The sequence below is a fragment of the Salmo trutta genome, chromosome 20, assembly GCF_901001165.1.
Source record: "Salmo trutta chromosome 20, fSalTru1.1, whole genome shotgun sequence".
In the NCBI taxonomy this organism is placed as follows: domain Eukaryota; kingdom Metazoa; phylum Chordata; class Actinopteri; order Salmoniformes; family Salmonidae; genus Salmo; species Salmo trutta.
The window spans coordinates 44,527,038-44,671,216 of record NC_042976.1 but is presented as its reverse complement, the minus strand read 5'-3'; the positions used below and the strand labels follow the sequence as shown (position 1 = coordinate 44,671,216).

Sequence of the window (144,179 nt, the reverse complement as noted above, 5' to 3'; positions counted from 1 at the left end):
GTTGTGAAGAAGGAGGCTGAAATGATTTGGCCCCTCAGATCCTTAAGAACTTTACAGCTGCACATCAAGAGCATCCTGACCGGTTGTACCACTGTCTGTTATGATTGCACCGCCCTCGACCGGAAGGCACTACTGCGGGTGGTGAGGACAGCCCAGCGTATCACTGGGGGTGAGCTCCCAGCCATCCAGGATGTACATGCCAGGCAGTGTCTGAAAAAGGCCCCCCAAAATTGCCAAAGACTCCAGCCACCCAAGACATCCCCTGGCCATAAGACTGTTAAATGGCTAACAACTAATATATTACCATATTTATATTTTCCTGCTACCAGTCACTTTCAGCCCTGTTTACATGTATATCACATTTGACATTTTAGTAATTTAGCAGACGCTCTTATCCAGAGCAACTTACAGTTAGTTAATTCACCTTAATGTAGCTAGGTGGGACAATCACATATCACAGTAAGTACATTTTTCCTCAATAAAGTAGCTACTGTACACTGACACTCTTGCACACCCACCCACTCACACCCACCAAATTAACACTCACCAACCACTTATGCTGCTGCTATACAGTTTATTATTTATCCTGCTACCAGTCACTTTTTCCTAATCCCTGCTTACATGTACATATCTACCTCAAATACTCCAGTATCCCTGCACATTGTACATTTGGTGCTGGCACTGACCCTGTATATACAGGGCACTCGGAAAGTATTCAGACTACTTGACTTTTTCCACATTTTGTTACGTTACAGCCTTATTCTAAAATGGATTAAATCGGTTTTTTTTTTAAGTTTGCTCATTACAAAATAAAAACTTAAATATCATATTTACATAAGTATTCAGACCATTTACTCAGTACTTTGTAGAAGCACCTTTGGCAGCGATTACAGCCTCGAGTCTTCTTGGGTATGACGCTCCAAGCTTGGCACACCTGCATTTGTGGAGTTTCTTCCATTCTTCTCTGCAGATCCTCTCAGGCTTTGTCAGGTTAGATGGGGAGCGTTGCTACACAGCTATTTTCAGGTCTCTCCAGAGATGTTCAATTGGGTTCAGGTACGGGCTCTGGCTAGCCCACTCAAGGACTGTGATGTGGTAAGGTTGGACCCAGGTGCAGGGAAGAGACCAGATGAGGAATCAGTGGTTAAGGATAAACATAATACTTTACTGAGAAATGGTAGCCGCAGGATCAGAGTACACTTGAAGCTTCTGCAAAGGACCACAGAAAACACACCTCTTTTAACAGGGACACAATCATTAAATAACAAGACACACCTGAGTCCAATAAAAGTCTTGAGGGCGGTCTCTGCCACCCTCTGGTGCCAGGAGGAAACATGACAAGGACATTCAGATACTTGTTCTGAAGCCACTCCTGCGTTGTCTTGGCAGTGTGTTTCGGGTCATTGTCTTGTTAGAAGGTGAACCTTTGCCCCAGTCTGAGGTCCTGAGCGCTCTGGAGCAGGTTTTCATCAAGGATCTCTCTGTACTTTGCTCCGTTCATCTTTCCCTCGATCCTGACGAGTCTCCCAGTCCCTGCCACTGAAAGACATCCCCACAGCACGATACTGTCGCCACCATGCTTCACTGTAGGGATGGTGTCAGGTTTCCTACAGACGTGACGCTTGGCATTCAGGCCAAAGAGTTCAATCTTGGTTTCATCAGACCAGAGAATTTTTTTTTCTCATGGTCTGAGAGTCTTTAGGTGCCTTTTGGAAAACTCCAAGCAGGCTGTCGTCTGCCTTTTACTAAGGAGTGGCTTCCGTCTGGCCACTCTACCATAAAGGCCTGAGTGGTAGAGAGCTGCATAGAAGAACAGAGCTCATTAAAGAATGATGTAGGCCACTGTGTTCTTAGGGACCTTCAATGCTGCAGAAATCTTTTGGTACCCTTCCCCAGATCTGTGCCTCGACACAATCCTGTCTCAGAGCTCTACGGACAATTTCTTTGACCTCATGGCTTGGTTATTTCTCTGACATGCACTGTCAACTGTGTGTCCTGATTTGGACCCACAGTTGTATGCCTTTCCAAATCATGTCAAATCAATTGAATTTACCACAGGTGGACTCCAATCAAGCTGTAGAAACATCTCAAAGATGATCAATGGAAACAGGATGCACCTGAGCTCAATTTCGAGTCTCATAGCAAATGGTCTGAATCGGCTAAAGATGGCGCTGGAGGGTAAAGCTGCCGTCTTATTGGCTGTTAACCAACCATGCTATTTTGTTTGTCTTTTTGCGTTGTTCGTAACTTGTTTTGTACATAATGTTGCTGCCACCATCTCTTATGACCAAAAATAACTTTTGGACATCAGAACTGGGATTACTCAGCTCAAATTGGACGAGGAGTTCTTCTTCAATGAGTCGGACGCAAGGGATATACTACGGACGCCCGATCAGGCATGATTCGTTGGAAAAGGAAACGTAGGTTTCGCGGAAAGAGGTTGGGATGCCTTGTGAGGATCAGGCGATGAGTGGCTAATCTGCCCTTGCCTTCCGTTCTGCTAGCTAATGTTCAATCGCTGGAAATTAAATGGGATAAACTGAAAGCACGTATATCCTACCAACGGGACATTTAAAAACTGTAATATCTTATATTTCACCGAGTCGTGGCTAAATGACGACATTAAGAAAATACACTCTATCGGCAGGACAAAAAAACAGCCTCTGGTAAGACACGGCGGGGGCCAGTGTATTTATGTAAACAACAGCTGGTGCAAGATATCTAAGGAAGTCTCAAGGTTTTGCCTGCCTGAGGTAGAGTATCTCATGATAAGCTGTACTGTAGACCACACTATCTACCTAGAGAGTTTTTATCTGTATTTTTCGTAGCTGTCTACATACCACCACAGACCGAGGCTGGCACTAAAACCGCTCTCAATGAGCTGTATTCCGCCATAAGCAAACAGGAAAACGCTCATCCAGAGGCAGCGCTCCTAGTGGCCGGGGACTTTAATACAGGGATGTGCAACCAGAGAGGGAAAAATTCTAGACCACCTTTACTCCACACACAGAGACGCGTACAAAGCTCTCCCCCGCCCTCCATTTGGCAAATCTGACCATAACTCAATCCTCCTGATTCCTGCTTACAAGCAAAAATTAAAGCAGGAAGCACTAGTGACTTGGTCTATAAAAAAGTGGTCAGATGAAGCAGATGCTAAACTACAGGACTGTTTTGCTAGCAGAGACTGAAATATGTTCCGGGATTTTTCCACATTGAGGAGTACTCCACATCAGTCACTGGCTTTATCAATAAGTGCATCGAGGACGTCGACAAAAAAGTGACTGTACGTGCATACCCCAACCAAAAGTCATGGATTACAGGTAACACCCGCACTGAGGTAAAGGGTAGAGCTGCCACTTTCAAGGAGCGGGACTCTAACCCAGAAGCTTATAAGAAATCCTGCTATGAACCATCAAACAGGCAAAGCGTCAATACAGGAATAAGATTGAATCGTACTTAACTGGCTCCAACGCTCATTGGATATGGCAGGGCTTGCAAACTATTACAGATTACAAAGGGAAGCACAGCCGAGAGCTGCCCAGTGACACAAGCCTACTAGACGAGCTAAATAACTGCTATGCTCGCTTCGAGGCAAGCAACACTGAAACATGCATGAGAGCATCAGCTGTTCTAGACTGTGTGATCACGCTCTCCACAGCAGATGTGAGTAAGACCTTTAAACAGGTCAACATGGCCGCTGCCCCAACTGAGGAGGATGAAGAACAAGGTGCGCTGCCTATGGACTGTGCCGTTTCTGATCCGGTCCACAAACATGATAACTGTGCAGTCGCTGAACACGCAGCCCTGGACATGGCCCTAATGGCAAACCATGACCACGTAAGAGAAATTCAGGAGCTTCGAGCCAAGCTGGAGAAACTGACCGCACAACACGGTTTTGGTCTACAGCGATTTGCTGGTTCTGACAAGGATATATGTTTTTACACAAGGTACAGTAATGATTTATTATTATCCAGCATTACTATTGTTTATTATTTACTATTAATTATTATCCCAAAGTCTACCTTACCTTCAAGAACATGTTCCTTGTTTTTTAAAACTAGGCTAGTATATCACATTAGTTTTCAGTTAACCCCCATAAATGCTCCCAGGTCGTTGCTGCAAATAACATTTGGTTCTTAGTCCACTTCCCAGTTTAAATAACGGAACATTTAAAACAAATTCACTGCTGTGATGATAGCTGCTGTGAATTACAGTACGAATTGCAGTAACAAGAAAACAGGCTACAATAGCAGCTAGGTCATGTCTAGTACTACTTGATGCTTAGAGAAGATGGGCAATAATAGTAATACGTTTTTTTGGTATTCAAATACTCTGGGTCCGTCTTTAGATACAAGTGTTACTCGAAGAAAACCAGTGAGGGACAACTTCATTAAATACAGTACTTAAGAGAATATTATTTGATCTTACTGTAATTGTTAAACATGATTTACTTTTTGTGTTATGGACCGAATGTAAGGACTATATTGTACTAAAATGGTTTTCTTTATGTTCAGACACTGCCATCAATTGACAAGTTCTTCTTGTTTATGACTCATCTGTCGCTGGGTCTGAAGCAGAAGGATTTGGCCCATTGGTTCAGCATCCACCAATCAACAGTGAGCTGGATTATCATCTCTTGGGCCAACTTCCTCTACTGCCTGCTTGGATCAGCACAGATATGAATCCCCAAGGAAACCGTCAAAGCCCACCTGCCACCTGAGTTCAAGGACTATTCAGACACCCAGGTAGTGATCGACTGCACTGAACAGACACAATCTTCACTACTACTGCAGAATTTGGTGTTTTCTTCCTACAAGTCACACTGTACCTGTCACCACATGGAGCTGTCACTTTTGTGTCGTCGTTGTATGCTGGATCTATGAGTGACAAGGACATGTATCAATAATTTGTGTTGTAGTGAATATCAGTTTGTGTGGAGCTTGTATTGGCTTTAATTAGGCAAGGAGTTTAAGGGTGGGGGAAAGAATTCACGTAAACACAGAATAGCCAGAATGCAAGATTGAATACAATGTTAGAGATGTGAAATTGATTAACTGTTGAACATTTGCTGAAATATTTTTTTTAATCAAATCTATTCTACTGTAGTTTTCACAAGAACATCAATACTTATTTTTCATGATACCACTAAACTTGGCACCCATGCAGGGGATCCATTCAGGTGCGAGATAGACACTTTTGCAAGTAGTGGTAAAAATAAAAAAGTGGTCAACCTTCTCTCTTATAGTTTTTGAAACCTGTAGATCTTTATATATCCTTTCAACTAGGATGTCCTCCTGTGCACAGATGACAAAGTCACACCAGCTACAACCTGTGAGAAGGATTTGACCTTGCACATGCCAGTAGTAAGCATGAGATCTCTTCAACGTCAGCTCTCCATTCTGTATCTTCAGGTAAGGGCGGTCAACATAACTTGGTACATTAGGGCACATGACCTCTAAGAGTCCACAGTGTGGTCTCACACTGCGATCAAATATGATGCCATCTGGAGAGGATCCTAACCACGAGGCATCTCGGTGCACTACGAAGCAACATGGAAAGAAGTTAACATTCTTCAGTGTGCAGTACTCCTGTACAGCCACTAGCTCCATGGCTAGCCCATTCTTCATCTCCATGGTCTGCATACCAGATCCCTTGAACATCCGCTCAGTTAGGCGGCCAGCTGAGGTCTCTCCCAGTACATGGCAAACCTCTCGGAAACGAGAGGATGTTATTCTCATTTTCCTGAGCTGATGCCATTCCGGGCTGCTGCTCTGCTCCCTTGTAAGCAACCTCGACTTTGTGTGATATTTCGTAGGTTGTCTCTAATGCCTTGAGGTGGAACTGCTCCTGATGGCTAAGGACGTAAGCACACTGGGAAGACTGAAGCCTGTAGCCATCTAATGGAAGTATTGGTGGAGAAGGGGCATTGGCAATCTTCACAATTTCACGGGTCTTTGGCTGTGGAAGCTGATAGGACAGAACACTGCCAGCTTGCACTGGCCCAAAGGCAGACTCAACCAGGGGCACGTCAGCTGACATTTCCATTGTTGTCACAAGAGGGGCAGTAAGTGGAGGAAAGTTGGCATACGTTTCTGAGACGCGGAGAAAGTCCATGTCAGACATGTATCCATTGAGTGCTTGGCAGAGAGTACTTCTGCAAAACATTTTAAAACCTTAACAGGTTGGAGAGATTGCTATAACAAAGACTCATGTAGCTTTTCCAGAAACAGCACAAGCCCGAAAGTTCAAATAAAATGAATTAAAATATATAATTATATATTTCCTCCCAGTCAAAATTACCAAACACCACATCGACAAATCTTTGCCAAATAACCTGTTAAGTGGGCAATTCTAAATTGGGACCCATCATTAATAGCTATCTATTGACAAGATTAAATGTTGACACTGTCTCCAACACATTTTGACCATGATGACAGTGTCCCACAGAAGATGTTTAACAAGGTCCCTAGTAGCTATTTATAACCTTTCCCTGCTCTCATGCTGTGCGGCTTTTCACTCTTCCTCATGGACCTGTAACAGGCAGCCCTCACGGTGATCTCCCCTGTCAATGTATCTTTGTTAGATACTGTGTAGAAGACATGCATAACAATTATTTTTAGCTAGCAAGCATAATTTAAGCAAGCTAACGAAAATACACACATTCTCAGGTAGATTCTGTCAACGTTACATAATTTTATGAAGTAACTAGCTAGCTAACGTTATATCTGTCACTGTCTTGGTACTCACCTTCATAGTTGTCTATGTAGCTCCTATATACATCTTGAACCCTTTTTCGTTCTTGCTAGCTGGAGTCTCGGAGGCTGATTTAACAATTCGATGTACATCATTAATATTACACCAATAGGAAGTGCGCTTAGAACGCTCGGTCATGGAATGTGCATAAGGGCTATTATTTGTTATTCTTATCTCTTACTTTTTTAAAGGTATTTTTCTTGAAACTGCATTGTTGGTTAAGGGCTTATAAGTAAGCATTTCACTGTAAGGGCTACACCTGTTGTATTCGGCTTGTGTGACAAATACAATTTTATTTGATTTGGAATAGTTATGTAAATAAGGTATTTCTGTTTTTTATTTCTAATAAATTCGAAATAAGGATCATGTTTTATTTAATCAATTTTAGAACAAGGCTGTAACGTAACAAAATGAAAAAAGTCAAGGGGTTTGAATACTTTCAGAATGCACTGTAGCTTTGTCAGAGTGCTCAAGGAAGCAGGAGGGTTGAAGTCAGACGCAGGAGACACAAGTCCGTGAACACACGTTTTAATAAATAATCCACACTTGACAAAAACAGGTAGGGCAGGGCAAAGTCACACAAATACCCATAAACAGCCCGAACACAGCGTAGGGACGCAGCCCAAAACACGCTGCCACAAAACCCACAGGCAGAGGGAAAAACACCTGTACCCCAGACCTGACGAAAATAATCACGCACAAAAACAAACCTACACAGAAAGACTAAATAACCCCCCCCCCCCCCCCCACTAATGAACTAATACTAAACAGGTGCAAACCTAAACTAGACCTGCCCAACAGAAAATAAACAAAGGATCGGTGGCAGCTAGTAGGCCGGCGACGACGACCGCCGAGCGCCGCCCGGGCGAGGAGGGGCGCCACCTTCCGTCGATGTTGTGACAAGCTTCCTCTCTTATTTCTTATTTCTTGTTTTTTTATGTTTATTATACTATTTGATATGAAATACTGCACTGTTGGGCAGGGCTTGCAAGTTAGGCATTTCACGGTACTTGTGCAGGTGACAAATCAAACTTTTGTTGTACATACTGTACCCTGTCCCAGGTCCATCTGAAGCAATGTTTCCCAACTCCAGTCCTCGAGTACTCAAGTACTTTGATGGTCTTGGCTGGTCTCGAGAGGAAATGATGAGTCCTCATTGTCCGAGACTGAGCCAAGACCTAGTAAAAATCTATCCGACACCGAGACAAGACCGAGACCCTCAATATGTGGTAGTACAACACTGGTTATGGTGTTCCTCTAGGTTCCATTCTAGGACCACTATCGTTTTCACTATATATGCTACCTCTTAGAAACACAATATCAACTTTCACTGCTATGCAGACAACACACAGCTGTTCAATTTCTTTGAAAAATGGTGAAGATCCAAAATTTCCTCAGACAAAAGGAAGTGTATGGCGTAAAACGTTTACTTTTAAACTCTGACAAAATAGAGATGCTAGTTCTAGGTCCCAAGAAACAAAGAGATCTGCTGCGGATCTGACAATTAATATTTATGGTTGTATAGTCTTCTCAAATAAAAGTGAAGGACTCTGGACCCTGATCTGTCTTTTGACAAAAATATCAAACATACAGTGGGGCAAAAAAGTATTTAGTCAGCCACCAATTGTGCAAGTTCTCCCACTTAAAAAGATGAGAGAGGCCTGCAATTTGCATCATTGTTACACTTCAACTATGACAGACAAAATGAGGGAAAAAAATCCAGAAAATCACATTGTAGGATTTTTTATGAATTTATTTGCAAATTATGGTGGAAAATAAGTATTTGGTCAATAACAAAATTTTATCTCAATACTTTGTTATATACCCTTTGTTGGCAATGACACAGGTCAAACGTTTTCTGTAAGTCTTCACAAGGTTTTCACACACTGTTGCTGGTATTTTGGCCCATTCCTCCATGCAGATCTCCTCTAGAGCAGTGATGTTTTGGGGCTGTCGCTGGGCAACACGGACTTTCAACTCCCTCCAAAGATTTACTATGGGGTTGAGATCTGGAGACTGGCTAGGCCACTCCAGGACCTTGAAATGCTTCTTACGAAGCCACTCCTTCGTTGCCCGGGCGGTGTGTTTGGGATCATTGTCATGCTGAAAGACCCAGCCACGTTTCATCTTCAATGCCCTTGCTGATGGAAGGAGGTTTTCACTCAAAATCTCACGATACATGGCCCCATTCATTCTTTCCTTTACATGGATCAGTCGTCCTGGTCCCTTTGCAGAAAAACAGCCCCAAAGCATGATGTTTCCACCCCCATGCTTCACAGTAGGTATGGTGTTCTTTGGATGCAACTCAGCATTCTTTGTCCTCCAAACACGACGAGTTGAGTTTTTACCAAAAAGTTCTATTTTGGTTTCATCTGACCATATGACATTCTCCCAATCCTCTTCTGGATCATCCAAATGCTCTCTAGCAAACTTCAGATGGGCCTGGACATGTACTGGCTTAAGCAGGGGGACACGTCTGGCACTGCAGGATTTGAGTCCCTGGCGGCGTAGCGTGTTACTGATGGTAGGCTTTGTTACTTTGGTCCCAGCTCTCTGCAGGTCATTCACTAGGTCCCCCCGTGTGGTTCTGGGATTTTTGCTCACCGTTCTTGTGATCATTTTGACCCCACGGGGTGAGATCTTGCGTGGAGCCCCAGATCGAGGGAGATTATCAGTGGTCTTGTATGTCTTCCATTTCCTAATAATTGCTCCCACAGTTGATTTCTTCAAACCAAGCTGCTTACCTATTGCAGATTCAGTCTTCCCAGCCTGGTGCAGGTCTACAATTTTGTTTCTGGTGTCCTTTGACAGCTCTTTGGTCTTGGCCATAGTGGAGTTTGGAGTGTGACTGTTTGAGGTTGTGGACAGGTGTCTTTTATACTGATAACAAGTTCAAACAGGTGCCGTTAATACAGGTAACGAGTGGAGGACAGAGGAGCCTCTTAAAGAAGAAGTTACAGGTCTGTGAGAGCCAGAAATCTTGCTTGTTTGTAGGTGACCAAATACTTATTTTCCACCATAATTTGCAAATAAATTCATAAAAAATCCTAGAATGCTAATGCTAATGCTAACGTCATAGTTGACGTGTACCTATGATGAAAATTACAGGCTTCTCTCATCTTTTTAAGTGGGAGAACTTGCACAATTGGTGGCTGACTAAATACTTTTTTGCCCCACTGTATAATTTCAAGAGCATTTTTTTCCCCCATCTTTGTAGCATTGCAAGAATCTGAAACTTTATCAAAAAAGTTTGCAGATAATCTAATCCATGCTTTTGTCACATCAAGATTAGACTACTGCAATGCTCTACTCTCCAGCTACCCAGATAAGGCACTAAATAAACTTCAGCTAGTGCAAAATATGGCTGATAGAATCTCAAAATGTGATCATATTACTCCAGTGATAGCCTCTGAACTGGGTTCTTGTTAAGGCTAGGGCTGATTTTAAGGTTTTACTGGTAACCTACAAAGCATTACATGGACTTTCTTCTACGTATCTCTCCGATTTGGTCATGCCATACATACAGTACCTTCAGAAAGTATGCATATGCCTTGACTTTTTCCACATTTTGTTGTGTTACAGCCTGAATTTAAAATGGATTAAATTGAGATTTTGAGTCACTGATCTACACACAATACCCCATAAAGTCAAAGTGGAATTACATTTTTTGTTATGGCAAGTCTAAATAAGTTCAGGAGTAAAAATGGGCATAACAAGTCACATAATAAATTGCATCGACTCTGTTTGCAATAAAAGTGTTTAACATGATTTTTAAATGACCCTATCTCTGTACCCCATGCTCCTTTGCATGCTCCTTTGCACCCCTGTATCTCTAAATGCACATTCATCTTCTGCACATCAATCACTCTAGTGTCTAATTGGTATATTGTAAATACTTCGCCACCATGGCCTATTTATTGCCTTACCTCCCTTTTCTTACCTCTATTGCACACACTGTATATAGATTTTCTTCAACTGTATTATTGACTGTATGTTTTGTTTATTCCATGTGTAACTCTGTGTTGTTGTATGTGCCGAACTGCTTTCCTTTATTCTTGGCCAGGTCGCAGTTGTAAATGATAACTTGTTCTCAACTTGCCTACCTGGCTAAATAAAAGTGAAATATTATTTTTTTTAAACCCAAAAACCCAATAAAACCAATTATTTACAAGGTCCTTCAGTCGAGCAGTGGATTTCAAGCGCAGATTCAACCACATAGTTTTTCCAATGGTTCGCAAAGAAGGGCACATTTTGGTAAAACAAAAAGAAGCAGACATTGAATATCCCTTTGAGCATAGTGCAGTTATTAATTACTTTGAATGGTGTTTCAATGCACCCGGTCACAACAAAGATATAGGCGTCCTTCCTAACTCAGTTTCCGGAAAGGAGATAACTGAGGATGGATCAACAACATTGTAGTTACTCCACAATACTAACATAAATGACAGAGTGAAAAGAAGGAAGCCTTTACAGAACATGCATCCTGTTTGTAATAAGGCAACAAATGAATCATGCAAAAGATGTGGCAAAGAAATTATATTTTTGTCCTGAATATAAAGTGTCTCAGATTTACATTTACAGTCCATTCGGAAAGTATTCAGACCCCTTGACGTTATCCACATTTGTAACGTTTCAGTCTTATTCTAAAATGTATTAAATGAAATAAAATCCTCCTCAATCTACAAACAATACCACAGGTTTTTAGAAATGTTTACATAGTTATTCAAAATAAAAACAGAAATACCTTATCAACATAGGTATTCAGACCCTTTGCTATGAGACTGGAAATTGAGCTCAGGTGCATCCTGTTTCCATTGGTCGTCCTTGAGATGTTTCTACAACTTGATTGGAGTCCACCTGTGGTAAATTGATTGGACATGATTTGGAAAGGCAACCACCTGTCTATATAAGGTCCCACAGTTGACAGTGCATGTCAGAGCAAAAACCAAGCCATGAGGTTGAAGGAATTGTCCGTAGAGCTCCAAGATAGGATTCTGTCGAGGCACAGATATGGGGAAGGTTAGCAAAACATTTCAGTATAGTGATCCTTGATGAAACCTGCTCCAGAGTGCTCAGGACCTCAGACTGGGGTGAAGGTTCACCTTCCAACAGGACAACGACCCTGAGCACACAGCCAAGGCAACGCAGGAGTGGCTTCGGGACAAGTCTCTGAATGTCCTTGAGTGGCCCAGCCAGAGCCCAGACTTGAACCAGATTTAACATCTCTGGAGAGACCTGAAAATAGCTGTACAGCAACGCTCCCCATCCAACCTGACAGAGTTTGAGAGGATCTGCAGAGAAGGATGGGAGAAACTCCCCAAATACAGGTGTGCTAAACTTGTAGCGTCATAGTGAAGAAGACTCGAGGCTGTAATCGCTGCCAAAGGTGCTTCAACATAGTACTGAGTAAAGGGTCTGAATACTTATGTATCTTTTTAAATAAAAAAAACATTTTTACTTTGTCATTAAGGGGTATTGTGTGTGTCGATTGAGGGGATTTTTTTAAAACTAGGCTGTAACATTTTTACTGTATGGTTGGTTCTGTTTGTCCATTTGAGAGCTGTCTCTGATACCAAAAATAACTCTGATTCTCTCATCGTCTTTGTTCTCAGTCATCTGGTGTAGACGGTGCGTTTGCTGAAGCGAACAGCAATATTGACAGATAAAAATAAACAGCCGATGTGGGCGATGACTCACACAATAGCCCCAGCAATATGCTGAGACATTGGAGCACAAAGCCAATTTTTACCATGGCAACAGAACACATTGTTGTCAAAAATGGGGGAAAAGCTTGAGAATGATTGGCACGGTCTCTAAGTGAAATAAACGTACAGTTGAAGTCGGACGTTTACATACACCTATGTTGGAGACATTAAAACTCGTTTTTCAACCACTCCACAAATTTCTTGTTAACAAACTATAGTTTTGGCAAGTCGGTTAGGACATCCACTTTGTGCATGACACAAGTAATTTTTCCAACAATGGTTTACAGACAGATTATTTCACTTATAATTCACTGTATCACAATTCCAGTAGGTCAGAACTGTGCCTTTGAACAGCTTGGAAAATTCCAGAAAATGATGTCATTCTGATAGGCTAATTGACATCATTTGAGCCAATTGGAGGTGTACCTGTGGATGTAATTCAAGGCCTACCTTCAAGCTCAGTGTCTCTTTACTTGACATCATGGGAAAATCAAAAGAAATCAGCCAAGACCTCAGAAAAAAATTGGAGACCTCCACAAGTCTGGTTCATCCTTGGGAGCAATTTCCAAATGCCTGACGGTACCACATTCATCTGTACAAACAATAGTACCCAAGTATAAACACCACGGGACCATGCAGCCATCATACCGCTCAGGAAGGAGACACGTTCTGTCTCCTAGAGATGAACATACTTTGGTGCAAAAAGGGCAAATCAAGCCCTGAACAACAGCAAAGGACCTTGTGAAGATTCTGGAGGAAACAAGTACAAAAGTATCTATATTCATAGTAAAACGAGTCCTATATCGACATAACCTGAAAGGCCGCTCAGCAAGGAAGAAGCCACTGCTCCAAAACCGCCATAAAAAAGCCAGACTACAGTTTGCAACTGCACATGGGGACAAAGATCGTACTTTTTGGAGAAATGTCCTCTGGTCTGATGAAACAAAAATAAAACTGTTTGGCCATAATGACCATCGTTATGTTTGGAGGAGAAATGGGGAGGCTTGCAAGCCGAAGAGCACCATCCCAACCGTGAAGCACGAGCATCATGTTGTGGGGGTGCTTTGCTGCAGGAGAGACTGGTGCACTTCACAAAATAGATGGCATCATGAGGGAGGAAAATTATTTGTATATATTGAAGCAACAGCTCAAGACATCAGTCAGGAAGTTAAAGCTTGGTCGCAAATGGGTCTTCCAAATGAACAATGACCCCAAGCATACTTCCAAAGTTGTGGCAAAATGGCTTTAGGACAACAAAGTCAAGGTATTGGAGTGGCCATCACAAAGCCCTGATCAACCCTATAGAAAATTTGTGTGCAGAACTGAAAAAGCGTGTGCGAGTAAGGAGGCCTACAAATCTGACTCAGTTACACCAGCTCTGTCAGGAGGAATGGGTCAAAAGATGTGTTATTTCATAGTTTTGATGTCTTCACTATTATTCTATAGTGTAGAAAATAGCACAAATAAAGAAAAACCCTTGAATGAGTAGGTGTGTCCAAACTTTTGACTGGTACTGGCAAGAAAAAGTACATGAACCCTTTGGAACTACCTGGATTTCTGCATAAATTGGTCATAAAATGTTGTCTGATCTTCATCTAAGTCATAACAATAGACAAATAGTCTGCTTAAACTAATAACACACAAACAATTATATGTTTTCATGACGTTATTGAACACACCGTGTAAACATTCACAGTGCAGGGTGGGAAAAGTATGTGAACCCTTGGATTTAATAACTGGTTGACCCTCCTTTGGCAGCAATAACCTCAACCAAACGTTTTCTGTAGTTGCGTATCAGACCTGTACAACGGTCAGGAGGAATTTTGTACCATTCCTCTTTACAAAACTGTTTCAGTTATGCAATATTCTTGGGATGTCTGGTGTGAACCGCTCTCGAGTTCATGCCACAGCATCTTAATCAGGTTAAGGTCAGGACTCTGACTGGGCCACTCCAGAAGGCGCATTTCCTTCTGTTGAAGCCATTCTGTTGATTTACTTCTGTGTTTTGAGTCATTGTCCTGTTGCATCATCCAACTTCTGTTGAGCTTCAATTGGCGAACAGATAGCTTTACATTCTCCTGCAAAATGTCTTGATAAACATGGGAATTCATTTTTCCATCGATGATAGCATGCTGTCCAGGCCCTGAGGCAGCAAAGCAGCCCCAAACCATGATGCTCCACCACCGTATTTTACAGTTGGGATGAGGTTTTGATGTTGGTGTGCTGTGCCTTTTTTTCTCCACACATACTGTTGTGTGTTCCTTCCAAACAACTCAACTCAACTTTAATCTGTCCACAGAATATTTTGCCAGTGGTGCTGTGGAACATCCAGGTGCTCTTTTGCGAACTTCAGACACGCAGCAATGTTTTCTTTTTTGGACAGTAGTGGCTTCTTCCGTGGTGTCCTCCCATGAACCCCATTCTTGTTTAGTGTTTTACGTATTGTAGACTCGTCAACAGAGATGTTAGCAAGTTCCAGAGATTTCTGTAAGTCTTTAGCTGACACTCTAGGATTCTTCTTAACTTCATTGAGAATTCTGTGCTGTGCTCTTGCAGTCATCTTTGCAGGACGGCCACTCCTAGGGAGAGCAACAGTGCTGAACTTTCTCCATTTATAGACAATTTGTCTTACCATGGACTGATGAACATCAAGGCTTTTAGAGATACTTTTGTAACCCTTTCCAGCCTTATGCAAGTCAACAATTCTTAATCTTAGGTCTTCTGAGATCTCTTTTGTTCGAGGCATGGTTCACATCAGGCAATGCTTCATGTGAATAGCAAACTCACATTTTGTGAGTGTTTTTTATATTGCAGGGCAGCTCTTTACAACGGAACGATTTGACTAGTGCAGTGTTAGCTAGCTAGCTACATAGCTGTCTTTGTCATAGCTTGATAACTGTGTAGTTTAGTAATTATCGAGGTTAGCTAAGTTAGCTAGCCAGCTATTTCCGTTCCCCGCGACGCCATCGTTCCATACCTAGCCAACTATTCCGACGAGCAGCATTGTAGAAACTAAATACATTACAAAGGAACGTCTTGATTAGTGTTATGTTATGTTAGCTAGCTACAAAGTTGCTTTTGTATAATAGCCAACCTCTACCGACTAGCAGCACTGTAGAAACTATTACATTACAACGGAACGACTTGATTAGTGTAGTGTTGTGTTAGTTAGCTAGCATTTGTCATTTTAGTCAATAAGATTTTCGCAACGTAAGCTTAACTTTCTGAACATTCGAGACGTGTAGTCCTCTTGTCATTCCAATCTCCTTTGCATTAGCGAAGCCTCTTCTGTAGCTTGTCAACTATGTGTCTGTCTATCCCTGTTCTCTCCCCTCTGCACAGGCCATACAAACGCTTCACACCGCGTGGCCGCTGCCACTCTAACCTGGTGGTCCCAGCGCGCACGACCCACGTGGAGTTCCAGGTCTCCGGCAGCCTCTGGAACTGCCGGTCTGCGGCCAACAAGGCTGAGTTCATCTCAGCCTATGCTACCCTCCAGTCCCTAGACTTCCTGGCGCTGACGGAAACATGGATTACCACAGATAACACTGCTACTCCTACTGCTCTCTCCTCGTCTGCCTACGTGTTCTCGCATACCCCTAGAGCATCGAGCCAGCGGGGTGGTGGCACTGGAATCCTCATCTCTCCCAAGTGGACATTCTCTCTTTCTCCCCTGACCCATCTGTCTATCTCCTCATTTGAATTCCATGCTGTCACAGTTACCAGCCCTTTCAAACTTAACATCCTTATCATTTATCGCCCTCCAGGTTCCCTTGGAGAGTTCATCAATGAGCTTGATGCCTTGATAAGTTCCTTCCCTGAGGATGGCTCACCTCTCACAGTTCTGGGTGACTTTAACCTCCCCACGTCTACCTTTGACTCATTCCTCTCTGCCTCCTTCTTTCCACTCCTCTCCTCTTTTGACCTCACCCTCTCACCTTCCCCCCTACTCACAAGGCAGGCAATACGCTTGACCTCATCTTTACGAGATGCTGTTCTTCCACTAATCTCATTGCAACTCCCCTCCAAGTCTCCGACCACTACCTTGTATCCTTTTCCCTCTCGCTCTCATCCAACACTTCTCACTCTGCCCCTACTCGGATGGTATTGCGCCGTCCCAACCTTCGCTCTCTCTCTCCCGCTACTCTCTCCTCTTCCATCCTATCATCTCTTCCCTCTGCTCAAACCTTCTCCAACCTATCTCCTGATTCTGCCTCCTCAACCCTCCTCTCCTCCCTTTCTGCATCCTTTGATTTTCTCTGTCCCCTATCCTCCAGGCCGGCTCGGTCCTCCACTCCTGCGCCGTGGCTCGACGACTCACTGCGAGCTCACAGAACAGGGCTCCGGGCAGCCGAGCGGAAATGGAGGAAAACTCGCCTCCCTGCGGACCTGGCATCCTTTCACGCCCTCCTCTCTACATTTTCCTCTTCTGTCTCTGCTGCTAAAGCCACTTTCTACCACTCTAAATTCCAAGCATCTGTCTCTAACCCTAGGAAGCTCTTTGCTACCTTCTCCTCCCTCCTGAATCCTCCCCCCCCCTCCTCTCTCTCTGCGGATGACTTCGTCAACCATTTTGAAAAGAAGGCTGATGACATCCGATCCTCGTTTGCCAAGCCAAACGACACCGCTGGTCCTGCTCACACTGCCCTACCCTGTGCTTTGACCTCTTTCTCCCCTCTCTCTCCAGATGAAATCTCGCGTCTCGTGACGGCCGGCCGCCCAACAACCTGCCCACTTGACCCTATCCCCTCCTCTCTTCTCCAGACCATTTCCGGAGACCTTCTCCCCTACCTCACCTCGCTCATCAACTCATCCTTGACCGCTGGCTACATCCCTTCCGTCTTCAAGAGAGCGAGAGTTGCACCCCTTCTGAAAAAACCTACACTCGATCCCTCCAATATCAACAACTACAGACCAGTATCCCTTCTTTCTTTTCTCTCCAAAACTCTTGAACGTGCCGTCCTTGGCCAGCTCTCCTGCTATCTCTCTCAGAATGACCTTCTTGATCCTAATCAGTCAGGTTTCAAGACTGGGCATTCAACTGAGACTGCTCTTCTCTGTGTCACGGAGGCTCTCCGCACTGCTAAAGCTAACTCTCTCTCCTCTGCTCTCATCCTTCTAGACCTATCTGCTGCCTTTGATACTGTGAACCATCAGATCCTCCTCTCCACCCTCTCCGAGCTGGGCATCTCCGGCGCGGCCCACGCTTGGATTGCCTCCTACCTGACAGGTCGCTCCTACCAGGTGGCGTGGCGAGAATCTGTCTCCGCGCCATGTGCTCTCACCACTGGTGTCCCCCAGGGCTCTGTTCTAGGCCCTCTCCTATTCTCACTATACACCAAGTCACTTGGCTCGGTCATATCCTCACATGGTCTCTCCTATCATTGCTACGCAGACGACACACAATTAATCTTCTCCTTTCCCCCTTCTGATAACCAGGTGGCGAATCGCATCTCTGCATGTATGGCAGACATATCAGTGTGGATGACGGCTCACCACCTCAAGCTGAACCTCGGCAAGACGGAGCTGCTCTTCCTCCCGGGGAAGGACTGCCCGTTCCATGATCTCACCATCACGGTTGACAACTCCCTTGTGTCCTCCTCCCAGAGTGCTAAGAACCTTGGCGTGACCCTGGACAACACCCTGTCGTTCTCCACTAACATCAAGGCGGTGACCCGATCCTGCAGGTTCATGCTCTACAACATTCGCAGAGTACGACCCTGCCTCACACAGGAAGCGGCGCAGGTCCTAGTCCAGGCACTTGTCATCTCCCGTCTGGATTACTGCAACTCGCTGTTGGCTGGGCTCCCTGCCTGTGCCATTAAACCCCTACAACTCATCCAGAACGCCGCAGCCCGTCTGGTGTTCAACCTTCCCAAGTTCTCTCACGTCACCCCGCTCCTCCGCTCTCTCCACTGGCTTCCAGTTGAAGCTCGCATCCGCTACAAGTCCATGGTGCTTGCCTACGGAGCTGTGAGGGGAACGGCACCTCCGTACCTTCAGGCTCTGATCAGGCCCTACACCCAAACAAGGGCACTGCGTTCATCCACCTCTGGCCTGCTCGCCTCCCTACCTCTGAGGAAGCACAGTTCCCACTCAGCCCAGTCAAAACTGTTCGCTGCTCTGGCACCCCAATGGTGGAACAAGCTCCCTCACGACGCCAGGACAGCGGAGTCAATCACCACCTTCCAGAGACACCTGAAACCCCACCTCTTTAAGGAATACCTGGGATAGGATAAAGTAATCCTTCTAACCCCCCCCCAAAAGATCTAGATGCACTATTGTAAAGTGGTTGTTCCACTGGATATCATAAGGTGAATGCACCAATTTGTAAGTCGCTCTGGATAAGAGCGTCTGCTAAATGACTTAAATGTAAATGTAACCAACATCTCCAATCTCGTTTCATTGATTGGACTCCAGGTTTGCTGAGTGTTGACTCCAATTGGCTTTAGGAGAAGTCATTAGCCTAGGGCTTCACATACTTTTTCCAACCTACACTGTGAATTTTAAAATGTTGTATTCAATATAGACAAAAAAAGTACAATAATGTGTTATTAGTTTAAGTACACTGTGTTTGTCTATTGTTGTGAAATGTTTTGTTCAATTTATGTAGAAATCCAGTTAATTCCAAAGGGTTCTCATACTTTTTATTGCAACTGTATATATGAATGAGAGAAAGAGAGAGAAAGAGAGAGAGAGAGAGAAATTCAGTTTAGCGTACGTTACTGAAGCTGACGGTGTTGTGTGCAGTACAGTCCATAACGGAATTATTGAAATGAGCCCACTGAGAGTTTGAGGTTCATTTCAGCGCTATGGCTTGGTTTGAATGAATGAAATGTCTTTCTAAAAGGAACGCACATGCATTCACACAGCAGTTCTATATTCTCCCTATCCATAGAGCCTGAACAAAATACAGCCAACAAATATAATTGTTCTCCTTCTTCTTCATTCTCCATCACTACCCTATGACACCAATAAATACTGTACCCTCCGACTGCTCTGAACCGTCCTCACTCTCATCAAATCTCCCTCATCCCATCCACTGCCTTTGGTCCCTATAGCTTCACGCATAGGCTATTTACATCCCGCGCTGCTGTAAATAGCTCCAGCAGCCCCCCCCCCCCACCCCCCACCCCCAGTGCATGGCAGGCACCCTGCATCTTCTCTGCAACACAGAACTGCAGTGCGCTGGGCTGGCAGCACGCATACGCCATGGCAGAAATAGGATGAATGGCGATGCAGTGTGTGTGCTCAAAGCACGGTGTCGCAGTGCCTCTAACTGGAGCAGAGAGATGAGGGATATAGAGAGAGAGGTGGGAGCAAGGCTGCTATATTACACCAAACAGCAGGATAGAGAATGAAAAGGGAGCGCAGAGATTTAGAAAACAGAAAATAGATAGTCCTGATAGTCTTTGAAGGGATTTGGTTATCACCGTTATTGCCATTATAGTTAGTGAGGATTGCCATCGCACCATCTAACCCGAACATGGAGAAAATCAAAATCACACAGGCCCACACTCCACATTTACCCCAAGACAGACAGATAGGAAGAATTAACCCAAATCTTCTCTTCAACAAACCAGGTTGACAGTTCCTTCGGCTCAGCTATTCCCATTCCTTTATTCTCTCTTTCTCTCATCTTTTCATTTGGACAGAGATGAAAACCAATGCCTTGTGGGTTGGTCCACTGGGGAGAAGTTCATAAGCTTGGTCTTGCCTTTCCTCCACCAGCCCTCAGCTTGGCTACTTATAGATCAGTCTGTGTGTCTGTGTGTGTGTGTGTGTGTCCCTCACATAGATCCAATAATTTTATTTTCTGGATTGTTCTAGTAGAACTTGAACCCAAAGTAAACACAGTATATGTATAAGTGACCAGACACATTGGACTGTAACTCAGTCCACAGAAGAGATGGATGAAGGAAGATAGTTTCCTTAAATTTCACCACATGGCAGTTCTATAACTACAGCAGACATATTTTGAGAAATGAAACGAACACAATCAATATGTTGGTATTATTTCACTCTGTGCAGGGATTTTGTAGATGTTACCACAACCTTATTTCTTTGCTAGTTCTTCCACCTAGTGGTGCTAGAAGGACACATCCATACCACAAAGAAACACTGCTACCAGTGGTCTAATGGTTCATGTATGATAGAAGAGGGGGAAGAATTAGACTGGTTCTTCTACTCTGGTAGGAAATATTCTACCCTAATCTGGTCCCAGATCTGTTTGTGCCATCATGTCAACTCACTCAAAAACCAGGTTTCCCTCAAACCATTTCATGCAGATGAATTACCGAATGCATAAAAAAAAGTAATGACTGGGCTGATAGAAACAGGAAATTATGTTTCAATTTAGTAATTGCCGAAAGACCATTTGTTTGTTCGACATGGTGGGATCTTTTTGTGCCAGTCAAATTAATTAGGCGAGAAACTTGCACTGATACAATGTATTCAGGGGTGTAAAGTACTTAAGTAAAAATATGTTAAAGTACTACTTAAGTAGTTTTTTGGGGTAAGTGTACTTTACTTTATATATTTTTTACAACTTTTACTTCACTACATTCCTTAAGATAATAATGTACTTTTTACTCCATGCATTTTCCTTGACACCCAAAAGTACTTGTTACATTTTGAATGCTTAGCGGCACAGGAAAATGGTCCAATTCATGCACATGTCAAGAGAACATCCCTGATAATCCCTATTGCCTCTGATCTGGCAGACTCACTAAACACAAATGCTTTGTTTCTAAATTATGTCTGCATGTTTAGTGTGCCCCTGGCTATTCGAAAAAAAAAAGAAAATGTCCCGCCTGGTTTGCTTAATATAAATGTATACTTTTACTTTTCATACTTAAGTATATTTTTGCAGTTACATTTAATTTTGATACTTAAGTATATTTAAAACCAAGTACTTTTACTCAAGTACTATTTTGCTGGTTGACCTTCACATTTACGTGAGTCATTGTCTATTAAGGCATCTTTACTTTAACTCAATATGACAATTGGGTACTTTTTCCACTACTACTGTAGTTGTACTACCACTACAACGTGAGAAAGCATTAAGAGATCATAGGCAGATGAAATAAGTTATGATGAACTTCATGGTGGTTAAGTGATTGACAGAGTGGTGAGCTGGATGCAAATTTCCAATAAATATTGAAGGTATTATTTGAATGCTGGTGACATGCATGTCACCAGCATGATGATCGATGCTTGGCTGCTAATTGTATTTTATTGTTTTAAGGATATTTCTCTCATCCATATCTCATCATATAAGCTACCAGAGGGGTTCCTAAATGTTTTGTGTTAGCAATTCATAAGGGACCCCCTCATAATCAAAACAACTTGAGTGCGATAAAAATAGCATATAATGAGTTTTACTATGATGTCTGCAGATCATTGCTGGTGGTGTGAATATGAATACCTAAGAAAGTTCTGTGTGGACTTCGATTGATGATGTTATAAGGATTCTGTGTGATGTTAGAATGAAATTTGGGAAAATAGTGAGGTGGTGTGTGAAGATATGAAAGGAGAGATTACAATTACGTACCGAATGTGTTGTATTTATGGAACACTAGTGTGAAGGAGGAATTTGTGAAGAATGAATATCTAAACCTCTGTAATATAAAAGAAAGAATGTAATTACAAAAACACAAAATATAACATTGATATGGCCAATAATGCAGTTTTTTTAGGGAGGGGATACAACTGTATTCTACAACTACAGTATTGCCGATTATACTTCAGGTGTGCCTGTTTCAAGATAGGGGGCAAAAAGAGAGAATGGTGGACGTGTTCTAGTAAAAACGAAAATACAAGTCGCCCTGAATTTCGGGGCCTGCCTAAACGATGAGTCAGAAATTTGGGAATGGGGTGTTAGACCAAACAGTTAAAAGGGCTAAATGGACAAATGGAGCATTCCCTTTAGATGGGATACAGAGAGACTTGTAGAAGCCAGAGAAAAACTGGAAGAGGCAGAGAAGCAGAATCACTGAAATAGAAGAACAGAACAGTGAAAGGTGTAATGTGAAGCAAGTAGACAAAGAAAAGGAAACAGAAGAAAGTGAGAGAAGGACACGAGCAAAGAAAAAAGAGAACAGCCTTTATCCAGAATTTCCAACAGCCCCACCTGAGGCATAGCCCTTACTGCAGCTGGTGTGCTACAGCGGGGGAGGGAAAGAAGGAAGAGGAGGAGGAAGAGGTGGAGGACGAGGGAAAAGACGGGGAAGAGGTGTGAGCCCCCGGAATGAAACAGTCGGACATGGTCGGAGGTGTTATAACTGTGGTAAACTAGGACATTTTGCCAGAGACTGCCAAGAAAATTAAGGCAGGGAGGAGTGGAATGGACCTCCCAGAAACATGAGGGTAAATGACCCTTTCGGAGACCAACAATAGGATGAGGCAGAAACAGCAAATGAAGAAGAAGAAACACCCCTACAGATGTTACAACTATCTACTCTCTCAACAGAAAATCCACTAATTAACATTGAGATACTGGGAGAAAAAAATCCATTCCTAGTAGACACTGATGCAGCAGTCTCTGTCCTGAAGAAATCAGCCCTGAAAGTCATTCCCTCGAAAATAACAATGCAAACTGTCAGTGCATCAGGAATCCCCTCTTTCGAACCCCTCACATACCCCTTCCCAGTTGCATGGAAAACTGGGAAATTGAAACGTTGATTCCTGTATTCATCATCATGCCCAGTAAATCTACTGGGAATAGACCTTATGTGCTAAATGAATCTCACCCTATTGGGCATCAACAAGAGCCAGAAGAAAGAAACTACCTCTCCCCACCGAAGAAGTAATGGTGGTGGCTGAAACAAATGACACGATTCCATTGCTAATGGAAGTGCCAGACAAAGTGTGGGTCAAAGGGAAGACAGACATTGGCAAAATGAAAGGAGCAACAACCATGGTGAGCAAGAAGCAGAAAAAAGGCATCCTTCCAGTACATACAGCATTAGTGGAGGCGGGTGCTGTTATACCATGCCAAGTTCACCTGGTAACACCCCACCTCCCAGTAAGAAAACCCTCAGGGGATTTCAGATTCGTGCAAGATTTAAGATTGGTTACCACTTGTACCTAATACGGTGACCATTCTCTCCCAAGTTCCACCTGGAAGCTGTTGTTTTTCAGTGATTGATTTGGCTAATGCATTCTTCAGCATTCCAATAGCTTAGGAATCGCAACATAGGTTCTTATTCACGTTCCTCTGCAAAAAAATGGACGTGGACTGTCATGCCGTAGGCTCAGGAAATGGCTAGAAACCTAGAGAGCTTTATGCCTTCATCAGGAAGTACGGTCTCCTGTTACGCCCTGATCTGTTTCACCTGTTCTTGTGATTGTCTCCACCCCCCTTCCAAGTGTCGCCCATCTTCCCCATTATCCCCTGGGTCCTTATACATGTGTTCTCTGTTTGTCTGTTGCCAGTTCGTCTTGTTTGTCAAGTCAACCAGCGTTTTTGTGTCTCAGCTCCTGTTTTTTCCAGTCTCTCTTTTTCTCATACTCCTGGTTTTGACCCTTGCCTGTTCTGACTCCGAGCCCGCCTGCCCCTGACCCTGAGCCTGCCTGCCGACCTGTACCTTTGTCCCCCTCTGGATTATTGACCTCTGCCTACCCTGACCCTGAGCATGCCTGCCGTCCGGTATCGTTGTCCCACCTCTGGACTTCTGACCCCTGCCTGCCTTGACCTGGCTATTGCCTGCCTTGACCTGTCTATTATTTTCCAGGGATATCGTCCCCCTGCAGCAGACAGGTGGAAGCACTCGCTGGCCGGGATTACTCATATTCAAACTACCCTGTCATGATTAACTGGTGTAATGCTCCCTAATTATGGAGTGGCATGTGCCCTTGATAAAATTCGAGATGTATCTTATTGATCTTAATGATAAAAAGTGTCTGGTTTTATGTGTTGATTTGGCTTACTTTTAATAAAAGAGTTTTGATAGAACCTCCTATAATAGTTTCAGCCATAATCAAATTATTAATTTTTAAAATGTAACAATAGTTATCACAGAGTAATAAAAGGAGGGAGTGTGATGGAAATATATTTTCATGCCTATGTAATTGTATGTCTAGCACAATGCTGCTTTATTATAATGTCCTTTTCAGAGTTTCGTCAGGCTTGTATTGAGTTTGTGAACCTCTCTGTGTCACGTCCTGACCAGTATAAGGGTTATTTTTTATTGTAGTTTGGTCAGGACGTGGCAGAGGGTATTTTGTTTATGTGGTTCGGGGTGGTGTTTTATGTAGTAGGGTGTTTGATTTATTATTTCCGGGTTTTTGGGGTTATGTTCTAGGTTTGTATTTCTATGTGGTCTCTAGTCTTTTGTATTTCTTTGTCTAGTTTATTGGGGTTGGACTCTCAATTGGAGGCAGGTGTTTTCTAGTTGCCTCTGATTGAGAGTCCTATATATGGGTATGTGTTTGGTTAAGTGTTTGTGGGAGATTGTTTCTTGTTTTGCCTGTGTGAGCCTGACAAGACTGTTTTATTGTTCGTGAGTTCTTCGTTTTTGTTATTTTGGTGTTCTCTTTATTTAAAATAAATATCAAGATGAGCATCCACATTCCTGCTGCGTTTTGGTCCTCTATCCCCGACGACAACCGTTACACTCTGGCCGTGATAGTAAAGCTTGTTTCATTTACTTTAAGTTTGAGTCTTTGGTGGTGAATTTCCACGACACTATCTTAATGATTTTATTGTTGTTGTTTTTTTTCTTACACAAGACTGTAATTTCAGTCTTTCTGTTGATTGGTTAGGCACACAGTAGTAATTTATTAGAATAGCTGACTGGAGATGTACGGACAGACATTATCACACTACTGGCAATGGGCTAGAATTTTACCTGTATCTTCTTGTATCTGCTTTCTCATTCTTGTTTATCTATTTCTACATGTCTGATCTTCTGTCTGCAATCCTGGCTCAGTTTTTTTATTATTTTTACTAGTCATCTTTGTCGTGACTTTAACATTAATCTGAAGACTGTTGTTCATCTAATTAAATAACTATGTTTAATTGTTACCCGATTAAATTAATCATGTAACAATTAACTAATTACGATCTGGGGCACCACGAGAATTGTTCTTTATAGAGTTACCATCTCCTGAATCAGTCTCTAAAAGGTCTTTACCTATCACATCTATAAACAGTCAACTTATTAATCATAACCTCGTATCATATCACCATTCTGAACAGTCGTAACCTCCTTGCATCTGCAAAAACCGAGCCTTACTTATGATTCAGTACTTCACAAATTGGTTTAATTATTTATTTGCTAGCTAATTAAATGGGAACACAGGATAAACATACACACTTTGCATCAGTTATTGACTGGAAACTTCATACGCTGAAAACAGGTCCCTAGCGGAATGACAACATTGATGCATGTTAAAGAATCGATGGAGAGGGAGAGAAAGAGGAACAGAGACCTACAGTAACAAAATACTTTGCACACGAACTGCCGCCCACTTTGAGTAAGAAATCATTCATGTATTTACTTGAAATACCTAGGTTCGTCAGGGATCTCTCTCGGTGAACAAGGCAGCCTTGGAAAGGGAGTTGGGCCTTTTCGCGACATGCTTGTAAGGCTCTGGTTGTCCGAATGGTTCCAACAAGTCTTCTATTGTTGTCCTTCTTTGTAGTTGTCCGGTGACTTGTCATGTAGTCCTGAACAGAACTACAAAGTTGACTTTCCTTCCATTCGCTCTTGAAGATGGTTCTTTGAAGATAAGCTAGCCAGCCGTACCAATTGTTTCCCTGTGGGGTGATGAGAGTAGCGTAATACGATGGTTTGAGCAGAGTAACAGAACGGTCCTATTTAAATTTGTTTTCTAAGATACTTTACTTAGGACAGCTAATCAGCCATACCAGTGATTGTCTGGGAGGTAAGTTTATCGTCTACCTTGTGTTGAGATTCAAAGTTCAAACCAGCTGCAGCTTCACGTCTTTCTGGTCTGATGTGTTTTTTCTTAACCCACCATTTATACAGTTTGCTCAAAAGGGGCGGTTGCTGCAGGCTGACACTCTCTCTGACCTCACTCAGGGTGGTAGCCACTCACTGTGCAAAGTTAGGTAAAACAATGAACTCTTATAGCTTCTCAAATCACATACCTTTCTTAACAAAAAAACTTTCATAATTTTTCATATTACATGCACAACTCATAGTATGGACATGTTGTATATGTGTAACAGATATATATCGTACTCTCCTTGCATTGTGTTTTCTCCAAATAAATCACATCAGCCAGTGGTCCCAGTTGAGCATCATTTATTTCTGTTGTTAAATGGGAAACAACACGTTAGTTGTGCAGGGTTAACGATATTGATGGCTGTCGATGGCAAAATCCCTACAGCAAACTTGTACACATTGTAAAATATAAAACAGTATTCAGAACGTGACCTACCGCTTGCATCACATTTTCATACTGGGAAGACCTGACATTCGCGATCTCCCCCTATCTGCAAGCTGGGCCAATCACAACACAGCTTATTGTCATCAGAGTTGAATCAACCAATAAGAATGCTTGAACATTAAATACACATTTCTTTAGAGGCAAGTGGAAACATAACCAACCCTGTTACATTCTCCCCTGCTGAATTACACTTGCATACTATAAAGAAACAAAATGAGGTATGCAATACCCTGCAATACATATGTCACCAAATATTCCAGTGCAAAGATTATTCTCTAAAGAGAATTAGGGGAATTCAAAGACCCCGTAGGAAAACATGCCTGTTACATGTTCAGTACACTCAGTGATAATAAGAACCTCAGACAGAAAAACCTTGGCCTACTTGACCTCAGACCCATGACCTCCATGGGGTCTCTTGAAAGTAAAAAAAAAAAAAAAAATGGGCTACAGACTTAGATTCTAATCCTACACCCACACAGGTGGGTGTAGGATTCTGTGACAGTTGGATTCTGTGACAAGGTCAAGGGTTCTGTGACAGTTGCTGGAGCTGGAGCTTGTGCTACCAGCGGCATCTTCAGAATGCCTTTCTTCTTCAGATGGTTCGGACATTTCTTCTCCAAAGGTTATTTCTGACATGCTTGTGCCACCAGTGGCACCCTCAGAATGTGGTGAGTTCTGAGGGTCCCTCGCCAGTGGCCCATCTTCCAGCACATCTTGTGTTTCTTTTTCAGAGTGCTCCGGCTGTGCTTCCCCCGAGGTCTGTTCTGTTACCCACACACTAGTCCTCTCACCAATGTCCATTTCTGGTATATCGTTCATGGATGAGTCCTCCATCTCCTCACTCGGATCCTCACGGTCTCCCGTATTAGGTGTCTCCAAGGCAGTGTCAGGGAGAGGCAAGAAGATTACAGGCATTATCAGATTACGGTGGACTGTTTGCTCCTGGCCAGTCGACATGTTCTGTGTCTTGAAGATGTGGATGTCACTGTTCTTCTCCGTAACAATATAGAGGTTGTTCTCCCAACGATCCGCCAGCTTTCTCTTTCCACGTTCACCCTTATTCGCCAGCAGCACTCGATCACCGACCTCCACTGGAGCTCCTCTGATCTTCCTGTTGTAGAGGCCCGCATGCCTCTTCAGCTGTTTGGTTGCCGACACCTGTACTGTCTCCATGGCCTCCCTCAGGTCTTTCATCAGGGACTTGATGTACTCATCATAGTCTACAACCTCTGAGTCTTGCAGCACAGTACCAAACATCATGTCGACAGGCAGACGTGGGGTTCTCCCAAACATCAACTGGAAAGGGGCGTAGCCCGTGGTTTCATGGACTGTACAGTTGTAGGCGAAGGTCAACAACTTCAGCTTCTGGGGCCACCTGTGCTTCGCTGTCGTAGGTAAAGCCCTGATCATGATTCCCAGCATTCTATTGAACCTTTCGACTCCCCCGTTCCCCATCGGATGGTAGGGAGTTGTGTGCGACTTCTGGACTCCTGCAACACTCAACAACTCAGCAATCAATTTACTTACAAAGTTCGCCCCTTGTTCAGAATGGATACAACGAGGAAAACCATACACACAGAAGATGTTGTTCCACAGCTGAAGAGCCACTGCTTTAGCTGATTGGTTCGGACACAAGAAGGCATGGGCCATCTTAGTAAAATGATCAGTGACGACCAGAACATCCAAGGACTTGTTGTTGGAGTCTTCAGCAGACCAGAAGTCCACACACACCAACTCGAGGGGCTCAGTCGTGATGATGTTCTCCAGTGGAGCTCTGGCCTCTGGCTCGGGGGCCTTACTGAACACACACCTCTTGCAGGTCTTGACATACTCTCTCACATCCGACTCCAGACCATGCCAGAAGAACCTCTGTCTCGTCAAGTACAACGTCCGCTGTTGCCCCTGATGACCGGCTTCATTGTGGACACCCTTCAAAACTGTCGCCCTCATTGAGGTGGGTACTACATACTGGTACGTCTTCTTCTTTGACAGCAAACTTTTGGTAACGCGATATAGTACACCCATTTTCAGAGTGAGCTTCTCCCAGGTCTTCAGAATCTGCAGAGCCTCGAGTGGTTCATGGCCATGTTCCCTCCTGAAGGTCTATGGCCCCTGTCCACGTAGAAGACAACTCTGGCGAGTGCGTCATCCTGGCGCTGCTTTCATATCAGGTCATCACGGGATAGCACCCTCACATCTGACATCTCAGATGGCACCAGTGACTGAGTGAGCTGAGGCAGTAGCAGCGCACAGTTCTGTAGACCAGCCTCCCCTTGCAACCTCAGGACTGCTGACACCGCTTCCTTTGACAGAGAACCAGGAGAAGGATAGGAGGTAGTTTGGCAGTCCATGACAATTTCACAGGCATCTGCCTCAATTGACGGTGAGCAGCTTTCGAGGTCAAATGGGTGGTTCGACCAGTGGAACATATCTTGCACCTTCTCAACACGTACTCCTGCAGCTTCTTCCAGCAAGGCCTTGTATGGAACCCTTGTGATGCGGTGGAGAGTGCTCGGCTGCACAAATGGCTGTCTACTGAGTGCATCAGCAATGACATTTTTGGGCCCGGGGATGTACTTGATGTCAAACTCGAATGGAGCGAGTTTAGCAACCCATCTCTGTTCACAGGCGTCCAATTTGGGCTTGGACAGGATGTACGTTAATGGGTTGTTGTCTGTCCATACAGTTAAAGGCTTGCCCCTTAGCCAATGACTAAACTTCTCACAGACGGCCCAGTGTAAAGCAAAAAACTCTAACCTATGGGCAGGATACTTTGACTGTGCATAAGTAAGTGATTTGCTAGCGAATGCTACGGGTCTGGCTGCAGACCCCTCCTCTGGCACCTGGGAGTGGACAGCCCCTAATCCATTACTAGATGCGTCTACAGACAGAAAGAAATGTCTACTAAAATCAGGGTGGGCTAGCATGACCTGATCGAGGAGAGCTTGTTTCAACTGACTAAAGGCCTGTTTGCACTCACCAGTCCAGTCTGCTGCTGTGAATTTCCTATGTATTCCTCTCCTCCTCTTGCATTTCCCATGGCGTGGTGCCTTCGTCCCTGTTGTCAGCCCATGCAGCGGCTTAGCGATGGTGGAACACCCCTCAATGAACTGCTGGTAATAGACTATCATTCCGAGAAAGGACCGAATCTTCCCCTGGGAGAGCACGTCCGTGTTATCCTCCATGAGATCCTTCTATGTCATCCCTGCAATAGCCTTCACTTTTTTTCAATAGCCTTCACTTTTTCTAAATCTACACCACTATCTGATTGGGGCACCTCACAAGGCCCAGCACTTTCCCCATCCCGTGCGGGCCAGCAAATTCTCCTGCCGCTGTGTCGTGTTGCTGTTTGATGGAGCGACGGGAGTTATCGATGAAGTGCGAGGGTATTCTTGATGTGTGTGCCCAGCTGCATAACAGAGGAAGCATAGGTGGTTAGAATAACAATGATCCATTGTGCTGTGATTCGCATCCCCACACACTTTGCATTGCAAAGACGGGTTCTCCCTTCTCCTGGGCCTCCTCTGGAGACGGATATCATAGCCGCCTACAAGTTGCTGTGGCCTTTGCTCCAAGACCCGTTCAAGCATGCCAATCACACGATCCAATGCCTCTGATGAGCCATTTGTGGGCTGCTGCAAGGGGTCCGGGCAGTTTGCAACAGCCGACACTGGCCTACTTACTTCCTGCGTCAGTGTGGTGACCAGTGGGGCCACCCGCAAGGGACGTGGAGCCTTGCACTTCCTCTGGTACTCCTCCAGCCTGCCATGGACCTCCGCAGCCGTCCACTCATGCAATGGTTTGCACATGAATATCAATGACAGCTCTGGGTTCGGACAGTGCTTGATGAACATTACAGTCAGAACACGTGATGGATTGTCTAGCTCCTTGTTCTGCCTCTTCAAACAGTCCTCTGTCAACTCTATGTCCCTGTTCAGTCTGATCCAGTAATCAAATGGAGTCTCCCCTTCCATTGGCAACATAGAATAAACATCAGCTAGGGGCATGTCGGAGTTGATTGTGTTGCTAAAGTGATGCTTCAGAATGTCAAAAACTGGTCTAGGGCCCTGGCTTAAGTCAACTGGGTTATTGCGTAGGCTTACTCTTACCACGTCACGCGCCCGCCCTGACCGCTTACCCAAAACTTCATCTGACCTTTCCTGCCCACCATAGCCCTTCTTCTGCATGTACACTAACATGGTCTCCTCCCACTCATGCACTGTGCATTCCTCTGAACCATCCCCCCTGAAACAGACTGGTTCCCTGACATAATCTTTCACCACTACATTTAGACTAGAGCTGGCCCCAGCCTTGGTACCACCAACATTATCAACCTTCTGTCCCACCCCATCTCCCATAGCCTTTGATTCCAAACAAGAGGCAATATTTTAACCTATGGAGTAACCTATCTGCTTAACAATGCCCACCAGGAAATCCATAGACACATCCTCCTTCCTAGGACTAGGTGAAACTGGCTCGAATGCACTGAGTTGAGGTAGCTCTAAATCATGTGGAAAGCGTACACTTGCCTGTGCAGTTGGCCTGGCCAGAGGTGTGGAAGTAACTGGAGAAATAGCTACCCCCTACCCACTGGCGGTGAAGGGTTAAACATGAAAACTCCCCTACCTCTCCCAAAACTTTCCATTTTTAAAATAACAAAAATTCAAAAATATATATATATTTTTTCTATGTAAATATTAGGTCTTTTTTTTATCACAATCAATATGAACACTTCTATAAATTCAGCTTGAACATAATGCACTCCAAATAAAAGTTCAGTAGTAGTTGTCTAACAAGACCAAGAATCAACACAGAAAAGTAACAAGAAACGCCTTAATAAATAGTTGTCGCCACCGTGTGGTAGAAAATGGCTTCGCCCTCACGTTAAAACCTCTTACATCTAGACGTTCCGCTTGCGGAACACCTGCTCCAATATCCAATGATAGGCGTGGCGCGAATTACAAATTCCTCAAAAATCCAAAAACTTCCATTTCTCAAACATATGACTATTTTACACCATTTTAAAGACAAGACTCTCCTTTATCTAACCACACTGTCCGATTTCAAAAAGGCTTTACAGCGAAAGCAAAACATTAGATTATGTCAGCAGAGTACCCAGCCAGAAATAATCAGACACCCATTTTTCAAGCTAGCATATAATGTCACAAAAAACAAAACCACAGCTAAATGCAGCACTAACCTTTGATGATCTTCATCAGATGACACGCCTAGGACATTATGTTATACAATACATGCATGTTTTGTTCAATCAAGTTCATATTTATATCAAAAACAGCTTTTTACATTAGCATGTGACGTTCAGAACTAGCATTCCCACCGAACACTTCCGGTGAATTTACTAAATTACTCACGATAAACGTTCACACAAAAGATAACAATTATTTTAAGAATTATAGATACAGAACTCCTTTATGCAATCGAGGTGTCCGATTTTAAAATAGCTTTTCGGTGAAAGCACATTTTGCAATATTCTGAGTAGATAGCACGCCATCACAGGCTAGCTATTTTGACACCCACCAAGTTTGACCCTCACCAAACTCCAATTTATTATAAGAAAAATGAGATTACCTTTGCTGTTCTTCATCAGAATGCACTCCCAGAACTACTACTTCAATAACAAATGTTGGTTTGGTTCAAAATAATCCATAGTTATATCCAAATAGCGGCGTTTTGTTCGTGCGTTCAAGACACTATCCGAAGGGTGACGAAGGGTTACGCGCCCGACGCGTTTCGTGACAAAAAAAATTACCGTACTTCGAAGCATGTCAACCGCTGTTTAAAATAAATGTTTATGCTATTTTTCTCGTAAAAAAGCGATAATATTCCGACCGGGAGTCGTTGTTTTCGTTCAAAGACGAAAGAATAAAAACATGGTGTTACCTCGTGCACGCGCCTCCAGTCTCTGTTCTCTGATCGACCACTTACCAAGTGTTTCTTGTTTGGAATCTTCTCAGGTTTTGGCCTGCCAAATGAGTTCTGTTATACTCACAGACACCATTCAAACAGTTTTAGAAACTTTGGAGTGTTTTCTATCCAAAGCTACTAATTATATGCATATTCTAGTTTCTGGGCAGGAGTAATAATCAGATTAAATCGGGTACGTTTTTTATCCGGCCGTGAAAATACTGCCCCCTATCCATAACAGGTTAATTGGCTTCAGAAGGTTACTAGCATAACAGCACAATTACATCACTAAATAATCATAGGATCACCACATACAAGTAATAAACAGTACATTATATTTCCCCCACTCACTCATGCTACCAGAAGCTCCCTGAGAATTCCACTTGTGCAGAATGCGAAACCTAGGCCTCTGGCGTGCATCAGCAACCACAGTACTTCTTGAAGCCTGGTCTCGGATCCCTCCGCCTGACGTCCGGCGAAGACAAGAAGACGAGTCACGGCACCAGTGTAACAGATGTATATCGTACTCTCCTTGCATTGTGTTTTCTCCTAATAAATCACATCAGCCAGTGGTCCCAGTTGAGCATCATTTGCTTCTGTTGATAAATGGGAAACAACACGTTAGCTGTGCAGAACTTAACGATATTGATGGCTGTCGATGGCAAAATCTGTAGCATGAAGACGACTGTGTTAACAGTGTGCTTATGTGACCATTACGTCGGTGTATGCTAGCTAACACACTTATTTACAGCAATCATATGCCAAAGCACATCCCAGAAAGCCCCTCAATCTCTAACAGGTACCATATACCCACACATCTATAAATCAGTAACGTACAGCAAACTTGTACATTGTAAAATATAAAATATAAAAAAGTATTCAGAACGTGACCTACCCCTTGCATTACATTTTCATACTGGGAAGACCTGACGTTCGCGATCTTCCCCTATCTGCAAGCGGGGCCAATCACAACACACCTTATTGTCATCAGAGTTGAATCAACCAATAAGAATGCTTGAACATTAAATACACATTTCTTTAGAGGCAAGTGGAAACATAACCAACCCTGTTACATATGTATACTTTCCAAGTTACAGTATTTAATTTCTAACATTTTTAATGACATCCCAAAATAACAAACAAAATGACAATAGTGTCCGATAGATTGCCTCTGATCATTCCCCACGTTCTATGTTAGAAATATTGTTGCAGTCTTCATTTTTGAACGTGTTAGTGTTTCAGCAGGAAAAGTCTGTTGAAACAAAGAACATTCCTTTGGTGAATGTTGGAGAGGGACACCTGAATCTTCTCCCCTTGAATTACAACAGGGCGTGAGTTGTTAATCCCCACTAGTTCTGTCCTTTCCCCCTCTCCACGGGTGAAAGAGGGTCTGATTGAAATTATTCATTGCAAACCTGACATCTTGGTGTAGGAAAACGTCAAGATGACTGTATTCAAATCAATTATTTTACTGTGATTCACTGGAAACTGTGGAACCTTCACCTATGTTATTCCTTAATTGAATTGTATTTTTTTCAGAATGTCAAAAGACTGAAGGAGGAGACGAGCCTCCTTGAAGAAAAGCAGCACAGCTGGACATCAACGGCGCTGTGCTACTGGAGTGGGTTGCTGAGGTGCAGCAGTGGCCTGAAGGTATATTAGTTTCTGAACAAATAGAGCAAAAACTCAAACGGACAACCAGAAAAAGTTTATTTAACCCACAAGCATATATTTATACCTTACGACTAGGCACCACCTTGCATGTCTACGATAAAGCATCCTTCTCTATTGTTAGTCAGAAACACAGTATGTTCCTCTCACTGGTAGTGTCATGACCTGCCTAAGTCTAGGACTCTCTTGGGCGTGGAAGTGTGTGTGTGTTTGTGTGTGTGTGTGTAACTGGCCTGCCTTATCAGGAACTGAGACTAATCTGTTGCTCTTTGCCTACTTCCTTAGAAATTTAAATATTCAGCGACATGTTTGAACAGAATATGAACTTTCTGCACTTCCCCTTGTCTCAGTATCTTTCCATACATAAACTTCGAATTCACCATTCATTGGCCCCCAAAATGTACATTTCTTATACAAGTAAAGTAATAACTATGTTCTAATATGATCACAGGAAAAATTATATTTCAAGCCAGAATCCAACAGGTAGAAAAGTGAATGTTTCTGTCTCTAAACTTCATAATTGATTGATGTAAGTGGAGTTATGTTTGACAGCCTGTAAGGGCTGTCATCATGGAGAGAAGAAGACCAAGGTGCAGCGGAGTTAGTGTTCATGATTTAATTCAAAAAAGAACACTGGAACACTACAAAACAAGAAAACACCGACAGCTCAACAGTACTGACAGCATAACACATTGAACAGAAACAATTACCCACAACCACAAGGTAAAACACACACTACTATATAGGACTCCAAATCAAAGGCAACTCAACACACCTGCCTTCAATTGGGAGTCCAACAACCAACTCACACGTAACATAAAAATCTCTGCCACGTCCTGACCAAAACTACTACAATTGCTCCCTCTGCTGGTCAGGACATGACAGTACCCCCCCCCCCCCCCCCCCCCCCCCCAGGTGCAGACCCCGGAATGCACCTTAAAAAAGAAAACACAAAAAATCCCCAACACCCCAACAAAACCAATAAACAATACCCCCTAAACAATAAGGGGGGGAAGGGAGGGTGGCTGCCGTCAACGACGGCACTGTGCTACACCCTCCCTCCCCCAACCCACCTATCCTGGAGGTGGCTCAGGTGCGGGACGTGAACCTCGCTCCACCTTCGGCGTCGTCCCCTTCGGTGGCGCCGATAGCTGCGCCGGGCAGACGGGCCACTCGGGCTGACCCTGGCAGACGGACCACTCGGGCTGGGCCGGAGGACAGGCGGGCCACTCGGGCTGGGCCGGAGGACAGGCGGGCCACTCGAGCTGGGCCGGAGGACAGGCGGGCCACTCGGGCTGGGCCACTCGGGCAGCCTTGACAGCAGGCAGAGCTGCTCAGTGGATGAGCTACTCGATACTAACAACATTGTGGGGCCATGGGAGAGACTTGGCACCAGTAAGTATATGATTGCAGAAGGTATCTATTGTGATTGCGTTTTTATTTTCTCATTGCTGTTGCTCTGTTATATACCTCAGAGTTTACATCTCACAGGCAACAGCCATCTCGCCATCAAAAAGGCAATCTTCGACAGACTGATGTTGGTGAACAGACTGCAGGAGGAAGAGAGGATCCTGGTGCAGGAGATTAAGAGGCACTGGGGGAGCCAATGAAGAGCAGCCAGGAACCTACAGCTGTGCCTACAGCTGCAAGATCAGAGTAAGTTAAGGTTTATACTATTTTTGGACTGAACTTTTTGTCTTGCTTTACAAATACCCTCCACACTGTGTAGTGTAATTGTAAATAATTGACTGTTTTACTTATTACTTTTAGGTAATGCAGTGGAGGGAGGAATGGCCTTCTCTGCCTCCTGAAGAGAAGATTGAGTGAACTGACACAAGACCAAGGAAACACCAGGAACACCTACCAAAAGCTGGTCCTATTGCTGAGAGCTCAGATGACAACTGCTATGCTTTCTGAAATCATTCACCACCCCTGCCTCTTTTTCACCTCCCTCGGGAGCAGTCTGGTCTCCTGAGGTTGACCCCTGACCCCTCACCTTCTGAACCCATCCAGAGAAATATAATTTGCCTGATGATGCGCTAGTGAAGAAGCAATGTCGTATTTCAGTGCATTTGTTGCCATGTTACCTCTCCTAAAAGGAGGGAGTGTGATGGAAATGTATTTTCATGCCTATGTAATTGTATGTCTAGCACAATGCTGCTTTATTACAATGTCCTTTTCAGAGTTTCGTCAGGCTTGTATTGAGTTTGTGAACCTCTCTGGCCGTGATAGTAAAGCTTGTTTCATTTACTTTTCGTTTGAGTCTTTAGTGGGGAATTTCCACGACACTATCTTAATGATTTTATTGTTGTTGTTTTTTTTCTCACACAAGACTGTAATTTCAGTCTTTCTGTTGATTGGTTAGGCACACAGTAGTAATTTATTAGAATAGCTGACTGGAGATGTACGGATAGACATTATCACACTATTGGCAATGGGCTAGAATAAGAGGAAGTTTGCCAACATGGATCATATGTTGGCAAAGAGATATGTGAAGGTCTGTTTTTTTGGGGGGGGGGGTGCTTCCATAACACATTATTTTTTTACCCGTATCTGCTTTCTCATTCTTGTTTATCTTTTTCTACATGTCTGATCTTCTGTCTGCAATCCTGGCTCAGTTTTTTCATTATTTTTACTAGTAATCTTTGTCGTGACTTTAACATTAATCTGAAGACTGTTGTTCATCTAATTAAATAACTATGTTTAATTGTTACCCGATTAAATTAATCATGTAACAATTAACTAATTACGATCGGGGGCACCACGAGAATTGTTCTTTATAGAGTTACCATCTCCTGAATCAATCCCTAAAAGGTCTTTACCTATCACATCTATAAACAGTCAACTTATTAATCATAACCTCGTATCATATCACCATTCTGAACAGTCGTAACCTCCTTGCATTTGTAAAAACCGAGCCTTACTTATGATTCAGTACTTCACAAATTGGTTTAATTATTTATTTACTAGCTAATTAAATGGGAACAGGATAAACATACACACTTTGCATCGGTTATTGACTGGAAACGTCATACGCTGAAAACAGGTCCCTAGCGGAATGACAACAACATTGATGCATGTTAACCTGTTATGGATAGGGGGCAGTATTTTCACGGCCGGATAAAAAACGTACCCGATTTAAATCTGATTATTACTCCTGCCCAGAAACTAGAATATGCATAGAATTATTAGCTTTGGATAGAAAACACTCCAAAGTTTCTAAAACTGTTTGAATGGTGTCTGTGAGTATAACAGAACTCATTTGGCAGGCCAAAACCTGAGAAGATTCTGTACAGGAAGTACCCTGTCTGACCATTTCTTGGCCTTCTTGATCATCTCTATCCAAAACAGGGGATCTCTGCTGTTACATGACACTTCCTACGGCTCCCACGGGCTCTCAGAAGGCGGCAAAAAGCTGAATGGTGGCTTTGCAGGCCCTGGCTGAAAAACATTAGCGCGTTTGGATAGTGGTCGGTCAGAGTACTATGAGACTGAGGCGCGTGCCCGAGTCGACTCCATGTTTACTTTCTCTCTCTTTGAACGAAAACAACCACTCCCGGTCGGAATATTATCGCTTTTTTACGAGAAAAATGGCATAAAAATTGATTTTAAACAGCGGTTGACATGCTTCGAAGTACGGTAATGGAATATTTAGACATTTTTGTCACGAAACGCGTCGGGCGCATAACCCTTCGTCACCCTTGGATAGTGTCTTGAACGCACGAACAAAACGCCGCTATTTGGATATAACTATGGATTATTTGAAACCAAACCAACATTTGTTATTGAAGTAGTAGTCCTGGGAGTGCATTCTGACGAAGAACAGGAAAGGTAATCAAACTTTTCTAATAGTAAATTGGAGTTTGGTGAGGGTCAAACTTGGTGGGTGTCAAAATACCTAGCCTGTGATGGCGTGCTATCTACTCAGAATATTGCAAAATGTGCTTTCACCGAAAAGCTATTTTAAAATTGGACATAGCGAGTGCATAAAGGAGTTTGGTATCTAGAATTCTTAAAATAATTGTTATGTTTTTTGTGAACGTTTATCGTGAGTAATTTAGTAAATTCACCGGAAGTGTTCGGTGGGAATGCTAGTCACATGCCAGTCACCTGCTAATGTAAAAAGCTGGTTTTTGATATAAATATGAACTTGATTGAACAAAACATGCATGTATTGTATAACATAATGTCCTAGGTGTGTCATCTGATGAAGATCATCAAAGGTTAGTGCTGCATTTAGCTGTGGTTTTGTTTTTTGTGACATTATATGCTAGCTTGAAAAATGGGTGTCTGATTATTTCTGGCTGGGTACTCTGCTGACATAATCTAATGTTTTGCTTTCGCTGTAAAGCCTTTTTGAAATCGGACAGTGTGGTTAGTTAAGGCCATTGCTCGGGCACTGTATGACCTATTGAGCCGAAACTTGGGATTCGGGGTCGCCTCACATAGGTCTACACATAATGTCAGAGCTGGATCTGCAGCTAGAACGTAACTATGTGTTTTATGTTTTTTATGGTTAAAATTGAAAGTGCTGTGATTTATGGGCCTTCTCTGACATATGTGATAGTTGGCTTCTATACGAGTTGGAAAAAGTGGATTTCGTGTCAGATGGTATCAGTTTGGTGTCAGAATGACATCTAATTGACTGATGGACGCTGACTGCTGGGTGACGAGCGATTGAGAGGAACCACAGTCACTGCACGGCCATCCCCAGTTCATCGGGACAGCCAATTATGTATTTCTGCAGTATTTTTGAGCATGCCTAAATTCGTGATGCTAAATGCCCATTGAATCATATTGCAAATGTAACGCACATTTGCAATATGATTCAACAGCAAAAAATATCACCAAAGTTGACATGATGAAATCAACACAACGAGCAATGGAGAGGAACCACAGTCACTGCACGGCCATTCCCAGTTCATCGGGACATTCAATTATGCATTTCTGCAGTATTTTTGAGCATGCCTAAATTCGTGATGCTAAATGCCCATTGAATCATATTGCAAACGTAACGCGCATTTGCAATATGATTCAACAGCAAAAAATATCACCAAAGTTGACATGATGAAATCAACACAACGAGCGATGGAGAGGAACCACAGTCACTGCACGGCCATCCCGAGATCATCGGGCCAGTCAATTATGCATTCTGAGCATGTCAAATTCGTTAAAAATGTTAAAAGCAACAGAGTCCCACTTCTCCCTCATCATACATGACAAGTAGACCATCTGCGTTGATTCATGGCTTAACATAGGGCTATATATCATTTGGGCAGTATAAATACCATTTGGACCATGGTTCACTGACTTTTGGGTTTGGAAACCGACTTCCTATGATCGTACATGGCAAACGGACAAACATCCTGATTTGGCACATTTAATACTTTCATACATGTATAATTGACAAAAAAAGAATTGGACATTTCATTTGCACATTTCTAATGGCATTTGGCAAAAAAATAAAAAAATATGTCACTTTTGACTTCCTATGAAATCATATTCCAAATGCCAAAAACAAATGCCTTATGCACAAACAAATATGTCACTTTTGACTTCCTATGAAATCATATTCCAAATGCACAAAACTTTATGCCTTATGCACAAGCAAAAACAACCCAAAAAATGACGTCAATAAAATATGTCAAAAGTTTGTCCATACAGCTCTTATACATGTGTAATTGACATAAAAATCGAAAACATTTCGAAAAACGGTCCAGAAACCACTTTTTAAGGGGGTGAAAAGTTTTCAAAAAAATTTACATTTTTTCAAAATTTGACTCTTGGGTCTTGACTTGTGTTACATTTGCAATATGAAAATTCACTGTGGAGAGCGCTAGCCAACTATTGGATATTTGCTGTGATTTGGCACATTCAATACTTTCATATTGACGAAAAAAAGAATTGGACATGTCATTTTGCAAAAAAATGAAGAAAAAAAATGTCACTTTTTTCCTATGAAATCATATTCCAACTGCACAAAACATATGCCTTGTGCACAAGCAAAAGCAATCAAAAAACTATGTCAATAAAATACATCATAAGCATGTTCATACAGCTCTTATACATGTGTAATTGACATAAAAATAAAAAATAAATCGAAAAACGGTCCAGAAACCACTTTTTTAAGGGGGTGATAAGTTTTCAAAAAAAAATTCATTTTATCAAAATCTGACCCTTGGGTGTTGACTTGGGTATCATTTGCTGTATGAAAATCCACGGTGGAGCGTGCTCGCCATCTAATGGATTTTTGGGGTGTTACAATTGGCAATCCCCTTCGGAAAATTGCAAAATGTTTTGCATGGAGATGGACCGCTTTCGGTGGTATTTACAATTGTGTGTATGATTCGTGCTATGCCAATAATGTATGATTCGTGATTTGGACAAAATAACATGGGCATAGCTCATGTTATTTTGTCCAAATCAAGGGGGTGTTCCCTTACATTGGCAACATAGAATAAACATCAGCTAGGGGCATGTCGGAGTTGATTGTATTGCTGAAGTGATGCTTCAGAATGTCAAAAACTGGTCTAGGGCCCTGGCTTAAGTCAACTGGGTTATTGCGTAGGCTTACTCTTACCACGTCACGTGCCCGCCCTGACAGCTTACCCAAAACTTAATCTGACCTCTCCTGCCCACCATAGCCCTTCTTCTGCATGTACACTAACATGGTCTGCACTGTGCATTCCTCTGAACCATCCCCACTGAAACAGACTGGTTCCATGACATAATCTTTCACCACTATTATCAACCTTCTGTCCCACCCCATCTCCCATAGCCTTTGATTCCCAACAAGAGGCAATATTTTCACCTATGGAGTAACCTATCTGCTTAACAATGCCCACCAGGAAATCCATAGACACATCCTCCTTCCTAGGACTAGGTGAAACTGGCTCGAATGCACTGAGTTGAGGTAGCTCTAAATCATGTGGAAAGCGTACACTTGCCTGTACAGTTGGCCTGGCCAGAGGTGTGGAAGTAACTGGAGAAATAGCTACCCCCTACCCACTGGCGGTGAAGGGTTAAACATGAAAACTCCCCTACCTCTCCCAAAACTTTCAATTTTTTAAATAAAAAAAATTCAAAAATATATATATTTTTCACAATCAATATGAGCACTTCTATAAAATCAGCTTGAACATAATGCACTCCAAATAAAAGTTCAGTAGTAGTTGTCTAACAAGACCAAGAATCAACACAGAAAAGTAACAGGAAACGCCTTAATAAATAGTTGTCGCCACCGTGTGGTAGAAAATGGCGTTGCCCTCACGTTAATTGGCTTCAGAAGGACACTAGCATAACAGCACAATTACATCACTAAATAATCATAGGATCACCACATACAAGTAATAAACAGTACATTATATTTCCCCCACTCACTCATGCTACCAGAAGCTCCCTGAGAATTCCACTTGTGCAGAATGCGAAACCTAGGCCTCTGGCGTGCATCAGCAACCACAGTACTTCTTGAAGCCTGGTCTCGGATCCCTCCATCTGACGTCCGGCGAAGACAAGAAGACGAGTCACGGCACCAGTGTAACAGATATATATCGTACTCTCCTTGCGTTGTGTTTTCTCCTAATAAATCACATCAGCCAGTGGTCCCAGTTGAGCATAATTTATTTCTGTTGTTAAATGGGAAACCGCACGTTAGTTGTGCAGGGCTTAACGATATTGATGGCTGTCGATGGCAAAATCTGTAGCATGAAGACGACTGTGTTAGCAGTGTGCTTATGTGACCATTACGTCGGTGTATGCTAGCTAACACACTTATTTACAGCAATCATATGCCAAAGCACTTCCCAGAAAGCCCCTCAATCCCTAACAGGTACCATATACCCACACATGTATAAATCAGTAACGTACAGCAAACTTGTACACATTGTAAAATATAAAAAAGTATTCAGAACGTGACCTACCCCTTGCATTACATTTTCATACTGGGAAGACCTGACGTTCGCGATCTTCCCCTATCTGCAAGCAGGGCCAATCACAACACACCTTATTGTCATCAGAGTTGAATCAACCAATAAGAATGCTTGAACATTAAATACACATTTCTTTAGAGGCAAGTGGAAACATAACCAACCCTGTTACATATGTATACTTTCCAAGTTACAGTATTTAATTTCTAACATTTTTAATGACATCCCAAAATAACAAACAAAATGACAATAGTGTTCGATAGATTGCCTCTGACCATTCCCCACGTTCTATGTTAGAAATATTGAAATATTGTTGCAGTCTTCATTTTTGAACTTGTTAGTGTTTCAGCGGGAAAAGTCTGTTTAAACAAAGAACATTCCTTTGGTGAATGTTGGAGAGGGACACCTGAATCTTCTCCCCTTGAATTACAACAGGGCGTGAGTTGTTAATCCCCACTAGTTCTGTCCTTTCCCCCTCTCCACGGGTGAAAGGGGGTCTGATTGAAATTATTCATTGCAAACCTGACAACTTGGTATAGGAAAACGTCAAGATGACTGTATACGTTAAAGTCAAATCTTTTACTGTGATTCACTGCAAACATTTGAACCATCACTTATGTTATTCCTTAATTGAATTGTATTTTTTTCAGAATGTCAAAAGACTGAAGGAGGAGACGAGCCTCCTTGAAGAAAAGCGGCACAGCTGGACATCAACGGCGCTGTGCTACAGGAGTGGGTTGCTGAGGTGCAGCAGTGGCATGAAGGTATATTAGTTTCTGAACAAATAGAGCAAAAACTCAACCGGACAACCAGAAAAAGTTTATTTAACCCACAAGCATATATTTATACCTTACGACTAGGCACCACCTTGCATGTCTACGATAAAGCATCCTTCTCTATTGTTAGTCAGAAACACAGTATGTTCCTCTCACTGGTAGTGTCATGACCTGCCTAAGTCTAGGACTCTCTTGGGCGTGGAAGTGTGTGTGTGTTTGTGTGTGTGTGTGTAGCTGGCCTGCCTTATCAGGAACTGAGACTAATCTGTTGCTCTTTGCCTACTTCCTTAGAAATATAAATATTCAGCGACATGTTTGAACAGAATATGAACTTTCTGTACTTCCCCTTGTCTCAGTATCTTTCCATACATAAACTTCAAATTCACCATTCATTGGCCCCCAAAATGTACATTTCTTATACAAGTAAAGTAATAACTATGTTCTAATATGATCATAGGAAAAATTATATTTCAAGCCAGAATCCAACAGGTAGAAAAGTGAAGGTTTCTGTCTCTCAACTTCATAATTGATTGATGTAAGGGGAGTTATGTTTGACAGCAGCCACACTTCAGGACAGTCAGACAGGGCAGACAGGGCATCTCCAGAAGAAGATTGAGGGGCTTTACCTCAGTGTGAAACAAAGGAAACACTACCTATACTGTTTGACAGGTAAGGCCCAACAACAATATGACCTCAAACACACTATTAATCAAGCAGTAAAACTGATTTGTGAAATAAAATGCATTAGTTATGCACATCATTCAATGGTTATGATCAAATTTAGGCCGTGGCCTGTGTTATGAACTGATCTAATGTAAAACATTTCATTAAACTAAGAAATTACATGACCATAAACAGCAGAGTACCTTGTGAGCCAAAACTCTGCATGGCTTGTATAATGTTACTGCATGACAACCAATGCTTTAGAAATGAGTTGATTGCTTTGTACTCTCTTTGTTTGTGCCTCTATAGTTGCTCTACGCTTATAGTCATGTAACATATCTGAATCTGCAGTCCGTCTAATCACCCCTTTGTATTCAGACGGCAACAAGAGCAGGCATCAGATTCAGAGAAAAATTGTTGAGCACAAGGCAGCCTTGACAGCAGGCAGAGGTGCTCAGTGGATGAGCTACTCGATACTAACAACATTGTGGGGCCATGGGAGAGACTTGGCACCAGTAAGTATATGATTGCAGAAGGTATCTATTGTGATTGCGTTTTTATTTTCTCATTGCTGTTGCTCTGTTATATACCTCAGAGTTTACATCTCACAGGCAACAGCCATCTCGCCATCAAAAAGGCAATCTTCGACAGACTGATGTTGGTGAACAGACTGCAGGAGGAAGAGAGGATCCTGGTGCAGGAGATTAAGAGGCACTGGGGGAGCCAATGAAGAGCAGCCAGGAACCTACAGCTGTGCCTACAGCTGCAAGATCAGAGTAAGTTAAGGTTTATACTATTTTTGGACTGAACTTTTTGTCTTGCTTTACAAATACCCTCCACACTGTGTAGTGTAATTGTAAATAATTGACTGTTTTACTTATTACTTTTAGGTAATGCAGTGGAGGGAGGAATGGCCTTCTCTGCCTCCTGAAGAGAAGATTGAGTGAACTGACACAAGACCAAGGAAACACCAGGAACACCTACCAAAAGCTGGTCCTATTGCTGAGAGCTCAGATGACAACTGCTATGCTTTCTGAAATCATTCACCACCCCTGCCTCTTTTTCACCTCCCTCGGGAGCAGCCTGGTCTCCTGAGGTTGACCTCTGACCCTTCACCTTCTGAACCCATCCAGAGAAATATAATTTGCCTGATGATGCGCTAGTGGAGAAGCAATGTCTTATTTCAGTGCATTTGTTGCCATGTTCCCTCTCCTCACTTCCTCTCCTCCCGTTTCTTCCAGTCGTAGACTATGGCGGCATCACCAGCTTCTAAAATAAGTAAGTGAACTAAAGGTCTTCATAAATAAATGCATTAAGCACTAAAAAGTCTGTGTGTGTGTGTGTGTGTGTTTCAATCGATTACATAGTATGAATTAATTATTTTGACGTAATAAAAAGTGTTGATGCAGCCATTGATGCCCCTTGCAACATCACAGCATATGATTTGATAGTTGTTTTGCCAAAATGAATTGATGTCAAAACGAATTGATGTCTGTTCAATATACAATTCACAAACTATAGCCTACTAAGAAAGGCACCTGTACCAATGCTGATTGATATAGATATAAGAGCAGTGAGCCTATCTACTAGTTATGAGCAGTGGATTGGTCAGAACAACTTAGTAGACCTAGTGATTTTCTTGTGAGTAATGAGAAAATAATCATCAAAAGTGATGGGAATATTGCATTTTGAAAAGCAAATACTTAGATTGAATATGTAGGCAAATTCCGACATCAGTGGACCTGCATAGGGGTGTCATGAAGAATTAGGGCATTTTGAAGGGGCTGATACAGTATTGACCTATTTAGGCAGCACAGGGCTCCTGTTACCATTTGTAACAGTGAACAACTTATTAGGCTATAGCTTATTATATTACCAACTGACCTTCAAATAGGTTACGGACAATTTCTTCGACCTCACGGCTTGGTTTTTGCAAAGTCAACTGTGGGACCTTATATAGACAGGTGTGTGCCTTTCCAAATCATGTCCAATCAATTGACTCCAATAAAGTTGTAGAAACATCTCAAGGATGATCAATGGGAAAAGGATGTACCTGAGCTCAATTTCGAGTCTCATAGCAAAGGGTCTGAATTCTTACAGTACCAGTCAAAAGTTTGAAAACACCTACTCATTCAAGGGTTGTTCTTTATTTTTACTATTTTCTACGTTCTATAATAATAGTGAATAAATAATACTATGAAATAACACATATGGAATCATGTAGTCATTAAGTTTTTGTGAGATGCAGAGTAGGTGTGTGGATGTGTGGATCCCACTGTGAAGCATGGAGGAGGAGGTGCTGTGATGGTGTGGGGGTGCTTTGCTGGTGACACTGTCTGTGATTTGTGTAGAATTCAAAGCACACATAGCCAGCATGGCTACCACAGCATCCTGCAGTGATATGCCATCTCATCTGGTTTGCGCTTAGTGGGACAATCATTTATTTTTCAACAGGACAATGACCCAACTCACCTCCAGGCTGTATAAGGGCTACTTGACCAAGAAGGAGAGTGATGGAGTGCTGCATCAGATGACCTGGCCTCCACAATCACCCGACCTCAACCCAATTGAGATAGTTTGGGATGAGTAGGACCTCAGAGTGAAGGACTGTTGAAAAAGTATTCCTTATGAAGCTGGTTGAGAGAATGCCAAGAGTGTGCAAAGCTGTCATCAAGGCAAAGATTGGCTACTTTGAAGAATCTAAAATATAATTGGTTACTACATGATTCCATAAGTGTTATTTCATAGTTCTGATATCTTCACCATTATTGTTCAATGTAGAAGAATTTAAGGAGCATCAGGTACTGTCAAGTAATGTCAACCCAATGGCAGGCATGCCCATCTTTCTGTGAGAAATTACACTGGTCACATAAAACATTTACAAAGTATTTATAAAGTATAAATAGCACTCACTTTAAATTAGGGACTGCAAAAACACAATGATTAGGTGAACACACTATTTGCAAATGCCTTATACGTGGTTTATTACTAAATGTTCTGATGTAGGTCGACTGACCAAAAGCTCAGTTTCTATAATTATTTTTTTTGCATTTGACTGGAAGTGTGATGAGGCTTTTTCCAGTATAGCATTTTGCTTCTAGCACCTTTGACTAGTTGGTTTTGGTTGTGCAGCCTATTATTTATTACTGAAGGTTAGCATAATGTTTTACCGCAATTTTTACAATTACAGAGGATGTGTTATGTTCAGCTTCTTGTGACAAACCCTTTTAGTCGAGAGTTTGTGTTGATTTATTATGAGAAAGACACAGGAAGTCAGTGTTGAGCCTTCTCTGTGCAAAGTGTGATAAAGTATGATATAAACTCAAGTGAAAATGCAAAGTGCATTGGATGAAGCATTCCAACCAGACTTGCAGCTAGTTGGTGCAATCGATGCCATTGACAAAATACTGAACAAATAAATAAAAACAGCATAGAATCATTTAACAATAAATCAGTTGCCAACAAGGTCACTGCCAATACATCAAGGTAAGCTATACTTTAGGAAACAATACAGCGCAACTTGATACAACAGTGTGTTAACAATTGATTGAATTGTATTGCATCCTCTCTCTATGCAAACAAACATAGCTTGCAATTGCTCTATAGCTCATTTAAAAACGAAGACTTTGACTCATTTATGATCATAATTCTACCACCCCCAAAAATGGTTTAGTTCCGCCCCCTTATTACACACAGGCTGTGTTGCTTCATACTATTTCTAGGGCTGGGATAATCCCAGAAGTAAATTATCTGGCGAAAGTTTGTCTTTTCCTGTTTTACTTTTGGGGATAATGCTGTTAAAAAATAGGCCTTGCTCTCGTTTCTGGGTTGGGAAGTCAGTTTTTGGCAAATGAATAGATGCATGCTTCAAAATATGTACAAACGGAGTACAAATCCGAGAAGTCCTTCCATGCTCAGTTTCGCATACTTTGATTTGGACTCATACTCCGACCCTCCCGTGCTCCAATTTCCATGCTCGGAGCAAGGAAGTGTTCATTTTAAGAAACACCCCAGTAGCTACTGCTGCTCTTAATCATGTAATTCTACAAAAGCTTTGACCAGGGGCGCCACTTTGTTTTTAGAAGTGGGGGGGACATAACCTAGCAAAGGATCTGGGGGCATCTAAAGCTCATTTCCTGAATTTTTACCTAATCCAATATGATGTCTCTATTTAGAACAAAAAGTAAGCAAAATGCCCACAGTCATCAAGCTAGGTAAGAGATCATTATTAAATATGTTTTTGAGATTACTAAGACTGAACTAGATCAAAGGTAATTCAATAATAAAGATTATGTTGCACCTTCAACCAATAGCCTAACAAATTAACAACTCTTGAAAAAATACAAAGACTTTTGCATCAAATTTCAGCCAGACCTGACCAGCCAGCCCGAGCCGCCTGCATGCTCGACCCCCACCAGTTTAGTCCATAACTCAACTCTCTCCCAACACAATTTCCTTCTCAGTTCTCACCTTTAATTGTTTAATTCTCAAGGGAAAGGTTTGGAAACAACAACTAAAAACACACAAAAAAAAACATACACCTCAAATATACATTAACACACATAAACAGCAAATCCCCCATATAAATTAATCTTATAGGCCTAATAGTACTGTAGAGCTCTTTTTACTTGCACACAATATAGCTGGGTCGCCTCGTCCTGTACCTAGGGGTCCACCACCCTGCAGCGCCCCAACCCAACACACACCACTCAGCTTTAAGATCTTTGTGAAACATTAATTTATTGGTTTTAGGCATGTAAGGCCAAGGCCAGAGTGAGAACTCACACGACGGCAGATCCCAGGGCCAGTACTGAGCAGCCCAGCAGCTAGGGATTGCCTAAATAGGTATCTCCCCTGACGTGGACATGTTTTCAATATAGACTCCTTTTGGTCGAACTGTATTCCATATAAGGCATCCAGACTTTATGAAACTTGCCAGTATACCCTTAATCTGGTAATAAATCAAATCTCGTAATACATAACTTGACATTATGGGAGGATAACCAACCTTCCAATGAATGGCAATGCATTTCTTAGCCGCTATAAACGCTTGGTTACACAGTTTCTTCAGAAAAAAAGTCTCCAGTACTAACATTTCCAAGCGAACAAAAACAGGAAGGAGAATCTGTAGACATGCTGAGATAAAACAACATACTCTTTGCCAGAATTCAGCCAGCCTTCACAAGACCATAACATATGCAAATATGTCCCCTTTTGTGTTTTACACCTCCAGCAGAGGAATGACATTTCTGAGTGCATGATATTCAGTTTCACTGGCATATAGTACGTACTATGGATGGTCTTAAACTGCAGTAATTTATGTCTGAGATTATATGAACATGACTGGGCATTCTAACATATCTGTATCGGGAAAATCCTCTATCAACCCTTGGTACAGTTTGGAAATCAGCTTTGGAGGTTTGTCAGACTGCTTTAAAATAGCATCTGGCTTGTCCAGTGTTCGCTAGACAGAGAAAATAAAGTCTTGTATCAGCAAAAATTCCCCTCGTGTCACATCCTGACCAGTATTTAGGTATTATTTGTATTATATTTGGTCAGGACATGGCAGAGGTATATTTGTTTTGTATGGTGTTTTTTTTGTGTGTGGTGTAGATGGGTGTTTTATTTATGTGTTCCTGGGTTTTGGGTGTATGTTCTGGGTTAGTATGTTCTAGGTTAGTTTTTCTATGTGTAGGTTTGGGTGCTGGACTCTTCATGTTTACATTTTTGGCATGGATTTTTTTTGGGCCATACTGGTATCATCATATCATCATATCATCTGTTTCCTTCCATAGACTTCCTGTAATGAGTCTGTATGCTTTTTAAAAATGACTGTGATGTTCATCTCAAGCAGTCAGTCAACCACATAGAGAGCACACCCATGATAGTGAGTTGAGGGTTACATAGGAGCTGCAGCACAATGACTCTTGTGAGTAACGTCCATACAGCTGTATTTATAGTGTATATTTGTTGATACATTTTTTACTAGGAGCAATAACTGTTTTATTACTAAATTTAACATTTGGGACTTTCTATCTTTAGGAGAATATAATTGTGTTTAATGTTTTAAAGTAGACTAATAATAATAATGTAATATTGTGCCATAGGAGATCGAGGATTTAGGTTCAGGATTTATATTTATCTTGAGGCATATAGTATACCATATGATTATTCCATATACTACTACAGCACATACAGTACATACAGCATAGGCCTAGAATGTGAAGCTAGCACCAACGTGTAACTGTACCCTGAGATAATTTGGTTGATTTATAAATACATTTAAAAATATATAAATAAATAAGAAGAACTAACATTGTAATTCTATTGCCTGTGTCTGTTTGAAGGAACAGAAAAAAATGACCAAGTAAAGAAGCTAAATAGACTCTCAATGAAAATAAATAACAGCAGCGATCCAAAAGTATCACAAATGACAGTTCATTGCCTGTTTTATCAGGCTTTTATTAGTTTATTCATAGCCGACAGTGGAGCATTTAATGTCTCTAATATTAACTCATTGAGTTTACTCATATTTGTGGCGGATATCTCACCGTTTCTTAAATGATAGTAAGGCAAAAAAAAGAAGATTGCTCATGCCTAATAAGAAGAGGAGTGAATTGCTTAAATACTTCTAGCCAACTATTTAAGAAGTGAGATATTTCACAAAAGTTTGGGACAATTTCCCAGAACCAGATCAAACCTGTTCCTGAATGAAGAGTACTCTCAATGTCCAGGAATTCAGCCCCATAATTTTGTAGACTTATATGTACTGAATGACTGATCGTTTTCCAATTCACAACCTGTTAGCTATACCTCACTGGGCGGTAACATTTTTAAAAAAAAATGTGTTCTTAGATACCCGCCTGGATAAATAACGGAAATGAATAATTGAAATACTGGCAATGGAGGACATTTAATTTAACAACAGCTATGCTTTTGAAAGATCATTTTATCTCCTTTACTCTCTGTTCATATGAGTGGCTTTGTCTTCAGCAGGGGAGGCTCCTCAGAGGAGGAAGGGGAGGACTACCAAAATATATAGTGAAACATAAAAAGTTATCCTTTTTAGATAAAACGAAATAAATATAACTAAATGACTAATAATAAAAATGAAATATAGTGCATTTGGAAAGTATTCAGACCCCTTCAATTTTTCCACATTAAAGTCCAAGGTAAGCTTTCGGTTTTATTAATTTATTGCCACCCGGGTCCGCCGGTGTTACTGCTAAACTGCAATGCTGTACACTGTAGCGGGTTTAATAACAGGTTAGTTCTAGTAGCTATTGACTATGGCGTTAGCTAATATGGTGACAACGGTGTAGGGGCTGTATGAGGCGGTTATGGTACAAAAGTTTGGAGAGGTTTTTTTTGCCTGGTTACAGACAGCTGTTGTGTTGGGCACTGAAGCAAACGGAAAACATGAGAGGAGGAGAGCATGTAGATGTGAGAAGGAATTATACAACGAGCAATGTGATGATGCTGTTTGTATGTGGCTGCTATGAAAGTGAAAGATGCACTACGCAGAAAACGCTTCGCCATTTCCTGGTTGCTAAAAATCTAATAGTTATCCCAATTTCAGTTTATGTGACACAACAAACAGGTGTAGTGTAGATAATCATTGTACCATGTAAACCGCTGTGAAATGTATTTTTCATAACCAAAAATATTGTATTTTGTACAATATATACAAAATATTGTGTTTTGTATGCCAGATGTTTATAGCTGGCATACAAAACCGATAGTAGAAGACGCAAAAGCGAAACTTGAAAACGGGAAGCGTAGATATAGCGCACATAGACTTGCTTTCAAGGACAGCTCTATAACTCACATTTCTATATGAATTTTGTTGGGTCACCCAAAAAGTTACATTTTGCAGCTTGAACTCTGTGTGCTGGTGATCAGGGGTGTATTCATTCTGCCGATTCTGTTTGGGGGGGAGGGGGGGGGGGGTAGATCAGCTTTAATATTTATGAATTGTGGCTTCCATCTACAGTATGTAATTGTCTGCCTCATTTCCAATCCCCTATATATATATACATATACATATACACATACATACATACATACATACATACATACATACATACATACATACATACATACATACATACATACATACATACATACATACATACATACATACATACAGTACCAGTCAAAAGTTTGGACTCACCTTGTAAAATTCTAAAAAACCTGTTTTCACTTTATCGTTATGGAATATTGTGTGTACATTGCTGAGAATTTTTCTTATATTTAATCCATTTTAGAATAAGGCTGTTACGTAATGAAATGTGAAAAAAAGTCAAGGGGTCTGGATACTTTCCAAAGGCACTGCATATACACACAGTACCAGTCCAAAGTTTGGACACACCTACTCATTCGAGGTGTGGCCACCAAATATTAACCCTCAGAGACAGTAGTTGATATTGCTCAGAATATTGGACAGTGGCCATGTGTGCATCAGATTCTAATAGTATAGGAGCTCTTACAGTGTATGTTTATCCACAGTGCACTTTTACTGGTGTTTGAATGGTAAATATAGACGACTGTAATAGTCTTTGACATTTGGTCATGATTGATGGAGTGACCAATGGCTGTTCCCTCTTTCTGTCACCAGGAAATGTATCCGTGTGTATCTCTCCTGCTCCTGATGATTGGCAGAGGTGGTACGTTATTAAAAAAGTCAACAAAATCACCTCTTGATTTCTAAAATTCTCACAATTACAATATGAGTCATCCTGTGTGTGTGTGTGTGTGTGTGTGTGTGTGTGTGTGTGTGTGTGTGTGTGTGTGTGTGTGTGTGTGTGTGTGTGTGTGTGTGTGTGTGTGTGTGTGTGTGTGTGTCAGCAATTCCCCTAGTGCTATCCCAGGAGGTGAAAGTATGTTCCAAAACAGTGATCAACTCCTGCAGTGACTGCATCAAATCAGGAGCGTACTGCGCGTGGTGCAAACAACTGGTGAGGAGAGCCATATACAGTTGAAGTTGGAAGTTTAAATACACCTTAGCCAAATACATTTAAACTCAGTTTTTCACAATTCCTGATATTTAATCCTAGTAAAGATTCCCTGTTTTAGGTCAGTTAGGATCACCACTTTATTTTGAGAATGTGAAATGTCAGAATAATAGTAGAGGGAATTATTTATTTCAGCTTTTATTTCTTTCATCACATTCCCAGTGGGTCAGAAGTTTACATACACTCAATTAGTATTTGGTAGCATTGCCTTTAAATTGTTTAACTTGGGCCAAAAGTTTCGGGTAGCTTTCCGCAAGCTTCCCACAATAAGTTGGGTGAATTTTGGCCCATTCCTCCTGACAGAGCTGGTGTAACTGAGTCAGGTTTGTAGGCCTCCTTGCTCGCACACACTTTATCAGTTCTGCCAACACATTTTCTATAGGATTGAGGTCAGGGCTTTGTGATGGCCACTCCAAGACCTTGACTTTGTTGTCCTTAAGCCATTTTGCCACAACTTTGGAAGAATGCTTGGGGATACTGTTCGTTCGGAAGACCCATTTGTGACCAAGCTTTAACTTCCTGACTGATGTCTTGAGATGTTGCTTCAATATAGCCACATAATTTTCTTCCTCATGATGCCATCTATTTTGTGAAGTGCACCAGTCCCTCCTGCAGCAAAGCACCCCCACAGCATCATGCTGCCACCCCCGTGCTTCACGGTTGGGATGGTGTTCTTTGGCTTGCAAGCTTCCCCCTTTAACCTCCAAACATAACGATGGTCATTATGGCCATACAGTTCTATTTTTGTTTCATCAGACCAGAGGACATTTCTCCAAAAAGTACGATCTTTGTCCCCATGTGCAGTTGCAAACCTTAGTCTTTATGGTAGTTTTGGAGCAGTGGCTTCTTCCTTGCTGAGCGACCTTTCAGGTTATGTCGATATAGAACTCGTTTTACTGTGGATATAAATACTTTTGTACCTGTTTCTTCCAGCATCTTCACAAGGTCCTTTGCTGTTGTTCTGGGATTGATTTGCACTTTTCACACCAAAGTATGTTCATCTCTAAGAGAAAGAATGTGTCTCCTTCCTGAGCAGTATGATGGCTGCGTGGTCCCATGGTGTTTATCCTGTTTGGGATAGGGGGCAGTATTGAGAATTTTGGAAAAAATATGTGCCCATTTTTAACTGCCTCCTACACCAACTCAGAAGCTAGAATATGCATATTATCAGGTTTGGATAGAAAATACCCTAAAGTTTCTAAACCTGTTTGAATGGTGTCTGTGAGTATAACAGAACTCCTATGGCAGGCAAAAACCTGACAAGGTTTCATGCAGGAAGTGGCCTGTCTGACAAGGAGTCGTGCGTCTTGCATCTGTTTATTGAAGAGTAAGGATCTTAGCTGTAACGTGACAATTCCTAGGGCTCCAATAGGCTCTCAGAACCCGGGAAAAACCTGAACCATGACGAGGCGGCCTCTGGCTGAAACAGATTATCGCCTTTGGTAAGTGGCCGATCAGAGGACCATTGAATGAGGCGCATGCACAATTCGCCCCCGTGGAGAAATTTCATTCGGCTGTTTAGGCTCATTGCAGATTCCCGGTCGGAATATTATCGCTTTTCTACGAGATAAATGGCATAAAAATTGGTTTTAAACAGCGGTTGACATGCTTCGAAGTACGGTAATGGAATATTTAGACATTTTTTGTCACGCCATGCGCCATGCTCGTGATGTAGCATTCTGATAGTGTCTAGAACTCACGAACAAAACGTCGCTGTTTGGATATAACGATGGATTATTTGGGACCAAACCTACATTTGTTATTGAAGTAGAAGTCCTGGGAGTGCATTCTGACGAAGAACAGGAAAGGTAAGAACATTTTTCTTATAGGAAATGGGATTTTGGTGAAGGCTGAACTGGGTGGGTGTCTAAATAGCTAGCCCGTGATGGCTAGGCTATGTACTTAGAATATTGCAAAATGTGCTTCATCCGAAAAGCTATTTTAAAATCGGACATATCGAGTGCATAGAGGAGTAATGTATCTATAATTCTTAAAATAATTGTTATGCTTTTTGTGAACGTTTATCGTGAGTAATTAAGCAAACTGTTAGTAAATTCCCCGGAAGTTTGCGGGGGGTATGCTTTTTCTGAACGTCACATGCTAATGTAAAAAGCTGTTTTTGATATAAATATGAACTTGATTGAACAGACATGCATGTATTGTATAACATAATGTCCTAGGTGTGTCATCTGATGAAGATCATAAAAGGTTAGTGCTTCATTTAGCTGTGGTTTGGGTTTTTGTGACATCATATGCTAGCTTGAAAAATGGGTGTCTGATTATTTCTGGCTGGGCACTCTCCTGACATAATCTAATGTTTTGCTTTCGTTATAAAGCCTTTTTGAAATCGGACAGTGTGGTTAGATTAAGGAGAGTCTTGTCTTTAAATAGCTGTAAAATAGTCATATGTTTGAGAAATGGAAGTAATAGTATTTCAAACGATTCAAAAATTGCGCCACTGAATTCAGGTGGCTGTTACGTAGGTGGGACGAATTCGTCCCACATGCGCCAGAGAGGTTATACTTGCGTACTATTGTTTGTACAGATGAACGTGGTACCTTCAGGCATTTGGAAATTACTCCCAAGGATGAACCAGACTTGCGGAGGTCTACCATTTTTTTCTGAGGTCTTGGCTGATTTCTTTTTATTTTCCCATGATGTCAAGCGAAGAGGCACTGAGTTTGAAGGTAGGCCTTGAAATACATCCACAGGTACATCTCCAATTGGCTCAAATAATGTCAATTAGCCTATCAGAAGCTTCTAAAGCCATGACACCATTTTCTGGAATTTTCCAAGCTGTTTAAAGGCACAGTCAACTTAGTGTATGTAAACTTCTGACCCACTGGAATTGTGATACAGTGAATTATAAGTGAAATAATCTGTCTGTAAACAATTGTTGGAAAAATTACTTGTGTCATGCACAAAGTAGGTGTCCTAACCGACTTGCCAAAACTATAGTTTGTTAACAAGAAATTTGTGGAGTGGTTGAAAAATGAGTTTTAATGACTCTGACATAAGTGTATGTAAACTTCCGACTTCAACTGTATCTATGTGTGATTGATTGCCAGTGGTGGAAAAAGTACCCAGTTGTCATATTTGAGTAAAAGTAAAATTGGGTTTTAAATATACATCAGTATCAAAGTAAATGTAATTGCTAAAATATACTTATTAAAATAACTCGAAATTCCTTATATTAAGCAAACCAGACGGCACAATGTTCTTGTTTTTTTAAATTTACAGATAGCCGGTGGCACACTCCAACACTCAGACATCATTTACAAACAAAGCATTTGTGTTTAGTGATTCCGCCAGATCAGAGGCAGTAGGGATGACCAGGGATGTTCTCTTGATAAGTGTGTGAATTGAACCATTTTCTGTCCTGCTAAACATTCGAAATGTAACGGTACTTTTGGGTGTCAAGGAAAAAGTATGGAGTAAAAAGTACATTACTTTCTTTAAGAATGTAGTGAAGTAAAAGTTGTCAAAAATATAAATAAAGTACTCTTTATACTCTAAAAAACTACTTAAGTAGTACTTTAAAGTATTTTTACTTAATTACTTTACACCACTGGTGATAGCAGTGCTTAAACTATAGATATAAACAAGGTGTAGGCCTAAATTCTATCTCCTCTTTAAGACCCATGCATGTGGGTAAACTTGATGCTAACATGCATTTGGTTGTCTATGTAAAGCGGTGTATGCAAACAGAGCTGAGAATATGCATGAAGGTGCTAAGCCACAGCATGTGGGTGGGTGTGCTAGCAGCAGTACTAAAATATACATGTGAAGTCCCGATTTTATTTTCATTTCTTGGTAACACTTAATTTGAATAATAGTCCCTTAGGTCTAAATGTTCAACTAAGCACAAACTGTAATTTTAATTGTCAACTGCAACATTGTTTGTAAACAACTACAGCGACAAAAAAAACAACTAATTTTGAGTTGCTGGATATAGTTTGATATTCAGGTAATCTGTAGAGGACTATCCACAGACAGTCAGACCTCTTGAAAACAACCTAGAGAGATGGTCTTAACTAGGGGTCCTACTAATTTAAAATTCATTCCAACACATTTACTACAAATTCAGAGTGGATTACAGAGCAACTCCATCATTAGCTGCAGATTTGTAACTGGCTAATGTGATTCTCCATTAGCCATTACTGGATTGCTTCTGTTTGGCGTAGACAGAGAATTTTCGATCAGCCTTAATAACTTGGCGATAGTATCTTTGTTCTCAAATCGGCCAAACATGTATATTCTAAAATGTCTGTGTCAAGTTGCAGGTAGTTGAAATTGCAAGATTATTAAAATATGTTTTTTGCTCCATGAAGTAATCCAATAATGTGTGTGCCACAATCTTGTCTATTTTAAATCATGACATGCGGTACTTCAGGGTGGACCCACCTGTATTAATCAATAAGAGAAGATTTGAAATAGACAAGATGACGGCATGCACATTGTTGGATTACTTCATTTAATAATGAATTCAAATGACTCACCGACACTTTAGAGATACATGTTTGGCCGAATCGAGTACAAAGATAGTATCGCCTATGCTGTAGGGTGATTGTCATAAAACCAGGTTTAATATGTTAAATTTCAAAAAATCTTTAAAAAAAACGAATTTGAATAAAACACAATACGTTGCTGTGGATTGTACATAAATCACTGAAAAAACAGTTTACATTAGATATTTATTACGTCCAAACAGTGTCTGTGGACATGTGTCTCATTACCGTAACAATTCAAGTTCCTGTTAAAACTCCAATCAGTTTTTGAGTAGTTTTATTCACCCATGATGAATAATCTAGAAGAGTAGTCCTTAGATGAGCACAAGTTAAGTTAATTTATTTGCTTACAATGCACTCAGAAAGTATTCAGTATTCAGATTTCCCACATTTTGTTACATTAATCCTTATTCTAAAATGGATTTTAAAAAAATGTTCTCCTCATCAATCTACACACAATACCCCATAATGACAAAGCAAAAACTGTTTTTAGACATTTTTGCAAATGTATTAAAAATAAAAAACTGAAATATTAAATTTACATAAATATTCAGACTCTTTACTTAGTACTTTGTTGAAGCACCTTTGGCAGCAATTACAGCCTCGAGTCTTCTTGGGTATGACACTATAAGCTTGGCACACCTGTATTTGGTGAGTTTCTCCCTTTCTTTCTTCTCTGCAGATCCTCTCATGGTCTGTCAGGTTGGATGGGGAGGATCACTGGACAGCTATTTTCAGGTCTCTCCAGAAATGTTCGAAATGTTCAGGTTCAAGTCCTAGATATGGCTGGGCCACTCAAGGACATTCAGATACTTGTCGCGAAGCCACTCCTGTGTGGTCTTAGCTCCTTAGGGTCATTGTCCTGTTGGAAGGTGAACCTTTGCCTCAGTCTTGAGCGCTCTGGAGCAGGTTTTCATCAAGGATCTCTCTGTACTTTTCTCCGTTCAACTTTCCCTCGATCCTGACTAGTCTGCCAGTCCCTGCCACTGAAAAACATCCTCACAGCATGATGCTGCCACCTCCAAGCTTCACTGTAGGGATGGTGCCAGGTTTACTCCAGAAGTGACACTTGGCATTCAGGCCAAAGAGTTCAATCTTGGTTTCATCAAACCATAGAATCTTGTTTCTCATGGTCTGGGAGTCCTTTAGGTGCCTTTTGGCAAAGTCCAAAGGGGCTGTCATGTGCTTTTTACTGAGGAGTGTCTTCCGTCTGGCCACTCTACCATAAAGGCCTGATTGGTGAAGTGCTGCAGAGATGGTTGTCCTTCTGGAAGGTTCACCCATCTCCACAGAGGAACTCTGGAGCTCTTTCAGAGTGACCATTGGTTTCTTGGTCACCTCCCTGACCAAGGCCCTTCTCCCCCGATTGCTCAGTTTTACTACTGTGTTCTTGGGGACCTTCAATGCTGCAGACATTTTTTAGTACCCTTCCCCAGATTTGTGCCTCGACACAATCCTGTCTCGGAGCTCTATGGACAATTCTTTCGACCTCATGGCTTGGTTTTGCTCTGACATGCACTTTCAACTGTGGGACCTTATATAGACAGGCGTGTGCCTTTCCAAATTATGTCTAATCAATTGAATTGACCACAGGTGGACTCCAATCAAGTTGTAGAAACATCTCAAGGATGATCAATTGAAACAGGATGCACCTGAGCTCAATTTCGAGTCTCATAGCAAAAGGTCTGAATACTTATTTAAATAAGGTATTTCTGTTTTGTATTTTTTATAGATTTGCAAACATTTTTAAAAAACAGTTTTCACTTTGTCATTATGAGGTATTATGTGTAGATTGATCAGGATTTATTTAAAATCAGTTTTAGAATAAGACTGTAATGTAAAAATGAAGGAAAAAGTCAAGGGGTCTGAATACTTTCCGAATGCACTGTATATGCCTTCAGAATGATGTTCTTATTCTCAAACACCCCCTTTACCCCACGTTCTCATTACCAAAATAGCTCAAATTGGGAAAAAGTCTGATTTAATTTGATCATAATTGTATAATTTCAATCGAAATATTTTTATTTTCAGTGTCATGTTTATCAGGACTTTTCATTAGTGGAGCAATGTAAAAAAAATAAGTAAAAATATGGATTTGTTTATTACTTTTTTTGACATCTAAAACTGCTTCGGTAATTAGCATTTTGTGAAATGTTGGTATAATGCATAATATCTCATTAAAAAACGTAATAATAATTATGAAATAGATAAGTACAGATGCTCATCTCAGTGATTCAAGAGGACATTTCTTGAAAAATGACACTTGAGAATTGTTTGTTTTTTTTGGACAGTTTTGTGAGAATTACCTTGTAACGGCTGACGGAGAATCACATCCCGTTGCAAATCTGTAGCTACTCCATCACAGTAGCCAGTCTGTTCCATTCCCAGAACTTCATCAAAGCAGGGGAGCGGGAAGCAGCTCGCTGTGACACCTGGGCTCAGCTAGTAGAAAGGGGCTGCATGGAAGGAGACATCATATCTCCCGAGAATACCTTTTCTTTTTCTAAGAACATCGCCCTGTCCAACACTGCATTGGACAAGGAGGAACCCATCCAGCTCCGTCCTCAGGAGGTCAATCTGAAGCTCAAACCAGGTGAGGGTTCTCAAAATGGCCACCATGTAGTGATGTGACGTTTGATACCGGATCTCTGAGGCATGCGTCGAAATTGCTAAGAAGCTAACTTCGAAGCAGTGTGCAGATGCGTGTATCACTTTATCAGAAGTAAATCATGACGTCCGAAGATTCATTTGATCACGTGCTTTTTCAAACCGTGTGTTGCAAAATTCGAGATCCCACTGATTTCGCCATGGTTCCGGTGCTTTCTTGGATTCCAAGCTGCTTTTTAACACCAACCTCTACTGGAACCCATACTTACAAACATAGTTTGGGTTTTGTACTAAAAGTTAGCAGGTAGAGTAGGTAACTATGTAACATTCAGGGAAGTGAGAATATGAGGTCAAATCCCATTGAAGACACACTATTTTGAAAATTGTTTTATGTGAAAACACACTTTCTGCACTGTTGTTCAAATAATTTGTTTTATTTAGTATAGTATAAACTTCTGTCTTAAGTATGACGTAAGACACAAAGCATGATTTAAGATGCAAACCTGGTATTTCAACTGACTATAGGCTAACAAAGCCAATGACTTTCCGGTGCACCATGTAGATTTGAGGAAAAGTATGGAGAAAAGTAAGTCTCTGATCATCACAAGCTGCTATTTATTGCTGACCATTGCATTGGAACAGATAATGAAGCTCCGAGTTAATAACAATTTTTCGGCACAATTTGGTGAAAGCGCCGAAGCCTTTAGAAAGCCTCAGTTTCCCATCACTACCGCCATGTTCTGAAAATGGCTAAAACCACACCAGTTTTAGCATGGGCAGAGCATTTTTTCCACCAATTAGTCAACTAGGTTGAACTTTTATGGGTTAAATGAGGATAACAGAATTTCATTCAGGTTAGCACCAGGGATCAGCCAATTAACTAAACTCCTCAACGAACATTTCCTAACTACAGGTGGCAGTAAATCACCAACCTTGGCTTTAAGCTCTCTATCCAACTCTATGGCTGTAACAGATTCAAAGTAGTCAAATGTCAAAGTAGTCAAAATTTTTACTTTTCTCTTGGGCATTTCAGTTTTCATCTTGATGTTGCTTTTTTCAGGACTGCCTTGTACGTTCAAGCTGGACTTTCAGAGAGTGGAGGGCTATCCTGTTGATCTCTACTACCTGATGGATCTGTCCTACTCCATGGAGGATGATTTGAGGAGCATCAAGACTCTGGGAAATGAACTGTTTAATGCTCTGCAAGGCATCACAAAAAAAGGACAAATCGGTGACAATCTCAGATCAGATAAAATTGTTCAAATACTATTTCATTATTTTATTTGCATTTGCTTTAGTTTGCCTTGGGTGTCCACGTAGGCAGGGTTTGCACTTTTGGGACTTTTCTATTAGTTCCATTCCAACAGCACAGCTAAAGTATTTCAAATGATTTCAAATAGTATGTGAATCCAGGTCTATCTCAGCTCCAATTCCTACTTAAAATCAATGTATGTCCATGGGTGTCCATGAATCTCATTTTTATAACCATTACCTTTTGCTCTAGGTTTCGGCTCTTTTGTAGACAAGACTGTCCTGCCGTTCACTAACACCAACCCGGAGAAGCTGAATAAGCCATGCGCCGAAACGGAGAAGTACTGCCAACCTGCTTTTGGCTACAGACATGTTCTTAGCATGACGGAAAACAAAGCTGAGTTTGAGAGCGAGGTCAACAAGCAGCGCATCTCTGGGAACTTAGACTCCCCCGAAGGGACGCTGGACGCCATCATGCAGGCTGCAGTCTGTGGGGTAAGAGTAGACTAATCCCACAGGGCAAAAATATGTTGAATCAACATTCTGAAGTTGAAAATCAGTGACAGTTTTTGGTTAGCCTGTTGTCGAAGCAGCATTGTGTATCATAGATAAGTACATAAGTTGCCAAGTACAGTACTTCAACTCCTCCATGGAGTTGAGTGCAGACTATAGTTTTTTAAATGAACCTCCGACTCGCTTCGCTTCAATACTTCAAAAATGTTCATTCTTAAACACTTACTGTATACCTATGTTTGTCCTCTGTTGTTGCATGTCTTTCTTCGTTAGTTGAAATCAATACTTTTTATTAAAACGTTAGTCAAATACAACCACTGACTGTTTCCTGATTGAGATTCAATTGGCACATGCGCATTCGCTCTGAGTTGCCATCTTAGAGCAACAGCAATAAGGAAACAGTCGGTGGTTGTATTTGATTAATGTTTTATTAAAAAGTATTGACTTCAGCTAATGAAGAAAGGCATATAGAGAGTAGGAGTCAGAGGTTCATTTCAATGTAGTAGTAGTACAGTAGTAGTAGTGGTGGTGGTAGTAGTTGTTCATTTATCAGACGCTTTTATCCAAAGCGACTTAGTCATGCTGTCATACATTTGATGTATGGGTGGTCCCGGGAATCAAGCTCACAATCCTGGCATTACATGCTCTACCAACTGAGCTACAGGGGACCACAAAGAACTATAGTCTGCGCTCAACTCTGTGGAGGAGTTGAGGTACTTGGCAAGTACAGTAGATAGGTAGCCCTATATAGACAAACAGGGAAATAGTCCACTTCTGCAACAAAAAATTCACACAGCGATGTGGTCGGCCTATTGTTATTCCAACAATTTTCATAATTCAATGAAATGGAGCAGAATGATGAAATATACGCACGTTGTGAAACTTAAATGTATTTCTGTATTTTTACACATTACGATAGGTAAAAAAAAGGGTACTGCTAGTGTAGCACTCGAAAGAGAAACTCAGGCCCCTAACAATGTATGATGAATACTTTTTCACCTCTTTGCCATTCATTTTATATGAAGCCCCAAATTGCTTTCAACAGGACAGGATTGGCTGGAGGAATAGCAGCACTCGGCTTATCGTCCTGACCACCGACGATGGCTTCCACATGGCAGGGGATGGCAAGCTGGCTGGCATACTGGAGCCCAATGATGAGAGATGTTACATGGACAATAACCTGTACAGCAAGAGCAATGAAATGGTATGTGATGACATGCGGCACATTCAGATCAGTATCATTGGTCCTCAACAAAACTATATGAAACATACCATAAGAGATTATGAGAAATATGTAGTGAATGTAACAGCATGACTTAGAAGCCTGCATTCCAGCCCATTTGTCCCTGAACAATTACATTGTTGAGGTTGTACAAGTTAAGTGTCTCTGTATGTAGGACTACCCATCTGTTGGTCAAGTGGCTAATCAGTTAGAGAAGAACAACATTCAGCCAATCTTTGCTGTGACGAAGAACATGGAGCAGGTATACAGGGTAAGTGGACTCTTCCTTTCCTTTGTTTTTCCTCTGTCTTTCTGTTATTCATTTTAATGTTGTCTAAAGGTGTTTCGGCACCAATATTTTTGACACGCTTCATCATATCTAATGCAGGCACTTATTAATCCTGTGACATAATCAACACCTTTATTCCAGGAACTCAGTAAAATGATCCCCAAGTCTGAGGTGGGAGTGTTGTCAGCTGACTCCCATAATGTTGTCGAATTGATCAAAAATGCCTACAATGTAAGACATTTATAATCTTTTGTTATTAATTTAACAAATCACAAAAAAAAAACTGTACTCCAAGAAATCATATTGTAATTATGTGTGGAACTTTACTTGAGTTCAGTGGTGGGAAAAGTACTAAATTGTCATACTTGAGTAAAAGTAAAGATACCTTAATAGAAAATTACTCGATTAAATGTAAGTCGCCCAGTAAAATACTACTATCTGGTTTTAAATGTACTTAAGTACAGTGGGAAAAGTACTTAATAGTCATACTTGAGTAAAAGTTAAAGTAAATGCCACACATCAAATTCTTTATATTAAGCAAACCAGACGGCACAATTGTATTGTTTTTTAATTATGGACAGACAGGGGCACACGCCAACACTCAGACATAATTGACAAACTCAGTATTTGTGTTTAGTGAGCCCGCCAGCTCAGAGACAATAGGGATGACAACGTGTTAAATTTATAGGTGTGTGAATTGGACCATAATTCTGTCCTGCCTGAGCATTTGAAATGTAACAAGTACTTTTTGGTGTCAGGGAAAATGTATAGGAGTAAAAAGTGCATATTTTCTTTAGGAATGTAGTGGAGTAAAATAGTTAAAAAGTACATATACCCCCAAAAACTACTTAAGTTTTACATTTAAAGTATTTTTATTTAAGTACTTTAGACCATTTTTACTTAAGTACTTTACAACCCTGCTGGAGTTCATCATAAACTTGAAACTCTAGTATCTCTAGGAATAAAGTGTCAGTTTGGATTTTCTTGGCTTGTTTTTTTCTGGTGATGCAGCGTTGGTGTCAGCTCTAAGACTGTTTTGTGTCTCTGACACAGAGGCTCTCTTCCAAAGTGACGGTGACTCATGATGCTCTCCCTGACAATGTGAGAGTCACTTACACTCCGCTCTGTCCTGAAGGGGGAACCTCAAGGGACAAAGGAGTGTGTAACAATGTGGGAGTGGGACAGATGGTAAGTGCTCAGCAGCAACAGACTATCCCATACCAAAAATAATATGGTAACACTTAACTTTCAGTAATAAGCATTAATAAACTGTTGACCAAACATTCATTAAATATGTATTTAATTACTTGTAAACATTTATATGCATCTAAAAGGATTATAAGCATTATAATTCATATAATGGCTAATTACTGAAATGTATTATAAAGTGGTATACTTTAGGAATACATTTAGTTACATGATACATAGCAACAAACAGTATCCAAACAGATACCCTAAAATGCCTCTCTTGAATTTCTCTCAGGTGTCTTTCAACGTAACAGTGACAGCGGATGAATGTATGGACAGTGTAATGTCTTTCCTGATTGGTCCGTTGGGTATGAAGGACAAGCTGAAGGTGAACTTGTCGACTCACTGCAAGTGTGAGTGTAATGACATTGTGATGGTCGATCACCAGAACTGCAACGGGAAGGGCCGAGTCAACTGTGGCATGTGCAGGTAAGGCAGGCATTGGCCGGGATATTTAAAAAAAAATAGCAGGTGCAGTACTTTCATTCTTATTTTGATTTAGTCAATATTGAATTCAATATGTGACGCACGATTCACCCTCCTTCCCGCTATGTGTGCATTGAGTCACCTGAAAAACAAATGGCCTTCTGGGAAACATGAACTGATATGATTCACCTATTTTCTATACTGTATTTATATTCTCTATATTCTGGGGGGACAAAACACAGGCACCATGGTGGGGAGGGGGGGGGGCATGTAAAGTATTCACAAGCAATCTGTACATTTGGCTATTTTCCCCAACTCTGTGCAGTTGCAACGCCGGCTTCGTGGGCCAGATGTGTGAGTGCTCCATCGGGGAGAAGGATGAGAGCTCTCTGAGAGCAGCGTGCCGGAAGGACAACGGCACGGACTGCGAAGGACGAGGGGACTGTGTGTGTGGCATTTGCCAGTGCTACACCTTACCAGGCGGCAGCACCTACTACGGCACGCATTGCGAGTGTGAAAACGAGAGCTGCGAGAAGTTCCAGAACAAACTGTGTGGAGGTGGAGTCTGATATATAGGAAAATACTGTATCAATTGGGGGGGGATATAGATAATAGATAACATAGGAAATATAGATGAAAACATATGCGTGCATTTATGTATGCCATTTGTTTACTTTCGGTTAATGACAGTTCCATTCTGATTTAAGCTACATTCAAAATTCTGACATAAGATCACTTCTTTGTGTTGAAGGGAACGGAAAATGCCGTTGCAAAAATTGCGAATGCAACCCCGGGTACGAGGGCACCGCCTGCCAATGCAAGAAGTCGGACGAGCAGTGTCGCACACTAAGCGGGAGTGTGTGCAGCGGCAGGGGCACATGCCAGTGTAACCAGTGCAAGTGTATTGAGGGCTACCAGCGGCCCTACTGTCTGACCTGTCCTGCCTGCCATAGCCCCTGTATAACCAAGGGGTAAAATGGCCTGGGCCCTCCTTTTCCACTCACATAACCACCTTTTTCACTGGCCCCTTGGGGTAATGTTGTTGGAGCCATTGTGCACACGTTAAAAGCCACAGGACAAAGATGGCTACCATGGATCGTAAAGGAATAACTAGGAGAATAGAAAATACCATGTCTGGGTGTTGCCATCTTACTCAAAACGAAGAGTTTTTGAATCAAAGCATGCGTTTAAGTGTTAAAGAGAAGAGAGAAAACGTTGAGCAATGACGTTTCTCACTATTTACCTCTTGTTCTTCTGTTTTCAGGAAATGCATTGAGTGTTGGGGCTTTCAGACAGGCCCATTCAGTAAGAACTGCTCCCAGGCCTGTGCAAGTATCAATAAATTCAAGATGGTGGAGATGTTGCCACCTGGTAAGCCTTGTGATGTGAGGGATGTGGAGAACTGCCGGGTGTTCTTTACCATTGAACAGTTGGATGGAGAGGACAACTACACCGCCCAAATACTAAAGACCAGAGGTAAGAGACATGTCTTGTGCAACTAAAAAGTATGCCCATGTTACCTTCATTGCCCACAGAGACAGAAATATGTGCTGGGGTTAATTGACCGCCCATATTGTTTGAAGGGCATCAGATAGTCAGCTTTTTAGTCAGCTTAATCTGGGTCCAGGAAATTTCCCCTACATGCAAATATACTCCATAAACTATCAGTTACATTTTTTTCCCAGGTAAGTGGCAACTTTGCTGATGTGGGAAAGCTAGATTTAACATGGTTAGACACATCTTAATTGCATGTTAACCTGCTAGAGGGAACTATGTCAAAACAAAGTGTAACCAAGTGTTTTCGCAGCAGAAACATAATCCTGTGATAGCTCCAGGACTGCCTAAACTGACGATTGTTTATGTCCGTCCTAAATGTGTTAGAGTGTCCCAAGTTGCCAAACATCTATGCCATCATTGGAGGCTCCATCATAGGAGTGACTGTCATCGGAATCCTGATCCTGCTCCTCATCAAAGGCCTCTTCTACATGAAAGACCTGAAGGAGTACCGCAAGTTTATGAGTGATGCGCAGAAAACCAGGTGGTCGGAGGTGAGTGACATTTGCTTGCACATAAAAAACATCACTTTGAGTATGGCAGAACTGCACAGCAGTGGTCTACATTACACAACCTGGGGGGCCTTGTTCATAAAACACTCTTGCAAGATTTGATACGTAATTGTACAAAGTCAAAATCCATGCCAATGTTGTGATTTATTAACCTGGTATGTCAGTTGCCCTAAATGTATGGCTGGCAAAGACGGCAGCTATGAAAAACATGATAATGTGTTTATCGCTCCAGACATCTGAGTTCCAAACATTACAGATCTTCTATAATTTCTCATTTGTCCTCTCAACAGAATAAGAATCCAATATTCCAGGAGGCAACCACCACCGTGGCTAACCCTACCTTTACTGGAGAATAAGTTCAGGGAAGTCAGTTAAGACATTCGGTTGGATGCAAATGCATACATTTATTGTTTCTGTTTTAATGTGCATTTTATGTAGATTAGTTCATTCATTTATACATTGGTCTGTCTTTTTGTGTGTCCTGAGTCTGAACATTTAGAGAATGACAGAACTTGTTCTGATGGAGAAAAAAAAAACTGCTGCATTGTTGCTACATTATCTTATGTCTAGTTGGAGTCAATTCCATTTTAGCTCAATTAAATGCAGGAATTCGTTTAGAAAAGTACTGAATAGTTTTGTGCAAGCCTGGTTTTATTTTGTTTGGGATTATAAACTGTTGTGTAAAAAGTTGGACACATTGTTCAACTTCATGAAACCTATTAAAGGCCCAGTGCAGTCAGTGTGATTCTCCTGTGTTTTATATATATTCCCACACTGAGGTTGGAATAATACTGTGAAATTGTCAAAATAATGATAATGCCCTTTTAGTGTAAGAGCTGTTTGAAAAGACCACCTGAAATGTCAGCCTGTTTTGGTGGGATGGAGTTTTGGTGCCTGATGACATCACCAGGTGGTAAATTAGTTAATAGACCAATAAGAAATAGTAACAAACCTCTCTGCCAATAACAGCTAGTTTTCAGTATTACCCTCCACTCCCAGATAGTCCTCGCTAAATTATTGCTTGAGAAATTTGCCTTTGCTAAGAATTTTTGGGGGTTCAATTTTAAATGAAAACAATCACATTAAGGTACTTAATTGTTACTCAGAAATGATTTGATATCGAGATAAAATGGCTGCATTGGACCTTTAAGCAATTATTTTTGTAGCTTTTATGTAGTTATCTACAATGTACCATGACTGTACATCATGAGTAAATATTGGATAAAGAAGCAAGTGAATGCTGAAATAAAACTCTCTCTTGATTTGATGGACTCCAGCTCATGATTCAAAGGAAGAGAATGTGATGCACTCTGCAGTCATCACAACAACAGAGCACATTTGATTAATAACCTACAAAGATCTACTATTGTGTACACTAGCAGTTTTTCTCTATATTGTTAATATTCAAATGTATATTATAAAGAAATCTATCTCATCTTCCTATTGTGCGATTCTTTTACAGCAGCAAAATGCACCTTCCCAAGCACTTACAATCCTGTGCAACCTTGCCAGCTCATCGGCCCATTGTGCAAGAGACGGGGGGGGGGGGGGGGGAAGGGAACTAGGGAGAAAGGTGGGGGAGCTGGATCTCCTACTCACGAGTGTTGAGGTTGGGTCTTAGCCCCTCCTTTGAGGGCCTGCAACAGTCCAGAGCACTTTCACAAAGGGAGAGCCATGGAGCTGAACTAACCATTCGCCCAACACCTCAGGCTTACATAAGCCTTGGGAAGGGGAGTTGAGAGTCCGCCAGCCCATGCAGCCCAGGAGAGGAGCAACCAGTGGCAGCCAGTCAATGGGGGAAGCAGCTCTGAGGTGCAGGCTCTCTTTATCTCCTTCCAAGCACTTCCAGGCACCACCACCACCGCAACACCAAGGGGCTGGTTAATGAGTTGGAGGAGCTGTGCAGAAGGGGCTGAAGTTCACCGGCACAAGCAGCAGGTGGAAGAGTGAGAGAGAGTGTGAGAGACCCTGATGCACTGACTCTGTCAAGGAGACGCACGCCCTTCACCTGACTGAGGTAGTTTTTTTTTTTGATGGGTGAATGTTCGTTGTTCGTTTTCTTGTGTTTGTAGGTGGTTGTGGTGCATGGTGCAGGTGTGAACAGGCTTTGATTTCGTGAGAGGGTTGTTTAGTGAGCCAGCTGAGCGAGAGCTGGTGTAAAACACTTCCTTAAGGCTGACAATGGTTTCAGAGTTGTCAGGAGTGAGCAGGTGTACGTGTGTTGTGTGTGCGTTTGCATGAATGTATGTGTGTCTGTTTCTGGAAGCCTGTGGGCATGTGTGCACTGTTTTGTGTGGCCCTGCTTGCATTGTTTCTATGTTGTGTATCTGTATGAGCCTACTGTGTGGGTGTGTGTGACGTGTACGCAATTCCAGGTCATTATAAAGCTGAGGGGATGCGCATCATACGTATGGCCCTGCTTGCATTGTTTATGCGTTGTGTCTACTGTTTGTCCATAGAGGTCTTTTGGTAACCTGCCTTGCTCTGAATTTTCCCATGCCGTCTCTCCTCTCTAACCAGCAAGGTTTCTCAGGGGTTCCTATGTTGAGTTGCTGCATGACTTCAAGGGAACAAAAGTCTGACCCATTAGTGGAACAAACATTTCCCTACTGTACCAACACATCTCCCACTTAGCGTTCGCCAAATTTGAATGGTCCGTTTAGCTTGGTGAAGCACTCTGAAGAGCCCACCCATTCGTCATTTGACATGGTGGTCCAAATATCACCAAGTGAGGCCATAGTGGTCCGATCCTCTGGACAGTTGGATAGACAAAGAGGCCAGTGAACGAGGAGGCAGGAGATTAGAGAAGAGAGTGGGTGGCTCAGGGAAGGGGCCTCCATGATAAAGAGAAGGCTTCAGTAATGGCCTGCATTCGATATCTGGTTCAGCTGTAGTTCAAACTTTGTGTGTGTGTGTGTGTGTGTGTGTGTGTGTGTGTGTGTGTGCGTGCAATTACAGGTCATTTCAAAGCTGTGAGGAACTGCGAGAGTTAATCATTTGTGCATTCCAAGATTTTGGCTTGGGTGTTGGTAGAATTCCCTTAATCTGAAAATCAGGGAGCTTTTAATCACCAGACTATTATCCAGAGAGCTCTGGCTGAGGTTAAACCAGTACAATGTGGCACAAGTACAACTACAACCTACAGAAAACCAATATAAAACCAACAGAGAAAAGAGAACACATACTACAACCTATAGACAACCATAATATAAGTTACCAAAAGAGGAAAAATAGCACATACACGATCATCTGTATTTTGCTTCCCTTTACTGCCTAAATCCACAGATAGACCCCTACTACATAGAAACAACCCTTACTGACAAAAAAACTAAACCACCATGCAACTTCATTGTTACTGAATAGAAACTTCACTGATGCATCAGGTTCAGTTTGAAAGTAATTGATGACCAAAGCCCACTCAAACACAATACATCTAGCTCTCCGTGGTATTCACCGTGCAATTGTGTTCTAAAAATATGCACATCTAGTACTTTCTTCAAATAATTCAACACAAGACCTTACCGTGCAGTTAACAATCATTTCCATATACAGTGCATTTGGAAAGTGTTCAGACCCCTTGACTTTTCCACATTTTGTTGAATTACAGCCTTGTTCTAAAATGCATTAAATAAATAAAAATCCTCATCAATCTACACACAATACCCCATAATGACAAAGCAAAACAGGTTTTTCAATTATTTTTTAAAACAGAAATACCTTATTTACATAATTATTCAGACCCTTTGCTATGAGATTTGAAATTGAGCTCAGGTGCATCCTGTTTCCATTGATCACCCTTGAGATGTTTCTACAGCTTGATTGGAGTCCCCCTGTGGTAAATTAAATTGATTGGACATGATTTGGAAAGGCAAGATTCAAGATTCTCTGGTCTGATGAAACCGAGATTGAACTCTTTGGCCTGAATGCAAAGAGTCACGTCTGGAGGAAACCTGGCACCATCCCTACGGTGAAGCATGGTGGTGGCAGCATCATGCTGTGAGGATGTTTTTCAGAGGCAGGGAGACTAGTCAGGATCAAGGGAAAGATGAACGGAGCAAAGTACAGAGGGATCCTTTATGAAAACCTGTTCCAGAGTGCTCAGGACCTCAGACTGGGGTGATGGTTCAACTTCCAACAGGACAACGACCCTAAGCACACAGCCAAGACAACGCAGGAGTGGCTTCGGGACAAGTCTCTGAATGTCCTTGAGTGGCCCAGCCAGACCCGGACTTGAACCCGATCGAACATCTCTGGAGAGACCTGAAAATAGCTGTGCAGGGATGCTCCCCATCCAACCTGACAGAGCTGGAGAGGATCTGCAGAGAATAATGGGAGAAACTCCTCAAATACACGTGTGCCAAGGATGTAGCGTCCTACCCAAGAAGACTCGACGCTTTAATTGCTGCCAAAGGTGCTTCAACAAAGTACTGAGTAAAGGATCTGAATACTTATCTAAATGTGATATTTAAGTTTTTTATTATGAATAAATTTGCTAACATTTCTACAACCCTGTTTTTGCTTTGTCATTATGGGGTATTGTGTGTAGATTGATGATGGGGAAAAACAATTTAATCCATTTTAGAATAAGGCTGTAACGTAACAAAATGTGAAAAAAGTCAAGGGGTCTTAATACTTTCCGAGTGCACTGTAAATACCTGGTAATTGTCTGTGCCATAAAATTAAGTGTTAGGCTATATGTATATTCTCCAAACACACAACAAGGGCAGGAGGGAAAGGAAGTACCACAAGTGAACATGAGGAGGCCAAACACAATAACACATCTATTGACTAAGGACAATTCCACAATTCCACAGAAACTCCAGTTTTTCACTTTAAAAGTATGCCAAACAAAAAACATTGATTGCAAAGTTAAACAAACCAACTCTATTTCCCAAGGACTACGTTTAACAATTTCCACTGAAAATTTTACAAAAACACATTTACTCGAAGAACTGTGCAGGAGTAAATCTTGGTAACAGAATGTAGGTAAAATCTCCCTCGGTTTTTGTGACAACATTTTTTTTAAACTCTGTTATATCTACTTTGAATTAAAAATGGGGTGTCAGCTATGATATGACAATTTTTCTAATTGAAGTACAGTAAGAAAAGTGCTTTAACATCCGGTACAGACTGACATCATGGGTCCCCGAATTGTACTATACAGAAATGCATAATTCTCTTCATGGTTATGTATCCTGAGTAGGTACACAAGGGTAGAAAACTTCAATATCCTCCTTTGCATGTTTGCGTATGATTCTACACACTGGCTATTATTCTAATGAGCTCTGCCCCCAAACAACACCACATTTGGTTGGTCCAGACCAGACCAAATCTCTACCAAAAATAGACTATGTTTCACAAGTTTGGACATCCCAGCACAGTAGAGTGGAGTCCAGTACAGTACAATACAGTCAATTATACTGTACTCTACTCTAGTGTGCGCTAAGATACTCAATGACTGTTTATGAATGGACGAAGCCATCGATCACGTGACATCCTTCATTCCTATGTGAAGACTCAATAGAGCATTTGAAGCCAAGGATGTCAGTTAAGGTGGTGTTTCATGGATACATAACATGCATCATTTAGAGCTACTTCAAGAAGTGACCTTGCCGGCTAGCTCAGTGCTGCCCCTTCTCATTGAATATCTCAAGTTGAAGGCCGACCAGAGTACTGCAGGCTGCCATTAGCAACTAAACTATCCTAACTTCTTCTGTGTGCGATTTTAAAATAATCCGTTTGAGGACATACATCTGCTGTAATAGAAGCAATTATTGGTTCCGTGATTGTCTTCTAAATATACATATATTTTTTACACAAAGATTGACATTTTCCAATTCACTATAACGGGGAATCCTGTTTTCTGCAAAGAACACCTGCAGAACCACGGTCGGCCTTGAACTTCGTGGCTTCGATGAGAGGGGTCAGTGTTCTTACCTGACTGTACTGTACTAAACTTTACTTTAGTGTTCTGTACTGTTCTGTATTGTACTGACTTCTGCTCTACTTGACAAAATGTCAACCACTTTTCAACATCCATTGACGTCCGGTGTCGGTCGGTGCTCAGTGGGTGAGAGGGCTGGTTACTGTACAAGGATAGAGAGGGGGCTCATGGGTAGGTGTCATTAAGAGCCGGGAGAGGTGACATTAACTGGGAGGGGTTGTCCAGACTGTTTTCACATTTGCTTTGACCACCAGATGACAGGAAGAGAAAGAAAACAGTTATGAGCTGAACATAACAGTATGCCAGTGGAAGGGAGGACAGTAGCACTGGACCCAACTGTGGTTTGTGACTACTATGAATTCTCATTGTAGCCAATTCATGCAGCTATTCTGTTCCTCATTTTTCTGTCATTCTGTTACCAATTTGGTAACAGAATTAAATGTTCTAATGCATTAATAAATTATAAACCAAATTGTTATCAGTAAAATGAGGGAGAGAAATTTAAAATATCTTAAAGATATGTGTTTTTTTGGTAAGGTTTTTGTGTTCCTATTTGATGTGCTCCTATAAGCTTTTTACATGGAAATGCCCATAAACACTGTGGGGTCTAGGAACAAGGTCGCTCGTCACTAGATAAGAGAAGGCACACACCTGTATGCATATCACCTCTCTCTTCCCATAAATGGATGGAGGGAGAGAGGGAGAGAGAGCGCAAAGTTCAGGTGCTGTAAATCGCGTGGTGAGATGTACAGGTAGTCTGCTGCTGCCTGCTAGATCCTGACACACCTCACCCTCTCCTCTCCACTCCTGTTCCCTCCACATCAGGTGAGTCCTTTGTACAAAGTAACAAGCTAACAGTCGGTTTCTGTGTGTTTTCGCAAAGACGTCATGTAGAAAATGGGCATTTATGCGGCATGAGCTCTATTGATGTGGACAATTAAGGACACATTATGTCTTGGTCGCTGTGGAACCATGGGAGGTTAGCCAGGGAAAATGGACCTATCAGATGTAGATATCAGCTAAAGTAGTAAAAATGTCTGCCTGCAAATGTATTGCTATTGGTTACAGGAAACATTTATTTGAATGGAAATGGGATTTGTTTGAATGGAAATGGGATTTGTTTGAACAGTATATTGTTACAACAATATGTCTAAAATAAGCCAAATCAAAAAGGGTAGTTTTGAGATATTAATATTTTAAATGTCATTATACTCCTTAATTTAACGAACGTGAAATTTGCATTACAGAATCTAGACACACTCCATATTTGAGAGAACACTATAAGGAGTATAATGACATTAAGATGTTGTCTGTACGGGTTTACAGGAGTCATGTATAGGTCTAAAAAAAGGCCTACAATTGACAATTTCATCATGATATTCAAAACAAAATGTGTGATGTTTCCTCCCAATGATGTTCCTATGTGAGAATTCATAGCGGTGGGAAGTAGTGGTGCTGAGGGAGCTGCAGCTCCCCCTGATAAATCAGAATCAAAAAATGACAAAACACAATTTTACAAATATCAACAACAACAAAAAATGATGTATATGGGCCTTTATTACACCTGTATGAGCGGACAAAAATAGTCATCAGTAGCACGGGGATAAAAAAAAATGTCTTGGCACCCCCATCTCTAAACATTGGCTTGACGCTAGGCAATATTTCTTATACTTACAGAAGGCAAATCATTTCTGCAAAACTAAATATAAATGTTGATATTAGTTGGCAAGGGTCTTACTACAACATTATTGTGTTTTGATGTACACTATGTATACAAAAGTATGCGGACACCCATCGAAATCAGTGGTTTCGGCTATTTCAGCCACACCCGTTGGTAACAGGTGTATAAAATCGAACACAAAGCCATGCAATCTCCATAGACGAACATTGGCAGTAGAATGGCCTTACTGAAGAAGTCATTGACTTTCAACATTCCACCGTCATAAGATGCCACCTTTCCAACAAGTCAGTTCGTTAAATTTATGCCCTGCTAGAGCTGCCCTGGTCAACTGTAAGTGCTGTTATTGTGAAGTGGAAATGTCTAGGAAGGACAACAGCTCAGGTGCGAAGTGGTTGGCCACACAAGCTCACAGAATGGGACCTCTGAGTGCTGAAACACTCACTACCGAGTTCCAAACTGCCCCTGGAAGCAACGTCAGCACAAGAATGGTTCAGCAGGAGCTTCATGAAATGTTTTTCCATGGCCGAGCAGCCGCAAACAAGCCTAAAATCCCCATGCGCAATGCCAAGCGTCAGCTGGAGTGGTGTGAAGCTCGCCACCATTGGACTCTGGAGCAGTGGAAACGCTTTCTCTGGAGTGATGAATCACGCTTCACCATCTGGCAGTCTGAAGGATTAATCTGGGTTTGGCGGATGCCAGGAAAATGCTACCTGCCCCAATGCATCATGCCAACTGTAAAGTTTGGTGGAGGAGGAATAATGGTCTGGGCTTGTAGTTCCAGTGAAGGGAAATCTTAACGCTACAGCATACAATGACATTCTAAACGATTCTGCGCTTTCAACTTTGTGGCAACAGTTTGGGGAAGGCTCTTTCCTGTTTCAGCATGACAATGCCACCGTGCACAAAGCGAGGTCCATACAGAAATGGTTTGTCAAGATCGGTGTGGAAGAACTTGACTGGCCTGCGCAGAGCCCTGACCTCAACCCCATCAAACCCCTTTGGGATGAATTGTAACGTTGACTGCAAGCCAGGCCTAATCGCCCAACATCAGCACCCAACCTCACTAATGCTCTTGTGGCTGAATGGAAGCAAGTCTCCACAGCAATGTTCCAACATCTAGTGGAGAGCCTTCCCAGAATAGTGGAGGCTGTTATAGCAGCAAAGGGGCGGACCAACTCCATATTAATGCCCATGATTTTGGAATGAGATGCTCGACGAGCAGGTGTCCACATACTTTTGGTCATGTAGAGTATTTCTAATACCTTTTAAGACTTTTTATGCTAGATGTATTGTAAGACCACTTTTCCATATTTGACCAGAAATCTAAGCATTTGCTTATTCCTAATTTTCAGGATGGAAAATGGTTGAAAAATGTATATACCTTAATTACTCAAAATTATAGACTCTTAGCCTTCATTTTACACCAAAGTTGATATGCTCTTATAAACTTCACATGTTAGTGCTCATGGGTCTTTTTACATGGTACACATTGTGGGATCTAGGAACAAGGTCGCTCGTAACTAGATAAGAGAAGGCACACACACCTGTATGCATATTACCTCTGCTTGCCATATATGGTCACTAAAGTAATCGACAATCAAAAGTGTGTGTGTGCGTGTGTGCGTGTGTGCGTGTGTGCGTGTGTGTGTGTGCGTGTGTGTGTGCGTTAGAGAGAGAGATGTTAGAGAGAGAGAGAAGACAAAGTTCAGGTGCTGTAAACGGGTTGGTGAGATGTGCAGGTAGTGACACATCTCACCCTCTCCACTCCACTCCACTCCTGGTCCCCCCACATCCGGTGAGTCATTTGTACAACGTACCAAGCTAACAAACAGTTTCTGTGTGTTTTCGCAAATAAGTGATGTAGCAAATGGGAGTTTATGCGGAATGAGCAAATGGGTGTTTATGTGGAATGAGCTCTGTATTGATGTGGACATTTAAGGAGAAATTATGTCTTGGTCATTGTGGAACCTTTGGAGGTTAGCTAGGGAAAATGGGCTCAACATGTATCCGATATATAGCTATCAGCTAAAGTAGTTTTTGCCTGCAAATGTATTCATATCGATTATAGAAGAAACATTTATTTGAATGACATATTGAGCCCATTCTGAAAACGTGTATATTGCTAGTAACAATATGTCTAAAAATAAGCAAAATCAAAAAGAGTAGTATATTATTATTCATATTTTTAAGGTTGAATAAATGAATATGAAATTTGCTTTACAGAATCTAGACATACTCCATATTTGAGAGAACACTATAAGGAGGATAATTACACCAAGATGTTGTCTGTATCATGTACGGTTCACAGATCATAGGGTTTTACAGGAGGCATGTATACGTCGAAAAAAGGCCAATTTCATCACGATTTTCTAAGAAATTGCATGTGATACATATTTAAACACCATGTTAAACATCCTTCCTCCCATTGATGTTCCTATGTGAGAATTGCCAGTACAATCTGAGGATACTAAAAATATTTTCCGCTCCCGCTGGCATGGAATCGCCCTATTATCCAATCATGACACAAGCAAGATAAGTGTCGTTGTGATGAATCATTATTGTATTACTCAACAGACCTCTGAACAGCAGTTATGGGAGGAAAAATGGTGCTGATAAGTTGACTCAAAGTTATTGTTTTATGATAAGCAAACACGCATTTATACTGCGGTTACTCCACAAGTAGAAAGGCTCATTATGAGCAATTTGAAATGAACATTTTGTGAACAATCACTCACTTGGTTTTATTCCATTTGACAACTTACAGCAACGAAAATCAAATAGTTTTCAATATCATGAATTTGGCTGGGATGTGCAAATCAGAAAGAGTGTTTTTGAGGACATACATACGCTGCATGGAACAGAAAGGAAAGATAAGCAGTGAAGGTTAAGGTTAAGCAGTGATACACATTTAAACAATATACACACACAAACCTACATGTACAAATTACCTCGATTAACCTGTACCCCCGCACATTGACTCGGTACCGTTACCCCCTGTATATAGCCTCGTTATTGTTATTTTATCGTGTTACTTTTAATTATTTTTTACTTTAGTTTATTTGGTAATTTTTTTTTAAACTCTTCTTGAACTGCACTGTTGGTTAAGGGCTTATAAGTAAGCGATTCACTGTAAGGTCTAGACTTGTATTCGGCGCATGTGACAAATAACGTTTGATTTGATTTGAAACCAGCATGGAGCAACTATACAGTAATGAGTTGATGAAGCTGTGAATAGCCCATCATGGGTCTTTGTAGTTATGAGCCTTATATTTATTATTGAATCTACCCAGGGTGTTGGGGTGGGTCATTTGATTGACAAACACTCAGGCTACAAAGGACACAATGTAATAGGCCTGCTAGTCTGTTTCAGCGATGGCTGCTGTTTGGTTTAGAAGCCGTATGGAGACGAGTCTGTGGTTACAAGAAACAGACAGAGTGCAAACACAGCACAATATTACTTTATGGTCCACTGCTCATAAACTGAACTGGGCTTCCATGGTCTATCAACAGCCATCCAACTAGCCAGCCTGCCAGCCAGTCAGCCACACAGTATGCTGTTCCAGCTGGCCCTCTCATTCTCTAAATGAAGATTCTATTAATCGGGACAAATAGTTCTGTTAAGTGGATGTTTTGTTCCTATATGTTGTTGGGGACTATCGCTACTTGATATTCAATTAAAGCCTTTCCACAGTGGACATTTGAATAAGAGTAGCCTACTCTGTGTCCTAGAAACCAGTCCTAAAGGTTTAACGCCTTCTCTACCTCTCCCTTAGATTGATCTGAAATTATATTAGCATTATCATTAAAACTTGGCTTCGCCTCAGCAGCCAAATGTACCAACTAAATGACAAGCCATAAATGTGTCAATCCCTGTATTTACAGCACGCTGTACAATGGAATGGACCACGAAATGAAGCACACAATAGACACATATATATTTATAATTCTGGCAGGTCCTCATTACAAGTAATGCATGAGACCATGATGCAAAAGTTGACATTCAGCTATCTGTCAATATATACCAATACAGCAGTATAACTGTAGACACTGTAGTAAGGCACCATATGTTTTGACACTCAGAAAATTGGAGACTGCTGTGTTCAAGACTGTGGTAACTATTGGGAGGTACTGAGACTTTCACTTCCTGCTTTGTGGCAGCTGTTTACGCTCCTCCTGCAAAGGTGGCTTCAAAATATGTTGTTCATTTTATGTAGTACAATGAGCACAGACTTAGACACTCTTGAGCAGTATACTCCCGTTACCATTCTGTGACCTGAGATAGGAAATACTCTACTGAGGTCACATCCAGGAGTGAAAGTAAGGCAGTACGGTCCGGTACGGCGTGCCGGCAAAATAAATAGTGGGGGTACGGCATACCGGTAAAACATGATTAAAACAAAATAATTAAAGCAAAATGCCAAGAAAACTGTCGGCTATTACATTATTATGTATCATTACCGCATGAAAAATGAGCGAATGGACTTGAAAACGGGTAGCATAGCCTATGCTCCAAAATGCGATGTGGTTCGACGAGAACACTCACACTTTGCCAAGGCAGGGAGAGACGAGTGGCCGACAGCAGCAGACAGCAGTAGACGTACTGTATAAATTCTGGCCTAATGACAATTGCCAAATGCTGTTACACTTTTTGGTGTTTTGTGTAACAGATGTCTTTTTCCATTCACCACTGTTTGGAGTCTGGAAATATGTTGCGAGTGGATGAACATGTGCGGATGGCTTTGAAGTGATTGTTTGACAATCAGATGACAACATCAAGACTGGTTGTGTTTATGCCACAGTAAAAGGTAATACTTTTTAATAGTTAACTGAGAAATCTTTACGGCTTGGCCCACAGAGATCCTATTGAATCAATAGGGATTATATATGGAATTCTATGATACACAACACTAAATAATACATTAATTGCACTATAACAGTGACAAACGATGCCCACAAGCTGTTATGGCCTACATAAAGCTGTCCCAACAGCAAAGACCCAACAGCAGTCCCAACACCTTACCACTGCTACACCTGGCTTTCAACAGAGCCTTGTCTGGCAGCGAAACAGTTCATGCAGCCTCATTTACTGCCTTTAAAAAAATCTAAGCTGATATGGCTGACTTGCTTAAACAAATGTGGTTTCTACTGATGATTGAGATGTACAAAATATGGCATAAGGGGACGACAAGCGGATAAGAGGCAATCCGTAATTCCGATTAAGACATTAATGAGCGAGCAACGACGAACGTAGTCAATATAACTATTTGTTCAGCACTTTTGAAATGTACAGCGACAGAATTCAGAACATGGGCAGTTCTTACAGTGTACTCCCTGTACAACAAGTCAGACCCATAGGATAAATAAAGGGGGCATATAAACAGACAATGAAAGCTCTTACAACATTCAATGATTACATTTCTCTAAAACAGGTTATAGGCTACAGTACATGTGCACCACCAAGTTAGAACAGTAGGTGAAATTAAGAGGTGAAAATAGACCAAATTATTTGGGTGAGGCACATTGAACTCCGTTTGGGTCTTTACGTGTCAAGAAAGATAACACTATTTGACGCGTTAAATAAGCTTAATTTGACACGTGAAATAACAGAATACTATTATAGAATGTTGTGTGCGCTGAATTTGCACATGAAAGCCAAGCTCCACCACTACTATCAGTAGCACTGTCAAAGCTGTTCAAAAAAAGTTGGCAAACAAGCACACACCAGGCCACAAACGATGTGTTAACAATACCGCGTTGGTGAAAATAGACCAAATTATTAGGGTGAGGCACATGGGCTACTGACAGCTTACTACACAACATACACTTAGTATTACTTTCTTAGCTACAGTATACATATCTCCCTTGCATATTACATCATTTATGCAGCAGCATACAAGACATTTTTGGACTCACCTTGTGAAGGTGTCGCGGCGGTCCTTTGTGGGCAAATTTTGTCATCAAACTTTGTCATTAGTCTGGCATACTCTGGATTTATCGTGGGAACTCTGAGAAAAAAAAACACACAGCCACACCATTGAATAGCAGGCTAACATTAGTGGTTGCTTTGCAACGCTTGCAGTTAGCCACTGATTCCCTCCAAATGACTCATTGTTGAATTTGCGATTTCCAACTTGTTGTGTAATGTTTATGTTCAATGACCGATGAGCACCGATACATTTTATCCATCATTTCTCTTCATTATTTATCTTCATATGACAAGGATTAAAAAGGATTTGCCTGTAGATTGTCGACTTGATTCATGATGATGACTGCTAGCTAAGACTTTGAAAGTAAGATGTTGACATGATCAGTCCAATCAAAGCTACTGTACATATAACATGATTTAACGTCATTTTATCTGTGGCCAGTGACCTTGAGCCTTCTTGGAAGGGCACTTGTAATATAACTCTATGGTAAGATGTTGACGTGATCAACCCAAAGGGCTGAAATTTTGGATGTCTACCCTTACTAGGGACTTAAACTTGGCGATGACGTACTGTCCCCATGAGTGACAGAAAACTGAGCCAATCAAGGCGCAATACTCCTATTTTCTGCTGGCTCGCCCCATCACCACAGAAAGCACTGAGCTAGGCTGAAACACCTGCATTTTGAAACTGTCTTACTCAAGAAAACAAAAAAGAGACCATGTGTGTATGCAGCTTTATTAACTGAATTATATATATATACTATTTTTATACAATGATTTGCAAACTAATATGAGATATGTATTAATGCCAAAATAACATGAAAAACAGGCAAGCCCCCCCCCCACCCCCCCAAAAAAGACATTTATTTATTTATTTTGCAAAAAATGTGGGGCTCAAAACAGGTGTGGCTCTGATTAGGCCCACACACAAGTGTGTGCACACAAAGGATATCCAGTACAAGGAATACATTGAATCTACTTTCACCCCTGTCACATCATTGACTCTGCCAATGATCAACTCATTGACTTATGGATCAACTCCTCCCCTTAGCCAGTCATGTGAGGTAGCAGAGCAAGATAACACTAGGCAACAGTACAGTTTATAGAGTTTGTGTCTGTTTTGATGATGTTTTTCGGTATTTCAAGCCCTTTGAATCATTGTCTGGAATACTATTGAACATGTCAACAACAGAATATGAATAGGTTAGCTTCATTAATAAATAGTGAACGACCACTACCTCACTCACACATTCCCTTCCCCCCCCTTCCCTCTAGGTATCTTCTCCAAGCTGAATCTGGCACCATGCCACAGATCGAGGTCAAAACCCAAGTTGCAAAAGTCCTCAATAAAACCACGCCAGGGCTGCAGATATGGAGGATAGAGGTGAGAGAACAGCACATATTTCCTTTGTCATCACTACATAATGAATATGCAGAACATGTAAATAACAATTTAGGTTCATTATCAAACTTTTTCACACAATGAAATGAAATGCAATTGAACTGGTTCCAATTTTCCAATTGGTCAGGCCATGGAGATGGTGCCCTTCCCTTCTAAAGCATATGGACAGTTCTATGAAGGAGACAGCTATATCGTTCTATACGTAAGTAATCAATGTAACGTTATGATGCACCCCAAAAAATACATACAGTGACATCCCAGTAACATCATGTTTCTGTCTGATCTCGTAGACCAAGAAGATAAACAGCTCATTCACCTACGACATCCACTTTTGGCTCGGAAAGGACACCTCCAACGACGAGCAGGGGGCGGCGGCCATCTACACCACCCTGATGGACGAGCACCTGGGGGGTGTGGCTGTGCAGCACCGCGAGGCGCAGGGCTATGAGAGCGACACCTTCCGCGGATACTTCAAACAGGGCATCATGTGAGCTACGTAGTCCACACCCTACACCTGCCTACTGTATGGAAAGAAAAGGAACAACTCTGATACAATGATTCCCATTGAACACAGACAAATTAGCAGCAGCTCACATGTATCCAATGCAACGTCACTATTTACACTAGAGACAAACAACTTGAGTTCCTCCAACTCATCACTCAAATAATCCACCATTTTGGCTTAACCTCAAAGTAACACACCCAAACACCCATAAAACATTTTTTAACACCCATAAAAACCATCTACCCAACACCCACACACAGTTTAGTGGCACTGTCAATGAGCACAATACCAAAAAGCCTCAAACCAAGATATTTGGAATGATTATGGTGCCATGAAAGACAGTGGCAAGAGAAACACCTTGTTGATGTACAGGAGGTGACAATAGGAGGAACCAGAATCTTGAGAAAAAAGGTAGCTACTGGTATTTCTGTAGCCACCATCGGTTTTGTACTGTAAATCATAGTGAAATTATATCACCTCCCACTCTCTACAGCAAAAGGCCATTTCCCCTTGTGGTGACGTACCTAACATGTAATGGTTTTCAGAGCATCAGAGGTGTATTCACTAGGAAACGAGTAGAGACCAACAGGCTGAAACAGGAAGGGATCTACCTGAAGATGTCCAATAAGAAAAACACCTTTTTGTTTCAAAACCTTTTGCTTAAATTTGCGCTAACAAATACAATCCTGTTAATTGCCAAATAACAACAGAAATGGTTTCAGACCATCATTCGTGGCTGTCATCTGACCACATTTCTTGCGCATGTTTTTCTGCAGCTACAAGAAGGGCGGCGTAGCGTCTGGGATGAAGCAGGTGGAGACCAACACCTACAACATCCGTCGCCTGCTCCATGTCAAGGGAAAAAAGCATGTGGTGGCTGGAGAGGTGAGAAAGCTCAAGCCAACGTGACCCTTGTGGAATATACAGCCTTCACAGCCTCTGTTCATGCCTTCACAGCCTCTGCTCTGCCCCTGACTAGGATGTCTACTTCAGTTACTATATTTTCTTCTTCAATTTCACTTGACTAGAAACAGCTCAGCCTGTGCATGTCACTTTTCTGCCTCAGAACAAACGCAAAACACTTCTTGTACAGCGGATTCAACTTAAGTTCAAGTGCATCAATTATTAGTCACATTTGTTGCGCCACTGGCTACCGTGTAGCTCCTCACTGACATAATCACAAGAAAGCCTATCAAGAAATTACACCTGATGTGCCTTATCCATTACAAAAAGTCCAAGGTTAAAGGTTGACTCAGCCAAATGACATTGCGACAAGCAGCACCGGAGATATTGAGATGAGCAAGATGCAACACTTTGCGCTGACACGGTCACACACAGTATCTGTGCATGCACACGGTTCGCTTCACGCTGTGTACAGCTATGTACAACGTGGTAGCCACGGGACAAAAACAGCAAGTTGAGCCTCTTAGTTGTTTGCGGAAATTGACCCACTACACTGTTTACTTTCTGCATCTATGTCATATCGCTGAGTCTACCTTTAACGTTCAACTCAGACATACTAATTGTGAAAGCTGAGTAGAATAAAGAGGATATTGTTAACCCAGCGAGTACCCCATAATGCCGGTGCGTTTTAGACTTCTAACCCCTTTTAAAAAAGAATGTAGCTACAGACTTCTGCGTTGTACCATTGGATTAGTCTAGTTCATCTGCATCCACAGATACCAACCATTCTATGTGATTAACGGGGGCTGTGCTAGAGTGGTGTTTGTGAAACAAGGGAGTATTCCAAAGGGGCACGGTGCCGGGTCTTTTTACAGAAACATCTGTGGAGTCCAAATGATTGGAGATACAAACTATTCAAATGTATCTATTAAAAGCTGAGACTCCCACGAATATTCTACGACGCTTACGTGCGACACAAGAGTCGTTAGAAGATAAGGGGTTCTACAGAAAATATCATAGGAAATCCCAGGACATAGTGTCTGTAATACTGTAATAATCTAACATAGTCACTGTCACAAACTCCAAATTCCACACAGTTGTCACTGACTAGTTGGATATCCAATTCCCAGTGAGCCAACAATTTCCCTACTTACAGCATTTATATTCATTTTTTATTAGATTTTTTTAATCAACATTATTATGGAATTCATCTGTGTCTTTTCCATCCCCATCCACCTCCCCTTTCCATCATCATCAATCCCCCTTTCCATCCCTATCATCCCCCTTTCCATCATCATCAATACCCCTTTCCATCATCATCAATCCCCCTTTCCATCATCATCAATCCCCCTTTCCATCATCATCAATCCCCCTTTCCATCATCATCAATCCCCCTTTCCATCATCATCAATCCCCTTTCCATCATCATCAATCCCCTTTCCATCCCTATCAAACCCCCTTTCCATCATCATCAATCCCCCTTTCCATCATCATCAATACCCCTTTCCATCATCATCAATCCCCCTTTCCATCCCTATCAAACCCCCGTTCCATCATCATCAATCCCCTTTCCATCATCATCATCAATCCCCTTTCCATCCCTATCAATCCCCCGTTCCATCATCATCAATCCCCCTTTCCATCCCTATCAATCCCCTTTCCATCATCATCAATCCCCCTTTCCATCATCATCAATCCCCTTTCCATCATCATCAATCCCCTTTCCATCCCTATCAAACCCCCTTTCCATCATCATCAATCCCCCTTTCCATCATCATCAATACCCCTTTCCATCATCATCAATCCCCCTTTCCATCCCTATCAAACCCCCGTTCCATCATCATCAATCCCCTTTCCATCATCATCATCAATCCCCTTTCCATCATCATCAATCCCCCTTTCCATCCCTATCAAACCCCCGTTCCATCATCATCAATCCCCTTTCCATCATCATCAATACCCCTTTCCATCATCATCAATCCCCTTTTCCATCATCATCAATACCCCTTTCCATCATCATCAATCCCCTTTTCCATCATCATCAATCCCCCTTTCCATCCCTATCAATCCCCTTTTCCATCATCATCAAACCCCCTTTCCATCATCATCAATCCCCCTTTCCATCCCTATCAAACCCCCTTTCCATCATCATCCATCCCCTTTCCATCCCTATCAATCCCCTTTTCCATCATCATCAATCCCCTTTTCCATCATCATCAATCCCCCTTTCCATCCCTATCAATCCCCCTTTCCATCATCATCATCAATCCCCCTTTCCATCATCATCAATCCCCCTTTCCATCCCTATCAATCCCCCTTTCCATCATCATCATCAATCCCCCTTTCCATCATCATCAATCCCCTTTCCATCCCTATCAATCCCCCTTTCCATCATCATCAATCCCCCTTTCCATCCCTATCAATCCCCCTTTCCATCATCATCAATCCCCCTTTCCATCCCTATCAATCCCCCTTTCCATCATCATCAATTCCCTTTCCATCCCTATCATTCCCCTTTCCATCATCATCAATCCCCCTTTCCATCATCACCACCCCCTTTCCATACCTATCAATCCCCCTTTCCATCATCATCAATCCCCCTTTCCATCCCTATCAATCCCCCTTTCCATCCCTATCAATCCCCCTTTCCATCCCTATCAATCCCTCTTTCCATTATCATCAATTCCCCTTTCCATCATCATCAATCCCCCTTTCCATCATCATCAATCCCCCTTTCCATCATCATCAATCCCCCTTTCCATCATCATCAATCCCCCTTTCCATCATCACCACCCCCTTTCCATCCCTATCAATCCCCTTTCCATCATCATCAATCCATCCTTGAGAACAGGTGGACATGAGCTGGAGCAGCTTCAACAAGGGGGATGTGTTCCTGCTGGACCTGGGCAACCTCATCATCCAGTGGAACGGACCCAAGAGCAACCGTATGGAAAAACTCAAGGTAAGGAGACATTGTAGACCGCAGCCATAGAGATAACAGAACTTTACAGGTGACATTTCCGTTGTCTAAACGCTGCGAGCAAAGTGGACAGATCTCGTCAGAGTTTAGTTCCTGTCTGTGCTTGGAGATTTTTTTTATTTAACCAGGCAAGCCAGTTAAGAACAAATTCTTATTTACAATGACGGCCTAGAAACAGTAGGGTTAACTGCCTTGTTCAGGTGCAGAACAACAGATTTTTACCTTGTCAGCTCGGGGATTTGATCTAGCAACCTTTCATTTACTGGCCCAACGCTCTAACCACTAGGCTACCTGCCACCCCATTTTACCACCCACAGTTTTAATGAAGTGAAACTGTGGAGTGGTGGTACTTTGTTTTTACTTTGGTGCATCATGAATGAGAGATAAGTGAAAGCAGGGGTTCAACCACATTGCTTTCACACCTCCAGGCATGTCAGGTCAGTGATAACCATATGGAAGAGAAGTGAGGACAGGTGCATTTTTTAAGTATTCAAACAAGGCCCCTATGTAGGAAGACCTCTGCCTCTAAACCTAACCCTTCCAGCATGGAAAGCATACAACTAAGAAAGGAGTGTGGTTCCAATGGCTCAATAAGGTAGAGCATAGTGGGTTTTATTGTAAAATACTGCCCTTATTGTAAAATACTGCCCTTGTTTTATTGTAAAATACTGCCCTTATTGTAAAATACTGCCCTTATTGTAAAATACTGCCCTTGTTTTATTGTAAAATACTACCCTTGCACTCAGGGTGCTTTGGATAAAAGCATCAGCTAAAAACTATCATTAAAGAGCGCCCTAGTACCCTGGTGGTGGTATGATTGGTGGATATTGTCACGTTTGCTTTTCTCTGCAGGGGATGAATCTAGCCAAAGACATCCGTGACAGGGAGAGAGGGGGACGGGCACAGGTGAGCGTGGTGGAAGGGGACGACGAGAAGTCTTCAGAGGAGGCCATGAAGCTGATGAAACAGCACCTAGGAGAGACAAGACGGGACATCAGGGACTGCATCGCACCAGACGACATAGTCGACCAGAAGCTGAAGTCAAGCGTGAAGCTCTTCCAGTGAGTGCTGACCCCTGACATGACCTCAGGGATATCTATAACCTCCTTATGGCCTGTCATAGACATGATAAGCTCTTATGACCTGTCATTGACATGTACTGTAGCAGATGTGAACTAGCTAGTGAGAGCTAGCCATTTTTCTTACAGAATTATTGTTAAAAAATGATGTGTAACATTTTGTTTGTTCTGTGCAGTATCTCAGATGCCCAGGGGAACCTTGTGGTGCAGGAAGTGGCAGTGAAGCCTCTGACTCAGGACCTGTTGAATCACGACGTCAGTCTCCTTGTCAATCAGGGAAAGGGGAGGGGGCATGTTAAAGGAGAAAGGGTTTAAAGTGCACTTTGTCGCCACTTGTCTACTCAAGCAAACTTTTATCCAGAATTCAAAGTACAGTATTTGGGCGTGTGCTATTAAATTATATTGACTGAGCTTAAGCATAATAAAATGATCAGGTTCATACAAGAATGAGAAGATGATAAGGATATGATAAAGATCCTTCTGCGAAATGTGTAAGCCGAGAGCGATAAGTATCTGTAAGTTTTACACTAGTTCTGTGATGTTTTAATGAGAACTGAAAGAGAGACTATTTCTGCCCTGTGACACCGAACAGAGACAAACATGCTTCCCCTTGAGGGCTGGCATGTGGTCTGAACAGTCAAAATTAGCCAAACTTCTAATACTAATACATCTAGATTACAAGGGGTACACAGAAAATAAATCCACTGTCTGTCTGCGTCTAAGTATTTCAGTTAAAAGCCAACACTGATGTGGTTTAAAACCATGAGAAATGAGGCTCACATGAAAATTGAGGATTACAGTAACTGGTTCTCATAGTAATTGGTTCTCATTTTTAGCGCAGTGAAAATTAATCTGTTGGGATTGTTAGCGACATTCTCGGTATGCCACATAATAATTGTCCCTATGTACAGAAGTGAATAATGCAGTACTGACACTCAGGCAAACAGTAAACCTCATTACTGGTCAGTAGAGGTATAAATAAATGTAATTTCATACATGAGACATCTAATCTAAATCTACTAATTTCACAGGACTGCTTTCTGTTGGATCAAGGTGGTACACGGATCTTTATCTGGAAAGGAAAGAAGGCTTCCAAGACAGAACGGTCTGAGTCTTTGGATAAAGCAGAAGTGAGCCGCACCTCGACACATTTTAATTTCACAATGGTTTTGATAACCCTTTGCTGTCCCCTATAGGCTTTTTAGGGGAATTCATACTGACTGTTATAGGGGGTCCGAAAATATCAGACACCCTCGGTTTGTACATCTCATATAACAAATACCCAAACAAGTTAAACCTGAAAACCAGCTGAACACCTGAGACACTTATTCTGGTCCTGGATCAAAGGTCCACTCAATGAGTTACCCACTCTCTCTGACACCCATATATCTATAACATTCTAATGTATGAATACTTTGGTACATTCCTAGCAAAAGAAAAAATAAACAAAGCACAGGAATTACATTCCATGTGATCCCTATTTGAGCCAGTTTGGAAAATAATCCTGCAGCAACAAGAAATGTGAATTATTATGTGGATTATAATGAATGCAATGATTTTAGGGGTTGATACATTTTCATCAACAAAATAGTGATCAAATTAAGATCCTACATCTGTATTTCAAAATCTAAAATCTTGGAATTCTAGGCATACAAGAAGGCGAAGGGCTACCCTAGCTCCACCTACATTGAGACGGTGAATGATGGTGCTGAGTCTGCCGTATTCAAGCAGCTGTTCCAGAAGTGGACCGTGAAGGGTCAGACTGTGGGGATGGGAACCACAAGCAGCACAGGGAAAATTGGTGAGCAAGTCACACTGGATATACACTCAATGCACAGTAAAACTCAAATGATGTCAATTAGCCTATCAGAATCTTCTAAAGCCATGACATAATTTTCTGGAATTTTCCAAGCTGTTTAAAGGCACAGTCAACTTAGTGTATGTAAACTTCTGACCCACTGGAATTGTGATACAGTGAATTCTAAGTGAAATAATCTGTCTGTAAACAATTGTTGGAAAAATTACTTGTGTTATGCACAAAGTAGATGTCCTAACCAACTTGCCAAAACTATAGTTTGTTAACATGAAATTTGTGTAGTGGTTGAAAAACGAGTTTTAATGACTCCAACCTAAGTGTATGTAAACTTCTGACTTCAACTGTATTTCTCAACTTGACTAATGAAACTAAGCACTCAGTATTCACTGGTAAAAAAAACTGTGTCTCTAGTATCTGTGAATGTGTTTTCTTGACAATGCAGCCAAGGTTGAGCAGATCAAGTTTGATGCAACTTCCATGCATGCAAGGCCTGACCTGGCTGCCCAGCAGAAAATGGTGGACGATGGAACAGGCGAAGCAGAGGTTGGTTGGTAACAATAATTCTTCTATCACATCCTGTTATAACTAGCTTTGACACAATAATCATTCATAATCCTCCCCTTTAAACTATACATCCAATGGACACCAACATGTCCTATTTTCCTCCAACCAGGTGTGGAGGTTAGAGGACAGTGAGCTGGTGCCTGTGGACAGGAAGTGGTTGGGCCACTTCTATGGAGGCGACTGCTATCTCATCCTCTACAAATATGAAGTCAGCCACAGGAGTCACTACATGCTATACATGTGGCAGGTCAGAACAACCTGCTAGCCACCATTCCCTGTATGACATAGCTCTTTTTCTGCTTGGCAATCAAGCTTTGTTAATACCAGAAAATGTTGATATGAGAAGAGCTTAATTTCATGACTTAGTCTCTGGCTTGCTTTCTGCAACCTATGCAGATAGATAACTAGGATGTGTTTGATGTGTGCAATATAGGGTCGTCATGCGACCACGGGAGAGCTAGCTGCCTCTGCTTTCCAAGCCGTGAACATCGACAGGCAGTACAACGGGGAGCCAGTTCAGGTCCGAGTGCCCATGGGGAAAGAACCACTCCACCTCATGGCCATATTCAAGGGCAAGATGGTGGTCTATGAGGTAAGCCCTCCGTGTGTTCCTTTGTCAATGAGTTTTCAAGGAAATTCTTGGAATGTTTCAAATATATCGTCTTAAAAGATTCTCATTTAATGATTGTATGTAATCATTCGATTGTAATCATGGTTTGCAGGAGGGGAGCTCCAGAGTCAACTCTAAACATGTCCAGCCGGCAGTTCGTCTCTTCCACGTCCATGGCACCAACGAGTTCAACACCCGCGCCATTGAAGTGCCAGCACGCTCTTCATCCCTCAACTCCAACGACGTCTTTGTGCTCAGCACTGACACTTGCTGCTATCTGTGGTACGGAAAGGTAAGCAGCAAAAACGCCATAACCTTGTAATCCAGGTTAAGCAGAGTAACAGGTCTCCAGCTAAGCATTGATGATGAGAGTACAAACAGTGGCGTCATGCCCAATGGCACATGCCCCCTCAGATTTGCCCAGTTTTTGAAAAATTCTGATGCTAATTACAAAACTTTATTTTAAGCCCAAATGTTATCATAATTATCTATAAAAAGATCTGTCAGCGGTATTTGGGTGGAGGGGCACAATGATTGGACCAGCCAAAAAGTACAAGGAATGTTTTTTTTATTAGATAAGCAAGAAATTACTAAATGTAATAAAGGAAAATTGCACATACTTCGTGCCCCCTCTAAAATAATGGGTGCCTGATGTCTCTGAGTTCAAGGGCAGTACTTTACCTAGTTATGCAACAGGTATGACTCTCATCCCTTGCAGGGCTGCAGTGGCGATGAGCGAGAGATGGGCAAATCCCTGGCAGACATAATCTCCAGGAGGGAAAAACAGGTCATTGCAGAGGGCCAGGAGCCGGCTCACTTCTGGGTCAATCTGGGAGGCAAGTCCCAGTATGCCAACAGCAAGAGGTACTACACTTGATCCCTTGGTTTTATAGTTACCTAAGGGCTCTGTTCATCTGAATTCAGCTAGCGGGTTTTGTTTTATTAATGAACTCAGAAAAACATTGTTTACAACTGAAAATTACATCCCTTTTTTGACGCCTTCTTCCTGGTCCGTCTGTGGTCTCTGCCAAGGCTTCAGGAAGAGCACAGCAACATCACCCCACGTCTCTTCGAGTGCTCCAATCAGACGGGCCGCTTCCTGGCCACGGAGATCACCAACTTCAACCAGGACGACCTGGACGAAGATGACATCATGTTGCTGGACATATGGGACATGGTGAGGGCCTGTCTTTTTAGCCTTTATTTGTATTTATTAGGGATCTCCATTAGCTGCTGCCAAGGTACTCTTCCAAGATACTCTTCCAAGATACTCTTCCAAGATACTCCTCCAAGGTACTCTTCCAAGGTACTCTTCCACTCTTTCATTAAGGCACTTACATCACCAATTAAATAAAAGATAAAACAGTACATCATATAACATTACACCACTACATATCTACAATACAAAATGAATAATACCACCATACAACAATATTGCAATGAACGTGTGTGTAGAGTGAGTGTGCTAGCGTTTGTGTGCCTATGCCATGTGTCTGTACGTGTGTGTGTCACTTCACAGTACTCGCTGTTCCATAAGGAGTGACAATATTATCCGCTATCATCCTCAGTAATTTTCTATCCAAGTTGTCAGATCCCAGTGGCTTGTCATTGTTGATAGACCAAAAAAAATGTATCACCTCTTCCACACTCACTTAATAGACTTCAAAATTACAATGCTTGTCTTTCATAATTTGTTCAGTTATACTTGAATGTGTAGAATCAGCACTTGTTGCTGGCATGTCATGCCTAAGTTTGCTAATCTTGCCAATTGAAAAAAAACATTTTAAAGTAGTTGGCAATATCAGTGGGTTTTGTGATGAATGAGCCATCTGATTCAATGAATGATGGAGCTGAGTTTGCCTTTCTGCCCAAAATTTCATTTAAGGTGCTCCAAAGCATTTTTACTATCACTCTTTATATCATTTATATTTGTTTCATAGTATAGTTTTACTATTTTTATTCAGTTTAGTCACATGATTTCTCAATTTGCTGTACAACTTGCCAATCGGTTGTGCCTGGAATCCAAACTGATTTACCATGTTTCCTCATTGTTACAGTCTGTTTTTCCAGACTACTACTGTACTGTCCTTTGGTGGCCACTATCAATCTACAGTCTGGAGGTTTGGTTCTTGTAAAACACAAGCGGTCCAGAGAGGACATCCTTCCTTACAAACCCTTGACCTCTTCTTACTCAGGTGTTCCTGTGGATGGGCAAGGGAGCCAATCAAATAGAGAAGGACAATGTGGTCCCCACGGCACAAGAATACCTGAAGTCCCACCCAGGGGGTCGGGATGTAGACACCCCCATCGTGATGATCAAACAGGGCTTTGAGCCTCCCACCTTCACTGGCTGGTTCCACGCCTGGGACCCACACATGTGGAGTGTATGTAGCAAGAATATGAGTAATTATGAGAAAATAATACACATTGTAGCAGGGTCATGTGCTTATAACAAGTCTAACAATGCGTTAGAACTGCATCATAATGCATTACACCTGTTGGTTTCAAGTGTTACCAAAATGTGTTTACTCGGGGCACAAAATATTGATTTAAACAAGCTGATTATTATATCCACAGGGAGGGAAGTCCTACCAAGAATTGAAGGCTGAGCTTGGGGATGCCACTGACATCATCCAGATCACTGTGGTGAGTCTACTCTTTCTCAAGCGCACTAACATAATCTGATTTACGAAACCGTTCTCGTGTAAGCATTCTTTACAAATGCAGTGCATCTACAGTATGCAACGGGAAATGTATTTAAGTATTAGTGTTAATCTGACTCATGGAAAACAATGTCCGCCAACAAAGTTGCCGAAGGTCTAGCCACCAGTTGACCTGGTGTTTTAACCTAGCCTAGCCATTTAGGAAAAATGATGGCATTGTCACAGAAACCAGTCAGATATGATTTTCTGCAACGGTTAAAGGAATGGTCTCTGTCTGTTTGTGGCTACAGGAGAGAACCACATCCAATTCCACTCAGAATAACTCCAAGAACACTGGAATACCACTGTTGCAACCTACCGTTCAGGCCACCTTCCCTGCAGACAAGCTGTTGAACTGCCAGACAGAGGACCTGCCTGAAGGGGTTGACCCCACCAAGAAAGAGGTAAGCTACACCCGTGAACTCCATGATTGGTCTCTCTTCAGTCTGTATTTCAGAGTAGCTGTCAGCTAAATGCATGCTTATTGTTCTCACTCATCTATTTTAACATGTACTCTAACTATACCATACCTTTATCTTTTCCAGGAGCATCTTTCCAATGATGACTTTGCTCTGATCCTGGGTGTGTCCAGGGTAGAGTTCTACTCCATGCCCAACTGGAAGCAGCAGAATTTGAAGAAAGAGAAGGGTCTGTTCTAGAAGGAGTATATCTACACCTTGGGTCTCATTTTGACAGCGTAAAATAACTGCATTGTTGTCAAATCTCCTCAAACTCTATTTCAAAAGGGGTTCGGAATGCAAGAGTTCTAAATTCTGCATCTTGAATCTGCACTGTTATTTGTGCATCTTAGACCCGCAGAAATATTACTCCAGCGTGGACATGACATGATTTTGAAATAAGCCCCACTAAAACAAAAGTATATGGAGTATTTCAGACATGGCTGACACTTTTTCATGCTTTCAAAATTAGGCCTCTCGTGTTTTGTCATCTAGCCTTGCACTTCTACTCTTAGCCAAGAGAATGTGTGCATGAGTGGGTAGTTCTCAAATAACTGTAAACAACAGATTGAAGTACCTTTAGGTTTAGTCTTGCAAATAATCTATGATTTTTTTTTCTTGCTTCTGAAATGTTGTTGTTATAATGTAGGCAATCGAGTTATGAAGATGGCATTAGTAGTTGATAGAAAGGATACTACACGTTTTATTATTGGAGATTTAGCATAGCATAGCGTAGCATATTTGTAGCACTTTCCCCCCTGAATTGCTACTTGTGTCACAGAATTATATCTGGATATGTAACGTGCCTGTCAGGCATTTACAAATAAGTAGAATATGATATTGGTTCTATACTTTATGTCCACAATTAGCCTTAATATTGAAAACATATCTGCAAATGTATATTTGCAATCTTCAGAGGACCACAAGGGCTTAGTTTATTAGTAGGTACTTTGTGTTTCATAATATAAATGTTGAGGTCTAACGTATCAATGAAATTATGACTGTCAAATGGAGATATCTATTGGGGTATTTTGTTTTTGCTATGTTGGAAAAGCAGATGAATATATCTCTATGAAGACCCTTCATTTGCAATGCTACAATGACAGTCAATAAAGACCATATTCCCCAGTTTGTGTTTTCAGTACCTTCAGCAAATCATGACTCATACTGATATGTGCCTCAAATTTTAATGTGAAAACAAATGGCAGTGTGGTGTATCTAATTGGGATCCAATTAATATATTCATCACAAAAAATGTATTTGTGTAAAAAAAAAAAAAAGTTGTCAATGAATTACTGCTACGGTTTCAATTTACATGAAAGAAGGAAAAAAAGTCATTTCATTATGAGTATTCATTAGCATTCATTATTCATTATTAGTATGCTAACCAATCCCTAAAAGAAAGAACTGATACTGTGACATACAACTACAATTACAAAGCACTTCAACTTTAACACAATCGCATGATGGTGACCAAAGTCCACAGCTGAATCCATAGTGGCGACATTCATAGTGGCTAATGATTTCAAGCAGCTGCTTGCTGAAAACAATTCACGGTAATTTCGTCAGTATCAGTAACCTGTTGAGAAGCTAGAGTTCTTAGTTAATGAGGCGTTTTGTGTATCACTCGTTATAGGAATCGGGCTCACTATCGGCGTAAAGGTCAATGAGTCGTTGTGCTTCTCTGATGCCCGTCATGTAAGCCCCGTGAGTGGTGGTGTAGAAGTTAGCGTGGGTGGCCTCGCCAGCAAACAGCACCTGAAGAGGCTGAACATACACAGACCAGAGTGGAGGTCAATTCAGGGAGTCATTTGAAATTCGATTCACGAATTGAAAAATCTTAATAGAAAACAATGGATCATTTCCATTTCATGAATATCATTTTAATTCACTGAATGAACTGACTAAATTGAAAACTGAATTGACCCCCAGGACTGACAGACACAAACACACAAACTTTGGTCCCTGAGTATTATCTTTATCGTAAATCACATGTGTATATTATGCAATTCTACAACGCATCATTAAAAAAAAAGAGGTCACAGTCTACAAAGCACCACCAACTCGATTGGTATTTGGTATATGATCTTGGCTTCAATTGCAGATACTGAGCGAAAATAGCTGCTCCATAAAACCTGATTAAGGGTCAGCTTGCCGACCATAAAATGAACACTGACTGAGATCATTCTGAGTGATACCGCGGCTTAATTGATGCCGTCTCAAAGGCAAGTTGGCTAACTTAGAGACATATCGCTGGTTCATACACTTACAAACTTGACGGTATGTGTACCAATATTAGCCATGTCAAACTACTGTACATGCTTACTAGCATGTTATTAGGAAGTAGGTATGTCAAAGATATTAGTTATTGCAATAATGAGCCGTTAGAAGCATATTACTAGAAGCTATCTTCATTTTAAAGTGTTGCCAACTGTACATGAAAGTTGTTGTCAGAATCATGTGCGCTCAGGAAGGGTTGTGAACATCATGTACTGTACCTTTGCCTGTGAGTATCCAGCCTCACAGGGCAAAGGAAGAGGGGCTGCCAGGGCTGTGTGTTCCCTCACAGCGTCCACTCCTGGAGGGGGGTACGTATAGGAACCACGGACAAAACGCTCACTCCCCCACTTGGACATCAGGACCTGGGCTGGCTCTGGTACTGACCAGCCAGTGAAGGACCTGAGCATTCTGTCAAAACACAAGCCTGATTGTTACTCATTCTGAACATGCAAACGCAGTTTGCCAAAAGAATAGCTGACTAATAATGGGATTAAAACTGATGACTGTGTGTTTCTGATTTAATTCTTCATGCATGCACTCTCACACAGTTTTTTTGCTTGGTGAGCAATAGCTCATTCTTGAATGTTGCAAAATAGGTTGTTTAGAAATAAGAAGAGCTTTTTTTTTTTACAAACTCACTTTTGTCATCAAGCACAAAACAATAGCAAAATAAAAAGTCCTTAAATATTAGTGTGGTAAACCATTGTATGGTATTCAAGGGCATAAAAAGCATGGAATCTGAGGCCATCTACAGACACCACCTTAAAGGCAGGGTGAAAGGTTCAACATGAATGTCACATATCTCAGTGATGAGATATGATGGCCACACCTCTCTCCCACACACCCAATGATTGAACCTTTGACCTGTGCACCTGATTGATAAGCAGACCTGATACACACCTTACACACACCTCTCCCACTATCTTCTCATCCAGGCTCTCCATGTGTTGGGCCTCCCGGCCTGTGATCCAGCCGCAGAGGACTGTGGGATGACGGGCCACCGTGTCAAAGCCACAGATCTTCTTATACCACATGTCTCTCCAGGCCCCACCCTCTGACTGAGAGTGCTGGTATACCTCCTCATCCTCGGGCCCCGCGTCCCACACCAGCTGGATCCCGGCACAGTCGTGGGGCCAGAACCTGTCCTCGAACCGCAGGTAAATCTTGTCCACCGTGCCGAAGCCCAGTCTCTCAATGGCGTCGGCCTTGGACTTGGGGAGGGCTGGCTCAAACATGGCCACTGCAATCTCTTTCAGGAAGCCTAAAGGGACGGTCACAATGACGTGATCTGCCATGAAGCACTGGCCCCCCTGGCACAGCACTCTGACTGGACAGGTGTGGTTCTTCTCCTCCTGCAGGGCCCAGTGGATGCTGTGTACCGGCCTGTCACACAGCACGGCTCCAGGCGGAAGGTTGTCCAAGAGGGTGTCTGCCAGGGCCTGATAACCTCCGGGGCCCAAAGAATTGAAAAAGCCCCCCTCCAAGGCCACATAGTGACCCAGCTGCGAGGCAGACACCTCATAGAGGGAGGAGCTGGCCTCATCCGTGCATTCGCTCCTCTTGCACCACTCGAATACCCTTGGGCCGTCCTCGGAGGTCGCCAGGGGTGATTGGGCGAACTCCTCGTCCAGGTAGCCCCCCAGGCTCTGACTGCTGTGCCTCGGCTCCAACTCTGATTCGAAGGCCCTGGAGGTGAGCCCGCTGAAAAAGGAACACACCTGCTCCACCTCGTCCACCGGAAGCTGTCGCCTGCTCTCCCGGAAGAAATAGTCCCTAGGGGTGACGGAGCCTGGCAGGCACATGATGCTGGCTGAGCCTCTCTCCTCCAGCAGCAGGCCCTGCTCCTGGGCTAGCAGGAAGAGAGGGTTGGCCTCCTGACCGTGGATCCAGTTGGCCCCCAGCTCAATTACATTCTGGCCAAAGGGTCTTGTGGTGTAGACCCGGCCTCCAGGCCTGTCCATAGCCTCCAGGACTTGGATGTGCTGAAAGCCAGCTTTCACCAGGGTGGAAGCTGCAGATAAGCCTGCTAGACCAGCACCAACCACCACCACTCTGGCAGCACTGTGTGGACTCATTCTGCAGTGAGCTGTCTCCTGAGGGAAGGAGGTGAGAAGGGTACAGTTTTTGCCCTGTCACCATAGAATTGCTTGGGACACATTCCTTCACCAAAAACTAAACTTTCCAATTGCATGCTGTATTTGTGCATCTGTTTAACAACAAATAGACCATTTCAGTTGCTCAAAAGTTTAGCCAAAAATGAAAGGGACAGAGGTTTAGTTGAGTCACTCCTTGTTTCTAGGAAACTATACACAAAATCAATCATGTGACCAAATATTTAAGAAGAAGTCATCATGTTATGGAGTCTGTGAAGGAAGAAACCACATGGGAAAAAAATATGGGAAATTTGCGTGCTATACTGTTAATAAAACACAAATTTCCACCACCGTGGCTAATACTACTTCCTGATGTTGTGGTGCGTGTTCATCCAGTGGTAACCAAGACTCACGAGGTGTGCAACATCCGGAAGTTGTCAGAAAATCTGAAAATGGTGGTGGGAAATTATGTTTTATTAAGAGAGCACAAATATTTTCCCCATTTTTTTAAAACCGAAAAGCCATTAAGTCTAGTTAAGGAAGAAACCGAAGCAAGTTTTCTCCCGGACAACCTTGTACGTGGCTTGATTCATGCGTCCTTCACAAAAGACAAATCTGTCTGATTCCAGCCTTGCTGAAGCACCCCCAGATCATCACCGATCCTCCACCAAATTTCACAATGGGTGCGAGACCTGGAGAGACCTACAAGCCACAGTGTCTCGCACCCACTGTGAAATTTGGTGGAGGAAGAAAACTTGCTTCCTTCTGCTGACAATGTTCCCCATATCTGAGGATTGTTTTTTCCAGCAGGACAATGCTCCACGCCACACACTCTTCCTCAGTTAAAACACTACTATTGTGTTGTTTTAAAAATGAATATTAACTTATTTTCTTTGCATTATTCGAGGTCTGACATCACTGCATCTTTTTTGTTATTTTGACCAGTTGTCATTTTCTGCAAATAAATGCTCTAAATGACAATATTTGGGATAAATGTTGTCAGTAGTTTATAGAATAAAATGAAAATGTTAATTTTACCCAAACACATACCTATAAATAGTAAAACCAGAGAAACTGATAATTCTGCAGTGGTCACTTAATTATTTCCTGAGCTGTGTTCTTTTCATAGTCATGGTACGCTTTGTGTAAAATTGAAAGTAAAAAATAAAATTTAAAAAATAACTACATTTCAACATCAACAAAAAGTGGATTTTTATCCATCCTCCCCACATAAGAATATATAATTTTCATAGTCATAGAAAACTTTGTCTAAGAGCTATTGAAGATTAAAATCCAGAAGAGAAAACAAACATTTCCATCCCTCAAAAATCTATTAATTTTGCCCCCCCCCCCCCGATTCAGAATATATCATGGTTGACAACTCCACAGTGTCGCCCTCCCAGAGTGCAAAGAAACTTAGCGTGAACCTGGACAACACCCTGTGGTTCTCTGCAAACATCAAAGCAGCGCTCTTGCAGGTTCATGTTCTACAACATCTGTAGAGAACAACCCTACCTCACACACGAAGCAGCGCAGGTCATCTCCCTTCTGGACTACTGCAACTCGCTGTTGGCTGGGCTCCCCGCTTGTGCCATCAAACCCCTGCAATTTATCCAGAATACTCCAGCCCGCCTGGTTTTCAACCTTCCCAAGTTCTCTCATGTCACCCCGATCCTTCAAGTTTTCAAGATATGTAACTTTCAAAATACAGAAATCATCCCTGTATGATGGATTTTGCATCATATGATGATTTATGTATTTTGAATGTTAGATATCTTGAAAACCTGATTGCTGACAAGCAAAACATTTTTGGGACTATGTCCACAATGGACTAATAAAACAAATATCAAAATGTCGTTTTTGGGTGGAGTTTTCCTTTAAGATGAATGCACTAACTGTAAGTGTCTCTGGATAAGAGCATCTGCTAAATGACTCAAATGTAAATGTAAATTATCATAGTCATGGCACACTTTGTGTAAGAGCTATTGAAGATTGAAATCCCAAATCTATATATATATTTTTGAGGTGTGGATTGTTCTCCACCCACCCCTGATTCAGAATATACCGTCTTCATAGTCATGGCATGCTTGGTTCAATAGCTATTTCTACACTATATATACACAAAAGTATGTGGACACCCCTTCAAATTTGTGAATTTGGCTATTTCAGCCACACCCGTTGCTAACAGCTGTATAAAATCGAGCACACAGCCATACAATCTCCATAGACAAACATTGGCAATCGAATGGCCTTACTGAAGAGCTCAGTTACTTTTAACGTGGCACCGTCATAAGATGCGACCTTTCCAACAAGTCAGATTGTAAAATTTCTGCCCTGCTAGTGCTGCCCCGGTTAACTGTTATTGTGAAGTGGAAACGTCTAGCAGTAACAACAGCTCAGCTGCGAAGTGGTAGACCACACTGGCTCACAGAACGGGACCGCCAAGTGCTGAAGCGCGTAGCGCATCAAAATCGTCTGTCCACTGTTACAACACTCACTACTGAGGTCCAAACTGCCTCTGGAAGTGACATGAGCACAATAACTGTTCTTCGGGAGCTTCATGAAATGGGTTCCATGGCCAAGCAACTGCAAACAAGCCTAAGATCACCATGTGCAATGCCAAGCGTCAGCTGGAGTGGTGTAAAGCTCGACGCCATTGGACTCGGGAGCAGTGGAAACGCGCTCTCTGGAGTGATGAATCACGCTTCACCATCTAGCAGACTGACGGACAATTCTGGGTTTGGCGGATGCCAGGAGAACGCTACCTGCACCAATGCATAGTGCCAACTGTAAAGTTTGTTGAAGGATAAATAATGGTCTGGGGCTGTTTTTAATGGTTTGGACTAGGCCCCTTAGTTCCAGTGAAGGGAAATTTTAACACAAGAGCATACAATGACATTCTAGACGATGCTGTGCTTCAAACCTTGTGACAACAGTTTGGGGAAGTCCCTTTCCTGTTTCAGCATGACAATGCCCCGTGCACAAAGCGAGGTCAATACAGAAATGGTTTGTCGAGATCGGTGCGGAAGAACTTGACTGGACTGCACAGAAACCTGACCTCAACCCCATCGAACACCTTTGGGATGAATTGGAACACAGACTGCGAGCCAGGCCTAATAGGCCAACATCAGTTTCCGACCTCACTAATGCTCGTGGCTGAATGGAAGCAACTCCGCGCAGCAATGTTCCAACATCTAACTGCACGTTAGGAACTGAAAGAAAACAGACAGCCTGCGAGCTTTGCACACTCTTGGCATTCTCTCAACCAGCTTCACCTGGAATGCTTTTCCAATAGTCTTGAACGAGTTCCCACATATGCTGAGCAATTGTTGGCTGCTTTTCCTTCCCTCTGTGGTCCAACTCATCCCAAACCATCTCAATTGGGTTGAGGTCAGGGGATTGTGGAGGCCAGGTCATCTGATGCAGCACTCCATCACTCTCCTTTTTGGTCAAATAGCCCTTACACAGCCTGGAGGTGTGTTGGGTCATTGTCCTGTTGAAAAACAAATGATGGTCCCACTAAGCACAAACCAGATGTGATGGCATATTGCTGCAGAATGCTGTGGTAGCCATGCTGGTTATGTGTGCCTTGAATTGTAAATAAATCACAGACAATGTCACCAGTAAAGCACCATCATACCTCCTTCTCCATGCTTCACGGTGGGAACCACACATGCGGAGATCATCCATTCACCTACTCTGCGTCTCACAAAGACACGGTGGTTGGAACTAAAAATCTCAAATTTCGACTCATCACACCAAAGGATAGATTTCCACCGGTCTAATGTCCATTGCTTGTTTCTTGGCCCAAACAAGTCTCATCTTCTTGTTGGTGTCCTTTAGTAATTTGCAGGAATTCGACCATGAAGGCCTGATTCACGCAGTCTCCTCTGAACAGTTGATGTTGAGATGTGTCTGTTACTTGAACACTATGTGAAACATTTATTTGGGCTGCATTTTCTGGTAACTCTAATGAACTTATCCTCTGCAGCAGAGGTAACTCTGGATCTTCCTTTCCTGTGGCGGTCCTCATGAGAGCCAGTTTCATCATAGCGCTTGATGGTTTTTGCGACTGCACTTGAACAAACTTTCAAAGTTCTTGAAATATTATGGATTGACTGACCTTCATGTCTTGAAGTAATGATGGATTGTCGTTTCTCTTTGCTTATTTGAGCTGTTATTGCCATAATATGGACTTGGTCTTTTACCAAACAGGGCTATTTTTTGTATAACCCTACCTTGCCAAAACACAACTGATTGGCTCAAACGCATTAAGAAATTCCACAAATTAACTTTTAACAGGGCACACCTGTTAATTGAAATGCATTCCAGGTGACTACCTCATGAATCTGGTTGAGTGAATGCCAAGAGTGTGCAAAGCTGTCATCAAGGCAAAGGGTGGCTCCTTTGAAGAATCTCAAACATAAAATATATTTTGATCTGTTTAACACTTGTTTGGCTACTACATGATTCCACATATGTGATTTTAGAGTTTTGATATCTTCACTACTATTCTACTATGTAGAAAAAAGGAAAATTAAAGGAAAACAGTGGAATGAGTACTGTGTCCAAACTTTTGACTGGTAGTGTATTTTTCCTCGCATCTATGCGGAGCAATATTGGTAAGGGAGAACAGGAGTGACTGGAGAAGATGGCAGAAAAGGAAATAAGGAAGAAAGTGGAGCATATTATTAATAAACATGGAGTGGAGGATAACACAGGCCTTCTAAAAGATCTAGTGAAGGAGAAGATAATGGACAAGAAAAAAATGAAAGAGTAGAAACGTTTATGAGGGATTATGGAATGAGGGATTTCACAGAACTTTTGGAAGAACTTTAGGAAATGGAGTAGGACGAGTGTGAAGATGAATTAGATGTGGTGGCAGGTGCAGTGATGACTGTTGAGAAGAAGTTGAGTGTAGAGGGAAGCAGTGTGACAAGGAAGGTTGGTTTCAAGTACAAAAAAAGGGATACGTGTTTCAGTAGCTCAGTGATGGGCCCTGATGAGAGTGTGGATGAAGTTCCTGCAATGAGGACCACCAAGGTCGGGACTTGTCCGAGGAGGTAAAGGATGATTCTGGGCCAGTGCGAGTGATATTCGTGTAGAGAATGGATCCTTCCATTTTGGATGATCAATATGTGGTGGTAGGTTGGGTGGAGAAGAGGTTCGGTACTGTTGAGTTGGTAAAAGTAACTAAGGGGTGGACTAGGGATGATTTGTTGTGTTTCTTCCACCCAGAGGGAGCGGGTGCTCCGGATCACGCGATTAGAGACAATGTGACTTGCTTTGATCTCCAGAGCAGGACACCTTTGAAAGGAGTGATAACGTGGGTAGCATTAAATGTTGAGGAAGATTAGTTGAAAGTGAAGATTCCCGGTGTCTGTGACGCTCGCCGTTTGGTTGGGTACGTGACTTTCTAAATGTAATCCGTTAGTTACTAGTTACCTGTCTAAAATTGTAATCAGTTACGTAACTTTTGGATTATCCAAACTCAGTAACGTAATCTGATTACATTCAGTTACTTTTAGATTACTTTCCCCTTCAGAGGCATTAGAAGAAGATAAAAATGTATGTTACCAACTGAACGACATCTATTGCAGAATAAATCAATGTTCAAATTTACATAGCTGGCCATATATGGATGTACAATTTTACTTTATGGGTTGATTATGTAAGCTGCTTTTAACCCATTACCTTCTACTACATATAATACGACTTAATTATAAATTACATCTTTACATTAAAAATCAAAGTCTATCAGAATGTTATACCCCTTGATCTTCAAGAATAGGACTTGGAAATATGGAAGTATAGATTAGCCAAATTGCTTTACCTGAGCATGACCCAAAAACGAAGGACTTATTAGCCAGCCCTACTCTGTTGCTTATGATTTTGTTGTCATGGAGGACTGATTGTGCTCACTCGTTCGAGTTGAAAAAAATGCTGCGCTCATGGAATGGCATGCTTTGAGCACTACTGAAAAGTGCTATTTACATGTGAAAAATGAATGCCATGTGACGCATTTGCTATAGGCCTATTGTTTATCTTTCTGTTGGTGACACTTTGATATCTTGATAATATGCAGCTGTTTAAAGGGCAAATCCAAATATGAAGCCCTGACCTCAATCCTATAGAAAATTTGTGGACAGAACTGAAAAAGCATGTGCGAGCAAGGAGTCCTACACACCTGACTCAGTTACCCCAGCTCTGTCAGGAGGAATGGGCCAAAATTTACCCAACTTATTGTGGGAAGCTTGTGGAAGGCTACCCGAAACATTTGACCCAAGTTAAACAATTTAAAGGCAATGCTACCAAATACCAATTGAGTGTATGTAAACTTCTGACCCACTGGGAATGTGATGAAAGAAATAAAAGCTGAAATAAATTCTCTACTATTATTCTGACATTTCACATTCTTAAAATAAAGTGGTGATCCTAATTGACCTAAGACATGGCATTTTTACTGGGATTAAATGTCAGGAATTGTGAAAAACTGAGTTTAAATGTATTTGGCTAAAGTCTATGTAAACTTCCGACATCAACCGTATAAATACAGTGAGGGAAAAAAGTATTTGATCCCCTGCTGATTTTGTAAGTTTGCCCACTGACAAAGAAATGATCAGTCTATAATTTTAATGGTAGGTTTATTTGAACAGTGAGAGACAGAATAACAACAAAAAAATCCAGAAAAACACATGTCAAAAATGTTATAAATTGATTTGCATTTTAATGAGGGAAATAAGTATTTGACCCCTCTGCAAAACATGATTTAGTACTTGGTGGCAAAACCCTTGTTGGCAATCACAGAGGTCAGACGTTTCTTGTAGTTGGCCACCAGGTTTGCACACATCTCAGGAGGGATTTTGTCCCACTCCTCTTTGCAGATCTTCTTCAAGTCATTAAGGTTTCGAGGCTGACGTTTGGCAACTCGAACCTTCAGCTCCCTCCACAGATTTTCTACAGGATTAAGGTCTGGAGACTGGCTAGGCCACTCCAGGACCTTAATGCGCTTCTTCTTGAGCCACTCCTTTGTTGCCTTGGCCATGTGTTTTGGGTCGTTGTCATGCTGGTATACCCATCCACGACCCATTTTCAATGCCCTGGCTGAGGGAAGGAGGTTCTCACCCAAGATTTGACGGTACATGGCCCCGTCCATCGTCCCTTTGATGCGGTGAATTTGTCCTGTCCCCTTAGCAGTAAAACACCCCCAAAGCATAGTTTCCACCTCCATGTTTGACGGTGGGGATGTTCTTCTTGGGGTCATTGGCAGCATTCCTCCTCCTCCAAACACGGCGAGTTGAGTTGATTCCAAAGAGCTCCATTTTGGTCTCATCTGACCACAACACTTTCACCCAGTTGTCCTCTGAATCATTCAAATGTTCATTGGCAAACTTCAGACGGGCATGTATATGTGCTTTCTTGAGAAGGGGGACCTTGCGGGCGCTGCAGGATTTCAGTCCTTCACGGCGTAGTGTGTTACCAATTGTTTTCTTGGTGACTATGGTCCCAGCTGCATTGAGATCATTGACAAGATCCTCCCGTGTAGTTCTGGGCTGATTCCTCACCGTTCTCATGATCATTGCAACTCCACGAGGTGAGATCTTGCATGGAGCCCCAGGCCGAGGGAGATTGACAGTTCTTTTGTGTTTCTTCCATTTGCGAATAATCGCACCAACTGTTGTCACCTTCTCACCAAGCTGCTTGGCGATGGTCTTGTAGCCCATTCCAGCCTTGTGTAGGTCTACAATCTTGTCCCTGACATCCTTGGAGAGCTCTTTGGTCTTGGCCATGATGGAGAGTTTGGAATCTGATTGATTGATTGCTTCTGTGGACAGGTGTCTTTTATACAGGTAACAAGCTGAGATTAGGAACACTCCCTTTAAGAGTGTGCTCCTAATCTCAGCTCGTTACCTGTATAAAAGACACATGGGAGCCAGAAACCTTTCTGATTGAGAGGGGGTCAAATACTTATTTCCCTCATTAAAATGCGAATCAATTTATAAAATTTTTGACATGCGTTTTTCTGGATTTATTTGTTGTTATTCTGTCTCTCACTGTTCAAATAAACCTACCATTAAAATTATAGACTGATCATTTCTTTGTCAGTGGGAAAACGTACAAAATCAGCAGGGGATCAAATACTTTTTTCCCTCACTGTATATGTATTAGTCCAAAAATGGATGTAGCAACTACAGATTGCCCCTTTAAGTCTATCAAAATTGCGGGTTTATGCATGTTTCCATTAGGGCTATGGATTCATTTTTTTATCAGCATGAATTAGATTGAGCAAATACACATTTAGATTTGTGAACAGCCATCCACAACAACCACAATCCGTAAGGCGCAAATAGCTAAATGAGAGAGAGCAGCAGTGATTCACATCAATTAGCTATGTAGATATCAATAATAAGTGATATCCGTATCGCATTTAGACTACACCACTGCTGTTGTCCTTACCTCCAAGCATTTATTGATTAATCTTTGGATGCCAACAGCAGTCGCACCACTTGGAAGACATAGCTTGGACTGTAGCCTACAAAAACCTATTCCTGATCTTTTCCAGCGATCATTCAAACATATTTGGTGTGTCATCATAGTGGTCTCTGACTTGTGGTCAGACACGCTCAGTTGGAACAAACTTAAAAACTTGCACCTTTTTTCAATGATGATTTAAATGTCATTGAGAGAACATAGAAGTGTGAAAGCATTTTTAATACGTTATTCCCCAACCCTGGTTGCGACACAGATCCGGTGGAGAGAGTTGGGAAACGGAAAAGTTTTGCTGTAATCTTTGGCAGGTAGGAAGTGAGAGTTATCCCGTGAAACACTTCGGTGTTTAATGCATCAAATTAATGGGCATGTTGCAGCAGTAAGTAGGAGGGAGAGTCCTAGATGTGAGAAGTGTGCAAGAGGGCATAAGATGATGGAATGTGTAGTTTGGATGTTAGTTGTGGGGGTGCCCATGGGGCTAGAGATCGGAGGTGTCCGGTGAGACAAAGGCAGGTTGAGGTTGCTACCGTCATAGTCGTACAGATAGTGTCGTATGTGGAAGTGGTGAAGAGAGCGGTAGAGGAAGATGGGTACAGGGTGAGGGATCCTGAGAGGATTCCTGCGATTAGGCAGAGACTAATAGAGTGATGGGAAGAATACTGTATTTGCTTGAGTAAGGTAGGTTTCTTGGCATTTATAGCTATGGTTTTTTAAATCACAGAAAATAAAGGTTGTGTTGGCAGCAGCAGAGAAATACTTGGGATTGCGAAGTTTTACTGCATAACAGTTGCGGGGGGGGGTGTTGAGTGGTAGTGTTCTGTCCTCACAGACATTGGTCTGGAGTAGGATTAGATAGGTTAAATAGTGGAATGTGGTGGTGTGGTACAGAGGACTATTTTCCCTATGCTAAGTAGACTAGCTAAAGATGTAGTTTAAAATGTATTGGGCTGTAAGCAAAGGTTTCAGTCAAACAGGCTATATATTTAAGCAATAAGGCACGAAGGGGTGTGGTATATGGCCAATATACCACGGCTAAGGGCTGTTCTTATGCACGACGCAATGTGGGGTGCCTGGATACAGCCCTTAGCCGTGGTATATTGGCCATATACCACAACCCCGAGATGCCTTATTGCTATTATAAACTGGTTACAAAGTAATTAGAGCAGTAAAAATACATGTTTTGTCATACCTGTGGAATACAGTCTGATATACCACGGCTGTCAGCGAATCAGCATTCAGGGCTTGAATCACCAAGTTTATAATTGAAAACAATTGCAGCCTACCTTTGTTGATTTCGATAGCATATAGCCTAGGCAGGCTGGGCTGGGAAACGCAAGGACTCAGATTTCAAGAGAGAATGCTGTTATGTAGGAAGAACAAGACTAAAGTCTTTACAAACTGCTCGGGAGTGTCTACAACTCTCCTCACATTGTTGAGCTAACATAACTGGTTAGTGAAGATATGTATGGTGGCTCCCGTAGGACATTTTAAGTTGAGTAAAAAGGAACACACAACAAAAATATACAAGGGCTACATAGCGACCATAACAAAAACAACTGTTTATATGGATTCTCATGACAATTAAAATTGGCATACGCTATGCACTGTATGTGGATTGACGCTCTCTACTCTCTCACACAAATTTTGACTCCGTTGACAACGCCTCTCCATGTGGTTTCTGCTTTAAATCCTGGACTAAAATCTCACGCTGGGTAGGCTAGCCTTTGGACCCATACAGTTATAGCACAGTTAGAACAAGGAGGAGTTCTGTGAATGTCTTTGGTAGTCCTCTTTATAACGCATTATAAAACGCAAAATAATAAGTATCTTGCAGTGGGATCTTAAGAACACTCTGGGATTCTATTTTATTAATTTGTGCACGCCATAATTTGTACATTCATGCATATCCAGACCTCATTACAACTAGCCGGGCATGTGTAGCTACAGCAGCTGTTTGACAGCATGATCTTCCTGGTGACTTATGCTACTGACGTCTTCTGGACATTTTTTGCAACATTGCCAGGTACCAATGACTGATTTTATTACTGATAGGGAAATGGAAAGGGAAATGGAAAAGGAGATACAGAGTCAGCTGTACAACTGGATGCAATCAACTGAAATGTGTCTTCTGCATCATTTAACCCAACCCCAGTGAATCAGAGAGGTGAGGGGGGTGCCTTAAACAACATTGCCGCCCGGGGAGCAATGGGTTAATTGCCTTGCTCAGAGACAGAACGACTGATTTTTACCTTGTCGGCTTGGAGATTCGATCCAGCAACCTTTCATTCTATGTGGTATTGGTGCACCTGTATGAAGTTGATGTAAAGTATGTTTGTTTTTTTACAGCAGGCCTACTCAAACACACAGACAAATATCAAGTTTGCAACATCATTGTACTGAATTTATTTTACTTAAATATAGAACAGACTTTTCATAGAGAGAATATATATATATATTTTTTAAATTAAAACAGAACAGTTTGGTCTAGATATAGCAATTGATATAGTAGCCTACATTTTAATGAGTCATTGTAAAGCATTTTCAGAATTCCCAACTTAGAAGACAGCTGAACCCCAACTAAACCAGCTAGCACATAATGTTCTGAGAACCATATGTTTCTTAGGGCGTGGTTGGCCTATGGTTATTTTGCATACAACCTTCCCACAACTTTCTGATGATGGTGCAGGATAGTTTCTTGGTGTTGGAACATTCTCAGCACATTTAAGGAATTTGACAAAAAAATTGTACACTGAACAAAAATATAAATAAAACATTTAAAGTGTTAGTTTCAAGAGCTGAAATAAAAGATCCTACAAATTTTCCATATGCACAAAAAGTGTATTTCTCTCAAATTTTGAACACACATTTGTTTACATCCCTGTTAGTGAGCATTTCTCCTTTGCCAAGATAATCCATCCACCTGACAGGTGTGGCATATCAAGAATCTGATTAACAACATAATCATTACACACGTGCAGCTTGTGCTGGGGACAATAAAAGGCCACTCTAAAATGTGCAGTTTTATCACACAACACAATGCCACAGATGTCTCAAGTTTTGAGAGAGCGTGCAATTGGCATGCTGACTGCAATGTCCACCAGAGCTGTTGCCAAAGAATTGAATGTTACTTTCTCTACCATAAGCCACCTCCAATGTCTTTTTAGAGATTTTTTTAGAACGTCCAACCAGCCTCACAAAACGCAGACCACGTGTAACCATGCCAGCTCAGGACCTCCAAATCCGTCTTCTTCACCTGCGGGATCGTCTGAGACCAGCCACCTGGACAGCTGATGAAATTGAGGAGTATTTCTGTCTGTAATAATGCCCTTTTGTGGGGGGGAAACTCATTCTGATTGGCTGCGCCTGGCTCCCAAATGGGTGGGCCTATGCCCTCCCAGGCCCACCCATGGCTGCGCCCCTGCCCAGTCAGGTGAAATTCATAGATTTGGACATAATGAATTAATTTCAATTGACTGATTTCATTATATGAACTGTAACTCAGTAGAATCGTAGAAATTGTTGCATGTTGCAATTATATTTTTGTTCAGTATATTTTATTGGTATTTCATTACTTTAATAAAACATTTCCGAAAAAGTTCAAAGATGGTTACATTTAATTTCAATTTTGATAATTTTCTAGGAATGTTCTGCAACTGGTTTGACATTGGGAATGTTCTCAAATAGTTTTGAGAATGTTTAAGAAACAACATTCTTCTGTGGGAATTTCAGTACTTCAGCATAACGTTTCCTACAGTTTCCTCATGGTTCTATTTAAAGTCTTCTTCTCAAATTGTTCCGAAAACATAAGAAAACTTTCCATAGAAACCACAAGAAAACTCTGTCAAGTTGGTTGTTGATCATTACTAGACAGCAATCTACAAGTCTTGCTATAGATTTTCAAGACGATTTAAGTAAAAACTGTAACTAGGCCACTCAAGAACATTTGATGCTGTCTTGGTAAGCAACTCCAGTCTATATATTTGGCCTTTCCTGCTGAAAGGTCAATTTGTCTCCCAGTGTCTGTTGGAATGCAGACAAACAGGTTTTCCTCTAGGATTTTGCCTGTGGTAAGCTCTATTCCATTTATTCTTATCCTAAAAAAACGGCCTAGTCCTTGCTGATGACAAGCATACACATAACATGAAGAAGCCACCACCATAAATATGAAGAGTGGTACTCAGTGATGGGTTGGATTTGCCCCAAACATAACGCTTTGTATTCAGGACATTAAGTTATTTTATTTTCCTCATTTTTGGCAGTTTTACTTTAGTGCCTTATTGCAAACAGGATGCATGTTTTGGAATATTTTATTTTGTTCAGGCTTTCTTTTCACTCTGTCGTTTAGGTTACTATGGTGGGGTAACTACAATGTTGTTGATCCATCTTAAATTTTCTCCGATCACAGCCATAAAACGAACTGATTTAAAGTCACCATTGGTTTCATGGTGACATTCCTGAGTGGTTTCCTTCCTCTCTGGCAACGGAGTTAGGAAGGACTCCTGTATCTTTGCAGTGACTGGGTGTATTGATACACCATCCAAAGTGTTCTTAATAACTTCACCATGCTCAAAGGGATATTCAATGTCTGCTTTTCTTTTACCCATCTACCAAAAGGTGCCCTTCTTTGAGAGGCATTGGAAAACCTCCCTGGTCTTTATGGTTGAGTCTGTATTTAAAATTCACAGCGCGACTGAGGGATCTTACAGATAATCTTATGTGTGGGGTACAGAGATGGGGTAGTCATTTAAAAATCATGTTAAACAATATTATTGCACACAGTGAATCCATGCAACTTATGTGACTTGTTAAGCACATTTGTACTCCTGAACTTATTTAGGCTTGCCATAACAAAGGGGTTGAATCCTTAATGTCTCAAGACCTTTCAGCTTTTGTTTTTTAATTAATTTGGAAAAAATTAATTAAATTGTGTTTAGTATTGTGTTTAGTACCCGCAAAACACCAGTCTCAACATCAACAGTGAAGAGGCGATACCGGGATGCTGGCCTTCTAGGCAGAGCTGCAAAGCAAAAGCCATATCTCAGACTGGCCAATAAAAATAAAAGATTAAGATGGGCAAAAGAACACAGACACTGGACAGAGGAACTCTGCCTAGCAGGCCAGCATCCAGGAGTTGCCTCTTCCCTGTTGACGTTGAGACTGGTGTTTTGCGGGTACTATTTAATGAAACTGCCAGTTGAGGGTTTGTGAGGCGTCTGTTTCTCAAACTAGACACTCTAATGTACTTGTCCTCTTGCTCAGTTGTGCATCGGGGAGTAGTACACAGTGTTGTACAAGATCTTCAGTTTCTTGACAATTTCTCGCATGGAATAGCCTTCATTTCTCAGAACAAGAATAGACGGACGAGTTTCAGAAGAAAGTTATTTGTTTCTGAAAGTTATTTGTTTCTGGACATTTTGAGCCTGTAATCGAACCCACAAATGCTGATGCTCCAGATACTCAAGTAGTCTAAAGAAGGCCAGATTTATTGCTTCTTTAAATCAGAACAACAGTTCAGCTGTGCTAACATAATTACAAAAGGGTTTTATAATGATCAATTTGCCTTTCAAAATGATAAACTTGGATTAGCTAACACAACGTGCCATTGGAACACAGGAGTGATGGTTGCTGATAATGGGCCTCTGTACGTGTATGCAGATATTCCATTAAAAGAAAATCAGCCTTTTCCAGCTACAATAGTCATTTACAACTGTCGTGTCTTTGGGCCACCATTAAACTGAAGACATGTTTATCAAAATAACTCCCTGTAATTATTATCACGCGATTAATCTGATTAATCGTTTAATTGTAATTAACTAGGAGATCGGGGCACCAAGGAAAATACTCAGATTACAAAGTTAGAATTTTCCTAATATAACTTTCCTATATTATAACATTATATATTATATTATAGTATAGGCCGATTATCTTCTGGTTTAAATGGTGTATTTTACCTCGCGTCCAGTCTCATTCCAAACGTCGTAAATTGTTGTATCTGCACGAATCCAGCCTTTACTAAAGTCATCCATACATCAATTGTCTTAAAATCATTTATTTACTAAACTAAGTAATTCACAGAAAGCATACAAACAGTAATTATCGTCACAAAGAATTGGTAGAGTAATGTGCCCTAGTGGGCTAAACAGGCATGGCGGCCTGTTAAACAAAGGGTCATAAAGGGCAGCTGAGGAGGCACACAGAGTTCATTAATATTAACAATTGATATGCTAATCCTTTGCACATGAACACTCACTCATTCGGGAACAATTGCAATCAATATATATTTACGCTCAGTGTGTCGTCGGGATCCTTGTTGGAGAGTTTTTTGTCCTGTTCTCTCTCTCCCGGTTAGAATGGATCTTTCAAAGCGACATTCATTAATGTCGTTATAGAATGGATGTTAAGTCGGTCTTCGCGTTCAATGATATAATTTACTTAGCTGCAGACTAATAATTAATATCAAAGACTTGTTCTTATTCTGTCGGTATCGGTAGTCTAAAAGTTAACTTTCAGTAGAGGAATTGGGTGGTCAAACCTATTGGCCAACTCGTCATGGAGTGGAGGCCTGGTCTGAAGAAAGTAAATCAGGGTGGGGTTTTATACTTGAACATAGAACAGGCTTGTCACATGACGCCTGGTCCTGTCTGTGTCCCTGGGGGTGTGCCGATGACTGATTTAATCTTTGAACATAAATACATTCTATCACATTAACATCAGTACATAGCATCTCAATGTATTACAAATAGCTTTATCCTTATTAATACATTTTATACAACCATTTAGATGCAAGTCCCATAGCTGAGGCTATTTAATAAACAGTATTATGGTAATATGGCTATATTGTCTCTTCTGAGTATCACAAAATTGTGCCAAGTCGACCAGTTCGTAGCTGGATTCTTCACCAAACTTTTATACCTTCTCCAGAACATAAATGTCGTTTGGTTCCCCAATTCTGTGAGTTGGAAGAATTTCCTGTGTCTCTCTATGAAACCCCTCTGTGTCTCAACTGGGCCATGTGGTAGGAGATTCTCCTCTAGAATTTTACCACCCCTTCACACAGGGCCTGGGTGGGGGGAGGTAGGTTGGGGGATGGTGCAAGGGGGAGGGGGTCAACTGTCCTCCCTGTACTCAAAGAAGGCAACGTCATGACACAACTTTATCAATGTCTACACTGTATTTCTGATCAATTTGATGTTATATTAAATGGACAAAAAATTAGCTTTTCTTTCAAAAACAAGGACATTTCTAAGTGACCCTAAACTTTTGAACAGTAGTGTATGTTTATTTACATTCAGCGATAGATATTGTAGGCTTATATAGCAAGGCTGCATGGTGACTAATGGCTATCAACGGTCTTTAACATATCAAAGAGCAGCTTTGTCTGTCCTCTCCAGGAAGTGCAGATTCACTTGCCTGTCTGCCACTAAGACGGAGCGATTGAGAGCTTTCACCTCTCCTATGCTGGGGTCCGGTCTGATTTCAAATAGCTTGATTATCTGGGGGAGAGAAGATATAATTTTCAGTCATTGTCAGGGTCTCTTCAGGAGTATTCATGTTCAAAAAACATTCCTGTCCTGTCGGCTTCCTGACAACCACCAACCGCCCTGAGTTGTAGGTCTAGTAGTAATTGACGTAGCCTTCCAGATCAAGATGCCTTTATATATTCACTAAGAGAGAATAGGCCTAAGTCGTCCACCTAAGCATCGAGCAAGATTCCTGGCAAGCGTTTCCTTTTTAGCAGGGTATTTTCCACAATTTTCAATACCCTGTCCAAACCTTTAAATACACAGGCTTTCTTGAGGAGGAAGTATATCTGTGAAATCTTCATATTAAACACTATTGCATTCAATTGCTTTTTTCGATCGATGTTCTCATTGTTCAACTCAAAGTTGTCTCAGTTTAATATCAACCAACATCTATAATGATGTATGTAGGCCAATACGTAATTCAGCATGACTATATCATCTTTAGCCACTTTGATTTTTAGCCACTGATGCTATTAGCCTTTGCATTTTTTTGTACCACCTGTGCCATTGTTCCCTTCTCCCTGAGTGCTGCGGGATCTCCATCAGGCGATCGGGTCTTTCTAACAGGCTACAAGTGAAGACAGACACTTTGGGGATGCAACTGCGCCCGTCCTTATCCAACTCCGAGGTGCATATTGAATATATTGGAAGAACTGTCCACATTTACTGGATGGCCTAACAAGATGGCCTAACAAAGTAGGCCTAACAAACAGCAAAAGCACTACCCTATGTCAATCTACTATCCCCCATAGTGGCGGTAGGTAGCCTAGTGGTTAGAGTGTTGGGCCAGTAACCAAAAGGTTGCTAGATCTAATCCCCGAGCTGACAAGGTAAAAATCTGTCGTTCTGCCCCTGAACAAGGCAGTTCCTAGGCTGTCATTGTAAATAAGAATTTGTTCTTAACTGACTTGCCTAGTTAAATAAAATAAAAATAGTACAAAAGTTGACCTATTCTATGAGAGAAATAAATATTCCAAACATAGTCTGGGTGTAACGTGGGTCGTATAAAGGGGACCAAGGCGCGGCGTGTGAAGTGCTCATATTTCCTTTTTAATGAATACACTTAAAACAACAAAACGACCAAACAGTTCCGTCAGGTACTACAGACAAAACGGAAAACAACTACCCACAAAACCCAGGAAGAAAAACCCCTACTTAAATATGATCTCCAATCAGAGGCAACGAGGATCAGCTGCCTCCAATTGGAGACCAACCCAAACAACCCCAACATAGAAATAGAAAAACTACAACTTAAACATAGAAATAGAAAACATAGAAAAACCCAAAACACCCGCTGTCACGCCCTGACCGACTCTACTATAGAAAATGACATCTTACTAGGGTCAGGACGTGACACTGGGTCAGTTGTAGGATGCGATAGATACCAAATTAATACAACCACTAGCATAACAAAATATTTTTTACACAATGAGGCTGATGCAACAGATCAGAATGTTTAGCTTAAAATGTGATAAACTATTAGGCTATTTCCTCACATTATAAGAGCAGCAATGTGCACATGGCAGTAGGCTATAAGCGCGAATGTTCCATTAGCGGGAAAACACCATTATCAAAAGTGACCGCAAATACGATTATGCATGTAATGCTTTTATTATAAAAGGTGCATTTTTATGGTGAAAATGATCTTCCCCAAACTTGACTCACAGGCTGCTTACGTATGCCAGTTAGGCTCTACACCCCTTGTAAAGCGGATTAATGTGCTTAATTTTATGAAGTTATTTGGTCACTTTAGTTGTGATACAAACCTTACCAAACATATAGGTCTATGGGCTAGGTTACATGTGTGCGACTATGATTCGAAAAAGTCGCCCATCAGTCACCCATCAGATTAATATTGTCACCCATCAGACTGTTCTTGATTTAATCTTGTCTTTACATATATTAAATAATATATGTGTGAAATTTGTTTTTATTTAGAATGGACCATTATCATGCACCTGTCTCAAAACAGGGGCAGGGAAAAAATACATATCATCTATGCACTTAAATAGCAATTGAAGGATGCTTTTCCTGTGGTTCATTTTCATGCCAGCCAGGTAGTCTATACTCCTGTTGTAAATATAAGCAATGTGTTTAATATTAGGAAAGCTGAGAAATGAATATAGTAGGCCTAGCCTATAGAAAGCTGATGGGATCCTCCTCTCTTTATTAAGAGGCCATCACTCTGTTTTCTCTCGCAATTGCATAGCCTATATGAAGTGTTTGATTAGATTTTCGATTACATTTGCATTGACTGCCCTCATGAATCGTGACCGCCGGTGTGGCGGTAATACGGTCACCGAAAATCAAATCAAATGTTTTATTTGTCACATACACATGGTTAGCAACAGCCCTACCTGTACCCTGAAAGCGCTGTATTAAAACTTTTCCTTCGACTGGATCCTAGAACGCAACTTTCCTCTTTAACAAGTCAACTGTGCTACTACAAAATCCACTCTACACAATCTATTGTTGGTTGAAATAGTGTAGTGCAATGTATCTGTAAACTGCTCTTACCCGTGACAAAGCCAGGTACATCTCCAGTTCAGCTATCCGACGACCTACACAGCCCCGAACCCCAAAACCAAATGGGATAGAGCCAAAGGGGTTTGGTCGGACTCGGCCGTCCCTCAACCATCGTTCAGGCTTGAACTTCGATGGTTCTGGGAACGTCTTTTCATCTTGGCTGATGGCGTAGTGGCACATTGTAAACGAAGTCTACAGACACAAAACAGCAGAGAGGGAAATAATTGTTACAGCACAATACCAACAACGACATGATTTACATGCATTCAAATGTTGTTTTGTTTTTATGGTTGGGTCAGTTTTAGGCCAGTAAAGTGAAGATGTACTTGAAAGTTGGTTGTTTCCCTAAAGAGAGATTAACCTTCTTGGGGAAAAAATGTCCGCCAATGATGACATCCTTCTCTGCCATGATGCGTGAGTTCAGGGGGACAACAGGGTACATTCTGGAGAACAGGAAGTACATCAGAAATGGTGTTAGAGCAAGATAAGGGAACTTTCAAAGACTCCATCCTTTCCAAAGTGACGTACACGAACACTTTCACATTTCTTACCTTAGTGTTTCCTTGATGACAGCCTTGAGGTATGGCATGCAGTTGACATCTTGAGCAGATGGAATGTTGTCTCCTGGTATACAGCGGGACACCTCCTGATAAAGAGTGTTCTGTACATTGGAGTCCCTGGACAGCAGGTACATCGCCCACATCATGGTATTGGATGTCTTAAAATATGACAACAACAGCGTTAGTGACACAGGAGGCTACTGCCGGGAGAACGGCTCATAATAATGGCCGGAGTAAAGCAAATGGAATGGCATCAAACACCTGGAAACCATGTGTTTGATGTAATTGATACCATTTCACTCCGCTCCAGTCGTTAACACGAGCCCGTTCTCCCCAAATAAGGTGTCACCAACCTCTTGTGGTTAGTGAATACATGCCCTTATCGTACACCACACTGGGGCCATACTTGTGAACTTTTGGTTAGAACATGGTTTAAATCAGTGGTCTCCCCCCCCCTCCCTCAGTCAGGCATTCAACTTACTCTTCAAAGTTGTAATAGTAGAATGCAGAAGGTGCAATATCGAATTTGGACAGTGCATAAGCAGTTTTGCTAATGTAATGTCAGTCATTACAGACCTTAGAGAATTTTTTTATTGTCAGAAATGTCCAGATCACCTAGCTCATGTCAGGTAACATTTTTAGCTAGGTTTTTATAGCCCATTGATTTTGTTGTAATGTTTGAGTCACTCAGACATGAATCAGTGTTAATTTGGTCAACAAAAATAGTGACTAAAATATTTGTCAAACACCTATTTTTCAGTGGCAATTGACGAGAATATAACTGACTAAATAGAGCCAGAAAAAAATATAACTATTATTTTTCAGTTCACTAAAACGAGACTGTCTCTGTAACTAAAATCGTACTACTAACTGGACTGGACAAAAGTTTTTGGAGTGATGGAGAGCTTTTCAGTAATAAACACAATTAATATTAGCAGCACAGATGAGTAGCAACACAGCCTTCATCAGCTGGTGAGCTGCTGGGAGCAAGCAACGAGTGTAGGGAGACAGGCTCTGCTCCAGCTCCGCCTCCGATTATACACATCGCGCAGGTGACCCTCTTGCTTCACCTTAGCTAAACAGTCACCACCAGCCTTCTAGTTAGCTACCCTTTGCCTGGTTAAAAGACACAAGCTGCTTTACGATATTAATAGCAGCATTGAGTTTAATAGTAAAACAATAGTCTAGCTATGTTTTTCTCCCACTTCAGTAGGCTTTAGAAAAGTAGTCCGTCTTTGAATTTGTAGTCTCGCTCAATCCTTCCACTTTTCCCACTGAATTTCATATACAGGTTCTGTATCCAAGTCTCCATCTTTTCTTCAGAGAAAACGTCTTGATTCTAGCCCTTAGGCTACCGTTCAAAAGACATGACTCATAAAAGGGCACTACATTTTTTTCTTTCTATCATGCATTGGCAGGCCGCATTTTACATTCATAAAGCATATCGTGGGCTGTTCTAAAACTAGGCTACTTTTGGACTGGGCCGTCAACCATTTGTTTAGGCTACAGCTTGTTCAGTGATGTTACCTCATTAGCTAGCGATAGCTAACAACCTGGGGGAGCGTTCAGCAGGACACAACGTTTTAGAGATATACTATGAAGAACAAATAACTTAATTCAAGAACGTTTTTCAACTGAACGTGGCCCTAGTAACATTACCAGTAGCGTATATGCAAACATTTAGTGGCATAGAAAGAAAGGAAAAGGGATAGCAAACAATTTGACAATAGTGTCCAAAAATAGTGTTGATATACACTAGCCCAGCTAATAACACATCCATGACAATGACATTCACGCAAAGAAATGAGACTGGGTGTGTAAGTACGCCTCCAGGACAATATGGTGAAGTTGGCTTCATGTATAGATCCCTTAACAAATAAATAAGACCAAGGACATCAAAAATCCATCAGATTAAACAGTTTTTAATGAAGCCAGTCTGATGGCCTGGAGATTGAAATATAGTTTGAAATATAGTTTCTGTCTCTCGGTACAAGCTTTGATGCACCTAAACTGCCTCCACCTTCTAGACGGTAGCAGGGTGAACAGGCAGTGGCTCAGGTGGCTGAGGTCCTTGATGATTTTCTTGGCCTTCCTGTGACACTGACTGCTGTAGTTGTCCTGGATGGCAGGCAGTGTGCCCCCGGTGATGCGTTGGGCTGACCACATTACCCTCTGGAGAGCCCTGCGGTTGCGGATGGTGCAATTTGCCGTACCAGGCGGTGATACAGTCCGACAGGATGATCTCAATGGTGCATCTGTAGAAGTTTGAGGGTCTTAGGGGCCAAGCCAAATTTCTTCAGCGTCCTGTGGTTGAAGAGGTGCTGTTGTGCCTTCTTCACCACTCTGTCTGTGTGAAGGGACCATTTAAAGTTGTCAGTGTACCCCGAGGATCTTGAAGCTTTTGAACCTCTCCACAGCAGCCCCGTTGATGTGGATGGGGGCGTGCTCTCTCTGCTGTCTCCTGTAGTCCACGATCAGCTCCTTTATTTTGTTGACATTGAGGGAGAGGTTATTTTCCTGGCACTACTCTGCCAGGGCTCTCACCTCCTCCCTGTAGGCTGTCTCGTCATTGTTGGTAATCACTACCACTTTTGTGTCATCAGCAAACTTGATTGAGTTGGAGACGTGCGCGGCCACGCAGTCATGGGTGAACAGGGAGTACAGGAGGGGGCTGAGCATGCACCCCTGTGGGACTCCCGTGTTGAGGATCAGCGTGGCAGAGGTGTTGTTGCCTACCGTCACAACTTGGTGTCAGCCCATCAGGAAGTCCAGGACCCAGTAGCACAGGCATGGGTTTAGACCCAGCGCCCTGAGCTTAGTGATGATCATGGAGGGCACTATGGTGTTGAAGGCTGAGTTGTAATCGATGAACAGCATTCTGTAACACTTTACTTGACACCTAGCGTCACAACGTTTTGACACAGTCCAAACCATGTCATAATATTTCATAACAGCTGACAGGACCATATTATGTCAGCTGTTATGACACATATATTTAGACATATTGTGACATATATTGCATTATTTTATGGCTGGTTATGACAACTACTGTACATTAGTGTCAAACCCCCCAAAAACCTACCACTGTAGTTCTTTTATGGCTGGTTATGACACCTACAGTACTAGTCAAAAGTTTGGACACACCTACTCATTGCAGAGTTTCTTTATTTTTTACATTGTAGAATAATAACACATACGGAATCATGTAGTAACCAAAAAAAGTGTTAAACAAATCTAAATATATTATATGTTTAAGAGTCTTTAAAGTAGCCACCTTTTGCCTTGATGACAGCTTTGCATACCCCTTGGCATTCTCTCAACCAGCTTCATGAGGTAGTCACCTGGAATGCATTTCAATTAACAGGTGTACCTTGTTAAAAGTTAATTTGTGGAATTTATTTCCTTCTTTATGCGTTTGAGCCAATCAGTTGTGTTGTGACAAGGTAGGGGTGGTATACAGAAGATAGCCCTATTTGGTAAAAGACCAATTCCATATTATGGCAAGAACATCTCAAATAAGCAAAGAGAAATGACAGCCCATCATTACTTTAAGACTTGAAGGTCAGTCAATGTGGAAAATGTCAAGAACTTTGAAAGTTTCTTCAAGTACAGTCACAAAAATCATCAAGTGCTATGATGAAACTGGCTCTCATGAGGACCGCCACAGGAAAGGAAGATCCAGAGTTACCTCTGCTGCAGAGGAGAAGTTCATTAGAGTTACCAGCCTCAGAAATTGCAGCCCAAATAAATGCTTCACAGGGTGTTCAAGTAACAGACACATCACAACATCAACTGTTCAGAGGAGACTGCATGAATCAGGCCTTCATGGTTGAATTTCTGCAAAGAAACCACTGGGGGCGGCAGGTAGCCTAGTGGTTAGAGCGTTGGGCCAGTAAATGAAAGGTTGCTGGATTGAATCCCCGAGCTGACACGGTAAAAATCTGTCATTCTGCCCCTGAACTAGGCAGCTAACCCACCGTTCCCTGGTAGGCCGTCATTGCAAATAAGAAATTGTTCTTAACTGACTTGCCTAGTTGGGTTAAATTTAAAAATAAAAAAAATTACTAAAAGGACACCAATAATAAGAAGAGACTTGCTTGGGCCAAGAAATACGAGCAATGGACGGGTAGAAATCTGTCCTTTGGTCTGATGAGTCCAAATTTGAGATTTTTGGTTCCAACCACTGTGTCGAGTAGGTGAACGGATGATCTCTGCATGTGTGGTTCCCACCGTGAAGCATGGAGGAGGAGGTGTGATGGTGCTTTGCTGGTGACACTGTCAATTATTTATTTAGAATTCAAGGCACACTTAACCAGCATGGCTACCACCACATTCTGCAGCGATACACCATCACATCTTGTTTGCATTTACTTAGTGGGACTATCATTTGTTTTTCCAACAGGACAATGGCCCAACACACCTCCAGGCTGTGTAAGGGATATTTGACCAAGAAGGAGAGTGATGAGTGCTGCATCAGATGACCTGGCCCCCACAATCACCCAAGCTCAACCCAATTGAGATGAGTTGGACCGCAGAGTGAAGGAAAATCAACCAAAAAGTGCTCAGCATATGTGGGAACTCCTTCAAGACTGTTGGAAAAGCATTCCAGGTGAAGCTGGTTGAGAGAATGCCAAGAGTGTGCAAAGCTGTCATCAAGGCAAAGGGTGGCTTCTTTGAAGAAGCTAAAATATATTTGGATTTGTTTAACACCTTTTTGGTTATTACAAGATTCCATGTGTGTTATTTCATAGTTTTGATATCTTCACTACTATTCTACACTACTATAGACCACTGCGCCACTCGAGAGGCTAATATACTATTTTCTATAGTATATTAGCCTCTCGAGTGGCACAGTGGTCTAAGGCACAGCATCGCAGTGCTAGCTGTGCCACTAGAGCTGTGTCGCAGCCGGCCGCAATCGGGAGACCCATGGGCTAAGCACAATTGTCCCAGCGTCGTCTGGGTTAGGGGAGGGTTTGGCCAGGAGGGATATCTTTGTCCAATCGCGCACTAGCGACTCCTGTGGAGGGCCGGTTGCAGTGCACGCTGACACAATCACCAGATGTACGGTGTTTCCTCCGACAGATTAGTGCGGCTGGCTTCCGGGTGAAGCAGGAATTGTGTTGGGTTGTGTTTCGGAGGAGTTGCAGTGATGAGACAAGACTACCTAACAATTGGATACCACGAAATTGGGGAGAAAAAGGGGTAAAATATATATATATTTTTTAAGAAAATAGTAAAAATAAAGAAAAATCCTTGAATGAGTAGGTGTCTAAACTTTTTTTTTTACTGTGTTTATTGGATTTTCAAACACCAGCATTTACAAAATAACTGCACTTGTAAGTTATTTGGTAGTAATATAAAACAACACATCAAAGACAACAATACAGCAAAACAAAGAGTGAGACAGAAATAACAAAAAAAACTAAAGACAAAAAAATATATTTTGATAGTTGTTACAGGTCAACTAGCACAGATAATACAGTCCTCCTTAACATCCAAGATTCCGTGTATACACATACCAGGCCTCTTACGTCCCCGATATATAAATATACATCACTCTGGAACTGCAGGGAAATGTAGTCGTTTAACATAAGAAAAGAAGTGAGCCCACATTTCATATAATTTGTCTATAGATCCATTGAGGGTGTGTTTAATTTTTTCCAACTTTTATGCAATTCAAAATGGATTTAATACAAAGAGCATGAGAAGGGGGTGCAGAGGATTTCCATCTAAGTCAAATTAATCATCTCGCTAACAAAGTGACAAAGGAAATTACATCATTCATTTTGGCCAGCTGTATTGTGGGAAAGGAAACCCCAAATAATTCAATAAAAAGGGTCTGGTTCGATCTGTGTGCCGCTTAATTCTGAGAGTGCGTTAAAGAGGTCTTTCCAGAAACCAACAAGAGATGGGCAACATGTGTACGTGATTAGCAGGAGACTGGTTACATCATACACAATTAGGGTTCACATCCGTTGTACATTTTGGATAATCTTGCTTTGGTCCAGTGAGCCCTATGAATGAGTTTGCATTGAATGAGACCGTGCCGAGCGCAAATAGAAGAGGTATGTACCCTTTTGAGTGCCCCTTCCCATAGCTCATCAGATATTTCCTCACCCAGTTCCTCCTCCCATGAGGATTTTATATTGTTTGATGAGGTGGTTTGTAGTGAGCAAATATGACTATAGATTATTGACAAGGTGCCTTTCAGAGTAGGAAGTGGGATAAGAAATGTGTCAAACTGTGTTTCACCAGGAAGGGTGGGGAATCGGGGATCTATGCTGTGGACGTAACTCCAGATTTGTAAGAACCTAAATAAATTTTCTGGGGAGACCAAATTTTGCTGATAATTGTTCAAATGTACTTAATGTATTGTTAATATAGAGATCTCTAAATCTTTAATACGAAGACTAGACCATGTTGAGAAAGCACCAGCAACCATAGATGGGGAAAAGCTGGGTTTGAGGCTACCGAAGCAAAAGAAGAGGTTGTCTGAAACCCAAAGTGTCGTCTAAATTGATTCCAGATCTTCAATATTGTTTTGACACATATTTTTGGTGAAGGAGGAGTAAAGGCCTGTAACGGAGGAGTGAGAGAGGGCAGACAACGATGCCGGGATAGATGAGGCGTCCTCCATCTCTATCCAAATTGGGGGTAGGAATATCTCCCTGCTCTGCAACCAGTACTGAATAATCCTAATTAGCGGGCCAATAATAGAATCTTAAATCCGATAGCGCTAGACCGCCGTCTGGTCTGGGCCTCTACAAAAGCTGTTTTCATATCCTAGGGGGCTTTTTGTCCCATACAAAAAGGTGGAATTAGGCCGTCAATCTTTTTGAAAAACATTTTGGGAATAATAAAAAAAAATCGGTAGGCACTGATAGAGAGAAGAATTTAGGGTGAGTATTCATTTTAATATAATTAATTATTGCGACTAAGGAGAGGTGCAGCAAAAACCAGCGTTCCAAATCGTCCTTAGTACGGGTTAAAAGAGGAGCAAAGTTGGCCTGAAAAAGGTTATCCAATCTGATTGTGACGTGCACCCCGAGATAAATAAAACTACCGTGAGCAATTTTAAATGGCAAGTTATGTAAAGGGAATTGTTTTGCGGCCACATTAAGCGCCATCAATTCGCTTTTACTGAGATTCAGTTCATACCCTGATAAGTGACCGAAGGATGTAGCAGGAACAGAAAAAGAAAGCTCAGATGTGTATAATAACAAATCTGCATATACAGACAGTTTGTGTTCGTATCTGACTATACCTTTGATGAGGGGGTTGGAGCGAAGTGCTATTACAAGGGGTTCTATGTCGAGGGCAAACAGTAATGGACTTAAAGGGCAACCCTGGCGTGTCGATCGTTGCAAAAGGAAGCAATCTGATTAAGTGTTATTAGTCCTGACAGAGGCTTGAGGGGATGAGTACAGAAGTCTTATCCAAGTAATGAATTTGGAGCCAAAGCCAAATTTATTTAGTGTAAAAAAGGTATTTCCATTCCACCAGGTCAAATGCTTTCTCCACATGCAGGGATATAATGGCTTCAGAGGCATTGGTGACAGAGGGATTACATATAATATTAAATAATTGTTGAAGAATGAGTGTCTATTTTTAATAAATCTTGTTTGATCCAGAGAGATAATTGATGGGAGGGCTGTTTCCAGAAGTTTGGCTAGAATGTTATAGTCGACATTTAGCAGACTAATTAGACGGTATGATACACTGTCGGGTCTTAGACTAGTCCCCAATTGGGTCTTTGTTTTTTTTTCAAAGAATAAGACAAATGGTTGCCTGAGTGAGAGTCTGTGGAAGAGCACCATTTACGAATGCTTCATTGTACATTTCAATTAGAATAGGGGCTATTTTGGAGATAATCTTTATATTAAAAACTCTGCCGAGTAGCCGTCAGGCCCTGGGCTTCTCCTGGATTGAAGGGATTTGACAGCATTAGACAATTCTTCAACAGTGATCGGCTGCTCTAATTTTTTAACCAAATCCCAGCTGACAGAAGGCACAGCAAGTGAGTGGAAGAAATCATCCAATTCCAAAATATCCGCTTTACTTTCAGAAGTATATAAAGACTGATAAAATCTCTTGAACTCATCATTGATCCCCTAGGGTCTAATGATATCCCAGATGATATACGAATTTTAGGAATCTGGTGTGATGATGATAGTTGACGTAACTTGTGAGCTAATAATTTACTGGCTTTATCTCCTTGTTCGTAGTAAGTGCTCCTAGACTTGACAAGCAATTCAGTAACCTGGTCTGTTAATAATGTGTCAAATTCTGCTTGCAAAGTTAAACGCTCCTTATAAATATCTGGAGATGGTGAAATGGCACAAATGTCATCTAATTGGGCAATACAGTGTGTTAACATAGATAGCCTATCCTTTTTCAGTTTGTTCTCATGTGCGGTGTAGGAAATCATTTCACCTCTGATATAAGCTTTCAAAGTTTCCCAGAGAGTAAACGCAGACGTTTGGGGTTCTATTTGTACTCATGAAAAAAATCTATTTAACCCAAAATCTATTTAACCCAAAACAAAATTGACAAAGTGCTCATTATTGAGCAGTTGAGTATTTAGCCGCAAAGGCGTCGCAGGTTGTCAACCGTTTGAAAGACCACTTCCATAGTAACAGGGGCGTGGTCAGATACAACAATTGGATTATATGAACATATGGAATAGAGAAGTCTGTCATATACAAGGAAGTAGTCTATGCGTGTAAAAGTGTGGTGGACCGATGAGAAAAAAATATGCTTTTCCAGATGGATTAAACATTCTAAGGGTCTGAAACTGCAAATTCAGACAAAGGTTCGGACAACTCTAGCTGAGGTTGACAAGGTTGTAGGTTTAGTGGAGGATCGATCCAAATGTGGGTCTAACCAACAGTTAAAGTCATCACCTAAGATCAACATATGGGAGGACATATCAGGGGGTGTAGAGAAAACCGTAAAAAAAAAAAAAGATCACCATTGTCCCAATTAGGAGCATAAATATTAACAAGAAGTACATTCGTATTGAGCAGCCTACCACTGACAATTATGTATCTACCATGGGGATCTGCAATCACAATAGAACATGTAAAAGGTACCGATCTGTGACGTAAAATAGCCATCCCTCTTGCCTTACTCTGAAATGACGAACGGAACACCTGACCCACCCATCTGCACCTAAGACTTGAGTGTTGTGATACCTTCAGATGAGTTTCTTGGAGAAAGATGATGTGAGCTTTAAATTGATGAAGGTGGTGTAGCACCTTACTAAATTTAACTGGGTTATTGATGCCCCTGCAAATCCAAGTAAGAAAATGAAAACCATTCCCTCCAGCTGGATGGGCTACACTAAGCTGAGTCATGTCTTAAGAGAGAGAGAGAGAACGTGTAAAGGACAAGGTACAATGTAAACTAAAGATCTTAGTTGACCCTAATAGCGCAAATTTAAAAAACAAAGATAAGCAACAACGCGCAAAAAACATATATCAACCATATACAAATAAAGAGGGAAAAACCCCTTCCCTCACAACCTCCCTTGCCGAAGCATCTCCCCAACTGAGATGCAAGCAAAACCCTAAATAAAAAAATAGTTTAGAGCAAAGCATGATAACACTTACTCTGTGCTACCTGAGATTTGTGACCATTTAACCAGAGTAAACCAAACATACATAGACTAGTCCCCAGTAGTCTCAGGAAAACTAACCTCAGTTAATGACTCCAACCTAAGTGTATGTAAACTTCCGACTTCAACTGTATCTGATATTGGTTGAAAGCTTAAATTCTTGTTAATCTAACTGTACTGTCCAATTTACAGTAGCTATTACAGTGAAAGAATACCATGCTATTGTTTGAGAAGAGTGCACAATTTTGAACATGAAAAGTTATTAATAAACAAATTAGCCACATTTGGGCAGTCTTGATACAGAATTTGGAACAGAAATGCAATGGTTCATTGGATCAGTCTAAAACGTTGCCCATACACTGATGCCATCTAGTGACCAAAATCTAAATTGCATCTGGGCTGGAATAATACATTATGGCCTTTCTCTTGCATTTCAAAGATGGTACAAAAAAATACAAAAGAACGGTAGTTTTTTCTTTGTATTATGTTTTACCAGATCTATTGTGTTATATTCTACTACATTCCTTTCACATTTCTATAAACTTCAAAGTGTTTCCTTTCAAATGGTACCAAGACTGTGCATATCCTTGCTTCAGGGCCTGAGCTACAGGCAGTTACATTTCAGTATGTCATTTTAGGCGAAAATTGGGGGAAAAAATGGAGAGGTTTAAAACTGCGACTGAACCATGACAACTATAGATATTGGCATTAGAGGCGGGTTAGATCAAAATAAAATAGTAATGATACAAATAAAAAGCAATATACATACATACATACATACATACATATATATATATACACACACACACACACACACACACACACACACACACTGTATCACATTATAGTGGGGAGTCAATTGTATACCCGCCAACATGGGTTGGAACTGAAAAGAAAGACATTCAAGTGTCAATGAACCCAGCAAAGTTAGCTTTGCTAACTAGCCTGCTAACAAGACCAGCTAACCAACCATTTGTTCCACACCATGTGGTACAACAGCCGCTTTCACGTTCTTGTTGATGAAATCAGCCCCTAGAGCCGGGTCCTCGAATCTGTGCGTGGAGCCGTCCAGTAAAATCAGTCTCAGAACCGCAGGGTAGATGACCCCGACCTTCACGCCCGGGCAGGCGCGTAGCTGGCACTTCATAGCTCCGAAGCTAGCCCGCCTCTTAGTTACAACCGTGGTGTAGTCCGCAAATATCGAGACTCTTTTACCCTTGTAGAGGAGAGGAGATCCTTCTCCCGATCTCCTCAGTATGTCATTGCGGACGTGAAAAAAATGCACCCTGATGACAAATGGTCGAGGGGGTTCTCCATCCCGGGGTCGGCTACGCAGGGTGCGGTGGGCCCAGTCTAGCTGCGGCTTCTCCTGCAGGCCGAGCAGCTTCTGAAGCAGCTGGGCCATGAACTCCGTCGGTCTTGGGCCCTCCACTCCCTCCGGTATCCCAGAAGATGAATGTTGTTCCTCCGCATTCTACTTTCCATATCTTCGCATCTATTGTCAAGGTATATCACCCTAGTTATTAATAAGCCAACGTTAGCCTCTAGCTCGCTAATGCGAGTGCTGTGGTCTGTAGCACCAAGCGCCAGCTCCGATAAGGCTGCTACGTGTGTGTCAAGCTTATTCTGTATACTCTCTATAGATTATTTAAGCTCGTCTTTGACCATTGATATCTCTGACCTGAGATCGGTAAAATTTACTCTCTCTCTACCAAAAATATCGGTTTTCAGGGTGCCCATCACGGATTGTAGCAGCTCTACAGTCAGTGTTCCCGTGGGTCAGTGTTCAGTGTTCCCTCTCCTGATTTAGCTCCACGACTGAATCAGGAGAGGGCGCGGGATTGCTGCGGCCTGCTCTTTCAGACCCCGTTTTTGGCCGGGTAGACGACATTACAACATTTCTCAGACTTGATCTGAATTGTTTAGAGGTCTCTTCAGATGCCTGACCAAACAGAAATACATACAATTTTGCAAGGTTAAATATATGCATTTGGTCACTAACTAGGGAAATGCGTTCTACATCCTTGGCTTCCAACAGCACCCCCCGTGTGTCCAAACTTTTGACTGGTACTGTACATGCAATAGGCTACTTTATTATAAAGGATGTTTTTTTCTTCCCCCGGGTTGCTTCCCCTAATTTGAAACTTACACACCGCATAAACTGAGACGGTAGTTTAAGCTCCGCAGATTTACTTACCGTATCGACTCCAGCCAATAACAGCTCAGCGATGCTGCCGTACACCTCCTTATTGGTCATCTTTGTATTGGAGAGGAGGTACGTTAAGTATTCTCCCTCAACTTCCTGGTTTGTGTCCACTCGCTTCTGAATTGCCTCCATCTTCATCTCAATAAACTTCACAGCTGAAAAAGAAAATCGTTATCTGTCTGTACTAATAGGTAATCAAATGAATTCCAATATCAACAATGCACACTCTAATCCAATGCTCTTAAATTCTTGAGATGTGCAGAAGTGCACAGAATGTCTTATTCTGAAGAATTCACAGAATTTGAAGATGCCCTCCCAGCCAGCCATGTAGCGCCCATAGAATGGCAGGATGTTGCGGCTCCACTTGGGCAGCATGGCCACCGGCAAGCTGTAGGAGAACATCTGAGCGATGGAATCGATGAAGTGCTGCGTCTCCACCGGGATCTCTTCCTCCAGACAGCCGATCCGCGTCTCAAACAGGATGGAAGAGATTCCTGAAGAACAGAGATTTAAAGTTTAAGATACACTTTTGTCTGCACATGAATGGTGAAGCCATAGACTTATGGAGCACAGACACCATCAATAATGATACTGTACATATGATGCAAAGGGACAGATTAACAGCAAAGTCATCACTATCATTTGCTCAGCTCAGCAGCATGGAGAGAGAGTAAACACAGCTTTTACTACCTGTTGAAAACATTTTGACCCAGTGGGACAATTAGATTTGTCTCTGCCCAGTTCTCCAATCACAGCTGCAGTGCAGGCGAGGCCAGCAGAACTCCACATCAGGCTGGTCAGAGGTTCTAAACAACTCTCCATGACACCAAACTCTTTTTGTACGTCCACATATAGGAGCCTGAGGGAGTGCAGGTCTCTGCTCACCTCATCCAGAGTGAAGATTCTATAGGAGATCAGAATCTGACTCTCTAGCCTGGTCAGGTTGTGGAACATAATGCCCAGTGCTGGCTGCATGATGAGGTCCACGTTCATTGGCGTCAGATCCCTCAACTGCACTAGTGTTCAGGTCAGTCATGTCCACAAACTCCTGCAGGGAGGGGATGTCGTGGTAAGCTGTAAGGCGAAGCCTGGTTTTCAGCACTGTCACTGCCGATGATGTTGGTGAGAGTAAACCAGGCGCAAAGTTCATGTGAATCAGCCCTTGGGGACAACACCAAATATGTTTGTCAGATTCACACTTGTCTCCAACTCACTGGGTGGAGGGCGAAAGTCCGAATCTACTTTCTTCAGTGAAGTGAGGAGGATGAATGCAGACACTTCAATGTGTACAAGTGGGTTATTATGCAAGATTAGTGTTTCCAAGCTGTGCAGACCAAATTAACTGTTCTTTGTAATCATGTTTTTATCCAAGTAAGAAACTAAATTTACCCAGTCCCTTAAATGTAAAGTCTACAATAGTGGTGACTTTATTAATAAATAAATCCAGCCACTCGAGATTCATCAAGCAACCAAACAACTCTGGAGTGATGTTTGTGATGAGTAAATTACTCAAGGAAAGTCTCCTCAGCCACGTGACAGGACTTGAGTGTTATAAAACATACCGAGCTCAGGTGCGCATGTTAACAGTCATGTCTGTTAGAGTCTTCAAAGAATGGAATAAAAGTGAGGTTAACAGTGCCACACCCTTCAAGTTGTATTACCTTTATACCCTGGCAGTTTCTCAATGCAGATGTGTAGTTGTACCTACATTTAGGAAGCTTTAAGACCATATTTGTAATTGAAAGTTTGAGTACTGATTTACAAATGGATTCAGATGAATTTTCCCTGTCAAAGGAAAATTATATATCCTGCTGATTCCAGACTACAAAAGCTCTATTTATAGGTTATCATTATTGGACAAAATGAGATACACTATAATTTCAAAGTATTGGAATGCTCCTTTTGCTATATGACGTGCATTAGGGACAGTAAAAATTACCTCTTGAAGATTATGGAAATAAGGTAGCTGAAGAATGACTGATTAAGTCTGAGTAGTTTTGGTGTCTCAAAATGACTATCCCCTCTGACTCAAAGTCCAGGGTCGTCAATGACTGTAACATATTGACTATGCTACGTAGCAAATCAGAAAGCTCCCGTATACAGCTGATGATTGTGAGTTTCTTAAAAAAAGGGATCCCACCCAATGCATCTCACTTCCTCCTAGCCTCTGCCTACTTCAGATGTAGTGCTAAGCATTGTCTGTTCATCTGACATACTAAGATGCCAGACACTACGTCAAGCATAATTTTCCATATTATTACAAAACAACACCTTAAACCATGACTGGAGAGACTCCACGAATACAGCAAAGAGCTGCTGTTTTTATGAGTAAGTTCCTATTTAAAGTTGTTATTCAGCACCGTCAACACTTTTTTTTAACAATGAAAAACCAGACTGCGCGTCTCCCTACTTCCACTCCCGCTACAACCAGCACAGCAGCTGCAATGAAGGGGTACAGCAGTGTTTCGATAAGCTTGCGTTGTTATCATTTAAGTAATGTTTAAAAACAAATCTGAGCTGTAGATCTAGGCTTGCATTTTGACTCAGAAAGTGATCTTGACTCAGAAAAGGTTGGTGACCACAGCTTTACAGCATCCAGGTATGAGGCATTAGGATGCAGCTGTAATGCATAGCAAGACTGGCATGTATGACCCCGTTATAATGTCGCATAATCATCTCATAATGAGCCGGACTAAATAATAGCCAGTTTGAGAAAGTTGAAAATGTTATGCATCGAGATAGCCCACATGACATTAGAAGCCTTGTTATAAGACATTTCAAAGCCTAGTAATACTTATAACAAGTTAGAATTATATTATCATTATACCTGGATGCTTTAAAGACCCAGTCAAACATGCAACTTGACCCAACTTGATCAAATCATTGAACTTAAAATGAACTGTAGATATAGTGAAGGGTGGAAGAATCGCCGTCCCGACCCTAAGGCAGAATTTCCCACGTACCCTCCAGAGAGAATCGGTAGAGCTCATTGGACAGGTTGTTCACCCGGTCTCCCGTGGGGCTGGTCCGGCGTAGATGGTAGATCCTCTTGATCAGGTCGCTGACCACCTCGTTGACCACGTCTCCGTACTGCACCGATTCTTTAGGGTGCAGCATGCGCTTGTTCAGCACAGTCCTCAGATTGTACCACTTCACCCCTTCCCTGTCAGGAAACATATACTGTATCAGGAAACATGCATGACACATTCACAACAATAACATTGATGATACATTAATTAATTGGTACATGTTGGAATTTAGGTAACTTCATATTGAATTCAAGCAGGATAAGATGGGATAAAGCTTAAATTTCAGCGTCTGTGTAAATTGCATACAGTATGTAACAATAGTGTACGTATTACTACTCTTACGCAACCGGCTCATTTAAATGGATTTACTGTTTTTGAGGGTCCGGTTTTATTAACGTGACTGGACCTTGACCTACAAAGCCACGCAAGGTGTTGTTCTGGTTTTGCAACACTTGGAGTTCACGGAAGTCAAAACGGAGGAAATAAATTAGAACGACTGCACTGCTTTTCGATTTGAAGCATCTGTGTTGATATGCGTAGGAAATCTCACAAAGCTAGATGGCTGCTAAGTAAAATATACGTAATCTCATACAGTTTGATGGTTCTAAAAAGGACACTCCCAGGGCAAACTGTGCTGTGTTAGTCTATAGTTCATGTTTCCTGCTTTGCACACACGCATGGTCTATGGAAATGTGTAATGACAGCCTTTTTTGAATCACTGGATCTGTGGCATTTTCTTTCATGACAGAGCACTAGTGTATCAATGGCATCACTGCAGTGATGTGTAGTCAAGGTAGGCAGTGCTTACCCTGTGATATATATACACAGTGCCTTCAGAAAGTATTTACATCCCTTGACTTATTCCACATTTTGTTGTGTTACAGTGTGGGATTAAAATGGATTCAATTGTCATTTTTTTGTCAACAATCAACACAAAATACTTTAATGTCAAAATGGAAGAAAAAATATTTACAAATGTTAGAATTGATGAAATATAAAACACATTTATCTTCATTACATAAGTATTCATCCCCCTGAGTCAATACATGTTAGAATCACCTTTGGCAGCAATTACAGCTGTGAGTCTTTCTGGATAATTCTCTAAGAGTTTTGCACACCTGGATTGTACAATGTTAAAATTGTTCAAGCTCTGTCAAGTTGGTTGTTGACCATTGCTAGACAGCCATTTTCAAGTCTTATCATAGATTTTCAAGCCAATTGAAGTAAAAAATGTAACTAGGCCACTCAGGAACATTCAATGTCATCTTGGTAAGCAACTCCAGTGTATATTTGGCCTTGTGTTTTAGGTTATTGTCCTGCTGAAAGGTGAATTTGTCTCCCAGGGTCTGTTGGAAAGCAGAAAGAACACGGTTTTCCTCTTGGACTTTGCCTGTGCTTAGCTCTATTCCGTTTCTTGTTTTCGTAAAAAGAACTCCTTGCCGATGACAAGCATACCCATAACATGATGCAGCCACCACCATGCTTGAAAATATGAAGAGTGGTACTCAGTAATGTGTTGTGTTAGATTTGCCACAAACATAAAGCTTTGTACTCAGGACAAAGTTCATTTTGGGCAGTTTTACTTTAGTGCCTTATTGCAAACAGGATGCATGTTTTGGAATATTCTTATTCTTTACAGGCTTCCTTCTTTTCACTCTCATTTAAGTTAGTATTGTGGAGTAACTAAATGTTGTTCATCCATCCTCAATTTTCTCCTATCGTCACAGTCATTAAACTCTAATTGTTTTAAAGTCACCATTGGCTTCATAGTGAAATCCCTGAGCGGTTTCCTTCCTCTCCGGCAACTGAGTTAGGATTGATGCCTGTATCTTTGTAGTGACTTGGTGTATTGATACCACCGTCCAAAGTGTAATGAATAACTTCACCATGCTCAAAGTGATAATCAATGTCTGCTTTTTATTTTATTTTTACCCATCTACCAATAGGTGCCCTTCTTTGAGAGTATTTGAAATTCACTGAGGGACCTTACAGATAATTAATTGTATGTGTGGGGTGCAGAGACAAGGTAGTCAATCAAAAATCATGTCAAACCCTCTCACATTCTGAAATTGCATTTTTGTCCCCCCACCCAGTTTTATAATTGCGCTGTGACACAAAAAATGGCATCAGTGTGCTTTAGGAGTATGCAGACGCCTCTGAGCGGTTGGGTAGGTTGTTTGGCGATTTCAGACGGCTGGATTTAGGGCTGTGCAGACAACACAGCACATGTGGACAGGCTGTGTGAAGGTAAAGCTTCCGAAAGGCTGGCTTAGGAACGGCACAGGAGAGTTGAACAGATGTAGCTGTTGTCAGTGTGTATGTGTTGCGCTCTTTCTCCAAGTTGTTACAGACGCACTGAGAAAGTTATAGATACACAAATATCATAACCCCAAGACATGCTAACCTCTCACCATCAAAATAACAGGGGAGGTTAGCATTTTTGGGGGGGATACGATATTTATGCCTATGTAACTTTCTCACTCATTATTATTTCCAAGTCATTCAGTGATATACCGTAATCATGGTAGCATCCATATTCATGTAGAAGTGTTTAGAAAACATTCTATTCTTATTTACAATAAAAGTGACCCAAAATGTCACAATACATGATTTACCATTCATTTCTATTGGGCGTAAAATAATCTGAAACACAACCAAAACAAACAGCAAATGAATCCAACAAATGTCTAGAGTCACAAGCTTGATGTAGTTATTGCATGCTATGAATATGGGATCAAATAATTAACTTTTTACTACTTTAATACACATACACTACCGTTCAAAAGTTTGGGGTCACTTAGAAATGTCCTTGTTTTTGAAAGAAAAGCACCTTTTTTGTCCATTAAAATAATATCAAATTGATCAGAAATACACTGTAGACATTGTTAATGTTGTAAATGACTATTGTAGCTAGAAACAACTGATTTTATATGGAATATCTACATAGGCATACAGAGGCCTATTATCAGCAACCATGACTCCTGTGTTCCAATGGCACGTTGTGTTAGCTAATCCAAGTTTTAAAAGGCTAATCAATCATTAGAAAACCCCTTTGCAATTATGTTAGCACAGCTGAAAACTGTTGTGCTGATTAAAGATCAATAAAACTGGCCTTCTTTAGACTTGTTGAGTATCTGGAGCATCAGCATTTGTGGGTTTGATTATAGGCTCAAAATGGGCAGAAACAAAGGACTTTCTTCTGAAACTCGTCAAGTCTATTCTAGTTCTGAGAAATGAAAGCTATTCCATGCGAGAAATTGGCAAGAAACTGAAGATCTCGTACAACGCTGTGTACTACTTCCTTCACAGAACAAACTGGCTCTAACCAGAATAGAAAGAGGAGTGGGAGGCCCCAGTGCACAACTGAGCAAGAGGACAAGTACATTAGAGTGTCTAGTTTGAGAAACAGATGCCTCACAAGTAATCGACTGGCAGCTTCATTAAATAGCACCCGCAAAACATCCGGCTCAAAGTCAACATTGAAGAGGATGCTGGCCTTCTAGGCAGAGTTCCTCTGTCCAGTGTCTGTTCTTTGGCCCATCTTAATCTTTTCTTTTTATTGGCCAGTCTGAGATATGGCTTTTTCTTTGCAACTCTGCCTAGAAGGTCAGCATCCCGGAGTCGCCTCTTCACTGTTGACGTTGAGACTGGTGTTTAGCGGGTCTTCTAGGCAGGAAAAAAAATAAGCTGACAAATGTACATTATTGCACCTCCAACAATAACAGGCAACCACCGTCTCCCTCACTGCTAGCTGTCGGGCAGGCGAACAGTGAGTACTGGACTGTCCACTAGTCTGAAACGTCATTACCAAATAACACTTTTACTAAGCTAACATATGGAATTGTTTTAAGATGTTCGAATGGATCATTTAGCCATTTGATTTATAGTTTTAGGAAACCTTTAGGTATATAAAAAAATTGGCCTTCACTACTAACCAATGGAAACGCATTGAATAACAAGTTCATAAATGGCAAAACAGAAAGTCCAAAAATAAATCATAAGGAATAAGGTTTTTAAGTGTCTGTCCTATATCTTGGAGATAATAAGAAAGCTCAGGAATTTTATTTTTTGTTAGCACAAAACTACCTCTGTACTGCCTTTCATTCCTTTGTATGGATTACCTTCAGACCTTCAGAGTAAAACGGAGGACACCATCATGTCTGTGAGAGTCACCCATCTATAGAGTGGTCATAAGTTTGTAGGCCGTTCGGATGCTGCAAACGTTTTTGTGAGATGACATTTTCATGATGTCCCGTGGTCTGAAAAACACTGCTGTAGCTTGGCAACCTTCCACCACAAATATGGAAGGCCACCACAGGCAGATGCGGTGGATTTAGACACAGCCCATGCAAAAAATACAGTATCTCTAGCTTAATCTGACAGATGTTTATGGGGATTTGTTTATTGTGTTACTTACATTGACACACAGGTGAGTCAATGGAGGATTTTAATAGCCTATGTCACTCTGGTTGTTGGAGCTTCATCAAGGTTTGTAAGTAAATCTGGCTTTCATAACAGCCAGTGCTTACACAGCCACCGACCTCACCGCATTACTGAGTGTGATCATAAGACATACTATATATGTACAGTATATTCTAACGTGACTGCTTTCCCCTTGCCACTGCTATATCCCTCTCTTATGTGATCTCATCACTTCCCACCAACAGAGGGCATCCCTGGGCCTTACTCAGTGAAGGGGCCGTAACCAATGCCCCTCAGGTCCCGGTACTCTGTCCAGAGGGACATGTCTCCTCGGCTGGGGAACCTCTCGTCCTTCCTAAGCAGCTCCTCCAGTAGCTCCACACTGTTGAGAGCAACGGAGTTAATGCTGCCTATGCCTATTTTGTACATGGGGCCGTACAGCTGCTTGTCCTTCACCTAGCACACACAGACAGAGACAGAGACAGAGACAGAGAGAGAGAGAGACAGAGACAGAGACAGAGACTAGCTGGGTTACGTATAGTATAGGCCTACTTTGTTGTACACACATCTACTATTCAGTCTTTTCCACATTGTTATGTAACTGAAAAGCTGGATTGATATTAGGAAATGGGGTCAACAAATCTTTCAACATGCATTCTGGTACAATAAATGTAAACCGCTGTACTTTTGTAATCCCTGCTGTGTCAATGGGGATTGTATTTCCAGTGCAAGACAGCTCTTGTAGAAGGTAAACAACACTGCATGTCAGCAGAGACTGTCTGTTTTCCTTTAAGTTGCACTCCTCTGCGGGTTACTATGGCAACAAATATATATATATATATTTTTTTGTTCACCTTTATTTAACCAGGTAGGCCAGTTGAGAACAAGTTCTCATTTACAACTGCGACCTGGCCAAGATAAAGCAAAGCAGTGCAACAAAAACAACAGTTACACATGGGATAAACAAAGTACAGTCTGAAGGCTAGCTTCTGAAGGCTAGCAAGGCTAGCTTCTGACGGAGGTTCCAGTTATAAGGTCTAGAAAAAAATAGCAGATCCGTACCACGTTGGGTAAGGCGGGTTGCAGGAAGGTATATTTAAATCGAAAATGGAAAAAGAGATTGAAATGTATATATTAACGAAAAAAGCTGAATATTTACATGGGACAAAAATAAACACGTCTTGGGTTAAATCCACTGTCTCTGTGGGTCAGCTGTGGCTAAACCCAAACGCTAACACTGACTGACACGGATCTCATGTTTCAATTTGTTAGTAAATATCAGAAACACACAGTAAGATATTGGAAACTTACAGTACCCAAAACATAGAGAGGGGTAAATATTTGCAGCAAGCCACCTTGAGTACCAAAGAAAACATAGAAAGCCCCGCTTAGATAACACACATTTCCCTTTTTTCTGTACCTGTAGCTCATGTAGACGCTTGTAGTAGCCTTGGACATACAATCTGTACAACATCTCCCTGGTTTTGATCCTGGGGAGGTCATCCTCGGTCCGAATCTTATCCTGGGATGTGGACGGTTGGGCGACTGAGGGAGAAGGGGTGCCTCCTGCACCCCTGGTGTAGACCAGAGCAGTAGGTAACGGCAGGAGCCAGCGGCCGCTCCTCTGCACAATACTCTGGGCCAGACAGACGACCATGATGGGAGCAGTATAAGGAATGGCTAAAAACACAGGGCTTCTGTTTCACCAGTGAGATAGGGAGGGGCCATATCCCTGTGACCATGAGGAGGTTAACCCTTCAGCTCCAACACTGGAGAAAAGGAAGAGGAATAGAAGGAATGTCCCCTTGTTGAAGATAAGCCCTACAGGAAGTAATGCTTACTTGGAACATAGAAATAACAGAAGGTCACTGTCTCTGTGTTGAGAAATTAAACATCTCACATAAAAAAAAACGGCTGTGGGCAGTGTTGGGGAGTAGTGAACGACATGTAGTTCAACTAGTAATTTAACTACATTTTGCAGTAGCTTTGTGGTAATTGAACTAAATTCAAAGCTTGGTAGTGTTTGAGTTGTTAATTACTTTTTTGCCATGTAGCTGTCTAGTTAACTACTGGAACTACACACTTTCTTTGCAAAAACTAAAAGAAAGAATTGATACCCATTGACTTATTCCACATTTTGTTGTGTTACAGCCTAAATTCTAAATTGATGAAATATATTCCTCTCATCCATCTACACACAATACCCCGTAATGACAAAGTGAAAACATGTTTTTAGAAATGTTTCCTAATTTATTGAAAATTAAATACAGTATCTCACTTACAGAAGTATTCTTACCCCTGAGTCGATACTTTGTAGAAGAAACTTTGGCAGCGATTACAGCTGTGAGTCTTTCTGGGTAAATCTCCAAGAGTTTTTCACACCTGGATTATGCAACATTTTCCTATTATTATTTTTTTAATTCTTCAAGCTCTGTCATATTGGTTGTTGATCATTGCAAGACAACCATTTTCAGGTCTTGCCATAGATTTTCAAGTAGATTTAATTCAAAACTTCAACTCTGCCACTCAGGAACATTCACTGTCTTCTTGGTAAGCAACTCCAGTGTATATTTGTCCTTCTGTTTTAGGTTACTGTCCTGTTGAGAGGTGAATTAATCTCCCAGTGTCTGGTGGAAAGCAGACAGAAAACGGTTTTCCTCTAGGATTTTGACTGTGCTTAGCTCCATTCCATTTATTTTTCATCCTGAAAAACTCCCCAGTGTTTAATGATTACAAGCATACCCATAACATCAAATCAAATCAAATTGTATTTGTCACATACACATGGTTAGCAGATGTTAATGCGAGTGTAGCGAAATGCTTGTACTTCTAGGTCTGACCATGCAGTAATATCTAACAAGTAATCTGACCTAACAATTTCACAACAACTACCTTATACACACAAGTGTAAAGGTATGAATAAGAATATGTACATACAAATATATGAATGAGTGATGGCCGAACGGCATAGGCAAGATGCAGTAGATGGTATAGAGTACAGTATATACATATGAGATGAGTAATGTAGGGTATGTAAACATTATATAAAGTGGCATTGTTTAAAGTGGCTAGTGATACATTTATTACATACGTGGCTAGAGTTGTCAGTATGTTGGTAGCAGCCACTCAATGTTAGTGATGGCTGTTTAACAGTCTGATGGCCTTGAGATAGAAGCTGTTTTTCAGTCTCTCGGTCCCCACTTTGATGCACCTGTACTGACCTCGCCTTCTGGATGATAGCGGGGTGAACAGGCAGTGGCTCGGGTGGTTGTTGTCCTTGAGGCCTTCCTGTGACATCGGGTGGTGTAGGTGTCTTGGAGGGCAGGTAGTTTGCCCCCGGTGATGCGTTGTGCAGACCTCACTACCCTCTGGAGGTCCTTACGGTTATGGGCGGAGCAGTTGCCGTACCAGGCGGTGATACAGCCCAACAGGATGCTCTCGATTGTGCATCTGTAAAAGTTTGTGAGTGTTTTTGGTGACAAGCCGAATTTCTTCAGCCTCCTGAGGTTGAAGAGGCGCTGCTGTGCCTTCTTCACCACGCTGTCTGTGTGGGTGTACCATTTCAGTTTGAGGTGATGCAGCCACCACTATGCTTGAAAATATGGAGAGTGGTACTCAGTAATGTGTTGTATTGGATTTGCCCCAAACATTACACTTTGTACTCAGGACAGAAAGTGAATTGTTTTGCCACCGTTTTTGCAGTATTACTTTAGTGCCTTTTTGCAAACAGGATGCATGTTTTGGAATATTTGTATATATTTTTTTTTTGTACATTTATTTCACCTTTATTTAACCAGGTAGGCCAGTTGAGAACAAGTTCTCATTTACAACTGCAACCTGGCCAAGATAAAACAAAGCAGTGCGACAAAAACAACAACACAGAGTTACACATGAGATAAACAAACGTACAGTCAGTAACACAATAGAAAAATCTTTGTACAGTGTGTGCAAATGTAGTAAAATTAGGGAGGTGAGGCAATAAATAGGCCATAGTGGCGAAATAATTATAATTTAGCATTAACACTGGAGTGAATAGATGTGCAGAAGATGATGTGCAAGTAGAGTTACTGGGGTGCAAAAGAGCAAAAAATAAATAACAATATGGGGATGAGGTAGTTGGGTGTGCTATTTACAGATGGACTGTGTACAGGTGCAGTGATCGGTAAGCTGCTCTGACAGCTGATGCTTAAAGTTAGTGAGGGAGATATAAGTCTCCAGCTTCAGTGATTTTTGCAATTCGTTCCAGTCATTGGCAGCAGAGAACTGGAAGGGAAGGCGGCCAAAGGAGGTGTTGGCTTTGTGGATGACCAGTGAAATATACCTGCTGGAGCTCGTGCTACGGGTGGGTGATGCTATGGTGACCAGTGAGCTGAGATAAGGTGGGGCTTTACCTAGCAAAGACTTATAAATGACCTGGAGCCAGTGGGTTTGGCGACGAATATGTAGCGAGGGCCAGCCAACAAGAGCATACAGGTCGCAGTGGTGGGTAGTATATGGGGCTTTGGTGACAAAACGGATGGCACTGTGATAGACTAAATCCAATTTGCTGAGTAGAGTGTTGGAGGCTATTTTGTAAATGACATCGCTGAAGTCAAGGATCGGTAGGATTCTGCACAGGCTTCCTTCTTTTCACTCGGTCAATTAGGTGAGTATTGTGGAGTAACTACAATGTTATTTATCCATCCTCAGCCATTAAACTCTGTAACTGATTTAAAGTCACCATTGGCCTCACAGGGAAATCCTTGAGTAGTTTCCTTCCTTTTTAGCAACTTAGTTAGGAAGGACGCCTATATCTTTGTAGTGTCTGGGTGTATTGATACACCATCTCAAAGTGTAATCAATAACTACACCATGCTCAATGGGATATTCAATGTCTGCTTTTTTATTTGGACCCTTCTACCAATAGGTGCCCTTCTTTGCGGGGCATTGGAAAACCGCCCTGGTCTTTGTGGTTGAATCTGGGTTTGAAATTCACTGCTCGACTGAGGGACTCACAGAAAATTGTATGTGTGGGGTACAGAGATGAGGTAGTCATTCAAAAATCATGTTAAACACTATTATTGCACACAGAGTGAGTCCATGCAACTTATTACGTGACTTGTTGAGTACATTTTTACTCCTGAATGTATTTAGGCTTGTCACAACAAAGGGGTTGAATACTTATTGACTCAAGACATTTCAGCTTTTCAGTTTTTAAAATAATTTGTAAAACATTTAAAAAACATAATTCCACTTTGACATTATGGGGTATGGTGTGTAGGCCAGTGACAGAAAAATCGAAATTTAATCCATTTTAAATTCAGGCTGTAAAACACAACAAAATGTGTAAAAAGTTAAGGGGTGTGAATACTTTCTGAAGGCACTGTCTGGGTGAAATAGGCAAGAATTTCCTTCTTTTTTTCAGACCACACTTGAAATATAGTTTGGTTTTTAGTAGGCTAAATTAGATAGATTTTTTTTTTTACATCTGACTCCAGAGTGATCTGTTCTTGCAATTTGTATGACATTTCAGATTAAATATGATAATTTATCACTAAGGGGGACACGACCTGAACTGACCCTACTTCTGTTCACTGGTTTCCTCTATTGTCTGTGTTGATGTCAGCCTAATCATTGAAATACTGACCCCTCCTCTAACCACATCTTGTACATTTCTCTGAAGGTGTGTTGGTAGTGCACTGGGCCTTTATTAGTATTAGTATTAGTGGACTGATATAGACCTCTGTATCAGGGCAAGAAATCTTTTTCAGCATCTCTGCTTTGGCAAAACAGGTACTTGTATAATTAAGAACAGTATCTTGCAGGATTCAATAGGTGGAATTGTAAGATTTGTTGCCCTATCCCTTTATCTGTGATCTTCATTCTAATGGTATCCAGAAATAACTAAATACTGCCCTCAAACATTTACATCAAAAGGTGCAAAGTTATGGGCAAAGACCCGAAACACCCACATTAAATGTAATATATTTCTTGATAAGATAATGGAAAACAACCACTTTTTGTGCAGTATTAATTTAGCATCCTTACAAACCACTTAATGAAAATGTACATTACTGTATAGGTTGGTCATCTAGGTTTGTACCTGTAGACTTTCCATCACCATGAAGAAAAACAATGAGCAATACAGTAATTGAGTACATTGAGACATCAAGTGGCTTGCGGTGTGATGATGTGGCTCAGTTGCTAGAGCATGGCGCTTGCAATGCTAGGGTTGTGGGTTCGATTCCCATGGGGGTCCAGTATGAAAAATTATGAAAATCTCACTACTGTAAGTTGCTCTGGATAAGAGTGTCTGGAAAATGATTGAATAGACCAATTCAGTTTTTAGGGTTCTACCTGGAACCAAAAGGGTTCTTCAAATGATTCTCCTATGGGGACGGCCCAAGAACCCCTTTAGGTTCTAGATCGCACCTTTTCTTCTAAGAGTGTATGACTCTGTTTTACCTGCAACAGGCATCTTCAGCCCAGAGTAAATTGCATCTGCATGTGGTGGATTAGTCTGACCTAACATGTAGAATAATTGAACAGCATTAGAAAGACAGTAATGATCCCTCTACTCTTTAATCCAGTATATTCGCTATTAGAAAATTCAGGGGGCACTAACAACCATGCATAATATGGCGTCATGGATCAGTTGATTCCTTAAAGCTGGGAAAGTCTGCAGTGTATGAAGTCTGTCCATCCCACTTACACTACTGTTTTGAGTAATTAACTATCCATTTAATAGATCAAGGTCTTCCACAATTATGTTTAATCAGTCGTGTTATAGCTGGTCTGGGGGAAAAAAGCCCTCCAGGTTCAGATTTGCCCACCCCTGCATTAGAATATTACTAATCTATTCCATAATTAAATGTGATAATTGATTACATGGGAGGATAATTGAGAAAGAAAGAAACATTTAGATCGTATTCATAGCTTTACATGATTCATAGAGTACATTAGATCATAGCTTGAAGTGAGAAGAAACAAGCGGACTGACCATGCCGATGCTGCAGTGGTATCTCTGGTCCTGGTCTGGCATGTTGTTCTCTTCACTTTATTAGACGAAAGATATCAAACAAAACTGATCAGATCAGTACAGCACCTCTAGTCATAGCAAAGACTCACTTGTAGTCTGTCCTGTGTTTCACTGTTGAGTTGCAGGTGGTGTTAGTGTAATCCTACAGCAGCCCTTTTTTCCTGAATATGACTAATTTGTAAACTACAGTCAATTGAATATCAGAGTAAATGTCTTAGCTTTTATTTGTACTAGGCAAATAAGCAGCACCACTAGATCAACGGCCACGATCAGTACCACAACCACTCCCACAGCAATTAGTGTAGTAGAGGGCCTAGGGGCTGGAGACTCTGAAATAACAGATGTGCAATTGTAGTACAAGTTTTAAATGGATGTTAAATATATGTGGATTTGGATCAATGAGAACTTTGTGTACAAAGATAATGTCTTACCTCTCCAGCTCTCTGGTATAAACTGCTGTATATAGAGCCTCGGTATTTACACTTGTAGAAGCCCTCATCGGTCTTTGATACTGAGGGGATGGTCAACTCTCCTGTAGTCTGGTTCTCGATGGAGTGATCCATCTTTATAAAATGTCGGGATGGAATGGGAGGGAGTAGTCTTGTTTCTACAGCAGAGTCACATATTTTCCCTGTCACAGGATGGGTAGGAATCTCCAAGGTCACATTACCACCTGTACAACTGCAGCACAATCATATTATGCTGTACATCAACCCCATTATTATACAATTGGAAAGTAGTTATTAAACTACTATGTAACAACATGATAATGACACTTACCATAGTAATTACAGCTGTACTACACAGGTATAGAGCAACTTTGTCAAATGTTAGCCAACTCAGATGGACACCCTGTCACTTCT

At 41.6% G+C, this 144,179-nt stretch overlaps 4 protein-coding genes and 2 long non-coding RNA genes across 15 annotated transcripts; 4 read left to right on the top strand and 2 right to left on the bottom strand.

Moving 5' to 3' along the window:
- Positions 1–35,804: 35,804 nt before the first annotated feature.
- Positions 35,805–36,341, top strand: LOC115155366 (uncharacterized). The gene is made up of 3 exons (XR_003868041.1): positions 35,805–35,867; positions 35,964–36,128; positions 36,243–36,341. It is a non-coding gene; the product is annotated as an uncharacterized LOC115155366 (long non-coding RNA).
- Positions 36,342–43,725: 7,384 nt separating this feature from the next.
- Positions 43,726–45,162, top strand: LOC115155365 (uncharacterized). Of its 2 annotated transcripts, none has more exons than XR_003868040.1 (4): positions 43,726–43,842; positions 44,215–44,351; positions 44,448–44,612; positions 44,727–45,162. It is a non-coding gene; the product is annotated as an uncharacterized LOC115155365 (long non-coding RNA). The 2 variants fall into 2 exon arrangements; XR_003868039.1 differs by having other exon boundaries at positions 44,432–44,612.
- Positions 45,163–49,662: 4,500 nt separating this feature from the next.
- LOC115156164 (integrin beta-2) lies at positions 49,663–68,245 on the top strand. Of its 4 annotated transcripts, none has more exons than XM_029703506.1 (16): positions 49,663–49,765; positions 52,454–52,499; positions 52,696–52,793; positions 59,747–59,951; positions 61,026–61,196; positions 61,470–61,711; positions 62,775–62,933; positions 63,127–63,222; positions 63,382–63,471; positions 64,294–64,428; positions 64,724–64,917; positions 65,240–65,472; positions 65,666–65,885; positions 66,179–66,390; positions 66,796–66,962; positions 67,271–68,245. In XM_029703506.1, exons 1-16 carry the CDS (start codon positions 49,757–49,759, stop codon positions 67,334–67,336), a joined length of 2,343 nt encoding a protein of 780 aa, XP_029559366.1. In that variant the 5' UTR covers positions 49,663–49,756; the 3' UTR covers positions 67,337–68,245. The 4 variants fall into 4 exon arrangements, with proteins under 4 accessions (XP_029559366.1, XP_029559364.1, XP_029559365.1 ...); XM_029703504.1 differs by having other exon boundaries at positions 52,684–52,793; XM_029703505.1 differs by having other exon boundaries at positions 52,454–52,502.
- A 376-nt stretch (positions 68,246–68,621) lies between these two features.
- vil1 (villin 1) lies at positions 68,622–94,678 on the top strand. 3 transcript variants are annotated; one of them, XM_029703497.1, is made up of 20 exons: positions 68,622–68,997; positions 81,807–81,915; positions 82,061–82,135; positions 82,224–82,420; positions 83,215–83,323; positions 86,193–86,303; positions 87,174–87,382; positions 87,577–87,655; positions 88,432–88,530; positions 89,048–89,201; positions 89,659–89,759; positions 89,890–90,027; positions 90,214–90,372; positions 90,503–90,682; positions 91,109–91,254; positions 91,423–91,567; positions 92,586–92,774; positions 92,968–93,036; positions 93,344–93,496; positions 93,638–94,678. In XM_029703497.1, exons 2-20 carry the CDS (start codon positions 81,835–81,837, stop codon positions 93,749–93,751), a joined length of 2,508 nt encoding a protein of 835 aa, XP_029559357.1. In that variant the 5' UTR covers positions 68,622–68,997; positions 81,807–81,834; the 3' UTR covers positions 93,752–94,678. The 3 variants fall into 3 exon arrangements, with proteins under 3 accessions (XP_029559357.1, XP_029559356.1, XP_029559358.1); XM_029703496.1 differs by lacking the exon at positions 68,622–68,997 and adding an exon at positions 73,608–73,749; XM_029703498.1 differs by lacking the exon at positions 68,622–68,997 and adding an exon at positions 76,381–76,400.
- A 208-nt stretch (positions 94,679–94,886) lies between these two features.
- Positions 94,887–108,071, bottom strand: zgc:66484 (spermine oxidase). Of its 3 annotated transcripts, none has more exons than XM_029703501.1 (4): positions 108,051–108,071; positions 96,731–97,923; positions 96,049–96,238; positions 94,887–95,317 (listed from the first exon to the last, which is right to left on the bottom strand). In XM_029703501.1, the coding sequence occupies exons 2-4, from the start codon at positions 97,903–97,905 to the stop codon at positions 95,174–95,176; spliced, it is 1,509 nt and encodes a 502-aa protein (XP_029559361.1). In that variant the 5' UTR covers positions 97,906–97,923; positions 108,051–108,071; the 3' UTR covers positions 94,887–95,173. The 3 variants fall into 3 exon arrangements, with proteins under 3 accessions (XP_029559361.1, XP_029559359.1, XP_029559360.1); XM_029703499.1 differs by lacking the exon at positions 108,051–108,071 and adding an exon at positions 107,697–107,976; XM_029703500.1 differs by lacking the exon at positions 108,051–108,071 and adding an exon at positions 98,337–98,567.
- Positions 108,072–113,668: 5,597 nt separating this feature from the next.
- On the bottom strand, positions 113,669–137,991 carry cyp27a1.1 (cytochrome P450, family 27, subfamily A, polypeptide 1.1). 2 transcript variants are annotated; one of them, XM_029703494.1, is made up of 9 exons: positions 137,719–137,991; positions 136,564–136,754; positions 131,811–132,010; positions 129,144–129,341; positions 128,839–129,002; positions 117,014–117,180; positions 116,824–116,905; positions 116,454–116,654; positions 113,669–113,906 (listed from the first exon to the last, which is right to left on the bottom strand). In XM_029703494.1, exons 1-9 carry the CDS (start codon positions 137,953–137,955, stop codon positions 113,775–113,777), a joined length of 1,572 nt encoding a protein of 523 aa, XP_029559354.1. In that variant the 5' UTR covers positions 137,956–137,991; the 3' UTR covers positions 113,669–113,774. The 2 variants fall into 2 exon arrangements, with proteins under 2 accessions (XP_029559354.1, XP_029559355.1); XM_029703495.1 differs by having other exon boundaries at positions 136,564–136,680; positions 137,719–137,827.
- Between the last annotated feature and the right edge of the window lie 6,188 nt (positions 137,992–144,179).

What these genes read in the sequence shown, in the direction of transcription:
- cyp27a1.1 (XM_029703494.1), bottom strand. Translation starts at nt 137,955, where the DNA reads ATGGTCGTCTGTCTGGCCCAGAGTATTGTGCAGAGGAGCGGCCGCTGG. An exon ending in TATTGGCTGGAGTCGATACG is followed by an intron (nt 117,181 to 128,838) that starts GTAAGTAAATCT and finishes TCATATTTTAAG; the next exon opens with ACATCCAATACCATGATGTG. An exon ending in GACATTTTTTCCCCAAGAAG is followed by an intron (nt 116,655 to 116,823) that starts GTTAATCTCTCT and finishes TTGTGTCTGTAG; the next exon opens with ACTTCGTTTACAATGTGCCA.
- vil1 (XM_029703497.1), top strand. Translation starts at nt 81,835, where the DNA reads ATGCCACAGATCGAGGTCAAAACCCAAGTTGCAAAAGTCCTCAATAAA. An exon ending in ACAGCTATATCGTTCTATAC is followed by an intron (nt 82,136 to 82,223) that starts GTAAGTAATCAA and finishes CTGATCTCGTAG; the next exon opens with ACCAAGAAGATAAACAGCTC. An exon ending in TACTTCAAACAGGGCATCAT is followed by an intron (nt 82,421 to 83,214) that starts GTGAGCTACGTA and finishes GTTTTTCTGCAG; the next exon opens with CTACAAGAAGGGCGGCGTAG.
- LOC115156164 (XM_029703503.1), top strand. An exon ending in TGCAGGCTGCAGTCTGTGGG is followed by an intron (nt 61,712 to 62,774) that starts GTAAGAGTAGAC and finishes TGCTTTCAACAG; the next exon opens with GACAGGATTGGCTGGAGGAA. An exon ending in GTCAACTGTGGCATGTGCAG is followed by an intron (nt 64,918 to 65,239) that starts GTAAGGCAGGCA and finishes AACTCTGTGCAG; the next exon opens with TTGCAACGCCGGCTTCGTGG.
- zgc:66484 (XM_029703499.1), bottom strand. Translation starts at nt 107,717, where the DNA reads ATGCTATCGAAATCAACAAAG. An exon ending in GTGGGAGAGGTGTGTGTAAG is followed by an intron (nt 96,239 to 96,730) that starts GTGTGTATCAGG and finishes GTGTTTTGACAG; the next exon opens with AATGCTCAGGTCCTTCACTG. An exon ending in CTGGATACTCACAGGCAAAG is followed by an intron (nt 95,318 to 96,048) that starts GTACAGTACATG and finishes GTGTATGTTCAG; the next exon opens with CCTCTTCAGGTGCTGTTTGC.